This window comes from Mixophyes fleayi, chromosome 2 (genome assembly GCF_038048845.1).
Source record: "Mixophyes fleayi isolate aMixFle1 chromosome 2, aMixFle1.hap1, whole genome shotgun sequence".
Lineage (NCBI taxonomy): Eukaryota > Metazoa > Chordata > Amphibia > Anura > Limnodynastidae > Mixophyes > Mixophyes fleayi.
In genome coordinates, this window is record NC_134403.1 from 88,583,627 (window position 1) to 88,687,782 (window position 104,156).

At 42.1% G+C, this 104,156-nt stretch overlaps 1 protein-coding gene across 5 annotated transcripts; it reads right to left on the reverse strand.

The window, feature by feature from the left end:
* Nucleotides 1–19,897: 19,897 nt before the first annotated feature.
* Nucleotides 19,898–75,667, reverse strand: ANKRD52 (ankyrin repeat domain 52). Of its 5 annotated transcripts, none has more exons than XM_075199594.1 (29): nt 75,480–75,667; nt 63,545–63,631; nt 59,368–59,446; nt 58,708–58,778; nt 58,198–58,398; nt 57,893–57,980; nt 57,401–57,543; nt 56,763–56,975; nt 55,251–55,329; nt 55,058–55,172; nt 54,576–54,658; nt 53,531–53,648; nt 52,781–52,849; nt 52,476–52,616; nt 52,228–52,275; nt 49,392–49,472; nt 43,138–43,249; nt 42,951–43,022; nt 42,605–42,806; nt 42,086–42,173; nt 41,604–41,721; nt 41,264–41,483; nt 41,056–41,143; nt 40,885–40,968; nt 28,709–28,854; nt 28,540–28,622; nt 25,373–25,455; nt 24,155–24,246; nt 19,898–21,246 (listed from the first exon to the last, which is right to left on the reverse strand). In XM_075199594.1, the coding sequence occupies exons 1-29, from the start codon at nt 75,504–75,506 to the stop codon at nt 21,014–21,016; spliced, it is 3,264 nt and encodes a 1,087-aa protein (XP_075055695.1). In that variant the 5' UTR covers nt 75,507–75,667; the 3' UTR covers nt 19,898–21,013. The 5 variants fall into 5 exon arrangements, with proteins under 5 accessions (XP_075055695.1, XP_075055693.1, XP_075055692.1 ...); XM_075199592.1 differs by having other exon boundaries at nt 19,898–21,249; XM_075199591.1 differs by having other exon boundaries at nt 55,058–55,329.
* Nucleotides 75,668–104,156: the final 28,489 nt, after the last annotated feature.

The following is a 104,156-nucleotide window of genomic DNA, read 5'->3' on the forward strand; positions in this document are numbered from 1 at the left end:
CAGATGGTAGAAGCTTGGATAAATTGTTGGACATCTTAAACAAGAGAGGACCACCAGTAGTATCTGTTATTAAAGTTTATTTATACTGCACCACATGAGGTCCACAGTGCCATACAAACATCAAGACAGTAGATGATAGAACAGTACAATACAGCTACTGGAGTGCAAGGTATATATTCAGCACAGGCTGAAACCTGTGCCCATTAGCGTGGGCACAATTGACAAGTTTAGAGCCACTGAAAGAGGTTCAAAAGACAATGGATGACTAGAGTCAGTGGGCCCAAGGAGGAGGTGCGCAGTGTAGCTGGTGAGCAAAAGTTATAAGTAATGAAAGCAGGAGGGAAAAGAGCCCTAGCGCTTACAATCTAATGGGAAAAGGGGCAGACAAACGGTTGACACATGGCACTGGTAGAAAGAAAAGGAGAGGTTGGTGAGGTAGGAGCTGTACTATTAAAGGAGGGTGTCAGAAAGGCCAATGGTATGGAGTACGAGAGAGCGATACAGTGTGTTAAAGGCCACAGAGAGCAGAGAGGAGTGACCCCTGGATTTGGCTGAGAGAAGATCATTGATGACTTTGGTAAAGGCAGTTTCTGTGGAATGGAGGGGGCGGAAGCCAGATTGGAGAGGATCAAGGAGGGAGTAGCTGCTGAGATGGTTGTAGACAAACCGCTTAAGTATATTTGAGGCAAAAATGAGAAGAGAATAAAGGTTTAAATATCTAGAAATCATAGAGACCATCTTTTTAACTCTGAGTGTTCTGTTAATTTCAAGCCATGAGCCCAATTTGCCACTTAAAAATGGAATCTGGGGTCCAGGAAGAAGTTGCCAATTGGCAGTTTTGTGAGATGTACTGGTTAGTGCTAGGATACTAGCTGGATCCAGAATTGGTTTAGGGTCTGGAGATGGCTGATAAGATTGGTCAAAGGAACTAGAGATTCGGTTTCTGCACTTTCATACACCTTGTTACTCAAATAAGTGTATAGATGGTATACTGCAGGTAGAGCTTAAAGCGGATACTGTGGGTCAGGGCCGGACTGGCCATCTGGCACTTCTGGCATTTGCCAGAAGGGCTGATGGCTCTGTGGGCCGGTTCAGCTTCCAGCTCTCTGGTCCCGGCGTTTAGGAGCCCTCGCAATGTGCAGTTCAGCTGTGGAGAGCGGCGCAGAGTGAATGCCAGCAGGCTTATGAGGTGTTTTCGATTTACTTCTTTATTTTTATTATCTGAATTCCTTGTGGGGGATGGGGAGGAATAAGGAAAAATGACTGCACCGGGGGGAATAAGTGAACATGTGTACAGAGGGGCTGAGTGAGCAGCAGACATGGCTGGTGTGCGGGGGGGGGGGGGGCTGAGTGAGTAGACATGGCTGCTGTCGGGGGGTGGGGGGCTGAATGAGTAGACATGGCTGCTGTGGGGGGGCTGAATGAGTAGACATGGCTGCTGTCGGGGGGTGGGGGGCTGAATGAGTAGACATGGCTGCTGTGGGGGGGCTGAATGAGTAGACATGGCTGCTGTGGGGGGGGGCTGAATGAGGAGTGAACATGGCTGCTGTGGGGGGGGGGGGTGGGGCTGAATGGGTGGACATGGCAGCTGTGGGGGGGTGGGGCTGAATGGGTGGACATGGCAGCTGTGGGGGGGTGGGGCTGAATGGGTGGACATGGCAGCTGTGGGGGGGTGGGGCTGAATGGGTGGACATGGCAGCTGTGAGGGGGGGCTGAATGGGTGGACATGGCAGCTGTGAGGGGGGGGCTGAGTGAGTGGACACGGCTGCTGTGGGGGGGGGGCTGAGTGAGTGGACACGGCTGCTGTGGGGGGGCTGAGTGAGCGGACATGGCTGCTGTAGGGGGGCTGAGTGAGTGGACATGGCTGCTGTGCGGGAGGGGGGCTGAGTGAGTGGACATGGCTGCTGTGGTGGGGGGGGGGGAGTGAGTGAACAAGGTTGCTGGGGGCAGGGCCGCCGAGAGGGGGGGGGCCGGGCATGTCAGAGGGCCCGGTTGATGGTGGGGGGAGCAGGGTGGTTAAAAAAAAAACAACCCAAAAAACATACTCCCGTGATCGTGGCGCCGGCGTCTCTCCTCTCTGCTCCATTGCTCCAGACTGACTGAATGCCGGGTGTGACGTTATCATGTAACGCCCAGCATTCAGTCAGTCTGGAGCAATGAAGCACAGAGCAGCAGAGAAGACCAAGAAAGAAGAGAGAAGAAAAGGTAAGTGAAGGGAGGAAAACGGGGGGCACAGAGGGGTTAAAAAACGAGGGGGGCACAGAGGGCACAAAAAACGAGGAGGGCACAGAGGGGTTAAAAAACGAGGAGGGCACAGAGGGGTTAAAAAACAAGGGGGGAACGGAGGGGTTAAAAAATGAGGGGGGAACGGAGGAGTTAAAAAACAGGGGGGGCACAGAGGGGTTAAAGAAAGGAGGGACAAGCAGCATGGGACACGGGGTTAAAGAAAAGAGGGACAAGCAGCATAGCACAGGGGGATGATGAAAGGAGGGGGCAAAGGCAGCATGGCACAGGGGGGTTAAAGAAAAGAGGGACAAGCAGCATGGGACACGGGGTTAAAGAAAAGAGGGACAAGCAGCATAGCACAGGGGGATGATGAAAGGAGGGGGCAAAGGCAGCATGGTACAGGGGAATGAAGAAAGTGACAAAGGCAGCATGGAGGGCACAGTATGATCATAAGGGGGCATAGCGTGATGATAAAGGGGCACAGTAAATTGTGTGTGTGATGGCACGGAGCTTTTGGCAATGTAGTGTGTGTGAGGTAGATGGTGGCTAATTAATGGCTGCTATTTTGTTTGCGGGGTAATGGGAATACTATTTTAATGTTGGGGCTGGAGGAAGGCCTAATTATTAATCATGGATGCTATTGATTTAACGGTGGGGCTAGCTGTAATTTTCTAAATGTAGCCATTTTTCCCCCCAAATAGGTTCTCCAACATTCCAGGATCCAGACAAGCCGCAACTAAAGAAACCAGCAGCCACATGTGGTAAAAGTGAGAAGAACAGGTAGGATAGAGCAGCATAGTGTGTGATATGTTGTGATTCTAGTAGGGACAATGCCAATGTTTGGTGAGCCCTGTGGGCGCAGGCCAAGACTGAACTCTTTCTGTACACACTGCATTCTTCCTATACTACACAAGGGTGCTAGATGTCCTGAATTCAGGACCTAGTGATTTTGGTGTGCTAGCCACGCCCCAATGGCACATTGCCATGCCCCCAATTGTGTGACCACACCCCTGAAATTTTTTTTTTGCTTGCTCTACTATAAGGGGGGAGGGCCCATCAATTTGTTGTACCAGGGCCCTGAATTCCTCTTGGCAGCCCTGGCTGGGGGGGTAGTGAAGGTGTATGTTAATATAGTGTGTGTGTGCTTGCTATGTTAATATAGTATTTTAAGCAGGCGTGTGCGCAGTATTTTAAACAGTCGTGTGTGTGTGTGTGGGCGCAGTATTTTAAGCAGTCGTGTGTATGTGTGTGGCCGCAGTATTTTAAGCAGGCGTGTGTGTGGCCGCAGTATTTTAAGCAAGCGTGTGTGTGTGTGTGTGTGTGGCCGCAGTATTTTAAGCAGGTGTGAGTTTTCTAAATCTCATGTACCCATTTATTTCTAAATAGGGCATCCAACATCCTAGGATCAAGACAAGGAACTGAGCTAAAGAAACCAGCTGCTACAAGTAATGAAAGTGACCAAGACAGGTAGGAGAGAGAAGGACAGTCTGCCAACTGTCCAGAATCTGATGGGACAGTCCTGAATTTGGGTGGCTGTTTCACTTAGTCAGGATTTGGTCCGACTACAAGGACAGTTGGGAGGTATGTCCCGCTTCACCACGTACTGCTTGTGCAGGCAGAGCTGTGTGCATCTAGCAGTAGTGCACACAGTATTGCCTGTGTATTTCTCTAAAATGATAACTATGTTACGTAATAGGGGCCCTGCTGTCTTAAATACCCTTGGCCCCCCCGAGCCTTAATCCAGCTCTGGTTAGGGGAAGGGAAACAGCCTGCAGAGCAAGCCGAGGAGCTCTAAGTATCACAAGATTTGGTAATCTCGTGAGACTAAGAGCTTCCATGCTCACTCTACAGGAAGTTCCCACCCTGATGGATGTCAGCATCACCAGAAGCATAAATAACTAGTGGTAATTTTATTACAATATATATATATCAATGCCCCATGTTGACCACACCCCAGCACAATTTGGTCAAGCCGTTTTTGGCGCCACCGCTACCCGGCAGCATACAGTTTGTTTGCTGCTCGTCTATGGAGGGTGTGTCCCAAAAGTTCCCAAATTTCACTTGCTGATACTGGTAAGCCCTATGCTACAAATAGAGAGTCAAGCTGCACGCAATACATTTGTATCTCACAGGACACTGTATAACAATGAATGACCTTTGCAAAAAGTACTGTAATATTATCTGGAATAGGGATGGGCCTGTGTGATTTAAATGCCAGGGCTGATTTTTAGTCCCAGTCCAGCCCTGCTGTGGATGGTGTTGTGCTTCCCTTTCTGAGGATCCTCCAGCATTCATTTAAATTACAGCCTTCTCTCTCTCCGAATATAGTACTGTGCTCAGGTTTCCATGTAATCAGTCCTCTAATGCAGACATGGTGCTCTTTAGTGACAAGCAACACAGCAAGGACATAAAACAACTTCATGAAACTGTGTTTTCAGTAGAACAAGGTTAAGGGATTGTTCTCACATCTCTGTTCGATACTTTTCATATGTGAAAATCTAAAAATTCCATTAATAGGATGTATAGGTTATTGGCTTATTCCAACCATTGCATTCTAAAGTCTTTACGCTGTATATAAAATTTTAGAACCTAGCATGACTCATTTCTCGTGCTAACACATACTACCTGCACAACAGATTGCATGAGTGAAAGCACAAACGCATGAAATATCCAAACCATATTTGTTTATATGTATTTTACTCAATTTATCTTGTTTGCATGTTTATTTATTTTTTGTAACGCTCGTATAAGGAACAAGTTGATAGGGAAGTACAGAAGGTTGAGATTGTTTTAACTAGGAGCCTCCATGGTAATACTAACAAAATGGCTCTGTACAGCGGAAATAAAATCACACACAGGGGACATTACCAATGGTGTTATATGACAAAACAATTCAGCCATGCACCTACTCTTGATTGAGGTGGGGAAAATATGTCACAAATGCTTCAGTGTCAATGTGGTGCAATTTACAGATGTCCATGTACACAGGCAGCACATTTCTCATAGGAATCCATGGCACAACAAAACCTAATTGCAGTTATGGGTGGTGAACTCCTTTTAAAGACATGTCACTGTAGTACACAATTAGATGATATAGGACTTTGAATTTCAAATGTGCACAGCTTACCAGCAAAGAGAAGCATCCCTGCAGCTGATGGACCCTTTCTAATGTAGATGAAGCCATTAGTTACCGTTGCTTGCCTGCACACTACTCACCTTTTAACATTTCCTTTTCTGCCTGTGTCTTCCCCTTCAAATAAGCTCTTCTCTCCCCTATTTTCAAGTAACCCTCTCTTGACCCTCACCCCCTACAACCAAACATTCCATTTCTTTGCTCTCCTTTACTTCAAAAATTCTTGAATGACTTGCAGACAACTGTCTGACCCATTTTCTCTCCTCCCGCTCACTCATTGACCCTCTCAAGTCAGGCTTCTGTATTCTTCACTCGGCTAAAAGTAGGTAATTGATCACTTTGTGGCCAGTTTTAGCAAAGACAAGAGAGCAAGTTTTCCCTTTTCATACTCCTTGACCTCACCGCTACTTCTTCGCCTTCATGACACTGTCCCCCACCTAGCTCTCGGGTTGCTCCTGCATTGTTTCTACTTCTCTCTATTGCCCTCCTCCTCTTTCTCTGTATTGGTGCTCCGCAATGCTCAGTTGTTGGCCCTCTACTCTATCTGCACCTTCTCTGAGCCATCATTTCTCCTTTCGTCCCCATTGACAACTTTACGTTCACCCTGTACCCCACAGATATGCCTAGTTGTCAGCCTCAGCTCTTCTAGTCACAGAGCCCCACTTAACTAGTCACCTCCTCAACTTTGACAAAATATGACCCTTTCTCTGGAACAAAAACCTTGATTCGCTTGTTCATTTCCAACCCCGACTAATCTCACTGGCAATCCCCCTTATCTGCCTTTCCAATCAACAATCCATCCTGAAGACTGCAGCTAGACTAATCATCTTCTCCTACTGCTCACGTCAGCTGCCCCACTCTTAAATCCTTTGACTAGCTCCCCAATGCTTCAGTTAAAGCTGCTCACCTACCAAGCCCTCACTAATATTTTCCCTCCATACATCTCAGCCTCATCACCATAGACCCAGCTCAACCACTTCACCCTCAACCATTTCCCAATCCAGTTTCCATAAACTACAACTGTTCCCCAAGCTACAATCACGTACACTCTCGCATCTTCATTCTTGCTTACACATAGACCTACTAGATTACGTCAACCACATCCACTTATATTCTATTTCCACATTCTCTCATAGCCCCTCCCCCTCTGTAAGCTCTCGCAAGTAGGATTCTCTCTAACCTAGGTCTGTCCACCTCATACAACCTTGATGTCATATGTTAGGCTGAATGTTCTTCTGTTTGTTCACCAACACATCTGGAATTCATATTGGCATCTGGGCAAACTATAATTGCTAGCTCTCAACTATCCATGGATGTGTGGTCATGCTTAATTTTATTCATCTTATTTGTATTATATTCATGTTTGGCATATTTGTAAGATGATTGTCCAGTGCTATGTCAGTGGCACCCTATAAACAATGATGATCAGTATTTTCCTTCACTGAATATCTTTCCTGACAGGCAATTAAATTAGCAGGACACTTCCGTTTTACTCCAAAATAGTTCTGTACATACCAATAGGTATTTTGAGAAAATGTTCTGTTTTGTTCTAGTATCCCTCTAAATCAGGTTTTACAGATGTCAATTCTATATATTTTTTATAATACTTTATTATTCTAGAACCATACAAATAAACTGAACACATTTTGGACTCCTAGCCACCCCTTAAAAGAGATTTTCTACTCTATGAACTATACGTCACTCACACCCTGTCCAACAAGAATACTTTGGTTGAGATGCAAATTCTGGGTTTCCTTTTAGAGATGCTTAATTAGATTTGTTCTACAGAGAGTGCCCAACCTCTCCAAAAGGGATCGGCAGTGGTCCTGGGCTTATTGGAATGGAAGTATCTGACAACTATTGAAAAGAGGGGGGATTTAGAAAGAATTGAAAACCCCTTAAAAAGCTACCATTTTCCCATATCAATACAAAAACATGTTGCACTAATTTTAAATGTAGAGTACCTGAAGATCATTTAGTGCTAATAATTCATCTTGTTGGCTTGGGTTTCGTACATCAGGGTAACCCCGAAGTTTGCTTGAGTGAAAATCGCAAACTCCATGTGCCAACTCTATAGTGTAATGTCCTTTAGAAGGTCAAGACTGAATTTTTTTTTTTTTTTTTTAAAAAAAACAACAAACAAATCTGTATTTTCACAAACTGTACACGGACAAGAATAAATAAGGCACACAACACTGACATTAGAAGCTAAAGCTCTTTAATAAACAGAATTGATTCAAAGCCACAATGAGCAGCAGGACTTGGTTGCAGTGAACTTTATAGAAAAGAGATCAAGTTTTGAATGCACTCTCCTGTTTTGTAATCCCCAATTTATAACTCCCACAGCTTCAGAAAACAAAATAAATGTAGATTTGCACACACATTCTCCCTTGCCCCCCATCCCTGCCCTAACAAACATTAGAGTAATATTGTTAGAAGACTGAACATTTGCAAGTGGGGTAAAAAGGCACAGCCACAGCAAGGGAGGCCACACAGGCACTCAGTAGTTGCGTTACTATGATATACCATAACTATGAGGCAGTGAACAGCCATCACAGCAATATTACCCAGCTGTAACAAAAAACACAGTTGACCAATAGGATTACAGAGGAATCTAATAATTTGCAACCAATATGCACTACAAAACCCCCGTCACAAAATAAACAAAGTATTTCAGCTGGTAATAAGGGGTTTAGTGAGCAGGGGATGATCAAGGACCTACCGCTTGGGGGAAAAAGTAAAAAAAAAAACAAAAGCAAAAAAAACCCCCACAAATCAACCCAACACACAAAAACATTTTAGCTTCCCCATGTCCAGGTTTATCCTGTTTGTGGGAGTAAAGGCAAAAAGGTGTCTGGCAATATTTTGTGGTGTTGCGAGAGTAAGTTTTGGGGTAGGTTATTCTGAAGTCAGAAATGGATTTAATGCTACTATCACTACTACTAATACTGTACAATAAAACTAACAACATACATTAAAAATGTTCCGCTTGAGGCAAAATAGAATATTTTCATTCTCTAACCCCAAAATAAGTGAATCCACAATTACATAAAAAGGTACTTCTAGGGGTATATTAGGACATCTGCAGTCTCAAACAGGAGATATTTCTCATCCCAAAAGAAGACACCTACTACATGTAATCTAGCCAACACCTAGAGAAGATGCTCAAAAACTAGATTTTTATTAAATCATTCTGACCTCAATTCAGAGATCGATGTTTTCAAATGATTATTAACAAATTGCTTTGATTGACTGTTGAAGCAAAACTCACTTCAAAAACTAGTGCATTCTTAATCTCTAAAACATTGAAGTCTCTGAAGACTTTCTTTAGGAACCTGCATCTCAATTGCTTGGAAAATAACAAAAAAAAATAATTCTGAAAACTGTCCCAGTGGAAATAATCAAACAGTTGTCAGAACCCAATAAGAGGGTTACCTTTAATGTTAACATCTTTCTGTTGTGTTGCTCAAACCTGACTTATGTCTGGCTAGATTCTGATAGCTGCATGACAGACTTCTTCTCTCCTAGGCACTTACACGATACTGTGAATTAAACTCTGTTCCAGAGAAGAGCGACTCAGATTCACTCTTAAATATGCCTTTCCAAACAAGGGAGAAGACCATTCACAATACGTTTACTTGTGCAAGCTGGGTGGAAATGCCAGACTACTATAGATACTAAATATTACAGAGAAAGCCTACAATACTATAGTCACAAAAATGGAACAGCATCTCACCTCACCTCTTAACTAGACTTCTGTTAAGCAAAACAAAAAAAAAAAAACTTTACATCCAGCAGAGACTTGTTTCCTGTCATAAAAGTGCAATAAAAATTCATCCTGCAACTTCTGTGAGAAATACACTCCTATTCATTACCACTCAACAGACAACAGCAACACGGACATAGTAAAGTACTTACAGCCATTAATGCCCCAAAAACTCACATGCACACAGAAATGTAAAGGTCTCAAGAGGTCTAGGTGTTGTGCAAATAAGTCTCTACTATATCTGCATGATACAGTACAATGTGTCCCTTCTAACGTTGAAAGACTGGACTCTACATAAACCCAAACACAGAAAATGTAAATGGTACTCCAGGCAATGTTCCTAATCTACTATGGTTCCCTCTTTAAATGAGGACACATACAGCACACTACTAAAATGTCTCATTCTCACACCAAGTATTAATAGCTGCCTGTTTCTCAAGCTTATTGGTAAGTTGCAGCCAAATTGACCACCAATTATTTTAGAAAATATTTTAGCACTTCTATACATTTTACAAGACATACTTTTATTTCTGTTCTAAATGGCATATTACCACTAAGATTCCAAGGAGGGGGCGGGGAACATGTGCTGGATACAGTTGTCTTAGTCAGCCATTTCGTAGGCTAAACGGATATTCATGAGAATGCACTAATTGTTATTAACCAGCGACATTAGAGAGACCCAAAGTGTCTCTGGATTCAGTGAAGTCACTGGTTCCTAGTCAAAGGATTGGCTATATTGCTATTAGTTCAACCTACAAAGAACACACAATCCCCCCCCCCCCCCCCCTAAAAAAAACCCCAAACAAAACAAAAACCCACGGACAACTCTTAACCTGGCCCACAGTCACTTTAATGGTGGCTTATTATAAGGGGTTGGGAGACCTTAAAGCAATTCTATGCTGGTGAAATGTTACACTGCCAAATAAAGCATGATTTATCTGGGAGTTGTTTTGAATATTTGCAGCAACCAATGAAAAGATTACCGTAGGCTAGGTAACCACTTGGCTGGAAGGAGCACTTCACTGGGAAGTATAAAGACCTATAGCAGTGGTTCCCAACCCATGAGTCAGGGCACATATTGGACCCTGATAAGAGGCTGGATGGATAACAAAAATTTAGAGTAGCTGTTAAAAACTCAAAATATATTTTACATATAATCCTAATAGCATATCTTCATTTTATTTCAATTCTAAACAAATTAGCCGTAATTCACATTAGCTTTCAAATATAATCATAATTCAGATTTGGTAGCAATATTCTAACATGGTTGTGCCATGAAAAAATGATTAGTGTGTTTTGGTGTTGCGACATGTCCGCCAAAACCTATAAAAGGTTGGAAACCACCGATCTACAGGTTCAGTGAATGACACCCCAACAGCCAGATTGTGGTTCTTTGACGACTGCTGGTGTCCCACATTCTGGGACCATAAAGTTCTCCCCCTTCAAATGAAAAGGATGATTTGCAAGAACCAGCAGGTTAAATATACTGGCAGCTCTAAGTATTCATTTTGGAGAAGCTCATAATTACCTGGCCGCATAAACTCAAAAATGGACAACATTCAATTCATTTTTTGTTTGTGCAATATTAAGGAACACGGAAGCCCTCCCGCCACCAGTAACTTTCAATTTACAGACTGAAAGCTGCCGATGTGCTACAGGTACAAAAAATTATTAAACAATTTTAACATTCCCAGCTCTGTGTCAACTCTGGATATGACAAAATGGAAAGTCCTATCATTTTATGCCTGTGTCTCAACCCAGCAATTCCTTACAAAATATTGGCTGCAGATATTATCTAATTCTGGAAAATAATCTATTCCTTTTAAAAAGGGAACATTTACTAGTGTTTCAATTATGCTTTTTACACATGCAAAAATTAAAGCCATTGTTCCAAATGAATCCATAATGATCTGTTTTTATGTACGTTGCAGTAGCAGATTTTTAGAATACTTGTTCTATTTCCTGGTGTTTGTATAGCTTCGTACGTGTTTAAACTCAGCAATTACCTACTAAAAATGAATACAACACACCTTTTTACTAGTCTGAAACACAAAACAAAAACCCCCACTACACAACTCAAAAGGCAGCGAGTTTATCAGTGATGTCACCATCCTTTGACCATGCTCTGTGACAAGTGATTACTTTAATGTTAGACAAAGCAACCATTGCGACCTTGACATCACCTGTTAATGGTCTGCAAACCCAACACCGTAGAAAGGTGTGTGTGTGTGTGTGTGTGTGGGGGGGGTGGGATGGGAATAAAAAAGTTATTGGCCTAAAACTGTCATATTCCTGTGCATATATGACATAAAACATTAAACCATAGCTGTTGCACTTAGTATAATATACAATGTTGTTTACACTGAATGATTTTAGACATATTTAGTGTTCATTACATTCAATGTCACAATAACACCAAATGAAATGATTTTAATAAAACATATGAACCGGAAAACATAAGATCAGTTATATGCTATATAAATGAAAATATGATAGTCATGACAAGTGTTTCATGTCTGCAATAGACTTGATCAATGCAAGGCGTAAACAGTGATCACAGTTTAAAATCAGGCTTAGGAAGCCGCCTACTACTCGTCAAACTGGAACTGGTTTGCAGGGTAACATTTGCCTAGAGGAACCTAATGTGTCAATATTTTAGATAAGTCTTAACTACCACATGCATGAGTTCAGCTGTGTATAAACAATGGTTCAATTATTTTCCACTTCCATGCAGATTGATATTAAGGAAAATAAAATGATACATTGATAAGCAATATTGTTATGATTAATCCAAAGCAGGATACAATTTTAACAAAGATCCCCATCTTTCAGATATGACTATTGGGTTTTCCAGCACCACAGGGCATTCTGCTACTCAAACCTTGTTATAACTAATCACAACTCCAAGAGGTAAGCCACATGTGATTCTATACATATTCTTTGCCATTAAACATCCCTGAGTTGTTCTTCTATGGCACAATTCATATATTTAAAGTGGGGGAGTGAGGGCAATAGATGAGCCAAAGCACACAATGTTTAGCTATGCCACAAATAGCTGCTGTTGTGGAAGCACTCCAGCATGCAACACCTTTCATTGGCCCAACAACTTCAATCGGGACACAAACTTAAAAAGAACATAAAAATACAGAATTTGGCTACGCAAAGGAGGAAGGGGGAAGCCGTAATTCAGTATTAAGTGGCCCTAATTTTTTCCCCTCAAATACTGGTTCACTCATAACGGCTAAAGTAGTACTGGTATGTGTGTGTATGTATAATTATATATATATATATATTTTATAAAAAAAAAAAAAGAAAGGCTTTATTTCCTTGCGTATTGGAAGAGGTTAGCGAGAAACCGCAAGCATTCAGAATTCACAGCAGACTAGAGACACGCGCACTAAACAGCCATTTGCAAAAATCACTGTTAATATGTGGGAAGTTTGCATTGTCACCACCAATGCACAAAATGGGAGGGGGGTTGGAAGCACTAGACTCCAGTTAGTGTTTATTGTGTTGTGCATATGTGCTGTCAGGTGTAAGAGGAAAAGTCCTAACAATAGCAGTACTAGAGAGTTCAGTGTCATTTACCTGACTTGTGAGAACGAGGTCTGTTACATTAACCTCAGTCCCTGCTAGGGGGGCTCAAGGTTCAGTTACAACACTTATGAAGGGTGCAGCATTTACAGACAGGGTAATGAGATATATATATATATACACACACACAGGTAAAGAAAGGCTGGATAGCTCCAGATAGGTTCCACAGAAGAAGGCTCCATTAAAAAAAAGAAAAGGATTATATGATTGCAATACAGCTTCATTATGACTTTATTGCCACACAAGTTCAAAGCTCTGGACATCACCAGAGAGAATGTGCAAACATAACAGCAGTGGCAACAGGGGAAGGGATGGAGGTAGCCAAGAGTTGAAACCTCTTACTTACTGCAGGAGACCCGGAGGCAATAATTAGGTTTTATTTTTTGCAGAACTTTCTTTTTTTTTTTATACTTGTCCCACACAACCCATAATATTTGTGCTTCCAATTTCATTACTAAATAAAGTCAAATCATTTGAGGCTTCTAGGTCTATTTTTGCTAATTAAATCATTTAACCACAGCTAAGCACACCAGACAGCAGGGTGTTTCAGCTGAAGTTCACAATACACACAAAAGACCTCAATTAGTTACTGGCACCTGCAGTAGCAAGAAGGACAAACAGAAGGAGACTTTCAGAAAAGAAACATTCAGTCTATATATTTTAGAACAGCTCCGTGTTTTGCTTTGGTTTCCATGCAAAGGCGGCATCCCCGTTTTACTTCTGGGTGGGCCGCACAACTATGTATTACAGAGGAGCCGTGTCTTATGTCATGTATGGAGCTTATAGAAAGTGTGAGGAGATGGAACTGGCTGTGAGACACCACTTACTGAAATTGATTGTGCTCACTCCACACTGGGAATACCCTCTTTTTACAAGACATAATGAGCTGCCCAATTAACAAAAGCAAAAAAAACAAAAACAAATCTGTGCATCATATTAGCCTCTGACCTAGGATAACTATTGTACTTCTAGTGTCCATTTTGTGCTACGGGAACCAAATATCGAAATAAAATCTATATTGGAAACTTTTACCAGCACTAAGCTACGCATTTGTTCACACCACACTTTCCTTCATTGAACGTCCAGCATTGTGATACAGAACAAGGGGGTTTGCACTGGTCCAGGTTTTGGCATTTGATTTTTGGTATCAGGCTGGGATTTATGAAAAGAAAAGTCTTCCAGTAAATCAAGGATGTAACAAAATTATCTTAAAAAATAAAAAAAATAAAAAATAATAATCACATTATGCAATGCAAAAAGTGGGTAAGGGCAGCACTGCTCACGTCTTCACTTTTGGTTCAATTTAAATTTAATTTGGAAATGACTTATGGCAGTTATATGCAAACATAAATCTTCACCTATAACCCCACCAATTACTTCCTCAGGAAATTAGAAAATATTGCTAGAACAGATATTTAGACCTGAAATTTGGCTACAAGTCATCACAATGGCTTTGTACATTTGATTAACAAACCCATTTGTCCATTAGCCCACTTGCCAAATGTATGTAGACAAACAATAACTCACACAGTGTGTGTGCTCCTGAACCTTGTCTAGAGGTTAAATTGTTTAGTTTAGAATTTCATAAAAGAAAAGAAAAAAAAAGGAAACAAAAAACACCAGTAGTTTTTCCTGCTTTGGTCCAGTTTAATGCAACATGGAGAACGTGGTAAGAGAAGGAGCGGGTGGGGGGGGTTGGGTTTGTAGCCTTGCCCCTATTGAAAATGTAAGAGGATCACAAGTTTGGGTTTTCAAGAGGTGTACTGTACATGAAAGCTTACCAGGCCTCTGTACAAGAGACATCAAGAAAAGCAGAAAACTGCCTTTACCCTTATTAGCTTGCTCCCAGAGTTGAGAACATTCGAGTGCGTCTGTGTATTAACATACTCAAGACAACGGTTAGTGGTTAAAAAAAAAATAAAAAAAATTAAATATAAAATTTAAAACTTCTTTCAAATCAATGGCAACCAACCATTGCTTAACCAATAAGTGCCAACCATATTTCAATTTCAATTTAATATCTTGATATATCACGTCAGAGGATACATTCAGCAATATGGCTCACGTCAGCTATCCAAATGGATGTAGCTCCTTCTTTTATACAGTGGCAGTGCAAGTAAACCTGTTTGTGAAATGCATTTGTGCTGTTTTGTTTCTTTTTCAAGTTCCCTCCAATTCACTTTGAAAACATCAACTTCACCTTCCCCACTCATGAGTGAGCACAGCAATGAAGGATAGATCAACCTTCACTCCCTCCCTTCACCATTTACTTGTGTTCTTAAGGGAAATCAAACCCTTACATACCTTACCCTAACATTGTTGCGTGGATCTTGACTGCACTGCAACAGCAAAGTGCTACAGATACCAGCAACGGTGTCAGAGTTATGAGAAAGTGCTTATTAATGAAGCAAGTGCTTTGCATTAGGAGCTGAAAGAAACTTCCATTACAAGACTGGCACGAAAGGGCAATGCCCAATGTAGGGCCCAGAAAAAGTTCACCGGCCTCCAATGCTCACTTAACAGGTGATGATGATTTGTAATACATTGGGGCGAAAACAAAAATAGGGGGTACTTTGGCATAATAAGTTGCTGTGTGAAAAGAAGTTCAGTCACCATTCTCACGAATAAATAATACCCAAGGAAAATGGCTGCACAGTTTGGAGGTAGGGTGGGACCAGGAATATAAGAATGGAAGTTTCAGGACAGCCCTGTAAACAATGCACTTGGGTAACCGGACAGGACACCCTCGAGAGCAAAATAATGCACCTTCCTTTGCTTATCCCATGCCCGGCACCCCCAAATAAAACAACACTCAAAAATTATTACTTGGAATTGTCAAGCTGTGCTGCCAACGCACAATTTCTAATCATTAAAGGAGAACAAGACCAAGCAGAACTGCTTAATACGTGTAAGGAAGTATGGAGAGGGTAAACTGCTGCAACATGCCCCCACCAGTGAAAGAAGGGGCAGGAGGGGAATTTGCACGGCCAGGCCAAAGAAAAAAAATCTCCTACAAGCCCTTTTCACAAAACTTTGATTGTCTCATTTTCCCAACATGCAGAAAGAGGGGTAAAAAAAAAAAAAAAAAATACTCAAGAGAAATGCAAACACACAGCATTCATACAAGCAGCCACAATGTGAGGTGGGAAAGAAAAAAAAGAACAAAAACACATGAAATGATTCAACAATTAGCATGGTGGGTTCCTCTCATGAGACAAGTGACTAGCAGGTTCTACAAAGGCAGTATCAAGAGTGCAAAATACCACATTAAAGGGTTTCATCTCCCATCATCATGTGCAAATCTGTAACATACATGACATAATGCCAACAATTTAGGGATACAACTATCTAGAAAGCTAAGCTACAATAAAATAAAGTAATGCCAAAAACATGGGATGGGCAAGGAATTAATCTATCGTGTTCGAAGATCAAAAACTCCGCCCAATTAAACATCTTAGCCCTTAACACTATCACTCAGTATCTTTGGACCCACGCGTTTTGACGCAAGACAAAAGCTCAAAATGTATAATGTCACATGATATTGCTGGAGGCAGTCATTAGAGTCTCCCTAGTTTCTCCAGTTAGATGTTATTCCCTATAAAGGCAAACATCCATAGACCTTCTGCTCTGCACAAAAAGAAATCTACATAACATGCTACATTTTAAGAAGGCACAATAGAAATTATATGTAAAAGGGAGACGAAAAAAAGTGCAGAACTCTAAATGCAAACATAATGATAACTGGCCTGCGTGACTCTACCCTGCAGTAAATACTGAGAAGGGCAAGACATTCAAGTTTTAACACAAACAGCAAACTGAGGTAATCTGTGTAGACTGAAGAAAGTAACACTTTAGTTTAACAATTAATAAAGGGGATATGTGAAAGTACATTTACTACAGTGTGTGTTTTTTGGTTTTTTTATTTTTTAAAATAAAACATTCCAATCCTTGATAATAAATTGTTGCCACTTGCAGGTTTAAGGTTCACTGCAAAGACAATCTGGGCAGAATAAAATTTAAAAAAACCCAAAAACAAACAAACAAACTTTAAAGCATAGTAAATTGCTATGATTTTATCTCATATGTATTCTTAGAACCAAAGGGCTCAATACTCAAGATACATAAAATCCTCTGTCATAATTAGTGCAAATTTCTCTGCCCAAACAAATTAGAAAGAAGGAAAATGTAACGTTTCTATGCAGCTTAAAAAGGAGTCTACAACTTCATTGGCGATACATACACAAGTGTTTTCAGGCCACAACAGTAACTAGTACTGCCCAGGAAAAAGGTTTCTTGAAATGTGTCACTTTTCCACCTGTAACGTTGACATAAGTGTAAACTAACCACAAAACAAATTAACACCGCTCAACTGCATACTTCAGCTTTACTGTAAACAAACAAAAAAGTTTAAAAAGAATAAAATGTTCTAATAAAAACAAGTTAATAGAATTAGCTATATTGCTTCAGTAAATAAAACAATCTAAGATTAAATATTTGTCCAATTAAATTCAATGTTCTATTTACAATTCCAATTACAATAATGAATATAGGCCAATTTTAATTTCAAATCCAGTGTTTTTCCTTATTCGTTCATAATGAAATGTCCCGGACATTTCATTTTTTTTTTTTTTAAATAGTTCATAGTGATTGTGGCGACTCATGCAACTGAGCAAGTGTAAGGTCCAACAAGAGACATACAAGAACATTGCTGGCACAGGTGAAAACTAAGGCAATGTCTCACTCCTTCAGCAAAAACTTGGCTGTGTGTTATACAGTTACAAACTTAAGACTGAAAGCCGCTAACAAAAGCTACGATAGAGCACAAGGAGGTTAGGGTCTTCTTCTACACACTGGTCTTTTCAGGTGCCCATAGTGCCATGTTTGCCAAACCCAGTCCTCAGGTACTCATTTTGAAAGATCCACAGGCGGTATAATTATTTCACTTGTGACCTGGAAAACCTGCACTGTTAGGGGTCCCTCGAGACTGGGTTTGGGAAACACTGCCATAGAGCAGGGTTTCCCCAAACTCCAGTCCTCAGGGACCCCCTAACAGTGTAGGTTTTCCACATCTGCAGGAGCACAGATATGTGAATTACTGACTGACATTATAAAAGATCCACAGGTGGCTCCTTGAGGACTGGATTTGGGAAATATAGGAGTAGGATTTATAAAACCCTAATGTGAATGTGGATTGGTCTGTGAACATGAGGCTATGCCGCTTATAACATTGCCTCACTTCTAAAGATGCCACCATAATTAATGAACCCTAATCTTTGGGGCGCTCAATTGCAGGTGTCTTAGAAGCTGCCATATGTATGAAAACCAGGGGACTGAACACTAGAGTGCATTTTTGGCATCTTCTGTTCTGCGGTACACGCTCTATGTCAAACCAATCTAAAGCAATTTGTTTTCGCACACTTGTCAAAATTCAAGGGGCAAAACAAAAATAAACTAATGATTTCCCTTAAATATAACCAACTTTATGTTGTCTGGGAAAACCATATAGACTATAGTCAACTAATTTAATGTGTTCTGAATGGATTACATATACTGAATGTAGAACTGGGATTCATTGACCCCCATCTTAGGTATGGTCAGTCCATTTATACAGGCTTTTGAAGAAAAAGGAAAAAAAAATGGTGAGTTTTTGCCCACATTTATAGCCTCTGGGTGTCCGCCATCAGTGGCATGTCTTACCAAAAAGGAGACCAATGTCCCACTGGCACTATGAGGATTGCATTAGAAGTATAAGCATGCAGTATGACTGATGGGGGAACCCATTGATGCAGGACAGTAGGACGTGCAGCATCCATGGTATGTCTAACGTGCAAGCTGAAAGTTTGTGTACTGTTGCTGCGTTGGTTTACAGGTTTCAATGCATTCTATATATAGTGGCAGTTATGTTGTGTTCCCCATAGCTGCAGGTAAAAAGGCTTCTACGAGTCATGCTCTTCTACCAAACCTACCAATAAAGGGAGGCATTCTGATATACATTATATTGGTGGGAAGGCATGGTAGAACAGCAGTAACATGTTAAGTATGCAAGAGTAATAGCTAGGCTGGCATAAGTAGAGATTTTTTGGAAAAAAAAATTGCCATGATCAAAAACAAAATATACCAATATGTTACGATAATTTGAGAAATGCATTTCTGCACTATCGGTACATTGAAAACCATTGTACTAAACAAACAGCAACACCATATGTGAAAATGGAGCCTCTCCCCAAATACTTCTACACAGAAACAAAAACAAAACAAAACAAAACCCAAAAAAAAGACAACGAATGAACTTGTGTCTCAAGCACGACAACAAAAATTAAAAATGATGCCAGTCTATTGAGGGCTACATTCCAGACTGCATCATCAGTATATTTTGTACTGATCTGCAGCTACTGTCCTACAGGTTATACAACACTGGTCTGAAACATACTCCATATCTCTGCCATAGCTACGAAAATATGATTTTATGGTACTTATGTTTTACTTTAGAAAGCCAGATAATGGCTCTGGTGGACGTCGTTCCCCCGAATTATCCTTTTGGGTGTGAAATGCAGGACGACAGTTAAAAAAGGAAGAAATGCCACTTAAAACACCTTATAAAAGCCTCCCAAAAATACAATTTTACATCAGAATAAAAGGGAACAGGTACTGGAAATGGGCAAGGAAAAACAAAACAAAAAAAAGTATAACTCATAGCACCGTATATTCCTTCCTTCTATTAAGAATTGATCCCTTTTGTCAACATTTTGCTTTATGGCAACCAATTGACAAGCTGCAATATTACATATTTTTGGTAGAATAAAGGAAGGGGAATACATTAAATACGTACCAAGTCGGAAATAGATAAGTATGTAGGACAAATATGAAACAAGGAGGTGGGACGTGAAGTAAAACACTATGTTTGAGCTAATGCATAATTTCCAAGAAACTCAGTAACAGTCATGGAAACTTGCAGAGCTGAAGATGTCCATACATGCCTTGCCTTATTGCATTACACAGAACAATGGCTTGGATTAATGCATTCTAATATTTGCTCTATGAATACTAAAATAATTGCATGAATAATATATATATATATATATATATATATATATATATATATATATATATATATATATATATATATACACATATACACACATATATATATGCAAAAAAAAAAAAAAAAAAAAGCACCATTCTTATATTTTGATAATTAAATATGCAAAACCTTTCAATTCACATCAGCTCAAGTAAACATCTAGTACTAAAATAACCTCTCACACAAATTCACTCCCCTACTAGAACATCGCTTTAGGTTAAAAAGTCTAATTCAAGTGCAAATTATACTCTGAATAGAAGAGACTGCGACAATCTGCATTCCAGACAGGAGATGGAAAAACAAAATTGTGCAGCCTAGAAAGCCATGGGAACAGACTGCAAAAAAGAAAGTTTCAAACCCCCATAGAAGTTTGAAAGATTAGTATAAATAATTCAAAATACTGATGACATGGCAGATACAACATCTAGTGGAGTCAGATAATGGGAAGACCAGAAAAGGAATAAAAGCACTAGAAAACACAGGATCACTAAAGTGCCTAACTGGCAGGGGTATTTTGCAGCAGTGCATAGTGGGAATGTCGATTGAAGATCCATCAACTGGCTAATTACAGCACCTCATTTGCATAAAGAGAAAAGCAAGCAATTTTGTAGTGCCCAAAATGTGAAAGGCATAAGGTAAGCGAGCCATTAAACAACGGTTTCTAATGCGTTGTAAAGTAGAAAGAGTGCTACCAGTCTAGTGACATGAACTGAAAAGTAAGGTGCTGCTTGCCCATGTAGTCCTGTCACCCCTAATAGAATTACTAAGCTGCCCCTGAAATACATATTAAGGCCTTGTAACCCTTTAACTGTATAATGGCTTTCAGGACCTTACAGCAGCAAAGACATGAATTGAACCTTGAAAACGTGGTGGATACAGAGTCCTTTTTTTCACAGTCATACTAAAGATTGTGAAAGCAAGGAAATCTGATAAAATGAACCACAGAACAAAGACGTACGTACCCCCCTCCACCCCCTCAGTAAACTTCATTCCGCCCAACCTGGGCTTCCTTCCCAAATACAAGGAAGGTACAATATAACATAGGCTTCAGTGCAGGCCAGGACAGCTCAGGTGAGCAGGTGAACACAGGAAGAAAGCCCAGGCACAGCATACCTCTGCAATTGTTGTGTCTTGTTCTCCTTTAAAGTGCCCTATATGTATTACACTAAATAAATTAAAGTAAGGTTTTGGGTAACCCGCAGGGCAGGAGGAGCTACTCAGAATAGCAGCCATCCATGGCAATGGAACCATGCCGATCCTTTGTGTAGGCACAGCCGCCACCATTAGGGAGGGCAGTCTTGGCAGCGATGCCGCAGTTGTTCAGGAGGCTGAAGCTGAAGGGGAGGATGGCGTCTTTTGGTGGGAAAGGCTTCATGGTGGATAGGATAAGTGCCAAGCAATCCGCTACATCTTTGTTGGGAGCACAGGCCAAGGCTGGTGTGTGACCTGCTGTCAAGAAATAAAAAAAGCTGTCAGTGTTGCAGAGTACTAGTATTTGAAAAAAAACAATCAAACTAACCAGTCACTTATTTTCCAGGCGGCCTCCTGGAGAGCAGCCAACACCAAGAGATTTGTTCCCACTAACTTATGGGAACGGACAGGTTAAAAATCCATCCCTCAACCCCTGAGTTCTCAACAACTTACAGAAGAACATCTACTTTTCAAACATACTTAAGCGAAGGAGACATTGGAGGGATATTTTTTTGGGGGTGGGGAGGGGGCAGCCACTTGCAAAAAAACAAAAAAAAACAAACAAAACATAACAGAAAACTACAAAACTTTTCTTCTGAAGGCTAGGCACACTGATACAATGATGACTGATGAAAGTATGGATGCTGGCCCCAGGACCACTCTGGCTCCAGGGTTCTCTGCTCATAAAGTCAAAAATGTTCTTGCACAATCACACTTCACCTTTATAGAAGTTTCTTCAACAATCTTCAGAATTAACGGGTGGTAATCCCATCTCCAAGTCTTGGTTACATCAAGGAAATGAATCAGACACCTTCATCTAGGTGTGGAACTCTTCTTTCAAGTTTTAGGTAATAAATTTGAAAAATTACCACCTCTATGTAACCTTGACATAGTATTCAAATGTGTTATGGTAAAGGCATGGGATTGTCTAGTTTGGCAAGCTGTAGTAATTGCTAGAAGGAAAACTTAAGGCATGTTTTGACAAAATCTTATTGAAGGATTGAAACGAAGGAAGGTTTAGTTCCATCAAAACCTAATTGAAATTTTAGGGTGCGACTGACAATACTTTAGGTTTATCTCAAGGAATCTTCCAACCAATGTAACCTCAGCCCTTAAGCATATTCTATGATAAATGTTGAAAAACACTCAAACTTTTAAAATGGTAATCAAAAATAGACCCAGGGGTCTAACCCAGACTAAATAAAAAAATTCAAGATATTTGATAAATGTTACAAGGGTTGACATTTTTAGAGTTACACCAGGATCTTTTAGACCATGAAACAAGTCAGGCACCTCTATCTTCTGGCAGACAGTCTTTAATTCCCAAGCAGCAATCATTTAGGATTAAGGTAGAAAACGTGGCTCTTCCTATCCCTGGGTGTAATCTGGACAGGCCAGTGGAATTCTTGATATAGCCAGAGTACAAGGATAGATCATATACATTGACTTTTGGTATCTGTCTCAGAGAAAATGTATAGTAAGAGAAAAATTTCCTTTTCAATTCAGAGCATCCATTCCCCCTTCAAAAATCACTGGGATATTAAAAAATAAAAAATATTGCTGATATGGTTGTTCTGTACCAGGCAGAATGGTGTCAAAATCACAAGGTATTTATCCAGCGGTCTCACCTAAAATAATCTAAGGCACTGTGGTTGCTCTTCAAACCGACTAGAGATTGAATTCAGATTTGATTCTGCCCATGGAAAAAAAAAACATACCTTCCCTCAGGTTTTTTACTGTAAGACCTGTTGTCTGGCTGCATGTGTAGCATTCTATTAGCTACCTGTTCTGAGGAAATCTCTGCATATCTCTGCTTCTTCACTCCCTGGAACATTCACTGCCAAGAAGCCATTGACCCTTATCCACCTTTCACTGTAATAAAATGCCCAATCCTGAGGGACACCACCGCCACTATGGAAAGGGTGGTGGGAGAGGGATTTTTAACCTGTCTCTTAAGATCTATGGGGTGGATGGAACAAATCCTCTTGGGGGAGGGGGGGTGCGCTCTCCCAGGGAGGTCCTGGAATTGTAAATGATATCTTCAACTCTTATAGAAATTATACAGTTAACACAATTACATTAATATTTAAAAAAGCATGCTCAGGTAAATGGCCACTAACACCCAACATACAAATTCATGAAAGCAAAAGTAAAAAAAAAAAAATACAAAATATTATACCAAGACAACAGAGGATGTGCAAAGATCAATAACATTCATATCTTTTTCCACTGGCAATCATGGCATAATGTCTTTCAGCAATTGTGCCAAACCTTGTTGCACCCTAACATGTGATGTAATAGTTCTGCTTAGAACATCTCCTGTTGCTGTAGGTATGTAGTTTGTATGGAACAGAGTTTAGGAATCCAACCTGCAGCTGGACTTTGAGATGTCATTTATAGTGCTGTCCACCCTTGTTTATTTTAAAAGGTCTTCCTTGTCCTTCTCCCTCTACTTATTTTGTACCTCTTCCCATCACTAAAACTTGTAGTAATTTTTAGGTTGGGATTACAGCTTTTCTGTATTCTCCCTCCACTTGGGAGAGATAGTGTTCTCTATAAGACAATACAGTGAGTTGGCTTGATATGTCCCAAATAGTGTTCTATACTCACTCCTGGGTATCACTTGCATGTAGGACATGACATTTTTCAGTTCTCTCCCCCAAAGCCACAGAAAAACAATTTCTCACACTTGCATAATGCAAGCAGTGCCTTAAAAAAGCGGGGTTTTTTTTTGTTTTTTTTTAAATGGTTTAATATGGCATTTTTAACAACATGGTTACACTCAGGTAGGCTATATGCATGGGGGTGTGGGGGAATGCTTCACCATAACAGAAAATATTTCTTCAGGACTGTGATAAATGAAAGTGTGTGAATATATACGGTAGTAGTCACCAATTCAGATATCCCAGTTTGCATTTCAGTCTGAGCGATTTGAAGATAGCTATAAAGCGCTCTGAAAAGCAGCAGGACCAAGGGTATCTAATTAGGCAAAGGGTGGTGTTATCAAATTAGAACATAGTAACTGATCACTTATAAAAGTGTTGCATAAAAATGTGCATATTTCAACAATCCTACTTAAATCATTCAATCCTCATCCAGGGCCACTGTATACACATTGAATTCTATGGCACTATTTTATAGGATAGGGGAGTACAAGTCTCACCTTCCTCATCCACAGCCAAAACCGTAGCTCCTCTTGTAAGCAAAGCTTGGACGACGGATGCAAGCCCATTTCGGGCAGCAATGTGGAGCGGCCTAACAGGAGAACAACAAAATGTAGGAAAACACTGTACTCCTTCAATCATTATTCAACAACTATCGCATCCAATGTGTGTGCACCCACTACTACATTATTATATAGCTGTAATTTACATGGTCACCAGTGACAAATTCATGTGAAGAGGCAAAAGCTTGATAATGAAAACATGCATTACAGAAGACCCATGGTTTGGCAGGCTCGTTGCTGGCTGAACCAATATTCATAAACTAAAGCTTCCCTTCAACCAATATCTCATGAACAGAATTCATAAATTGGAGCAGAGATGTTCTAGGTTCCTAACGAACAGATAGGCGTCATTCTCATAAATACCGTCTCAGCCCACAAATTGTCGCCTCTGCTGTGTCCATGTAAACACAGCTGCTCCTCTGCCACATATCACCATACATCAGTGTGGTGTAATCTTGGCCACCAATCGATCTCTGGCAAAAGCCCCAAAGGCAGCCATAATGGCCGATAAATATCCAGTCTATTGGATTAATGGGCATGTTGGTAAATGTGGTCATAAGATGATCTCTACCAGTGTTTGTGCACAGTCAAACTGGACTCTTAGAGAATATAAACAATTAGACATTTGAATAAAATAAAACTGATTAAAAGTGGTTGCAAACTAGCTATACAGCCAAGATTATACAAATGCAGCACCAAGTTAAAGATAGAAAGAAGAGATGCACAGAATATAAAAAAATAAGTTACATTAATTCATAGGGGCATATTTAATTAAGTGCAAAGTACATCCGGAACGGATCTGAAGGCACTCCGCCTTACCGCAACATTGCGGATTTACGTTCGCACCCCCGATGTTCGGGCTTAATTGAATATGCCCCATCATGTTTAGAAATCTTGTGTTCTGCATATAAATAATTCATATTAATTTTGTTTTTGCATAATTGTAATTTTTTACAATTTATATTCTGCACTCCCTTTTATCTTTCTCTTCACAAATTGGACTCGTGTATGGACAAAGTCGAACCTATAATCCCATCACTGGCACTAGTCAGTGTCCAGCTAACATGATAGAGCAATGCTGGTATTCCTATTTTACATGAGAGAAGAACAACAACTTAAACAAGACTACGGGTGGCTTATAGCAACGTCACTCACATTTGCAGCATGCTGTTTGTTGCATTGATAAGGCCTGTGTCCTGGGTCTCCCCTAGAAGCAGCAAGGCACACTTCTCGTGACCCTGGAAGAACAACCAGATGAAGGGAACTGAACAGATGTATCAACCTGGCCGTCTAAAATTAAATACAACTGACCCCGCTCAACAACTGTTTTCCTGTACAGTTGCTATTCTGAAAGATGAAAACCACTCACTCAAATTGTATTATTATTTAAAATAAAAACAAAAAAATGAGCCGATATCATTTACCACAATAATGAAGCCTTATTTTATTAACGGTATGGTGTTGGAAACCTATTCCACTCCAAACTTTGCAGTGAATAATTCCTTGGTCCTATGGAAACAAATCAGTTGTTCATCACAACGTATTATTCCCTGGCGCAATAGATGTGGAATGGGTGCAAAAATGTATTCAAACAGAAGAATAATAAAACATATATAGTGAACCGCAGACTTAGTAGGTCTCTGATGTCAGTTGTAGCAAATGTCAGTGGGAAACCTGCGCGTTTCGCCCAGACTGGGCTCTCTCAGGGATGGATGTATTACAAAACGTGGAGAATGAGACCTGCTGCTTATTCATAACATCTCACTGACAGGCAGTTGTAGGTGTGTGTGTGTGTGTGTGTGTGTGTGTGTGTGTGTGTAGGAGATGTAGGTGTGTGTGTGTTGTAGGAGAGTGTGTGTGTGTGTGTGTGTGTGTGAGAATCTCTGGTCCTGCTGCAGGATCACTTTTTTCCACTGGGGTGTGTCAGAGATTCAATGTGGCCTGTTCCCCCCCCCCCCCACCCCCACACACCTCCTACGACTGCCTGTCAGTGAGATGTTATGAATGAGCAGCAGGTGGTCTCATTCTCCACGCTTTGAAATACATCCATCCATGAGAAAGCCCAGTCTGGGCGAAACACGCAGGTTTCCCACTTACACTCGCTATATACTACATCTGACATAAGAGACCTACTACTAAGCCTGCGGTTTGCTCCCCATCGTACATCTATTTGTCTCCATGGAGCTGCTAACAAAGGAATCCTGTACGGGCAGAAACCGCCAACACCGTTACATATGCGCACGGAAGCACCACTCGGACATCAGCCACCAGTTACTCTGGGTAGGTAATAGGAAGACGATTAAGGATGTTACTTTGATTGCCCCGGAGATCTACCTTTCAAGCTGAGGCCTGTTTATCGCTATATCATTATTTTTGAGGAGGGAGAACCCCAGCAGTGGTGACCGTTACACTTCAGATCACTAAGGGACAAACTGGAACCAATTACTTCCACACAGGCCTGTCGCATCTCTTTACCCCGATACAGCATCGCTAAGGAAAGCATCTGACAGCATCCTTCCTGCTTACGGTACCAAGGCTATTCAACGAGTGGGAATTATGCATGGCTCTCCCTTAAGGTATGCTATTTATCCTTATTGATTTACTGTAACCGGACTCTGGGTTTATACATAGGAAACCTATCTTTACTGAACTTGTCATATTGTATTGAGATGTTGGACTTCTATTTATTTCCCTTTTCCTCCAGAGAGGATGTATATGTTGAGTTTTGAACTTGTTGGACTAATATTGGAATTTGGTCATTCTGAATATTACTTTACTGCATATTTATGTATAGAGTTTCTTTTTGTCAGGACCATATATGCTATATATGTTTTATTATTTTTCTGTTTGAATACATTTTTGCGCCCATTCCACATCCATTGCGCCAGGGAATGCTGCTTTTTTTTTTTCTTTTTTTTTTACTCTATGACCATTAGGGGAAGGGAAGGGACCCACCCCTTACACTTAGAATTCCCACACTAGGCAGCATTATACATATGACATAGAAGGAAAGCGCGGTTTATCCCCCACCACTCCGCTTCATCACAACCTGACTATTGAGTGATCTGCTTTCTATTGAACTGTGGAGCGGACGCAGCTTCCACTACAGAGACAGCTAGAAAATATACAGAGAAAAACAGTTCATTTTACAATATGGACTGGCTTACTGACTATTTCAAGGAGGAAAAAAATAAAATTATTATATATATATACATATATATATATATACATATATATATATACATATATATATATATATACATATATATATATATACATATATATATATATACATATATATATATACATATATATATATACATATATATACATATATATATACATATATATATATACATATATATATACATATATATATATATATATATATATATATATATATATATACATATATACATACACACACATACATATATATACACACACACACACTATAGCATGCGGTTTCATTTTTTCAATATGATTGCAAAAAGTTGACTGTCAAATGATATAGATATTCACCTACTGCTGATCAGACTTCTAGTTCCACTGCAAACCTCAACAGACTACTATGTAGACAGAACACACAGTACACAAGCCAGCAATGTGATCCAAAATGGAAACTTATATTTGTTATAGACAGAGGAAAACATTTTATAGAACACTGGTAATTCCATGATTGGTTTGAAAAGCAACAAGAGTTAACAGAGCACAAGACATCAACATTGGCAAAGTGGAAACCTCAATGAAATAGAAGGCCATGGTTTAAAATTAAAACAAAGTAATGTTTAAGCAGCAGAATGTGGAACCACTTACATACAGCAAAGTAAACAGAAAAGTCATTTTATGTTCATGAAATTGTTCTTGTACTGAAGAAAACAGTTCTAACACACCTCCCCCATCTAACACATCTTTCATTAGAACTAAATCAAAGGGGGCGGGGGGGCACACCACAACAAAAAACTGGATTTGATTAATTGTGCCCATCACAGGAGGAATGTATAAACTAGATATGGTGTTCTGTTCCTCCTCTGAGGAATCTCAGGGAGGCGAGTACCTCTGTCGCATTTTTCAATTATACTGTTCCTACCGCACTTCTTGTGAGGCTTATGCTTGGTGATATGCAGAACCAAAATCAAAACTAAAAGGCTGTTAGCAAAAAAAAAAACAAGGTTCTCAGATCTCATAATCTAAGGACTGTATAAAAGCATTATTTATACAACCAGTAATCTGGAAATGCATCTTTGACATTATCGCGATATTTAATAAAAACACTGAAATGGTAAAGCCAGAGACAATAATTAATAAGCAGATCCAGGCACCTTGCTGCAGGCTAGGTGAAGAGCCGTGTTCTTGTTTATGTCCATCACAGTTAAATCTGCTTTCATGTGAAACAATAGGAACTCTAAAATCAGAAAAAGAAATAATTAGAAGAGAACAAACTGAGAAATACCATATTTGATGATTCCTTCAAACAAAATTGCATCTTACCAATTGCGCCAGTTCTTCCATTCTCTGCTGCTGTCATGAGTGGCGTCCGACCTGACTGGTCAGTGGCATCAACCTCAGCCTGGTGGTGCAGCAGTAGTTGTAAACCAGTCACATTGTCAGCAAAGGCTGCAGCATGAAGAGGAGTCCTAGCCAAAGAAATCAGCAGCAAATAAATTGCTGTAATAGTCATGGTACAAAGATGCTCATGTTTGTAGAAACAAATATAGTAAAAAATACTTCACAGAGGAATCGCACAATCTGCACTCTTGAACAAAACATAAATTGAGATTTTAACTAAACTTGCTGCTGCTGACTCCTCCCCTCCGCAACCCCATAGACCTCAGTAAAACTAAAGTCCCAAGTAAAGAGGATTTTTATATACAATAAATCCATTTCTCTTGACTCCATCTGGGGAACACTGTGTTCCCTCCCTTTTTCTGTTCTACAGTTTAGTTTGTATTGTTGTACCCTTTTCTCTTTCATCCTATCTGGGGGACACTGCTACCATGGGGTTGTGTGGGGGGAGTGGAGTTTGGCACTTCACTAGTTAACTTGTTAATGTATTAAGCTGACAATCCCCATCCCTCTGAAACCCCTCTGTAGCCTCTTCAATTTAAATATAAAGCCCCAAGGAAGGGGAATCAACCAACCAGAGGCCACACAGCAGAAGAGCAGAAGGGAGGGAACGTAGTCTAACCCATATGGAATCAGAGAAACGGATTTATCGTAAGTATAAAAATTCTCTTTTCTCTCATCATATCTAGGGGACACTGCTACCATGGGGATGTTCTAAAGCAGCCCCCTTAAGGGAGGGACCGCTCAGACAGCCCGGCACGTAGAGCACTATGGCAAAAACTGGCGTAGACGCAAATACATTGAATTGATAAGATGTTGTAAAGGTATGGACCGAGGACCAAGTGGCTGCTCTGCATAACTGGACCACCGAGGCCCCATTTCAGTCCAAGATGCCCCCGCCGAATAAGTAGAATGGGCAACAATACGATCTGGCATAGGTCGGTTAGTATCGATATAAACCTGCTTCGTAGTCGACGTAAACCAACTAGCAATCGATTGCTTGGAGGCCGGCCATCCTCGTTTCGAGCAGTCAAATAAAATAAATAAGGAACCCGTGCAGCGATTCTTTGATGTCCTAAGGACATATATTCGGAGAGCTCTGACCACATCCAGAAACTCCATAGAGCCTGCTCCAGAAGATTGTGGCTTCCCTGTGAATACTTTCTTGGTGAACATGAAAACTGGAAACCACTTTTGGCAGGAAAGGAGGAACTGTTCTGAGAACCGCACTATCATTGTGAAAAACAAGATATGGTTTGTGACATGAGAGCACCCAACTCGTAGAAGAAACATACCCTTCCAGTTAAGAATAGTAATTCCGCAGTAACGGTTCAAAGAGAGGTCCTTGAAGCATATTAAGGACCAGATTGAAATCCCAGGGTGCCGTGGGCGGAATATATGGAGGTTGGATATGCAGGACGGTCCTGATGTCAGGTATGATCTGCACCTTTAAAAAGGCACCCAGGCGAAGGTCCCCATCCAGGCCATCCTGGAGGAAAGCAAGAACCCTTGAGGCGCGGAAGGAAGCTCTGTGACAGGGTCGGCTCTCACACCATCTAATGTAGGTACGCCAGCTGTGGTGGTAAATGCGAGCAGAGACTGGCTTCCTAGCACGACGGCGCCACCAGTATTACTGGGAATGCGCCCTGTTTGGCTTTTCGAAGGACGCAGGGAATTATGGAAGTGGGAGGGAACAGGTATCCTAACCTGAAGTCCCAGGTTATTGTCATTCCATCGATGGCCACCGCCAAGGGGTCCCTCACTCTTGAACAAAAGTGTTAGGCCTTTCGGTGTGACAAGATGCCATTAGGCATTTGTTTGTTGGTATCAATTATTAGTCCCAGAAAGATAAGTCTCTGGCAAGGAGTTAACTGGTATTTGGACCGATTTATGAGCCACCCGTGCATCTCAAGGATCCTGATGGTGGCCTACAGATGCTGGTCTAGCAGGTGAGCAGAGACAGCTTTGATTAGTAGATCGTTCAGGTAGGGCACAACTTGTACTCCTCTGGAATGAAGACAAGCCGCCATTACAGCCATTATTTTAGTAAACACCCTTGGTGCTGTTGAGAGCTCAAATGGGAGAGCTCTGAACTGGTAGTGAGAAGGTCCCACTGTGAATCTGAGGAGGGCCTAATCTGCCTTCCAGATAGGTACGTGGAGATAGGTGTCTGATGTCTATTGACGCCATGAACTGGTTTGCTTCCAGTCCATTGATAACCGACCTGAGGGATTCCATTTGAAATCTGTCTGCCTGCAGGTGTAGATTCAACTGTTTTAGGTTCAGAATAAGGCGGAGAGAGCCATCTGGGTCTGTAACCTGTGAGGAATCAGAATCCTCTATAAGCTCTCCCTCTTCTGAGGATCTCTCAGAATCAGAGGGGGACAGAAGAAGGTTAGAGTGTCGCTTTTCTTGGGTAAAGGTATTGGCACATTCAAAAAAACAAACAGTGTAACCGATCTAGGCTTCTGACCAAGGATGTAGACCAAGCCGATTCTCCTGTTGGAGGGGCTTGAGAGAAGAGTAAGGATGGATCCCCCGCCTGTCCGATCCCCGTGGTCCCACCTCAAATAAGGGGGTCTATTGTTCCAGAGGTTGAAGGGAGTACCGCAGCAACCGCCGGAATTTTTGTCGATTTAGAAAGCAGTTGTAAAAATGTGGCAACCCTCAGCGTCAGGGCAGCCGCCCATGCTGGTGTTTGTTATTGGTGGTGCGCTAGTCTGTGCCTGCGCTACTAGGGTAACCCCAGCGCAGTCAGTACAAAGCGCCCCCGGGTACTGCTGTCAATGGGTAATTTAATTTTACACTTAGAACAAAGTATAATATTTTGCACAAGGTGCTTTACCCTTCTCAGACATTTTAAAAGCAACAGTCACAGCAATAAAATGTAATACAGGCAATCACAAGAAATAGACAGTCTTTACAGAGATAGATTAGTTAGTATCTTCTGTGTGTCAGACAAAAGAAATATCTATGCAGGTAGTATACTATATATTATGCTATTTGCATCAATTAATTTTTCTAAAGCACCGCTATTTATATTATAGTGAGTATAGAAATATCTTAGTGGTACTTAGCCTTCCATAAGGCTAAGATGTCTGGAGCAGGAGAGGTCTGTCAGCAGCTTTGCGTGTTCTCCTCAGAGGTAGCTGCTGCCTTTTTCCAGGGCAGTTCTTGCAGCCCTGGAAGAGTCCAAACTTTCTCTGCAGGTGGGGAAGCTCTATTATCCTTCTCTCCCAGTCCTGCACTTGCTCCTCTTTAAATATTAATGCCGGTAATGGCGAATTGCTGCTTCTTCACTAAGCAGTAATCCTTACTACTGCGGTCGCTATAAGTAGGGACCAAGTCCCCTCCCTTCTTTTATGAGGGTACTTGGTATAGTTGAGAATGGCAGCTGCTGACGCTATTGATTATAGGTGCTCTCTATCACTCGTTGCAGCGTCGGTAATCGGGAAACGAACAGTGTGACAGCAGCTATATATAAGCTGCCTGTCAGCACTGAAAAAGAGGATAATAAAAATGATCTGTTGTCAGTGAGCGCCGTCCGGGTGTCTGACAGGTGCTCCTTTCCCTGAACGAGTGTGCTCTGTGCGATAGGACAGAGCACACTTCTGTAAGGAATAAAATAAAAAAAAATAAAAAAAAGTTAAATAACATTTTATACTAAAGAATATAAACTACCTAGCATAAGTGAGCCCAAATCCCTTGAGCACTCAACTAAAACTGAAGAGGCTACAGGGGGTTTGCAGAGGGGAGGGGTTTGTCAGCTTGATACATTAACAAGTTAACTAGTGAAGTGCCAAACTCCACTCCCCTCACACAACCCCATGGTAGCAGTGTCCCCCAGATAGGATGAAAGAGAAAAGGGTACAACAATACAAACTAAACTGTAGAACAGCAAAAGGGAGGGAACGCAGTGTCCCCCAGATGGCATTGGAGAAAGATTTAACGCAAGTACAAAAATCTTATTTTCTCCTTCATCCACTCTGCGGGACACTGCAACCATGGCGAACTTTTAAAGTAGCCCCTAAGGGAGGGAATGCTCTAGTTTAACAGCCCACAAAATAATGCTGACAAAGCTAGCGTCTGAAGAGATTTATTGTTGAACGGGTAAAAAAAAAAAAAAAAAAAAAAAAGTAAAAAAAGGTATGGACAGAGAACCAGGTCACTGCCCTGCACAGTTGATCTGCAGAAGCCACCTGGCGAGCAGCCCAGGAGGCCCCCACCGTCCAGGTAGAGTGCTCTGTGAGAACCTGAGGCACAGCTCGATTCCTACTCACGTAGGCATGCTTAATCATGGACCGGATCCAACGAACAATGGTTTGCTTGGTAGCTGGCCAACCTCTCTTATGAGAATCATAAGGCGCATCCACAAGTAGTGGAGGTGCCTGTTCTCTGGCGGTCTGACTCCTCAGCTTCCCTGAGGGACGAAAGGAGTGAAATCTAGGACCTGGAAATGTGGTTACATTAACAGGTAGAAAGGAACGCCTTCCTGTAGAAAGGGAAATTATTTTCTCCAACTCGAGGCTAAACATACACTTCCCCTGAAATGGGCAGGGATTTATTGTTCCCATCCATGGTACTCCAGGGATGCTATGGAAGAATCTGCAAGCTGGATATAGGGAACGTAACTTGTGAGAAACCTGAAAGAGAGGATTTTTGTACTTACGTTAAATCCGTTTCTCTGATTCCATCTGGGGGAACACCGTTTACCATGGGGGTTGTGGAGGGGAGCACGGGAGTTGGCACCTAGCTAGTTAAGTTTAGCACTGCTGACAGACCACCCCCCCCCCCCTCTACAATCCCCCTGCCTCTTCAGTTAATTAAAAAGCCCCAGGGAGAAAAGGCCAATCAACCAAGTGCACACAGAGGAAAAGCAGAAGGGAGGGATCGCAGTGTCCCCCAGACAGAATCAGAGAAACGGATTTAACGGATTCTCTTTCATCCAGTCTGGGGGACACTGATTACCATGGGGACGTTCTAAAGCAGCCCCCTAAGGGTGGGACCGCTCTGAAAGCCCCGCTCGTAGAGCACTACGAGCGAAATTTGCATCCGCGGATGCAAATACATTAAACTGATAAAATTTTGTAAAAGGTGTGAACAGAGGACCAGGTGGCTGCCCTGCAAAGTTGGTCTGCAGAAGCCCCATTTCTCGCTGCCCACGACGCCCCTACCGATCTGGTGGAATGGGCCGTAAGTTTCTCTGGCGCAGGACGGTTAGCCCTTACATAAGCCTGCTTAATGGTTGCCGTAATCCATCTTGCAATGGACTGTTTTGAGGCTGGCCAGCCTCTTATTAGAATCATAAAGAACAAACAGAGAATCTGTACGTCTAACCTGAGAAGTTCTTTTGACATAAATACGGAGAGCCCTAACCACATCTAACTTTTCCATAGACTGCTGATCAGAATGAGAAGTCGATGAAAAAACCGGGACCACAATTTTTTGGTTCAAATGGAAAGCCGAAACTACTTTTGGAACAAAAGGAGGGAGTGTTCTTAATACCACACTATCCTCGTGAAAAACCAGATATGGTTCCCGGCAAGACACAGCTCCCAATTCTGAAACCCTACGTGCAGATGCAATCGCCAAAAAGAAAGACGACCTTCCAGGTAAGACACCTAAAATATGCCGCCAGTAATGGCTCAAAAGGAGGCCCTTTATGCATATCCAGTACCAGGTTAAGATCCCATGGTGCTGTGGGTGGAACGTAGGGAGGCTGAATATGTAAGACTCCCTGAAGAAAATTCTTGACGTCTGGCAACTCCGCTAACTTCAGGTGAAAGAAAACTGAAAGCGCTGATACCTGAACTCTTAAGGACCCTAAACGACGTGTGACAAGACTTATTTTCGCACCATCTAATATAGGCTCGCCAAATACGATGATTGATGCGAGCTGAAACCGGTTTACAAGCTCGTAGCATAGTGTTCACTACACTGGGGGAGAAACCCCTCGCCTTCCAAAGGCTGGCTTCAACAGCCATGCCGTTAAACTGAGCTGAGGTAAATTCTGACGACGAAAGGGACCTTGTAGAAGAAGGTCTTCTCGCGACAGAAGACGATATCCCTGTCCTACCGCCATGGAGATTATGTCCGCGTACCATACTCGGCGTGGCCATGAGGGAGCTATTAAAATTACCAGCCGACCGTCTTGCCTCACTCGTCTGAGTACTCGAGGAAGCATGGGGATCGGGGGAAACAGATATCCCAACCTGAAATCCCATGACATGGTCATCACGTCCACCGCTACCGCTAAGGGGTCTCTTGCCCTTGCGCAAAACCTGTGAGCCTTTTTGTTGTGTCAGGAGGCCATGAGGTCTATATCCGGAAGACCCCACCTCTGAACTAGAGACTGAAATAGTTCCGGGTGGAGGAACCACTCCCCCGGCATCATCGCATTGCGACTGAGGTAATCGGCCTCCCAATTCTTTATTCCTGGAATGAACACCGCCGAGATTGCTGGAACATACAGTTCTGCCCAAAGAAAAATCTGAGCTGCAACTCGCATTGCAGCTGCACTCCTTGTTCATCCATCCCTGTCTCTTGACATATGCCACAGCCGTGACATTGTCAGACTGAACTCTGACTGGGTGGCCCTGAAGGAGAATCTGGGCCCCCCCAAAGAGCTAAAAAAATTGATTCCAACTCCAACGTGTTGATAAGGCTGATTCCTGAACTGACCAGAGCCCCTGGAGCCTGAGGTGCAGGACTACTGCCCCCCAACCTCTCAGGCTGGCGTCTGTTGTGGCTATGATCCATGACCATGGAGCAAAAGACCTGCCCATCGACATGTGATCCTGATTCAGCCACCACTGGAGCGATTCTCTCACCCCCGGAGACAGCGAGATCCTCTGGAGATCCAAACGCAGGTGGGATCCTGACCATTTTGTCAACAGATCCCACTGGAAGCATCGAGAATGAGCCAGACCATAGGGGATTGTCCCGAAGGAGGCCACCATCTTTCCCAGCAGCCGCATGCACAAATGAATTGAGGGACTGGGAGAGGACAAGCCCTGAGATGTTATACTCTGAATAGAAGTGATCTTTTCCACAGGCAGGAACACCTTCTGCTGACTGGTGTCCATGATGAGTCGTAGGAAGACCATGAGTTGGCACGGGACCACCTGGGATTTCTTTAAGTTTATCAGCCACCCATGGCTCTCGAGAACCGCTATGGTGGGGGAGAAGTGCTGACGTAAGCAAATCTCTGAGGAGGATTTGATGAGCAGATCGTCCAAATAAGGCACGACCTGAACTCCCTTTAGGTGAAGACACGCTGCCATCACAGACATGATCTTCGTGAAGACCCTCGGAGCTGTGGAGAGGCCGAAGGGAAGAGGCCGAAACTGATAGTGGGAGGTCCCCACTGTGAATCGTAGGAGAGACCGATTGTCGCTCCAAATGGGATCGTGGAAGTATGCGTCCTTTAGGTCTATGGAAGCCATAAACTGATCTTTCTGCAAGCTGTTTATCACCGACCTCAGGGACTCCATCCGAAATTTGTCTACTCGTAAGTGCACATTGAGGTTTTTCAAGTTTAGAATGGGTCGAAAGGACCCGTCCAGTTTTTTGACCAGAAAAAGATTTGAATAAAAACCCTTCCCTTTCTGGTTGTCTGGGACCCTGCAATGACTTTTTTTGCAAAAGAAGAAAGAGGCGACACAGGCCTGTATTGCCTGTCTTCTTTGTGGATCTCGGGGAAGCAGTGTTGCAAAAAAACAATGTGGTACCGGACCCAGCAGGTCTCTGACAGAGAGGCCTCGAGCATTCGGTTGTCTACCTCTAAATGACTGCCCCTTTGGCAAGGAGGTCCCCCGAAAGGGCTGACGAAAGGAGCTGAACCGTGGGGCCTGTCCCCTACTTGAGAATACCGGCAAAGAAGTACTTTTGCCAACCCCCCCCCGTTGCTTGGGAAAATTATAGTATCCAATTCCGGGCCGAACAAACCTGCTGCTGAAAAAGGAATGGTTTCGATGGACTTTTTAGATTCCGAATCCCCCTCCCAGGATTTTAGCCATAACGTGGTTCTTGCTGAAATTGACGCAGCTTGAATAGAGGAGGACACAGACGCTGTGCTCTGAGCCACCTCATAAAGGTACCCCGATACCTCTTTAGAATGTAAATCAGAGTCCTGTAAGGCCTCTGCCAGTTGATCTGCCCATGCTTCCATGGTTCTAGCAACCCAAGCTGAAGCAAATGTGGGTCTACAGGAAGAACCCGCTGCTACGAATATAGATTTTAGCGGAGATTCCACTCTCCAGTCAGGGGCATCCTGCAGAGTTGCTGAGCCCAGGACTGGTAGGAGAGTGTGTCAGGCCAAACAGGCTACTGGAATATCTACTTTAGGGATTCCCTCCCAGCGAGCCACGTCCTCCTGCAATGGACACATTGAAGAGAACCTCCTGGGAACAGAGAACTTTTTATCAGGTTGTTTCCAGGCTCCCTCTGCAATATCTCTGAGTTCTACAGAGGATGGAAACCGGATAACCTTCCTCTTGGCCTTCTTAAAAAGGACTTCTGTCTCTAGGACTAGGATCCTCCGATTCTGGGAGGTCCAACGCCTGTCTTACTGCTAAAACCAAATCATCAATAAACTGATTTTTAGTGTTCTCTTCCTGTTCCAAAGGTTGAACCTAGTCAGGATCAAAATTTGTTTCCCCTTCCACTTCTGAAAATCCCTCAGAATCTGAAAGGACCATAAGAGGATTAGCGGATCTAAGCCGCTTTCTTTTAGCAGGGGGCAGGTCTGGGGATTCAAGTAACTGGTTCAGTCCGTCCAAACCCTTTATAAATGCTGAGGACCATGCCAGTTCTGTGGGAAAAGGGGGCTGGTCCGTAAGTAAAGAGGAAGGTCCTGCTATAGCCGTTCCTGTAGAACCTGTGGCAGCAGGGAGCCCCAAAGTTGTAATAGCATTGTTAGCCGCAGAGGCTGCCACACTAGTTAGCAACTGAGTAGATTGAGAGATAATCTGTGCTAAAGAGGAAACCGACTGTGTCAGGGAGGCCACCCAGGCCGGTTCCTCAGTCAGTGGGGCTGGAATAAGCTGGGTTTGCGCAGAGGGGACCCCCTCCTTCGCAGTCAGAGCAGAGCGCCAACGGGTCCTTCTGCCCACATGTTAATTTAACTTTACATCTAGAACATGTAAAATATTTAGCTTATAGGCCCTTTTCCCTTATCTGACATTTTACAAGAAAAAGCACACCAAACACACTAGATAAAAGAGGATTTATGTACTTACGTTAAATCCGTTTCTCTGATTCCGTCTGGGGGACACTGCTTACCATGGGTTGTGGAGGGAGCTTGGGGAGTTGGCACCTAACTAGTTTACTTTTAGTACTGCCGACAGACCCCTCCCCTCTACAATCCCCCTGCCCCCTCTTGTTCAGTTTTTTTTAGGTGCCCGCGGAGTTGGGCAGTGTTTTTTAGTACTTGTAATTTTATATACTTTTATTTTATTCTTTCATTTTCAACTCTTTTTTAGCAGGTAGCAGTGCTGGAGTGTGCTCTACTATAGAGAACACACTCACAGCAGAGCAGCGCAGGCACTCCCCTGTCAAATGAGAGCCAGCGGCTCTCACTGACAGGGACAGGAGGAACGGGTATCTGAATTGGGAGTGACAAGCGGTCTCACAGACCGCTGTCACTCCTGGAGCCTCCCCAATAACCGGCGCTGCCACTGCAGGCATAGAGCGCCGGTTATCGGATGTTTCATATGATGGCAGCCATCTTGGATTTCAGGAAGGAGATCTTTGGTGGCTAAGGAGAAGTGGGCTATACCTGCATAGGAGGGGGCATCAAGTATTATCCGCTGCGGATAATACCGCCTGCTAGAAGAAAGAGGCCTAGATCTGATAATACCCTTATGGTTATGCAGTGTCCCCCAGACTGGATGAAAGAGAAAGATGTATTAAGAGAGACAGAGCAAGCAACAAGTAACCAATTAATCTGTAATAAAAGTTGTACTTTTATGTGTGTAACAGACAGTGTGATATTTGTGCAAGTAAGAGAACACAATAGAATCCTTACTAGCCTCCCTCTTCAAACCACAAAATACAGTTTGTAAATGGTTAAAGGTTTTGGTACTTAGCCAAAGGGGCTACACAGGGGAGAAGTCCAACAGCAGTGTCCTGGTGCCTGCTCCCTCCAAGATAAGTTCCTTCCGGGCTTCTCTGGTGCCAGAAGACCGGACTGTACCACTTGTGCTGAAGAGCAGGGGAGCTCTGTGATAGTTCCCCCTCTTGCAGCCTTTTGTCTCTTTTTTTTTTAATTAAAGAAAGGAACTTATCCTTCTTGGCAGAGTTATGGAGACCCCTTGGAGAGGTCTCCTGCAGCAATATATACCCTGATGCCCCCTCCTTTTTCTGAGGGGGGATCTTGGTATGGCCCACGATCTCTCCTCCTCTTCTTCTGCACCTCCGCGGACCGATGACGTCATCTTGGCCGCCAGCAAGGTATTCCGATAACCGGCGCTCTATGCCTGCAGTGGCAGCGCTGGTTATCGGGGGAGCCTCCAAGAGTGACAGCGGTCCGGGAGACCTCTTGTCACTCTGTAATCTGACCGCTAATGCTCTGCCATTGAGAGCGGTCTGCTCCCTCTGACAGAGCCTGGTCATGCTGCCTTGTTTCTTTTTGGGATTGTGCTCTCTATAATAGAACACACTACCAACTCTGCCCTAAGCCTAACTAAAGTCTAAAAATAAAAGAAAATTAAAGTTATTAAAAAATAAATAAAAGAAATAACTAGCTGTTTCTAAAACCTGCCCAACTCCTTTGGGCACCTAGAAAAAACTGAAGAGGAGGAGGCAGGGGGATTGTAGAGGGGAGGGGTCTGTCAGCAGTGCTAAACTTAACTAGCTAGGTGCCAACTGCCGTGCTCCCCTCCACAACCCCATGGTAAGCAGTGTCCCCCAGACTGGATGAAAGAGAAATTTGCAATCAGGCCTGGTCCAATACATACATAAAAGACACTAACTGGGTAAAAAACAGTTTTTTTTTTCATCTTAAAAAATCTGATTCTCTGAGGTCCAGATTATTTAGTGACTGCCTCAGGGTCAGATTTTTCACCTTGTCTTTCCTTCTTGGAGAAAAACTCAAAGCCTGAGGCTTCCCATGACTGAAGGCAGACTTTTTAGACATCTTTTCAGAGAAAGAGAAACTACACCAACATAAGGCCTTGCGCCCAGACAGACTCTTTAGGTGCTACAGAGGAGGTCCTGTTCCAGAGCCCCAGTGGCTCCTGAGGGAAGATCCCTGCTCTGCTCCCTAGAACTTGCAACAAGTTACGACAGCTCAGCAACAAACAGGTCCAAATAATTCCAAAGCTTTCTCTGCCATGTAAGTGGGGGACCACAGACTAGCGCAGTCGCTGGTACTCTGCCTCACAGGCTGTGCATAGGGCATCTGTCTAGACAGGCGCAAAGCAATTTGGTATGGCATGGAAGAGGGAAGCCATTTACTTCCTCCGGTATGCAGACTTGTGCTTGAAGGGAATGGCTGGAATGGGGATCCAAGCCACTGTGTGGCATCAGTGACCGAGGCAATCAAACTGTGGGTGAAGGCAGACAGAAATATTGTCCGCGGTATCTCGTCCGCTCGCTCCAGGAATCCCGCAGCCACCAATGCGCAGAGGAGAATTTAAAAATAAAATTTAAAGAGTAGAAGGTTACTCGCGGATGCTCATGCAGGTACTTTGAAAAACTGAAGTTCCCAATAGGGGGGAGGAGCTTGAGGTTTTGGTAGTTTTAAAAGTGCCCAAGGTCCTAACATCGTATCCCAGCGTATTCAGTGTCCCCATGGATGAAAGAGAAAATTGTAAATTGAAAGGTTACAGGAAACATCCATAACTTTAAACTTTGCAAATCATTACTGATTGGAAGATATGAGTGTAAAGATTAATGTTCATTTTTATACTGGCTGAAAAGTTGGTCATTTTTGGGGAAATTAGTTGTTTACACAGCGCATTAAGTAAATTTATCAAAATAAAAGTTTTGCAGAGTGCAGCAAGTGCTGTATTTTACATATAGCATTTACTGTATATAAAATACAATCATAATATCATGTAAGTTGATGAATGTGTGTCTCATATTGTGTTTATACGAACCTCCCTTTGGCATCTTTGCTGTTCACAATCTTGGCACCAATAGCCGCTATAAGCATCTCAGCCGTACCGTCTTGGCTGTTAATTCTACAAGGACATTGCAAACAGATGTAATGCAAATATCACACATTTTTTACACACTAAAAAAAAAAAAACTGTTTGAAAAACACTTACACTGCACAGTGCAAAGGGGTGAAAGGGTTTCCTTCGAGGTAAGCAAATGGGTTGTGTTCAAGTAACAATTCCAAACAATCTTCGTGCCCTGAGAAATAAAAGGACAAAGACAAATGGTCACACTGAAGGCACAAATGGCCGAGAACATCAATAAAAGAACTTTAGATATTTTTATGTTTATGTAAGAGATTAGGCATGTAGGCCTTACCATTGTACGCAGCCCAGTGCGTGGGAGTGTAACCGTTGTAATCCACCACTGCATCAAGTGGGTCTGTAGAGAGTGCAACCTGCAAGTACACGTGCACCAGTGTCGCATGGCCGCAAGCTGAAGCAAAGTGAATAGGTGTGCGTCCCTTGTAATCCCGACACAGCACAAAGGCATCGTGGTCCAACAGAGCTCCCACACAGTCTTCACAACCAGTAACTGACTGCAGGGTACACAAGAAGACATACTTAAAAGCAAAGCCAAATTGGCCTAACTTTAGGGGGCTGGTAGGCTTGGGGGCGACCATAACCCAATTTCATTTGGACACAAACACTTTGCTCACCGCTCTGTGTAGTGTGGTTCTCCCTCTTTTATCTCCAGCATCTACAGTGGCTCCTTTCTCCAGCAGCAGGTGAACACAGTCAACATGTCCGTTCATCACAGCAAGCATAAGGGGGGTTCTTATCATTAAAATACAAAAGATATTGCACTGATTTAACTGCCAGAAAAATACACAAACTGTTCCCAAACTAAGAGCCAAATACCTGCTTATGTGCAAATAAATAACAAAATAGCTTTTGTCAGAGACAAGCCCTACAAACCTAATGACACACAGTTACATTTGGGCAGGTTATAATGTATACACAATTGTATATTATCAGAATTACGAGTTAATTTACCATCAACTGTAATACAAGCATTACTTCCACAAATTATATTGGTATTAGAGGTATAAAGTTCTGTAACTATATAAAAATCATAAGGCTGTAGGCATAACTGATACAAATGTATGACATTGCATAGACACTTCGGTGAAGAACTCACTGCCCCAGTGCATCCGTCACATCAGTAATGTCCGGTCTCTCACTGCTGTCAATCAGCAGGTGCAGCACATCAGTGTTTCCGGAGGCAGCTTGAGAATGTAAAAATACAAATCTAGTTATTGTTACCAAGAAAACGTTGGCAATTTTATACAGCGATACTCCTGTCAGACACTAAAGAATGACACTTGCTACTTCTATAATATACTGCATGTTCACTCGCTTTTCTTTATATTTCACAAAACCCTATTTGCTCTATATAGACAATTTTTATTAAAGCAAAACAAAAACAAAAAACAAAAAAAACACAACAAAAAACCAACAACTTTGTAATGGTGTGCACTTCTCACCAAGCTGCAGTGGTACATTATTTTTAACCTCATATTTTAGTTATGCATTTAAAATAACCAGCTAACCAATTATTACTTAATATATATTTTTTTCCCACAAAAATAAGCAACCTAAAATAAATCCATAAACCAACAGTATAGCTAGCCTTAAGCTAACTGCCACGTGTGCTTACCTGCTACATGCAATGGTGTCCATTTCCTTTTGCGGTCTTTGATGAGAGGGGAAGCCCCATGGCTCATCAGAACCTCCACACACTCTGTGAAACCCCTTTCTGTCGCGAGGTAAAGCGCAGTGCGGCCCTTGTGGTCACGAACATCCAGGTTCACCAGCGTCTCCGCTAGAGCTTTTAGGGTATCGCAGTGACCATTATAGGCCTATGAACATAACAGAATTGTATACTTAATTGGATGAGACATCAATAGCAGATATAGAGAACAATATGGGCATGTGCGACAGCTCTGAGGAGATATTTCAAAGCTTCATAAAGTGTTTGTTACAACATTTAGAATGATACTTACAGCTAAGTGCAAAGGGCTAACTGGTACAGTGCTTTCCACATCCTCCAGGCAGTTAAAAGACATCTCCAGGAGCTTTAATACAAAGACAGTCAACATTTGTTCAGGGAAGAGTAAAATATCTATGATACAGAATTAATAAAAACAGGAAGAGATGGTTTTAACTACTTAACAGCTGCCAGACACTTACTAGTTCCATGTTCTGTCTGTTGCCATAAGCAGCTGCATAGTGAACAGCAGCGTATCCCTGTTTATCACGAATTGATGGATCGGCATTGTTGTCCAGCAGAAATTCTAAGGCGCTGCAAGGGAAGAATTAGGTTATGGAAATACAGTCGTAACATGGAAAGGAGGATCATATTGGGCGATGGTCAGGTAATTATAAAGAAAAGATCCTGCAGCACATTGATTAATGCATGACATTGCTTTATCAAGTTTGATGTGATCAGTGCAATTAATTACCTCCTAAGAACCCAACAGAAAGATATGCAGTACAGTCCTGGGCACCACTCTATAAAAATGATAATTTGGAACTAGAAAGGGTTCAGAGAAGGGCAACAAAATTGATAAAGGGTATGGAGTCATTAAGTTATGAGGAAAGGTTAGCCAATTTAGAAATGTTTACTTTAGAAAAGAGGCATCTAGGAGATACGATTACTATGTACAAATACATTAAAGGGTCAATAGAGAGAACTTTCATGGGACTTTATACCCCAAGGACTGTACACAGGACACGCGGTCACCCACTAAGGTTAGAGGAGAGGAAGTTTCACAACCAGAAGAAACGGCACGAAGCACCTTTCTCCCAAAACTTGCATCCCTGGATGCAAACACATTAAATTTGTAAAACTTAGTGAGTGTGTGTACAGACAACCACGTGGCCGCTTTACACAACTGTTCACTGGAGGCACCATGACGAGCTGCCCAGGAAGCACTTACAGACCTTGTAGAATGCGCCCGGAGAATATCTGCGACAAGCTCCCCAGCCCCACTATAAGCTTGACGGAAAACTGCCGTAATCCACCTAGCAATAGTCACTTTAGAAGCTGGCCAGCCTCTTGTGAGCATCGTAGAGAACCAATAGATCCTCAGTCTTGCGCAGTTTCTGTGACCTTTTTACATAAACTCGCAAGGAACAGACGACATCAAGATAACAAATGGACTCATCGTTATCTGAAGACAAGGAATCAGTCAGAGCAGGAATGACAATGTCCTGATTTAAATGAAATCTAGACAACCTTAGGAAGGAAAGAGGGCTTGGCTCGAAGAACTGCCCTGTCTTTATGAAAAGCCAGCAGCAGAGACTTGCAAGATAAAGCAGCAAGTTCTGAAACTCTGCGTGGGTAGAAATGGCCAAAAGAAATACCGTCTTCCAGGTTAGAAATTTAAACTCCACAGAGTTCAAAGGTTCAAAAGGTGGGTGCTGTAAAGCATTCAACACCAAATTCAAATTCCATGGAGGAACCGGAGGAACATATGGAGACTGTAAATGGAGAACACCCTGAATGAAAGTTTGCACATAAGGTATGACAGCAAGTTTTCTTTGAAAGAAGACCAAAAGAGCCGACACCTGACCCTTAAGAGAACTAAGACGCAAACCTGCATCCAAGCCATCCTGCAAGAATCTAAGAAACCTGGCTAAGCGAAAAGAAGTAGGATATCCCTTCTTTTCACACCAAACAATATATGTCCTCCAGACTCTATGATATATTTTTGCCGAAGCTGGTTTTCGAGCACAGAGCATGGTCTGCACCACCCGACCCGAAAAACCCTTAGCTCTTAGGATCCTGGCCTCACTCAACAGCCACGCCGTTAAAGTCAGGCGTTGCAAACCTAGATGACGAAAGGGACCCCGAGTCAACAGGTCTGGGCGTATCGGCAACTTCCACCACCAACCTCCTGCCATGAAGAGCATGTCGTCGGTGTACCAGGCCCTGCGCGGCCCATCCGGCGCTACTAGAAGCACTGGAATACCCGCTCTCCACCTTTTTCAGTACTCGTGGAAGCATGGCTATCAGAAGAAAAAAGGTACACTAATCAGTACCTCCAAGGAACGGACATAGCGTCTACCACGACTGCCCTGGGATCTCTTGCGCGGGAACAGTAGCGGGGAACCTTGTGATTCAACCGAGATGCCATAATGTCGACATCCGGCTGTCCCCATCTCTCCACTAACTGCTGAGACACCTCCGGATGGAGGGACCATTCTCCCGGGTGCAGAGTCTGCCTGCTTAGGAAGTCTACTTCCCAATTTTCTATGAATGAAAATGGCCATGAGCGCCGTAACGTGAGCCTCGGCCCACTGAAACATGTTGCGAGTCTCCCTCATGGCCAAGGGACTCTTGGTGCCGCCCTGCGCCCTGATGATTGAGATATGCCACTGCTGTGACATTGTCCGACTGGATCTTCACTGGCCTTCCCTGCAGCAAGTGTTGTGCACTCATAAGAGCATGAAACACTGCTCTCAGTTCTAAGACATTTATTGCAAGCTTGGATTCCTTCCGAGTCCAAAGCCCCTGAAACAGAGAGCATGAAGACAGACAGCCCCCTCAACCTCGAAGGCTGGCATCCGTTGGATTAGAGTCCAATTTCAAATTCAGAATTTGCGTCCACTGGTGATGTTCTGTTTGTGTAACCACCAAAGGAGCGACTGATGCGGCTGTGGAGACAGGCGGAAAATCTGACTTGCCAGATTCCGATGGGATTTGTTCCATTGTGACAAAAGTTCCAACTGGAACTGCCGTGCATGGTACTGAGCAAACTGATTCGCCTCAAATAACGATACCATCTTGCCCAGAAGTCTCATGGCAAAATGAATCGAAGGTCTCCTTGCCACCAACAGGGATTTCACCACCCTCTGCAAGGCTAGAATCTTGTCCTGAGGAAAGAACACCCGTCGCAGTCGGGTATCGAATAAAAGGCCCAGAAGCACCATCCGCTGGGATGGGATCAACTTGGATTTCTTGAAGTTGATAATCCAAATGTGAGACTCCAGAGTCCGGATTACTACTTGAATATGCGCCTGAAGCCTCTCTGAAGAATCTGCCTTTAAAAGATGATCGTCCAGTTAAGCAATTATTGTTATTCCCCTGGACCTTAGCAGAGGAGCCATGACTGCCATGATCTTGGTGAAGATACGTGGGGCTGTGGCCAGACCAAATGGAAGAGCCCGAAATTGGAAGTGCTCTTATCGGACTGCAGACCTCAAACGGGACTGATGACCCTTCCAAATAGGCACATGGAGAAATGCATCCTTGATGTCTAGAGCCACCATAAACTCTCCTTGTTCCATGCAGAGAATGACCGAGCGTAAAGACTCCATCATGAAGCTGGGCACTCTGACCTGGGTGTTCAAATTTTTTAGATTGATAATTGGTCTGAAAGAGCCATCTGGTTTTGGCACAAGAAAAAGGTTGGAGTAAAACCCCAAACCTTTTTGAGAATGAGGGACCGGAATAATCACCCCAGACGAAAGGAGGGATTGAATCGCTTCTGTTAAAGCCAATCGTTTTCTTGGACAAGACGGAAGCCCTGTGGCAAAGAACCGTTTGGGAGGAAGATCAAGCAGATCGATCTTGTAACCCTGGTTCACCACCCCTCCGAGTCCAGACATCGGTGGTAGACTGAAACCACCGATCCCTGAACAAAAGGAGACGGGCTCCTAGCACCAGCGACAGCGTAGGAGCAAAATGCCCATCATGCGGACTGCTTGTTTGCCGACTTTGCAGTTGGACATCGAGCAGACCAGGCCTGACGCCCCACTGCAAACCACCTCTAGGGGCGGATGACTGGCCTCTAGAAGATTGTCCTGAGGAGTATTGTCACCGAAATCTTCCTGCGGAACAAAATGCCCGAAATCTGGACATAATCTGATTGGGAGCACTGACCGGGATGAAAGTGCTCTTACCCCCTGTTGCTTGACTGAATTGAGCAAAGCTGAGGTCCAAACAAAACATGTCCAGAAAAAGGAATGGACTCAAGAGCCTTTTTAGACTCTACATCAGCCTCCCAGGACTTAAGCCAGAGAGTACGGCGAGCTGAAACTGCAGAGGCAGAAATACGTGCCCCAATCAGTCCTGCATCCATAGCAGCCTCTTCTAAATAATCTGTTGCCCTCTGAATTTGCTCCACCAATGGAAGCAGTTCAGAGGACGGCCTGCCTGCCAACAAGCCTTCAGACAGCTGTTCTGACCAGCGTTCTACAGCTTTGTTGACCCACGCTGATGCAAACGCAGGCCTCAAAGAAGCACCTGCTGCCACAAAAATTGACTTAAGAATGGTCTCAAACTTCCGGTCTGTACCATCCTTAAGAGTGGCCTGGTTAGGAAGAGGAATAGTAGTTACCTTGGCTAACCTTGCCACAGCCGCATCCACCCTTGGGAGCGTCTCCCATTTAGCGATAACTTCAGGGGGAAAAGGATAACACGAATGCAGTCGCCGATACCTGGAACTTCCTGTCTGGGAAAGCCCAAGGTTCTGACAATAAATCTTCCAATTGGGAAGAGACAGGGAAGGAAAAGCCTTCTTCTTACGCCTTACAAAAAAAAGACTCAGCGGCCTCAGGAACTTCTTCCTCAGGAACATCAAGTACCTGACGCACAGCCTGAATTAACGCCACCACCGAAGGAGTATCTATGTAAGAATCCAACAGTAACTCACCCTCTTCCTGGGAACCACAATCAGAATACGACTCATTTCCCTGAAGAGGTGCCGACACCCTCTTATGCTTACGTGAGGTAGACGGTGCGGCCGATTTCATCATCCTCTCTAAAGAGGATGAAACCGCAACCAAACCCTGTACAGAGGATGCAAGACCCTGTACCCAGGCTGGTTCTACAGACTCCACAGGGGCAGAAACAGTCAAAACCTGAGTTTGCGAACGAGAACTCATGTCATTCGCAACAGAGGAACCTGAATCTGAAGATGGAGCAGCTTGAGACCGTACCATCTGAGCAAGTTCAGCCACCGTATTAAAGAGAACGAGCCCAAGCAGCTGCCGTTTCACACGGTGTGCTCTCTGTGGGCCGACAGGTTACGCACAGAGCCTGCGCGCCTGACTGCCCAGACGGTAACTTAGCGCGACAGACAGCACAGGTGAAACTCAGCATAGAAGTAACACCAGCCCTACCACGCATGGATTTTTCCCGCTGACTTGTTAACAGATGGGACAAAACAACACAGTGTAATAAACACAATACAGATAACAAGCAGCACACAAACTACAATAGAAAGTGAGCCTGCAATACAGCCAATGCTCCAGAGTGTAAAAGACAAACTTTTGCAAACAACCACCCCCCCCCCAACCCTTTAGCTTACAGGACTCAGGATAGAAAAGGGGAGAAGCTGGAGCTATAAAATGGCTGTCTATTCTGGTGTCTGCACATGAGTGAGAGACCACCACGGGGGATGTGCATAAGAGTAAACCACTCCCCCCAGGGCCGAGCACTGGATTGGCTATCGTCCAAACCGGACAACCTCCTCAGCCAATCCAGTGCCTTAGCAGGACTCACTATGTTAGTAACCTTAGCCTGACCCCGTTCCCTGAGCTAAAATAGAAACTTTTAAAAAGGACTAGTCTTGGTAAAAAACAGCCAGCTCAGGGAACCACTGCGATTTCTATCCCCCCCCCCCTCTCAGCACTATGCTGAGAGAGGGTTTCACTTACCTGCTGCCAACCCTCCAGATGCAGTGTGTGCAGGTAGCTTGCTATCCGCACAGGACAATGGACACAGCCTGCGGCGACTGTGCCCAGCTCCTAGGAGGGCTCAAACTTCGTAAGAGGGAGCAGGCAGAAGGAGGCACCTCCGCTCTCCCCCCCAGACAGCGCACAGCCGTCCCTGCCGTGTGCTACACACAGAGGCTCCTCCGCTGTCAATCAACTCTCCCCACCAGCAGCAGCCGCGGGAGAGTTGTAAAACAGAGACAGCAGGGAGGAAGGGGAAGTATCTATCCCGAAGCCTCCCTTTCCAGCAACAGGGAGCACTGACTGACAGCCGACTACGCGGCTCTGAGAGTCGCTGGCTGCCAGACCCCGGAGACATTAGTCTCAGATTACGTTAAAGAAAAAAAAAGAAAAAACTAAGCAGCCCCGTGCACAGCCCGTTCGCCGGGCACTTAAACTAGACTGAGGCTTTGCAGGAGGTGGGGTATAGAGGGGGAGGAGCTAGAGCTTAGTTTAACTAAAAGTTAAAGTGCCAGTTTGCCTGTACCTACTCTATACCCCAATGTTCCCGGTGTCCCCCAAGGATGATAGAGAAAGAATGGGATTGTGGTAACATTTACAGGATTTAGTTTGAGCAGGAAAAAAAAAAAAAGTAAAAAGTGTAAAGAAAAATATTCAATATATAATTCAATAAAAGTGAAGACAACAAAACAAATTATCGCTCTCTCCGTTATCATATATAGCATTTTGAAATGAGTTGTGTGACATTGACAAGCACTCACAAGAAAGCCTCTTTTTCTAGTGAAGCTTTCTCATCATTCTCCTCTGACTTCTGGCTTGTCCCAGAATTTGAGTCCACCGCTCTGAGCAGGCAAAGAAAAACAGGCAGGTGAGGAGGTGCAATTATTAAACAAGGGTAAAAAACCATTTCACCACCACAATGCTGAAATACACACCGACAACAGCTTCTGATTACAGCCAGATACATTGTATACAACAAGTATGTAATATTCTAGAAGACTTGGGTATGACAAGCACTGTAAACAATTGCATACAATGACCACACAAATGCCCTCACTGACAGCATAGCTTTGTGGACTACAAGCTGAAACAAATTTAATTATTCAACCAATTTGGTACATTAACCTGTGATAACCTGTTAGTGAGGATTGAAGACCACTGAGAGAAATGTCCACATTCCTTTATCACTTATTAAATTAGTTCTCCATATATCATATGTTTCAAGCTACTTTCATCATGACCTGCGTGCAGAGAATGCCTCCCAGGAATATCATGGAGGTAGATGAGATCAGAGAAGTCAAAGTACTGTTTACAATTCACCATAGGTCCCCAGGGTCTGGATGGTTAGCTCAAGAAGTATGATTGTCAACTTACTGATGAAGGCTCAATCCACGGAACAACCATGAACCCAAGTGATACAGAGCCATACCTTGGTGTAACTGTGACCTTGGTAAAGACCAGTAGAGATTAAGCAGGTGCAAAAAGGGACGATGAGCAGATTGTGCCCCTGAAAGAAGATATATAAATGTGTACATCCTTGTTATACAGAGATGCCAGGAATCCCACTTTTATCGTGCCCTGGATCACATAACAGTGACACCACCTTGTGTCACTCACACGGAAAGAAAAGTGGGCAGAGGTAGAAAACAGGCTTTTGAGAAGGGCCTCAAACCTCTTGTCTGTAGAACAGATGTGCAAAACGTGAAAAAGAGCGAAAATGTTTGGATCAGCTGATTCCCCTACCACCTTAAACAAATTGTCCGGGTGGAGGGGTTTGTGCTCAACAGACACGTTTGCTTTCTATAAAGAGAAAAGAGGCTGGTTTTAGCCCCTTGGGTTCTCGTAAGTTCAGAAGTGAAAGCTATACCCTAATCAGTCAATTAACTCAACCACTGGAACTTTGTTAGACTCCAAACAAGTTGGCAAGTTCTCTTTGGCCCCATCCTCTCTAACTTTAGTGACACATTCTCGCCTTAGTGAGGATACACCACCACAGTGTCCAAAATACTCCCAAGAATTTAACTGACCACCCATCTGGGACTAGCACACTTTATGTGCCTGCATATCCCCTGTAAGTGTTGGACGGAAGGAAAAAGAAAGACAAAAAAAAAAAACAACCCAACACAAACTGTCCACAGTTAGAGAAGACTCGGGCCCACTCAGCTCTGGCATCACCAGAGGGTGCAGTCTGGAAGGCAGGTCAGCATATTTGATATAGATGGATCTATTGCTGGCAGTTTGATCTGGCATACAGCACAGGCATAACTGGACAACTAAGGTGAGGAATTTAGGCCATGTCAGCTTATGTACGAGTTTCCAAGTCTGACATATACACAGAGGAAGTATACGCAGGGAGAGTAGTGCAGGCTATGCTACTCTGCAGCCTGAGCACAAACTTGCCACCTAGTAGGCTGAGAAGTGACTATAGAAGATTGACAAGTCAATGAAAAAATAAAAAGGTGGAGCCCTTCCTTGAAACCGAGCAGGGTTCTCTGTCAAGTGGTCCATGTTTACTGTCTCTCTTACCAACAGGTTGCTGAAAGACTTAAGTGGCAGAAAGGCAGCCGTTGGTGATGTGATATGTCACTGCTAGAGTGCCAGGCTACCAACGGCGGATCCAAGCTGCTGGCCATACATGCTATTGGCCAACTATATTTTGTGTAACCTCATTGGTCTTGTACCTTCCAGAAGGCGTCTGCATGAGATGCCCCTGGATAGCTGTGTCTTTCCTCTGCAGGGATCAGCTGTTTGGTGTCTGGGGGAAAGGAGAGATTGCGGCACCCTTTCTGCCTTCCTTATCCATGTTACTATGGCGACAGACAACCTGGATTGCTGTAGAGGTTACAGCAGTAACATTCCCTCCTCATCCTAGGCAGCCAAGGGTCCAGCTGACCTGCAGCTGGGGACAGAGGAGTTGGGATGAAGGACTCATGTTGGGAGTGGGTAGAAAGACAAAAGGTGAGAAGAGTATTACAGGGGAGAGGAGGAGTCTTTTTTGCTAGTCCTCGCCACGCCTTCTAGGGGTGGAACAGAACTTAAGGTCTGTGTCCACCTACTGCAGAAGGAGAAAAGTAATTCTTACAAGCTCCCTTACAATTATATAGTCCACTTATGTATATAAATTTAGTCTCGAAAACAAAAGCATCCAAAACAAATATATATTTTTCTTTTTAAACACTTAACCAAAAGGTTTTTTGTGTTTTTAAATGAAGCCAGCAGGTATTTGAAGTTACCAATTGCTAACTTTGTCCTTTCATCTATTATTTAAAATAAAGTTGAAGTGTTATTAGACTTTATTCCAAACCAAGTTTAATAAACCCATGGTTTAAGTTCCATTGCAAAAGCCTGATAAAAAATAGTTAATAAACCGAGGAGAGGAGGGGCATAGTAGGGGAGGAGTGTGGGAAACAAACAAGTTGATAAGTGCCTAGACTCCTAGTCCCACCTACTATACCCCAATGTCTAGCAGTGTCCCCCAATGGTAGGAAAGACAATCAAGATATTTTATTTGTGTGTAGTGCAACTGAAGGACCTTACATTTATATCAATCTTATTCATATTAAACAATTACTGAAAAAATGGACATAGACTTATTACCTGGACTGCTCTGTCTGGTTTGAAGTCCTAGAAACCGTATGGGAAACCCTGCAAAACCAATAAGCTACTGATTCCACACATACAAAGTGTTTGCAGACAAGTTATATTTTACAGCTTTAAACAATCATAATGATGAGAACAACCACTAACAATAATACTCTAGCACTCAGTCATTTTATTTATTATTCCACACACCCCCACCATCTAAATATAAACAAGCAGCGAGGACACATTACATGGGTACTCACCTCCTGTAGGTATCTGAAGCAGCAGCATAGTGTAAAGGGGTGCAGCCTTTGAAGTCTGCCACAGTAACACTGGCTCCAGCTGTGACTAGTGTCACTGTGCACTGGTAGCTGCCATTAGCAGCAGCATAGTGCAGCGGAGTCCTAGGAAAAGAGGAGAAAAAATGAAAAAGGTTTAGACACTTTATAGTACAGAGTCCCCAGTCGTTACTCAGACTCATTCAATGTTAATAGAGCACTACAATCAAATCAGGAGCGCCAAGAGAGAAAACATTTCATAACAATGCTAATGTTCTATTTAAGCTCACCTTCCAAATTTATCCTGTCTCATTAGATCAGCGCCACTGCTCGCCAGCAAATTAAGACATTCAACATTTCTGCAAAACAATTAGGTTATAGTAAGACAGCAGTAACTAAATGCTGTGCACACACTGGCCAGAATATAAAACGCCTTCTACAGATACAACATCACAATGGATTATTGCTGCATGGGGCAGATAATGCTAATCCAGCCAGACCACAGTTGCCCCACCACTTCTAAGGAGATGTGCACCGCCATCATGCAAAGCTCTTACTCCAAACCAAAGCAGCTAACACACACAAGTTCATTCCAGAGACTGGACCATTGTTTTTAATTATAGTGAAAAGACCCTGTTGAAAAATGTACCAAATTGTTTCAGATAATACCAACATTTGCTGTAGCTCAATTATAGTTTGCAATTCATACACTGCAAACACTAATAGGAATACCTGTAGACAAACAGGATTAACAGCATCAGTTTGTTATCAGTAGACAGTGGCTCAGCCACCACCATCACAGGGAGTGCAGTGGTTACAAGATCTGTGGAAAAGGATTTAGCGGCACAGAGTGCAACGCTCCATTTCCCAAAGATGACACTATGGCGTCCGGCGATGTAGTGTACTTCCCCGGTCAGCAGAGTTGACATTCTGTATACTGGGTGAATTATAAGCAAACAAAAGTGGGTTGACGTGCACACTTAGGGACATCAACCAAAGTCATGCCCATTAACAATAATAATCACACTGAAATGACTCACCCTCCTGAAGCAGCAGCGTGGAGGCAGGTCCTCCCGAGGTTGTCAGGTGTGTTAATATCAAAGCCGGCAGACAGCACATGTTCATTGCTCAGCGAGGCCACTATGCTGTACAACTGACCTGGCAGGAGGAAAAATATACAGTGGAGTTCACTTACAGAACACACTGCAAAATGTACATATTCCCCCACCCCCGTGCTGTGGGACATTGTTTAATTTAAAACTGCTGCTACGGAGTTGTAAGAGTTAAATAGAAGAAAAGTTGGCACTGTGCGGCTTATTTTATTTATTTTAAATTATTCAGAACTAACACTGGTAGTCCATTAGGTATCAGGGCACATCAGAAGGAATTCTACCGCCAATCCGGATCCTGTGAAATGAAGGGCTGGGGTACCAGAGGTCCCAGTGCTGAGCTGCCTTTCCCACTCCCGAGTGCTGGGAATTAACAAGTGTCGCACTGGGAGCCGCCAGAGTAGCTCTGTGCAGGGTTCAAGTTAACTTTGCAGGAGAAAGTGGAAGAGAAGGAGGCCGGCAGCCACAAAGTACTCTATGAGGGGACTGGAGAGCAACAGCGTTGGACCAGGTTCATGAAGTGAGGACACAGGGGTGTACCCCCTCTCATCACACCTCCACCCCCCGCCCCGCTGTACACTGTTAAAAGGTGTGAACCAGTTCCAGGCCGACAACAGCACAAGATAAGGGAGTCAACCTGGTCTGGTTAAAAGGTAAAGGGACCCAGATTACCCATAGCCAACAAGTGCAAAAACTGTATCTAAAAAGGGCAGCAGAGCCCCCATGTAAATTGCATTTGTCTGTCCGAGTGCATGTCACCACTACCTTTTAGACATTTTGTCTTCACTCCAAACTTCTCTCTGCCTGTGTAAACAACTCCTCTGCAAATGTAGCCATACTGCTCTGCAAACTTTTTAAATTATCAAAACTTTATGACAAAGGATTCTGATCTCTAAACCACATTCAATGTTTTCTGTATGCTTTGTAAAGCAGAATTTCAATACAAACAATATAAACATATTTATAGGTCACTTACCTGAGGAAAGTAGCTTACGGCAACAGTCTGAAAACCCAAACAGGACAGCTAAGTGCAGGGGAAACATGCCATGAACTCCACGCCTGGTACAAAAATCAAAATGATTACAACCAAGCATGACATCCACCAACCTTCTTGACCGGAACGGTCAAATACTTCTCAAAAACTTTCCTGCACATCTAAACCTATCACTAAAAAAGGTGCAACATTTATATATGGATACAATTATGAACAAATGAAATTTAGTTTTTGTTACAACTTGAGACAATCATCAAATTTCATATTCACTAGAGATTTCAGCAGGGGCAAGACACCGATATTTTGGAGAATGTTAACCATTTGCACCATATGCGCACTAAAAGTTTAAATAAAAGTATGCACTATTTTCTTGAGTGGATCCCTGTTCTGTGACATGTGGTTGCTTCTGTGTAGTCAATGAAAGTTTGACCACGAGTTTATCATGTGTGAATGTGCAAACTCACCTTGCAGTATCAGCACCATTCGTCATCAATGTACTGATTAGCAGCTCATGCCCATATCTAGCAGCAACATGCAGAGGAGTATTGCCATATTTATCAGAACAGTCAATTTCACTACCTGTGGGGGAACGAGGAAGACATGACAGTGTGCACAATAGCACAGGAACAGATGTTATGGAAAGGAGCAGGAACATACCATTCTGAATCAAAATCTGGGAACGTGTAAACCTTCCGTGAACCGCAGCCATGTGCAAAGGACTCTTCCCTTCTTTACTCTACAACAAGGGGGTGGTAGAGAAACACTTAGCGGCATACATGGACACCAGTGTGCAGAAGCATGGCAAAGGCACAGCTAAAATACCTTTTTCAACACTATAAATGAATGCAGCAAGAAATGATAGGCGCAAATAAGCATACTAAGGTTAAACCATATAATGGGGGGTGGGGGCAGTGGTGTGGGAGCTATGGGAAGAAAAAAATATGTTAGCTCATTCATGCAAGAGTCATTTAGCATTGAAGCCATTAAGGATTTGTGTTTAGATTTCTCAGGAGAAAATCCGACAGAAAGTGCATTTAACCCAATCAAATTAGGAAGTGACTTGCACCTCAGTGACCTGAAACTTTTCCACAATACGTCAATCTCCTTCGAGATAACATTTTAATTTCTCAGCCTAAACAAATGCATCTTTCATCCCAACCATTTCGACAAGGGGTCACTAAAGATTTCAATTGGCATACCCTATTTTCAGCACTAATAGATCCATAGTAAACGGTATCTAAAAGTAACTAATAAACCATTTACTATTAATGCTAAACCCTACGTGTTGAATTGAACAGCACTTACACCAAAACAGTGTGCAAATCTAGTCACATATTCTTGGTTTACAATACATTAGGAAATAATTACCTTCCTGACTGCAGACCACTTTGAGATATTACAAACAGTATATTCTCCCCAACTGAGGAAACACTAGCTGACAGACAAATTTATGGAGCCAGCCACATACATTAATGCCATACCACCTTCATTCAAACACTCATTACACAAAGTAATAAGGAATACAATAAAAAAGCACTGCAAAAGTTGTGTTAAAAGTAAATTATTATGCTTGTTAAGTGAATGTATTTTGCAGTACATATGTATATGCATAATATTAATACTATACAAGATTGGGTAAAGTGTTTCCTTAGTATTTGTATCTAAATTAGCAATTCGGAGTCTTCTGGAGAGTCCTAATTCTGCATCCCCAAGTACTAACTCTACAAACTACCTATAAAAAAATGATGGCCTCAATGAAGCATATTGCTGAATGCATAGCTGTCTTACAGCAAATACCTATATTGTGCACAAAAGGGCTCAGAGTTGGATGCACGCCCATTTTGCACAGTACAAACAGCGTGGGTTACACCAGCAAAGCCGCAAACAGCACCAAGGTACAAACAGGCAGGGCTTTTCACACAACAGGGAAGCCATCAAAATGGGGCAGCCACAGTCATATTGGGACTCATCCCACCCTCCCTAGGGGAATGGTGCCTGCGTAAAACTGAAAGTTTAAAAATATATATGTGCCCACCTCCCACCTTTGAAAATTAGCCCTCTGCCGATAGCATTGATGCTCGTCTCTACCACCCCTCCCCTCCCCCCCAGCCTTGGCAGTGGGTGTTGTAGTAATGTTAAAAAAAACACACACACCACAGCACAATGTACCTGATAATTGACATCAGCTCCATTGTTGACTAGCAGCTCCAGGCTCAGAGCCCCATTCGTGGAAACGGCAGCAAAGTGCAAAGGGGTAAAGCCCTTCTCATTGGGCTGGTTGACATTAGAGCCGTTGTTGACCAGTTCAATGGCCACAGCGTCCTGACCCATGTAACAGGCAATGTGCAGGGCAGTATTTCCAAAGCCATTAGGTTCATCAATCTGGATGAGAAGTAACAGGACATTTCTTTATTAAACATTCAAAAAAATACAAGAAAATATTGAGTCTAATTTCAAAACAACTATCGGTCCTCTATTAGGAATGTGCATGCTTTATGAGACTATTTTTGTTTGTTCAAACTATATAATTAAGGATAAACAAGTCTAATTTGCTTGCAGTCCAAGAGGAGAATTCAATTAGCCGCGAGGTGAGGCGTGATATCACTTCAGTGCCATTGAGGCGATGCACCTCCACTATCTTTACTGGAGACAGATCACGGCACCTTGCGGTTAATTGAATTCCACCAGAAGACTACCTTTCATAATTTGTATTTAAATACAGAAATCTTGAAGAGTAAAAAAAAAAAAAAAAGTTTAGCAAAAACTGATGTAATTCACACTCAAAACATCAACGGGTTCCTTCTCACCTCCACACCCAGTTTCAACAAATACTTCACAACATCGATTCTTCCACTAGAAGCAGCCGCATGGAGGGGTGTATAACCGTTCTTATCCTTTGACATGGCATCAGCTCCCTGAGATATCAGCAGCTTTGTAATCTCCAGGTGTCCTAAAGAGAGAGAAATCCCATATATGCATGTGACAGACCACTATTTACTCAAATATCAATCACAAAGAAGAAGTCAAATACCATACAGAATCTGTGCAATTAAACTTTAAGCTACATTATATTTTCCACAGCAATTAAATCTGATGAGAAAATAAACATCTTATTGTTTTTTTTGCAGGTGTTATATACAGATTTTGGAACTTGAATCTTCAAAATATAGAAACAAGTAGTTTTCATGTACGACAACCATAAACCAAAGCAACATCCAGTTTCCATATTAATGGACACACCGCTATAAAATCGGGAGGTGAGGGGGTTGCAGGAACACACCTAGGCCAGGCACACTTACCCAGGTAAGAGGAATACATGATGGGGTGCCGGTCCTTTTTATCACATATGCTATGGTGCGCCCTCCTGTTCAGCAGCATAACAACAATCTGGAAAGTACAAGAACATTATTAATAGAGAGCTACCACCCACAAACGGCCATGAACGCATGCCAATGTTTATTTGTGAAGCTGCTCCCCCATGTATGTAATGCCAGTTGCAGCAGGAAAGCTACCAGCAATGGACATGAGCAGTTTCATAATGTAACTGTGTAAATAGGCCAGCACTATACATGATCTTATATGCTAGCGTTGTATAACTACATACCTCTATACTGCCACTAAGCACAGCATGATGAAGTACAGTACGGCCTGTGCGATCCGCTGTATTGACATTTTTCATCGAACCCATTAAGGTCTCTGCACATTTAATCGCTCTGTTAGCAACAGCGGCATGTAGTGGAGTTTGCCAGTTCTTGTCCCGAGCATTGACGTCAGCAGAGTGCTTTATGAGGAGCGAGATTGCCCTCTGAAATTGGTGCACAAAATGATATAGTGTCTAAGACAAGACCAGTATAATCCAGACAAAACAACATATGTATGACACGATTTAGAAAACATACCAACAAGGAAATACAAAGAAAGGAAATAACAGAACACCAAATTCAAGTGTGGAGAAAGAGAGAATGAAGAACTTGTATACCACTTGGGAAAGTGCTTTAGAAAGTAACGAAATTATGGCCAAACTTTACAATGGTGCACTTATGATTTTTCCATAAAAGCAAAAGAGAAGATATGCACTATATATATAAAAACAAATGAATCCATGGCAGTTTACCTCATTTCGTGCAGCCGCAGCACGGTGCAGGGGAGTAAGCCAGAGTGAATCCTTTGCATTAATATTAGCACCTATGAGGAAACCCCGCACAAAAAACAAAGACTCAGTTACTACAAGCTGCAAAATTACTCTAAGACATTTACTGCTAAATCAGCCAAACCATAACTAATTAACTAAATAAGCCAAAAGAGAACAAGCTGGGGCTTCAATTAGAGTTGCATTTCAAAACAAAATTTTCCCACATCGGTTTAACAACAGCCAGAGATCTCAACTCTGTTGTTGGGGGACGTTGCTACCTTTTTTAACCAGCTCGCAGTCTCTGGCTTTCTGCTTGCCTCCATTCCCCACCCTCATTAGGACACTGCCTCTGCCACAATCAATTATGTCCTCACTAATATAATGACACAAGTGGATGTGTCACTGCCTTTTACAAGAAAAGCTTATTCCTATTCTGAAACATCATTGTGCTGCTGTAAACATTCTGATGCGATTGGCACTGCTCTATGCCCATATACTTAACTTCATCTCCTGGTCACAAATTTGTCCACAGTTTAAGAATTGTTTTATATTATTACTTTGTTACACAAAAAAACAACAACACACCACCATAATCAAAGGCACATTTAAACCATGTTCCACAATTCCAAATACAGATCTTACCTGACTGTATTAATAGCTCTATAACTGGCATGTCTCCTAAGTAGGCAGCAGCATGCAGGGGAGTGCGTCTCTCTTGGTCCTGTTAAAGTGATTAAGTAAAAGATAAGAGCAAGAAAAATAATCCTACAACTGTGGGATGCTGTGTGCATGCAAGATTTGTTTCAGACATTACTATACACTGCAGGCTTCATAAAATAAAAAGTTCACTCTAGCCTAAACATACCTAAAGCTGGACACAAACACACCACAAGTTGATCATTCAATCCAATAATTTTTTTATTGAATCCTTAGAGAACGGACACAGGTTTGGGCGACAATTGATCCAATACAATCATAAGTAGGTCAAAGTGTTTATATTGCAATGATATTAAAATGTATAACTGTAAAATTGTCCCGTACTGTGCATGCAAGACACAGCGGATTGAGCAACAACTCAATGCATAACCAAAAATGGATTGTAATGTGTGTGTCTCAATTGTTTATTGATGCAAACATAAAGGAATGCAATTGTTTGTTAGGATATGAGTGGGGTACGTTTCTGCGAATACAATAAGACCGACAATTGAGTGACTTAAAAATTGACCCACTGCCTTAAAACAGACAGCCTCACTATGGCCATTGGAAGTGACGAGATTCCCACTTGCAGCGTTTTCCCCAGTCGCAATTTATAGCTGCTGGATATCAGAAGTGTCGGACATACTGTCTATCTAAATTATGGGAAGTCTCTATTTCCTCAACGTCGCCCTTATAGCAATCAGCCTTTTTTAGTCTCTGTAACTATTGTCGGCCTTATTACATTCGGAAAATTGACTACCACCGGATAATGCGGCCAGCATGATTCTCTAAGTGCAAAGATTGGCAATGTGGAAGAAGCTACTAGGGCTTGTATTAAATGTGGCTGAAAGGAAGAGTGAAGATTCTGAAATTGAAAAAGGGTGGAGGAAGAAGGAATACGTGGGAGAAACAACCTTGGGTAAAAGGGCCTGGAAATGAGACCATCATCATTTTGAATGAAGCAAAAACAAAACAAAAAAAAAAAAAAAAAAAAAAAAAAGAAGAAGACATATTTGGAGGACCAGGACTCTGAAACAGGTCATGACTAGACTGCAAAAAGGCCAGAAATTGTGGATGAATATTGTTGCAACAGTTTAAGGTTGAACATCCACCACAGGTTTTTTTGGTGGGGGGAGGGGGTGATGTACAGAGAACTCACTCACATCAGACCCTGCCCTTTGAAACTTACAGGCTAAATTCTCTAACATACACACACAGATTAGGGTCAATTTGATAGCGGCCAATTAACCTACTAGTATGTTTTTGGAGTGTGGGAGGAAACCGGAGCACCCGGAGGAAAACCATGCAAACATGGGGTGAACATACAAACTCCACACAGATAAGGCCATGATCGGGAATCGAACTCATGACCCCTGTGGGGCAGAAAATGCTAGCCCCTAAGCCACCGCGGTGCCCTGACCTTGTGATGCAAAAGAAGCATCTATGAATGCAAGAGCGTCAAACCACTTGCTCACTGCACAGATTATCAGCAGAAGCACACAGCCATACCATTCAGGAAGTACCCACCAAGTGGGTGGAATGAGGTTACTTTCCACAGAACAGGTTGACCCACACTGGTTTAAGGCTGATGGATCGCTGGCATAATCTACCTGACCATAATTTGTTTAGAGGCAGGCCAGCCCCAGTTCTGCACATCATGCAGAACCGAGAGATCTGAACTGGGCGCCTTCTTGTTTCACCAAATGTAGATATGCAGGGTGCATACCAACTCCAGCCCATCTAACGCGCTATCCCCAGCCTTCGAGCTATCCTGATGAATAGCTGGAACCACAATTTCCTGATTCAGGTGGAAAAACGACTTTGTCTTGAGCACCATCCTAATCTCGTGGAACACCAGAAAAGGAGATCTGCAAGACATGGTCTCCAATTCTGAGACCAATCGAGTTGTAAAGATCACCTGGAGGAAAGCAGTCTTTCAGGACAGATTTTGCTTAGGACCCTCTGGAGCATGACGCCAGGAGGAAAGCGGTAGACTAAAGGGAAGCTCCAAGAAACCACTACAGTGTCTACGGCCACCACCCTGGGGTCCCTGGATCTCAACCCAGCAGTCTTCCACTTTGTGGTTTAGCCGAGATGCCATCAGATAGACGTATGGTTGTCCCCCCAATTCACAAGCTGCTTTAACACCTGAGTGACCATTCCCCTGGATGAGCATCCTGACGGATCAGATTGTCTGCCTCCCAGTCATCTACCCCAAGGATGAACACTGCCAAGACGGCCTGAATACTTCTTTTATTTCTAGTACATTGCTCGGGAGCTTGGACTCCACCGGTGTCCACTGACCCTGAAAACGCTGATGGAGGATGCATGCGTCTCAAACCTGGAGTATGGCATCTGTGGTGAAAACAGTGTTTCTAAAACCTGGTCCTCCAGTCTCCTAACAGTGCATGTTTTCCATATCTCCTTGCTCAAGCACAGGAGTATTCATTACTGACTGAAACATTTGTTACCTGGAAAACATGCAGTATTAGAGGACTGGGTTTGGGAAACACTGGCAAAAAGGATCCAATTCTGGATGGTGAATGGATTTTCGCTGGTGGGGTTGGACCTCTTCAGTCAGCACAACAGGAACCGACGCGCGCTGGGTGACAGTTTAATGATTGAGAGACCAGTTGTAAGTGCGGATCTGATCCACTACGAGTAAAGGTTGTTCTGGAACAGACTCAAGTGAAACTGCACGAATTGGGACTGCCTCAATGAAGATCATTTTGCCCAGAACACTCATGCAAAGAAGTAGATGGACACTCACTTCTCGATCAAGACGGACAACATATTTGAAGTAGTAGAAACACCCGTCGTAGTTCAATCCAATTGGGTGACTCCAAAGTCCTGGCTGTCTCTGTTACATGGTTGAAAAGTAAGACTGGGAAACTTGCTTTTATCAGAAGGTCGTCCTGGTATGGCATCACAGTTATCCCATGGTCCACAGCAAGGCCACGAGGATTGGTTTGAAAAGACCCGATTGGTTTCTGGACTAAAAAGATTGGAGTATATACCCTTTGTCCTTTCTGGATAATGTCTAGATGGCCTTCTTGAGGGCTATTATTTTTGTGTGTTATCGGTGTTAAAAAAAAAATCTCTGCAGTGGAGGCCACCTGAAATCTATCAAATATCCCCTTGAAATGATGCTCTGACCGATGTGTCCAATGTGGAATCGAACCACTTGTCCTGTTAAAGGAGAAGGCGGGTGCTGACCAGAGGAGTATCCAAGGTTGGCATCCCATGACTGATATCTGTTCACCGACTGTCCTTCCATGGACCACTTTTGGTAGGTACTAACCATTGCATACCAGGAACAACCCACAAGACCTGCTGTTTTGGAGATTCTTGGACCCAGTCGTCTAGCCAACACAATTTGGCCCTGGTCAAAGACGCTCAGATCCTTACACTTGCCCATTTTTCCTGCTTTCAACACACCAACTTCAAGAACGGACTGTTCACTTGCTGCATAATATATCCCACACATAGATCAATGGGTTCTGTCCCTCGCAGCCTACTTCTAGCATGAACCCCGTCTTCTCTGAGCTGAGCACCGGCACTAGACATACATACACACATTATATATATATATATATATATATATATATATATATATATGTGTGTATACACACACACACACACACACACACACACACACACATATATACATAACAGGGAGATTTCCATAAGGGATTTCTTTAAAGTGCCAGAGCTCCTCACACCACATCTATACCCCATGATGTTCCAGTGTCCCCCTTAGGATTCAGAGAAATATCATTTTCTGACCAGAGGCGTTGGGAAGATCTTTGTTGCCATCACACATTGAGAAAAATAACAAAACAAATTATGTTGTCAGTCATAGGGAATTCAGCCTTGTGCTGTAGCAGGCTAGCACTGTAACCCACTAACAGAAGGACAGCATGCAGCAGGTATCCCTGTAATAGTGTGACCAGCCCAGCCTGTTATAACTTGCTGAGCCTTCTGAGGGGGAGAACCTACACAATATGTCCCCCAGTATTAGCGGTTAGCAGACCAGGCTACGGCGCTGGAAGATACAACAAGACACAGACAACAGTAAATAAAACTGAATAGTCAAACAGAACGTACAGATTGTGCCACTCACCAAAATGTTGACATTTTCCTTCTGGCTCGACAGTAATTGTTGTATTTCTTCTAGGTTGCGATTGAATATTGCTTGGACCAGTGGATGCTAGAGTGAAAAACATAATAAATAAATATTATTATTATTATTAATACTATTGCTTATTCTCCTTTTGCACGTCTAATGTAATATAGTTGAATATAATAAAACTAAATGTCCTGCTATATGCAATTTCTTACATAAAGCTGACATAGCTGACAGTATGATTCACTACCTCCATCCAAAATCCCCATCAATCTTATTTAAGTGTGATAATGATCTTACAAAACCCTATTTTGAGCCATGACTTAGTAGCAGGGGCCAGGTATGACATCCTTCATTGTTCAGCAGATGAAAGAAAGGTCAGAACATGGCAGAGAATGGGGAAGGGATTGGTACATTTGTCATAAGAGCTCATCCATACTCCTAGACCGTAAAACAGAGCACAATCCTGCGACTGATCTTTAGATTGCATGGTCAAAGATGCAATCATGAGAAGTGAACAATTAGAGCTCAGTCCTCTTCAGGTCACCATGTGGCTTGTCAGACTATCTGGCCATAATACCCTCCCACTGAGACCATACGCTATTCCTGTCCTGGTCCTTAGCGTGCTGTGATTCCACACATTTCATGTTGCCCCACACCGGAGCCTTGTGCCCTGTATTGTAGACGTCAGCTCCGTCTACAATACATGCACTGCTCGGCTGGTCTCATCCCTGCTCACTAACTAAGGCCTCTGATCCCTCCATTCTTATACATGTTGTGGTGTAACACAAAAGCAATTTTAAAATGGGACTTTACAGTTAAGTGTTGAACACTTAGAGCAGTCCATTTTTTAGATTAAGAGCAATGGTTTGTAAAAAGAATGTAGGTTAGGAACTCTGACCCCCAATCCCCCCCCTCCCCCCCTCCTCCATCCATCCATCCATCCATCCCAATATCCTGGTGTAGTGTATCCGATATCAGAAAAGGTGTCCATATATAATAGTGAAAAAAATCAGGTAGACAAGGTTATCGCCGCTAAAGTGAAGCCTAGTTATATAAGCTTAAGGCACCGGTAGCCAAGCAGAGACAGTCAATTGGATACAATACACAGACAACAGCAAGACATGATCGGCCCAAGTCACAATAATCAAGTAAGATACAGGGAGCTGTACAGTTTAACCAGTGCTTCTCCAATTAGTCACCTGTTTAAAAACAAGTGAAGCTTATTGAATAATTTGAAAACCCTGAGTCTCGTTTCTCAAGTAGTGTAGTTCAAAGCATAAATCTCTATTGCAGACAAGTAAAACAATTTGGATAGCAACATGGGAACCAAGCTTCAAGCTAGGCAGGTTCAGTTCTAGGCACCAGGTATTAATATTTGTGGGTTTTTCGGATTGTGTTTGTGGTAGACAAATCCAAAAGGTCTTGATGGGACACCAAGCTGATTTTGAAGTTAAATGTTTCATAAAATTTAACAAATTCCACCAAAAGGTTAGGGTGGGTATTGAGTGATTGCATAACAATAGTAAAAAACACCACACAGCAAACCCTTTTTATGGTATTGTACAGAAACCTAAATTGTTATGAAGTTAGCTATAGAGGGATAAAATAGTAAGGCAAGCCACTTATTTCATACCATGAATGGTGTTAAATGAAAGGCATTAGTTCATCATCATCATTTATTTATATAGCGCCAACATATTCCGTAGCGCTTTACAATTGGGGACAAACATAATAAACTAATAAACAAACTGGGTAAAACAGACAAAGAGGTGGGAAGGCCCTGCTCGCAAGCTTACAATCTATGGGACAATGAGAGATTGACACATGAGGTTAAGTATACATTTTGCATCTTGGTCCAGCCAGACTGCAAAGTTAAAAGTGACTTATAAGCTAAACGATCCTGTCACACAACAATGTTGGTCAGGGGGTAGTTGTCTTGTGTGAAATTGTGTAACAGGCAGTAAAAGGCTAAAGGTAGTGAGGTTAAGAGGGTGGTTGAGGAATATTATAAGCTTGTCTGAATAGGTAGGTTTTCAGAGAACGCTTGAAAGTTGTAGACCAGAGGGGAGTCTTATTGTGCGAGGGAGAGAGTACCACAGAGTGGGTGCAGCCCGAAAAAAGTCCTGTAACCGGGATTGGGAGGATGTAATGAGGGTGGATGAGAGACGCAGATCTTTTGCAGAACGGAGTTGCCGAGTTGGGAGATATTTTGGAGACAAGAGAAGAGATGTATGTTGGTACAGCTTTGTTGATGGCCTTGTAGGTTAGTAAAAGTATTTTATATTGGATTCGGTAGAAGAAAGGCAGCCAGTGTAGAGACATACAGAGCGATTCAACAGAGGAATAGTGATTTGCAAGGAAAATCAGTCTTGCCGCAGTATGCAAAATAGATTGTAGGGGTTTGAGTCTGTTTTTGGGAAGACCAGTAAGGAGGGAATTGCAATAGTCAATGCGGGAGATGATAAGTGCATGAATTAAGGTTTTAGCAGTGTCTTGCGTGAGATATGTGCGGATTCTGGAAATGTTCTTTAGATGTATGTAACATGATTTAGATATAGAGTCAATGTGGGGAACAAAGGATAGGTGTGAATCAAGGATTACACGTAGGCAGCGAGCTTGTGGGGTGGGATTTATGGTCATGTTATCAACAGAGATAGAAATGTCAGGTATGCTCTTGTTGGCGGGTGGGAATATTATTAACTCTGTTTTAGAAAGATTAAGTTTGAGTTGGCGAGAGGACATCAAAGATGATATGGCAGAAAGACAGTCAGTTACACGGGACAACACAGATGTCGAGAGATCAGGAGAGGATAGATAGATTTGGGTATCATCCGCATAGAGATGATACTGTCGAAGTCAGCAAATTGGATAAAGTCATTTCAATTAAAGTCGAGCAAACTTTGTTGTCTTTGTCTGAAAAGATGCGTACGGTACGCTACGACGTACAAGGGCATGCTACGGCGTGAAAGGGCGTACGCATCCACTACACGTGGCAGCAACAGTAATTGGTCTTTTACCATACATTCGCACAAACACGCATACTAATAAAATAGTACACATTAATGGTAGTTGTAACACATAGTTATGTCGAAATATAGTAGTATTTATATGTTATATTAGAGTTACATGCATATTAGTGAAATACACGGAACAGGTTGAAGGAATCATATCATGGGTGGTATCATAATAAACCTCTTTACATATCCTACTGTTTGGTTCACTCTGCGAGGGAATCGCAGAGTGCATACACAAGTTATGAATGATAGGGAATTATGAACTACTTAAGACTAAGGAATCTTGGCGGGAAGAGCCGAGCATACCCCCTGCAGAGATGACCCCCTCCTTTGGATTCCTTAGGATGAACTAGCCAATGATTGACAACCCCTTGGACCTTCCTGAGACCTGGACCAATAGAAGCAAGCTATACCATCTTCATTGTATTTCTGTGTGTATATAAGCAGCAGCTTCACATCTAGTGTTCAGACATCTTGTCCCCAGACTTCAGGATTGAATGACTGCACACTGGATCCAGAGCACCTGCGATAAGTAACGGCTGTATTTATTATCACTTCGCTTGAGCATATTATTCTCTTATTTGCGAATAAATCTTTGTGCGTTGGAAACACAGATCGAGGTCCGACAATCGTTATTGGTTAGCGACAATACGCACATAACAATTCTGATACTGATGGCTCTTAAAATGTACTACGTTGGAGAATTATAGTGCCCTGATACAATGGAACATGGAGGGCTCCAGACCAAGCTACAATGTAGCTTCTAAGAATGTCCAGTCTACTCAGTTGAAGGCCTTTACTACTGCATTGCTTCAAAGTAGAAGGGCTGAAATAGATTGCCATTTTACATAATGAATTAAGTTCAAAGGCCTTTGTCATTATCTTTTGCATCCCAATTAACAATAAAACAAAATCTGCTCCAAATGAACCATGCCTGGATTAAATAGGGCTGTAGTGTTTATAAGTCTGTGGATCTTTGCCTTGTTCTGTTATAATGGCAATGTGTACTTCCAAAACTGAGAGAAGATTATAGGAAGCACGGAGGCTCAGTGCTTAGCATATTTGCCTCACAGCACTCCAGAAACATACCGATAGGATATATGGCTGCTAACAAAATTAACCCTAGTCTGGGTGTGCGTTAAGGAATTTAAACTCTAAAATGTAATGGTACAGAGACTTTTCCGTACAACACTGCGAAATTGGAACCACTACACAAGTAAAAGATGATGATGGTCAGGTATGGAATTTGTCTAATGCAGATAGACAATAATGTTACATTTCTGCCTCGGTCAGTGATAAATATGTTATCTTGCACGCATGAGCAATCTTGAAAACTTTTGCAGCTGTTCAATCTACTCAACGTACCAATTGAGAATGGAAACTCTGAAGCATTGGTCCAGTCCAATAGTGCTGGAATGTCAAAGTGCAGAACAGCAATGGAATGTTAGCCATTCATATGGAACAGGAGGTGGAAAAAGTTCAATACATGTAGGTCATCTACTCTACTACAGAGAAGACAACAAGTACTGAGAGCAAAGCATTTCTAGACAGGTCAGGGATGAGCTGGACTGTTCCCTCAAAGGCACTTCTGTGTCTGGCCAACTGAATAATCTAAGTATGTAAGTGGATCCTGCATATAACATATAAGGGGAATGTCAGGTTCAAACTGTAGAGCTCTAGTGACTGATGAATATTTTACTTTCCATAAGCCAGATTGAGAGGAGTTTGAAGATCTGCCTTGCAGAGAAGTGATCAGATCTTTTTGACCAGTTGCTTCTGCTAGGCATCCAAGCCTATTATTCCAACTACGACAATTCTATAAATCAATATGCAATTCTATTAGGCTCTGTATAGACGTCATTTTGCTCGGTCTGATCCCTACATGCAGCAGTTTATCTTCCATGGAGTTGTTTGTTAGCTTAATCTTCTCTAACGTCTCTACCATTTGTTGACCTCAGAGCGCTGCCTCAGTCAGCCGCTTTAGATCTGACTTGGTGGAGCTGACCCTGTAAAATCCATCATTCCACAATTTATTTCAAAGAAAATTGTTCCAAGTGAGGAAAGTTGCACTTCAGGAAGGAACCATTTCCAAAGCAAAAAAATATACACCTGACAAGATATGATATAGGAAAGGTGCAGTTTCACAATTTACTTCTAAAAAGCAAATGTGCCTTGAAAAGTTAATATGCCCTAGTTTGAAATCTTTAATATTATTACAACAAGCTAAAAATAATTTATTATCAGTTAATCAAATTATATATTTTTTTATTACAAGATCTACAACATAAGTAAATAGATGTAGCTATACACTCAGTGTCCACATCATTAGTACACCGGCTCATTAAGACAATTCAATTCATAAAACCATGCAGACATGATCAAAAGGATCAGTTATTGTTCGGACCAAACATCAGAACAGGGAAGAAATGTGATCTAAAGGCGATGACCGTGGAGTAATTGTTGGTGCCAAACAAGTGGTTGAGTCTCAGAAACTGCTGATCTCCTGGAATCGCACAACAGTCTCTAGAATTTACAAAGAATGGTGCACAAAAAAAAATAAAAAAATCCAGGGAGCGGCAATTCTGTGGGTGAAAACACCTTGTTAATCATTGCACAACACCACGAACCTTGAAATGAATGGGCTATAGCTGCAGAAGACTACACCGGGTTCCACTTATGTCAGCTAAGAACAGGAAAAAACATTGCCTGGTCTATAGAATCTCAATTTCTACTAGAGTAAGGAATTGGTATTAACATGCATCCAAGAATCCATCTTGCTTTGCGTCAATGTGCAAGCTGGTAGTGGTGTGTTTAATGTTTACTTGCCACACATTAGGTCCCTTTGTTTAAACGTCACAGCCAACTTAAATATTGTTGCCAACCACGTACATTCCTTTATGACCACAGTCTATCCATGTACTAATGGGTATTTCCAACAGGCTAATGCACCATATCACAAAGTACATGTCATATAATGTTCATCAAACCAGCTTGAGGTGTGTTCAGTGCACTCTAATGGCCTCCTGTCATCGGATCTAAATCAAGGAAAGCACCCTTGTGATGTGGTGGAGCAGGATATCTGCATCATGAACGGGTCACCAACAAATCCGTAATAACTATGGGATGCCATCATGTCAACATGGACCAAACTCTCTAAAGATTGTTTCCAGCACCTTGTTGAATCCATGCCACAAAGAATTCAGGCTGTTTTGTGGGGTAGTACTAGAAAGGTGTTCCTAATAAAGAGGCCATTGAGTGTACATTTATAAAAGCAATCCCATGAAGAAAAAAAAAAAAAATGATTTTGTTTTTTGTTTTTAACATAAATTACTGTTGCAGGTTATAAGCAGACTGATAATTGCTTTTTTCCTTGGTTTGTTACTTCAGACTGCTATTAATGAGTGATCAATCTTCAATGTTCTAGTGTTGCACAACTACCATGGCAACAACAGTCACATGGCACATAATGCAGTGAGTGGAGAGGTTGTTGCACACCTCTATCCATTTTCACTGCGACAGCCTTCCCCATCCTTTGCCATTACAGGACATACCTGTGAACTGTGAAACAGACTGTAACAGACTGACTATGTCTGTGTCTGGCAGCCAGATAACAGTGCAGATTCAATTATGCAAGATGTACAGCCGGATATAGTCACAATGTGCCTGCTCTGTGCACTGTGACATCATCCCCCATCTCACCCCCCTGCCATCGGCTGACATGCCGAGAGCCGTTTACCTTTAGACATTATTGTGTGCCCACCAGAGATATATTGAAATATATGCATGCTTAAGGTACTTAACTTGCTTAATAAAAAACCCCATATAGGATTGCTGATTTAATGTACATCTTTACTCATCTGGAACAATTTCTCGCAGATAAACAACAAACAATGCTTTAGCAGTGTGACAATGGTGTTCTTAATACCAGGTTTCTATAAATGTTTTTTTCCTCCAGTAAATGTGGCATAAGTACCATTTTTCTTCACAATGTCCCTTTTTTGCCAACCACATATTTCACTTATTATAAATGACTTTGGAGGTTTTAAACCACGCGTTTTGTTACCAGAAAGTTGCAATTGTTCCAAAAATAAATAAGACACATTAATGTCCATAGAGAGCAAGACTATTACACCACTTCATAAAAAGCAGTTACTCCATTACAGCACTTTTCATAAGTTTATGTGGTGGTATTTTTCAGTGACACTTTGATAAGTATGTTAAACTAGTGTCTTAGCAATACATTGTGGTAACTACCACACTTCTGATTAGAGATGCAAAAATGCACAACAGATGTTTTTTCCCCTCAGTGGACCCTTTAAATGGAATAATGATTCATACAAACTAAGACAAGAGCTGGGGAAGACAGTTGTAGCATGTAATATTTGTCCCATTCCTGGGGGGAAAAAAAGTGTTTTTTTGGTTTTTGTTTTTAAGCCTTAAACTCAAAAAAGGTTCAGTCTCAGGCTGGCAAACAAGTGAATTGCTAGGTTCAAGCTGCCCTTCTCCATGTTGGCACTGCCCCATGGAGCAGACATCAGCTTAACCTCTTCATTTGTACATTTACTTTTATTTAAAAATAATGGTTATTTTTAACTGCAAAAATTTTTGAAGTTTGAATATATATTTATAACTAAATTTTTACGTATAATCAATATTAAAATCTATTTACAGACAAAGCATTTACAATTTCTTTGCATTCGGTTGGGACACATTCACAAATATTCAACAATAAGTTGCAACAGTAAAGTGGTGTATTTTTTCAACATAATAAAATTTAAATTTTGTGCAATAAAAAGCAGGAATGCAGATATGTTTAGGTATTGTGATTGTATTCAATTACAGGTTTATTTTATTGTGTCAATTCAATGTAAATAGTAAGTGTCCACATTTGTGGGTGTTTAGCGCTCGTGGGTATTTGTGTGTCAGTGTATATTCTATATGTATTTTTGTGCAGTGAGCCTGGCGCCTATTGATGACATCTCTCCCGCTTCCCTGGCGAGTCTCCACTTCTCCTGGAATTTTGCTAGGAATGGACATCGGAAATCCATCATCAAATGATGGCTCGGCTTCCTCCATTGAAACTTTATATGTAATGGTAACTAACCATCGGATCAAAAGAATTCAATGGAAAAAGCTAATATGATTTGTGCATGCGCGAAAAACCGTTTGAGAAATGCGCAATACCCCTGCAGCGTGGCCAGCCGCCAATGGGACTGGGGGCGGGAAGAGGTGGAGCAGAACAGGACAACACTGTCCTTGGCACCAGTGAATGGCTGCTGTTCTGCGCACACACAGTGCTCATGCAGGCAGCTGACAAAGTGTGGGACTCTTACAGGTCTGTGTGCGATTCTGTAGCTGGCTGTGCTCCGATTGGCTCTATGAGAAAGTGAAAGCCAATCACAGTTCGCAATGTGACATGGAAGGAAATGTGTTCTAGGAAATCAAACGTTTCCTGCATTATAAAAAATTACTGCAACAACACATTTATCAAAGTTCATCCACTGTTAAATTTGTTGTCCGAAACACTGACGTCACTAATGCAAGTGAATTCCAGTGCAATGACAAAGTGATTATCCCTTTCAAAGGAAGACAGAGGCAAACAGTACTAAAAATCCAAACCCAAAAAGTGGGGCTTTAAAGTATGGATGAGGTCCCTTGTCAAGACAGGTAGGTCTCAAAATTTTAAATGTACCAAAAATCCAACTCCACAATTACAGAATTTAGTGTGATTGATGATACTTTGATAAGACAATGTAATGGATTAGAAAATATAAACCACAAGCTGATAATCTTTTTACCTCTATACTTCTCGTTATCTGGTGGCAAAAGGAATTCTTGTTGTTGGTACCATTAGGCAAAACAGAATTAAAGATTCTGATGCCAAGCTCGTTAACTCTAAAACTTTAGCAAAATGTGGTAGAGAATCAATTTCGGTGGCCACATCAAGAGACAATGTAAATTCTACGGTGGGCAGAAAATATTGTTCATATGATCACTATTTGTACAGGAATAAAGCCACAAGACATCTCCAGATGAGACAGAAAATTAAAAACAGCACGCCCAAGTAACAAGGCCGTTTGTCATCAACCAATACAACAAGTTTATGGGGGGAGTAAATATTTTTGAGATTGAAGGCTAGTGAGCAATCATCCTATCAATTATCATAAAAATTATTATAGGATTGCCTTCCATTTTTTTTATGTTTTCATAGTAAACGCATGGACCCTTTTCAAAAGCAGTGAGAAACCAAACATGAGTTTACAAGAAATCAAAGCGGGAATTTCAACAATAATTCAAATGGGAGAAAACACCCAAAAAAAAGGAGAAGGCCTTGTAAATAACCGTTGTCACCAATAAGGAGTATGGACCATCAGGATAGCAAAAACGGCAGGAGGAAGGGGACGTAACTCAAATGGGTAAGGGACAGCATCTGGCGGTGTGGCGGGTATTACAGCTAAGTAGCCAAAACCTGGTGAAGTTTATCTTCCCGATCATGCAGGTGGGAGGTGCTTTTCATCCACATGAGCAATAAACCAGATGCGAGATTTCAGTGAAGAGAGGCAGAGTCAACCCATAACCAAGACTTGGCAACCAAGCAACGTGCTGCTTCCAGGACTGAGAAGTCAACTTCACAAAGAGTGTCAACATCTTCCAGAGGAGAAAGGACCAAGGGTCATTCCGAACCAGACATTGAGGGAGGAGAGAAGGCTCCTAACCTTATCCCAGAAGAAGGAGATCCTGGGCCAGGACCACCAGATGTGCAGAAAAGTACCTCTATGTCCGCAGCCTCAACAGCAATCGGGGAGACAGATGGAAACACTTTAAAAAGTTTCAGAAGTGCGATACCATCAGCAATAAACTTTTATAGGTATTCACTTTGATTATAGTAAAGATCGAGCTGGAGGCCACCTTGGATAGGAGGGCCCAGGTCTCTCTCACACTCCCTCTCGTGTCTGTTCCCATAGGAGAATATGACAATGGGATGAAATCATGCCTCTCTGTAGCAGAGAGGAGACACAGCATTTCAAACAGTGAGAGGGGTTGAGGGGGACTGGTCGACAGGAGGACGTTAAGAAAGTGTATAATCTGTAATTATTCAAAAAGTTTCAGGTGGAAGTCAGGATATTTGGCGTGAGACCATCATAGCATATGGGAGAGCCCTGATCCAGAAGTTCCTCAACAACCGGACAACATGGGCGGTCCAAAGTTGGGAAAGGGACCTGGCAAGTCCCAAAGGGAAATCGGGTTTGAGCCACAAGGGTGTAATGAACAGAGGAGGGAAGGGTACAAAGAGGTGTCGGGAACAAGTCTTGCAGTTCCTAGCCGCAAATGATAAGATTAGAGAATTTTTGATGAGGAAATTCCTGTAGAGCCGTGGGAGGTCCCAAATGCAAGAGATGCTCTTGAGATAAAAGGATTCTATGTCTGCCCAGAAGAGAGATGATGGGGGAGTGAAAGAGACCACAATTTGACTAAGAAGGGATGCCCAATAATAGGCTTTGAGATCAGGAAATCGTGGGTTTCTTAAGGACTGCCAAACAGACCCCAACAGACCTGTAGTTCCAGAAAGATTTAGTCAAGTGTGTTTGGAAAGCAAATGGGACTTAAACAGTGAGCATCTGCAAAATGTAGAGACGTTGGGGACGATATAATAAGCCACAATATAATTAGGGAACGCTAGGAGTACAGATCCCATTTCAGTTTAGCAAATAGGCCTGGATAGATTTCCTGGAATAGGAACTCATAGGAGTTGATGTAGACACCTAGATATTTAATTCTTTTTTTTCTGCCACCAAGTGGAAATGGTAGGTGAGGTTCTGACTTTTGTTTTTATTGCCACATTTGATAAATATAGGAACTTTAGTTCTCCGATTTTTTCTATCTTGTTCTTTGTAAATTAAGGTGTTGCAATTACTACATTGGTGTGCTGAATATGTACTGCATTCATTGTTTCTTATTCTGAGATAAAAATTCTATGTTTATTTTACATAAAGTGATGGACTTTTTTTGGGGGGGAGGGGGGGGGTACCACTTTTCTCCATTTTCTGGATGGAGAAGAATAAATATTACATGCTGATTAAGCAGCTATTCAAGCACTTAGTAATACATATTTTTCACTAAGGATTCCCATACTGTAAGTGCCACAAGTGTATTTGGCTTTTATTTACATAGTCATTTGCTTGTTGTTTTTTTTAAATGATAGGACATTAAAAAAATTACACAAACATATAGAGGCCACCAAACAACAAAGTTAAAAAAAAAAAAGAGGAGACAGTGGGGTGTTGTGTCTGAGGAGATCATTAGTCTGCCTGGCAAGTCTGGGAACAAACGACAGTGATCATCATCATCAATTCATACAGATAATACTGTAAGACCACTAGTCTTATGTCATTCTACCAAGAAGTGAACAAAACAACTTCGGAGACCTAGCAAAATTTTCAAACAAACCTATATTTGTGCAATCACTAGAATGGGTAGTAAATAAACTACGACGATCTTTAAAAGTGAAAGTGGCCAAAAAGGTGATAAGTGTAGAAAATATGATTACAATGAGCGAGCCGGGGGCCCATCTAATGATGACCTATGAGGATGCTCTGACACTAAGAAGTGTGGAGACTCGGCCGGCGGATGGAGGGCTCTGCTCGCACATTATCAATGTGATCGGTGATCTGGTAGCGGAGAAGATACCGCCAGCCCCGCCAGCCATGGGAGCCCCGGGCAGACCGCACAGCTGGGTACTGGGAGGAAGAACCAGCGCGCTGACTACAAAGAGCCGGGCATGGCCGTAGCCCGCTCCCCGCTCTCACCACCATGCAGCTCAGGCCTTGTGCATACACGGAGGCCTGGGAGTAACTAGGCCGCAAGCTGCAGCCTGGCCTACACTACAGCCTCGTACTGCACGCACTTACACTCACCTGGTCAGTGATTTCGAGGACTCCCATGTCCTGCGGCCTGTCAGCATGGAGGTCCCGTCATGAGGCGGTATCTTCCGCGGGACGGACAACAGAAGGCAGCTACGGCGCTGGATATGCGCCTCAACTCCTCGATTCTTTTTCTTATTGCTGCAGGAAGCCAGGGCCCGCCTACCGACAGTACTCGTAGCGCCCTCTGCCGGTCCTGTCTGCAGTACACTGCTAGTTTACTCTAAACATTGCGATACAAACTAGACACAGCGCTCCCTGCCGCATTGTAGTGGAACTGCAGGGTAAACACAAATACTAGCAGAGAAACGGCATCTAATGGTCGGAAAGGAAAGAACTTCTGTTTAGAATGTTTCTCATTCTAAATGATTCTCTGAGATTCAGTGATGTAAAGTATCACTTTTTGCAGCTGCCAGTATCCGTAAATACTGCCTGCAAACTATTTTTTTCCCCGCCATGTTAAAGAAAAAATAAATCTCACACGGGTTTTTGCTGGCAATAACGACCGTTTTGAGTTAGCGCAGCGGGAAAACTTGTGCAATTCAATAGAAAAAGAGGGAACACTGCCCCCAAGCGTCAAAAATTGTTTGCGAGATTTTAGGGAATGAAGGGGAGTTTTAACGCTGTCATGTATAACACAAAAAAAAGGTTTTGCATACATTTCCATAAATTAGACTGCATTACACATTGATAATATCTACATTACTTTCTTTTAGCATATTTTTTTATTGAACCATATAATCATCTATACCATGTCAAAACACCTTACTATATTCATATTTGTACCAACAACATACATATATCTAATTAATTAGTGATTTTATTTTTTAAAAAAATTTATGTTTTTTTTTTTATTGAAATATTTTTTTCACAAGAAAATCAACTTACACAAGTTAGGCATTAGTGATAAACATAAGTTTAACTTTTTTTTCCAACATTTTTACATGATTTCAAATACTTTTCAGAGGTTTTTTATTTTTAACACACCCCAAGGAGGTGCGAGATAAAACAGCATACGTTCCTGTTTTACCCACCGCGTTAAAAAACAATTGAATAGCTTTTAACGCGGCTGCCTCTCGCACACCCTATACTTTCAATAGACCTTCCACTGGAGCGCGAGAGGACCGTTTCATGAAAAAAAAAAATGTAGCGTTACAAATGGAATTGAATTGCGGGTAAAGTTAACCCGCTCGAAAATGATAAAAAACAGCGTTAAAATGACTCGCTGACAATTGAATACCCCCCATAGTATATTCAACCAGTGAAGAGGAGCATCTATAGCATGTACAAAGAGGTTTCATCTTAAACAAACTCTAATGGCAAAATCTGAAAATAAATATATGAAATAACTTTTAATGTTTTTCTATGCAACAGATCTCTGAAAGTAGACAGTTAATTGTTCCTACTGTTTCTTCACCACCTCCTCCAAACAGCCTCATATTGCTCTTGTTTGCCTGCTTACTGACTGAGAGCTCTGTCAGAAGTCTACATACATATTTCCATGGATCAAGAAATATATATATCACAACAGAAAATGAGACACCTTAATCCAGCAGCTCCGACCTTCTTGGTAGCTTGTTTAAATAATACCACTTTCACATTGCCACCCCTGCAATATCCCGAGTTTTTCAAGCCGGATTTTTGCCAAGTCACAGAGCATCCCAACTCAGAGACTGCGCTTACACTGCACTTTGGACCCGGGAATTTCCCTGGTCGACCCCGTTCATACTGAACACAGGTCTGCCCTGGAAATAAAGTGTCAGTCATCACAAGAGGAGCTTTGATTGGCTAAAAATTGGTGAGGCAGAAATCCAAGATCGTGAATGGGGTGGACACATCATTGGGGAGGAAGCTTACCCCTTTGTGGCAATGGTTGATGAAGGACTTCTCACAGTAACATCAACTTTCTGCGCAACAAATTCGATTCACCCAAAAGCCTTTGGACAATTGAAAGGACGTTGTCGGTGTTTATTGAAGCGCAATGACATTGATACCAAATCTGTGTCCCATGTAGTTGCTGATTGTTGTATTTTACACAATATATGTGAAATACGGAAAGAGCAGTTTCAACCAGAGTGGAACATACAGGACTCTGAACTATATGTCCTGTCTGTGGATTCTACAACTTATGAGGGAGAACATACAAATACCTCTGCAGACTCATTCGTACCACTATCACCGCCAATCTGTCATCAGTAATCAAGTAGTGCGGACAAATGGCTACCTGAACAAAATATTTTTATTTAAAGTGTAAAAAATACTTTTTAAAGGGTACATATTATGTCATATGTACCAATATAAATCCAATATAAATATACATCAAATATAAATCAAAAGATAAAAAGTGGGTGTTTTTTCCAAAAGGTCACAATACTATTATAGTAAAAAAATATATAAAAATATATAGTTTGGACACACATGTGCCAATACAGTTTGTGAAGTAAGATGTGGGGTGACTAGTGGCGTACCTGGGTTAGGGGGAAATATTTGTTGCCCTCTGTTATTTAAAGGTTAAGGGCCCTGAATGTGGTATGGAGCTTGTGGTTGAGGTTGTGGATGTCCTTGAATTATTGGCATAAGGCGATTTAGGTAAGCCATCATGAATTCACGGTTCTCTCAGAATTTGCTCCTGCATACCCATTACTTGCGTCATGAAAGAGTCCTGCAACACGCGCTCATTGTTCATGTAGTGTTGGAGACCTGCGTCTTCTTAGGCCACCATAGTCGTATCCATTTCCTTGAGGTGATCTATCATTACTTTGGTCAAGGCTTTTGTTGCTTGTTCCATCTTATTCAGGTTCTTCTTCTTTTTAGGAACATTGAAAACTACAAATGGGAAAAAAAAGGTAATACATTAGGACCACAGAGGATAAATGAATATTGCTGCAAACTTAAATAGCAGTGTTGTAAGCTGATTTGAGCTTGATGCCTCCTCCCTCCTACACAGTAGATTAACGCTGCAAGAAAAAGTGTTCATGTTTTATTATGTTTTTACGTTTAGTTTTGTAGTTTTGTTTAGTTTTTAGTTTAGTCATGTTAAACTTTAATATACTTATTTAATTTACTTTAAAAATGTTAACATTAATAAACCTACCGTTTGAATGTAATGTTGGGTTCTGCGACAATGTCAAAGGCTGTGCCGCTGGCAACGCTTGGGTGTCTGATGAAGGCTGTGCCGCTGGCAACGCTTGGGTGTCTGATGAAGGCTGTGCCGCTGGCAACGCTTGGGTGTCTGATGAAGGCTGTGCCGCTGGCAACGCTTGGGTGTCTGATGAAGGCTGTGCCGCTGGCAACGCTTGGGTGTCTGATGAAGGCTGTGCCGCTGGCAACGCTTGGGTGTCTGATGAAGGCTGTGCCGCTGGCAACGCTTGGGTGTCTGATGAAGGCTGTGCCGCTGGCAACGCTTGGGTGTCTGATGAAGGTTGTGCCACTGGCAACGCTTGGGTGTCTGATGAAGGCTGTGCCGCTGGCAACGCTTGGGTGTCTGATGAAGGCTGTGCCGCTGGCAACGCTTGGGTGTCTGATGAAGGTTGTGCCACTGGCAAAGGTTGTGAGTCTACCAATTCCTCTGTGGACATATTAATGGTTTCTTCTGTCACATTTGAACACTCCAAATCAGCATGTTCTTCCAGCAAATCATTGCTAATCATCAGTGATGGCACGCTTGACTGACTGCTTTCAGCTGTAGGACTTAGAGCATCACGGCAGCTTGATAATGACAATTCGATGGGATTAGCCAGGGCAGAGTTGCTGAACACTACATTACATGGATCATAAAATTGCCATTCCATGCGGGCAGCACCACTCTTTCTCCGGTTGTGGTCATGCACTTTGGAGCAATGCCGTAACTAGACATTTTAGTGCCCTGGGCGAGACAGGGCATCGGCGCCCCCATCTAAGTGGGAGTGTCAATAGTCGAGTGGACGTGGTCAACCTACTGTGGGGGCGTGGCTAGCGATTTACAAGTTCTAAACCGCACTGAAACCCCTCCCTCCCCATTTTTCACGGTCTGGCTTTGTAAGGATCTTTATGTAATAAGCCTCCATAGAATCAAAGTACTTTAAATGCAGCTGTCACATGCTAGCTGTATAAAAAATGTTTTTTTTTTTTAAATAAAACTCACTGAAACAAATTAAAACATAATTGTAACGGTACCATCTGTATCACACTGTGCCCTCCATCACACTGTGCCCTCCATCACACTGTGCCCTCCATCACAGTTTCTCCTTTATCACACCGTGCCATGGAGCCATCTTTATCACATTGTGCCCCCTTATCACCATCACACGAAATTATTATATATATATATATATATATATATATATATACACACACACACACACATACAATATAAAGAGCCTCCTAGTGTCCGCCATACAATACAGAGAGCATTCCTGTGACCTCCATACTATACAGAGAGCATTCCTGTGACCACTATACTATATGGAGAGCATTCCTATGACCGCCATACTATACGGAGAGCATTCCTATGACCGCCATACTATACGGAGAGCATTCCTGTGACCTCTATACCATACAGAGAGCATTCCTGTAACCGCCATACTATACAGAGAGCATTCCTGTGACCGCCATACTATACAGAGAGCATTCCTGTGACCGCCATACCATACAGAGAGCATTCCTGTGACCTCCATACCATACAGAGAGCATTCCTGTGACCTCCATACTATACAGAGAGCATTCCTGTGACCGCCATACCATACAGAGAGCATTCCTGTGACCACCATACTATACAGAGAGCATTCCTATGACCACCATACTATACAGAGAGCATTCCTATGACCACCATACTATACAGAGAGCATTCCTATGACCACCATACTATACAGAGAGCCTACCTGTGACCTCCATACCATACAAAGAGCATTCCTGTGACCTCCATACCATACAGAGAGCATTCCTGTGATGGAGAGGGTGCAGAGGTTACAGCTGTATTTCGGGGGTCCAGGAGTCAGAATTGACAGGTGTCAGGGATCAGAAGGAAGGGAAACATATCTGGATAGAAACAGAGGGAACTGATATGCAGGGCAAGGAAAGGTCAATGATGGGGGCTCTGTACTGTACCGAGAGTTGGGAGGGGCACTGGAGTCATAGTTATCAGGAGCAGAGGTGAGAGTGTTGGTGGAACGCAGGGCTGTCAGGAGGAGCTGGGGATGCTGGGAGGGGCAGTCCTGGAAGCAGAGAGCTGCTAACACACAGCATGTGATATAACAGACCAGTGCTTAGGGAGAGAACAACTAATGGAGCTGACAGATCCCCCTCCCCCTCACTTACTTAAGGTCTGTTCTCAGCTCCCCGCAGTGTTGGCTCTTCTGCACTGACAGCATGGTGACATCATCAGGGATGCTGCAGTGACAGGGAGCCGGCGTTTTTTTTCCATAGTCCTTTCATGGACCAGTCACCACACTAGCCTCTCCCCCCTCTCGCGGCACCACCCCCCCTCCCCGTCTCGCGGGGGGCGGTGCCGCGAGTCGGGGGAGGGGCCACAAATTTTTTTAGATTTTTATTTTTTTTTAGATTTTTTCTTTTTACTATGTAACACAATGGGGAAGGTAGCGGGCGACTGCTGCGCCCGGGGCGACGGCACCGCCCGCACCACCCTAGTTATGGCTCTGCTTTGGAGTATTGTATGCGAAGTGACTTCAATTTACTTACCACCTGCTGCTGGCTGCTTTTTATCCCACGCGGTGTTAGTATTTTTGACATGTTATAGTACACTGTTGTATCCTTAAGAGTGCCTGTGATCTGTTTATTTATCTCCTCCTCTTCTCTAACGGCCAACAGCTCTCGCACCTCGTCATCTAGCCAGTGTGTCATGGTTGCTCCTTTATCTCTTCTCTGCAGCATTGAAATGACAACATCCTCCAGCGTCCCTAATCCCCCAATCAGCTTCTTTATGTGCTACCAGGGTTGAAAAACCCGGGTCGCACCGTTCACATTGCAGGCGACCCGGGACGGCCACGGGAATAACTCTCCAAAAGTCCCAGGTCTAATTCTAGTCCATGGGTTTAATTTTGCACTGACCCCCTTTCACACTGAACCTAGACCCAGGACGTTGGAGCTCGCCCCAACAAAAACCTGGGTTTTTTAGGCAGCGTGAATAGGGTATTAGAGACAATTCTAAGGTTAGTTCCAAAAGCTATGTAATGTGTTGTGGTTTATTTGGGGAGAAAATGGTGTTGGAAGAAAGGTTTGGGGTTCTCGATGAACTGGTTCAATTTCCCTTTTGGCTACAGGGTCTTTTGAGATGCAGAAGGCAGACAACAGGAACACGGCTGATGCAGGTGAACAGGTAGTTTGTAGAAATCCCTGAGAACAGGTGAACCAGGAGCACAAGGAACAGCACAGCAACATATAGCAACAACAATGACCAGCAAAGTATGCTGGGAGTGACAGGTATAAGTATAGAGACACCAAGGTGCAAGGGATAATTGGGGCAACAAGTTAACCCCTGGTGATGAAAGGGAAGGCACAATAGCAGCACCTCTGGTGAACATGACTCCAGCGCTTCAAAGAGCAATGCTAACCACTGAGCCACGGTACACCCTTAAATATGTAATAATTTCTTTCAGTAGAAAAAAATTTCTTTGAGAAATATGCACAGGAATAACCTTTGCCAAAGGATTCCTAATACTACTACTACACGAATTATCTCCTACTAATAAATAATGTAGAAATATAGGAACAGATGAATATGCAGACCATGGCTGTTGCTATGGTTTAGAAATTTCAGATAAATTGTCTACAATAACTGTCAAGCACAAATGAGCTACTACAGTACCGAGTTAGTACCACCTGACTTATTGCCCAATACACGTTTAGATTTAATACCTAGGCAAATAGCACTTGAACAATTATACATGCTTTTAACCAAGTCACCAAGAGGCTCTTGTAGGCTACTATGAAATGGTTAATCAACTATACTGTGCACTGTTTTACAACACACACAGGGAATCACTACATTACATATGCCATACTCAACAGGAAACCCTGGGGTTATCTCAGTTTATAAGATATATGTTCAGGTTGATTCTACTGCTGGCAAGGCAGCACCCAAGCATCACCTTGCAAAAAGACCAATGGAGATCTGGCTATCCATCAAAAGTGATTTCAAGTTTTGGCATTCGTCTGGCTGTTTGTTGTTCCTGGACAGTTCTGTCATAACCATAATCCCCAACTAATCGTGTCTGTCAAAGTCTCTCAATGTCTCCTGGGCCCTGCTTTTTATGTTCGCCCTGGGTTCGCACAATGTTGGGCTCTGGGTATCATGGGGGAGCTAACCTCCTTGGTTGCTGTCACGAGCCGTGGCGGTACTCACATCTGCCGCGGCTCGCTTCTGGCTCCCCCTGGCGTCCCGGCCGTCACCTTGACGACCGGGACGTCATTTCCTATTCCTGCCCGGTCGTCACCAGGGCAACGGCCGGACGCCTCTACTATAGCGCCGCGTCCCGGCGGTAGGCGGGCGCATGCGCATGACAGGCAGCCTGTAGGCGGATTAATTAGAGGTCTTATTTACAGGCATTAGCCTGCATCTGTGTATTTCAGAGACAAGCCCTGATTAGCCCTGCTCTGTATGAGCAATTAGCCTGCAGCAGTGTATCCTACTCCTGATTGGTCTGTATTTGTATTTAAGGCAATGAGGTCTGCGGCCTCATTACCGGTTATAGTCTCTGTATCCAGTCTGCTGTACCTGCTCTCTGCCCTGTTCCTGTCTATTGGACTTGCTGTTGTTTACTCGTGTATGACCCTTGGCTTGGATTTGGACTTTGCTTGTTAATCTCGTGACCCTGACCTCTGGCTTGAATACCGACCTCCCTGTCTGCTCGTGACCCTTGACCTCAGCTTGTATACTGGTACTGTTGTCTGCTGCCGGCCCCTGACCTCTGCTTGGATTCCACTCCGCTTGCTTGGGTTCTCCCCAGCCAGTACACACTTCACAACCCTCTGTCAGTCTGCAGCCCAGTCTGTCCCCACTATCAGGGGCTCCAGTGAACACCCGACTGGCAGAGTAGATTCCGGGTTGTTTTGTGCCGGCTGGAGGGGTTCCTAACAGTTGCCCTGTTTGATGTTTCTTATCTCATGAGGGTGGCTAAGGACCAAGTCCTTCAGTATCCCCTAATTGCTCTCTGAAGTCTGGAGATCAGTGGCACACACACAATGGGCTCAAATGTTGATCAACAAATAAGCATAATCATTATAGCTAGGGATGAGTGATGCCCACCTATAGTGGTAGGGGTCAATGTCTTCTTGGCTTGGTGCAAAAGGGTATCAGTGAAAGTTCTTGGTGAGACCAGTTAGCCTGGGGCGACTATAACTCCAGTTAAGAGGGGTTTCTGTTAGGAACTCCCAAGTCAGTACAGTGAAACTCGGGAACTACTCTGAAGGCCAGGTGTTCGCTGGAGCCCCTAGTGGTGGGGACAGACTGGGCTGCGGGCCGACCGAGGGTCGAGTAACGTATACTGACTTAAAAGAGTTCCCAGAAGTGGAGTGATTGGCGGACTGTAGTTAAGAAGAATCCTAGGTCAAAGGGTCACAGGCACAGATGCAATATCCAAAGACAAGCGAAGGGTCAAACTCACAGGCAGAGAAGCAAAGTCCAAATTCCAGGCAAAAGGTCGAGGTCAGAAGAGAAGGGTCACAGGTCCAATAACAAGCAGGGGTCAAAACACGGGTAGTCAAATCCAAGGTAGCAGGAACCAAAACAGATAACACAAGCAGGCAGCAGGACTGAGGACAGAACGCTATAACCGGCAATGAGGCTTAGTCCTCATTGCCTTAAATAGTTCAAGCAGCCAATCCGAGAGAAGTCCACACAGGAGAAGCCTAATAGATAGAAGTGCTGGTGGCCAATCGTAATGCAGTGCTCAGCTGCATACTAATAACTGACTCCTCTACAAGCTGCCTCCTAGGCACCTGGACAGCCATGATTGGCTCTCACCTAACTAGCCCTGTGCGCGCGCGCCCGCCTATCAACCAGCTGGCCGGGCGCGGCGTCAGGGAATCTGTAGCGTCCCGGTTGTTGCCCAGGCAACCGGAAGTGACGTCCCGGTTACCGTAGCAACGGCCGGGACGTCATTGGAGTATCCTGAAAAGTCCCGGCGGTGCCCGCGGCCGCCGCGATCTCTAACAGTTTCTAGACGGGCTTAGCCTTTATTAACAGTGCTTGATACCTCACTCTCATCGCAGGCGACATTTGACGTGCAGGAGTTTTGGCAAGATCAATTTCAAACCCCAGAGAAAAACACACCTAACACAGGAAAATAACACCTTGGAGACTTCATTGAGACACTTTTCAATTTTAGCATAGACATTGTGTTTCCACAGGAAAGACAGAACTTGGTGGACATGCTGTTGGCAATTTCCAGAGAAGGTGAAACATTGTGATTTCATCAAGCAAGAAACGCCACAGTAAGTTTCTTAAATTATGATTAACAAAATATTCAACTACAGATAGATTATTACACATACAAAACTGAATATCTATTATTCAAAGTGGCCTACTGGGTTATATAATTACATTTTCTATTTGTCTCCTCTGACCCTCATTCAAATTATATGCCCCTTGCAAGTAAAGCTTGGTGAAAATTCAGACTGCTTTTATGAAGATGTACAATTTAGAAATTAAAGAAATAACCATAATTGATTTTTTGGGACCCCTATAATCAATATAACACCTTGAACCAAAAATCTGCATGTAATGAAAATGGCAAAATGAATCCAGTTCTTTGTGGTCATCATCAGCCATAATCCATAATTTTGGGCCCAGTCTTTTATTCAATCCCTGGATCACCGTTCCTCCCCTAATACCAGACAATTATTATCACATTGAGATTGGTGGACTCCCATCTTATTTACAGTATTTATACTTACATCCCGAGTTATCTGAATGTTTTAAAGCGATCTGGACTTCAGCTTTACGGTAATGCATCTTGCAGCCCTGTGGCAGCGGTTCTCAATTACAGTCGGTATCGAGTTCACCTGAAAATGGCACGGGGCTGTCCATACTACCTCTTTAATAAGGTATACACAATATCTGGAGTGCTCAGTCTTGTGCAGACCTACACTTGCACAAGTTGATCCCCCAGATTTAGGACTACCCAAGGGCTTCTTTAATAAAGGTAATTTCACTACACCCTTAAATACATAATTAAAGGAGTGAGGTAAAAATAAATAAAATACAGTAAAAAAACAACAAATGGGTACCTTGTTCTGGCAGTCTGGCAAAGATTTGCACCCATATAGATTGTACTGGTCTTAAGTGGAGGTCTGATTTCTGCCTATTATTTTTTACAAACTACTGAATTCTTCGCCTGGCCTCCATTTAGACATTTGAATTTTATTGGATATACACCTCAGGATTGATAAACTTCCCTTAGAAGTGCAAATTTTATTGTCTGGTGTATTAACTAGAGCAGTGGTTGAGGAACTGGGGTAAATAACCCCAAATGGGGTAAAAATTTATTTCCTAGGGGTAATGCTGCCGAGACACACTGCCGGCGGTCATGTGATGTTTTTTCAATCACATGGCCGCGCGGCGGCTCCCAGCAGTTTCCTCTCATCCTCTCTCCCACTGAATATCGGGCGGCCCAATGTTATTTTCAGTGAGGAGCAGAGAGGAGCAGCTGCAGAAGAAAACAAGAAGAACAGAGAAGAAGAAAATAAAAGAGAAAAAGTCAATAGAAAAGTAAGTAAAATAACAGAGGCTCATCACATAGGGTGAAGGAAGTAAGAGAGGGGGGGGAACAAAACAATGGAGGCACATAAGGTGAAGGAAGTAAGAGAAGGGGGAACAAAACTATGGAGGCACATAAGGTGAGGGAAGTAAAAGAAGGGGGAACAAAACTATGGAGGCACATAAGGTGAAGGAAGTAAGAGAAGGGGGAACAAAACCATGGAGGCACATAAGGTTAAGGAAGTAAGAGAGGGGAAAACAAAACCATGGAGGCACATAAGGTTAGGGAAGTAAGAGAGGGGAAAACAAAACTATGGAAGCACATAAGGTTAGGGAAGTAAGAGAGGGGAAAACAAAACTATGGAGGCACATAAGGTGAGGGAAGTAAGAGATGGGAAAACAAAACTATGGAGGCACATAAGGTGAGGGAAGTAAGAGAAGGGGGAACAAAAGTATGGAATTCCAATAATAATATATGCTTTCCTTCCTTTCAAATCAAGGGGGTAACGTTGGCATATCTATATATATTTTGGGGTAAAAGGTAAAAAAGTTCCCAAACCCCTGAACTAGAGAAATGTATTCTAGGCTTATATTGCCTGTATTTTTTTCTAATCTGTAGGTAGAACTCATCAATACCACTATTCCTACTTGAGAGGTGTTGCCTGCGTTCTATGGTCTCAACCGTGCAATGAGATTTGGAGATCCCTATCACAAAATTCAGGAGTTCTTTTTATTTTTATATACTTGTCCATTGTAGCCTCACAAAATGACAAAAGAAGGAACAAAATCATGGGCCTGGAAAGAAAATATTTTGAATAAACAAAAAAACTGTTACTCAAAATAGCAGACCTGACTCAGAAGAGAAAACAACATATTTAGCTTCTAAGGGGGGTATTCAATTGTTCCTCCGGGCGCCGCCGGAACGAGCGCGTTAAAACTATTACCGTTTATACGGTAATTACTCGCTCAATTACAGCTCGCAGCCCCCTGAGCAGCGAGCTGAAATTGAGCGAGTAAATTATTGTATGAACGGTAATTACGCGCAATATTACCGTATAAACGGTAATAGTTTTAACGCGCTCGTTCCGGCGGCGCCCGCAGGAACAATTGAATACCCCCCTAAGAGTGTTGTTGGTTGTCTCTTGACTGAGATAAAGGCAATTAAAAAGACTTTTCAATCAGATATCTAGAATGTAGTGGCCAGAGTCTGTACTGTGGTGACAGAACTAGGAGCCAGAACGGACTCAGTTGAGACTAAACTAAAGCAGGTGATTCAATATTAATAAGATACTGAGGAAACAATGGGCTCCTTCTCTTCCGATATTCAATTTACCAAGGAGGAATAAGTTGTGAGTAATAGAGCTAAGAGTAACACTCTATGTATCAATCTCATCTGGACCCCTTTTTAAAGCAGCAGACCCACTTAGTTTTTTTTTGTCTTCTTTAAATAGCATCTGATAGACATTTTTTCTTCGCTATCCTCCTACAAATATTAATCTCATTTTCAAAATCTCTCAGGTTGGCAAATAAAAATGACTGCCACACATAGTCAATCTGCTACGCAGATACAGGCTCACAGCATGTCAAGTGATGGCAGAGTCCAGAGGGGTGTTCCAAAGCCACTCTGTTCACTACATGAAGTGCCATGTGACTGTGGTTGCCATGGTAGTCCACAATCATAAATCATTAATAGCAACCTAAGAAAAAAATAAGGAGAAATGATAAATACCAACATTATTCTTATAGCTTACCACAGTCATTTATGTTAATAAAAAAAACATACCTGATTTTTTCATGATATTGCTGCTTTCATGGTTTTTTTTATATCTTGCTTCCAATCTTCTCTTCCTGGATCAATTTATTATGGACAGAGCATATAGATCTTTTTGGATCACACCTTCTTATACTGCTCCCCCTAAAGATGTTAGTTTTAGGCTTCATTACATCAAGATCAAAGTGCAGCTTCAACTGGAATCCAAAAGCTAGATGAAGTCTCTAAAGGTATAATCTCATTGCTGTATTATATGTTGATAAATTCAAAGCAGCCAACCACCACAAAACAGTGAAAAGAATTGGGGGGCCGATCTGGACAGACCACCCGATGCAGACACATGGTCAACAATTAGGGAACTGGTGTAAATGTTCTTGATCTCAACCCAAATTAAAGATATTGTTACAAAATGTAGTATAGATGGTATTTAGTCCCTACTAGACTCCAAAGGATATTTGACACCACTTCCCCATTATGTTGGAAGAGATGTAGTGAACCTGGTTCCTTCTACTACATTTGGTGGACCTACCCATAGATCACCAAATTTTGGGATAACATAACCACTCTTTAATCCAAAATAACCCTTACACCTATCACAAGAGATCCATGGTCCCTATCTGACGCGTCCTTCTCATTACCTCAGCTGTCTTTCTGGATACAAACTTTATCCTCACAAAACAGAAATATTAGACATTTATCTCACGGACCCCATTAGACTATATTTAGCGCGACACTTTCCCTTCAAGTGACATAATTTTTTTTTTAAACATTTAGGCATCTACATTACAAAACAATACAGCTAACTCTTTCAAGCTAACTATCCTCCTCTCTTATACCAAGTCAAATTCGATCTGGAGATGTGGAACCAAAATGTCATCTCCTGGATCGGATGTATAAACTCCGTCAAAATGAATGTTTTACCTTGTTCTCTTTATCTCTTTCAAGTTCTACCAATTTGAATCCCCCCAATGTATTCAAATTTTTACAACATTATACGTGGCAATTTATATGGGGTAAGAAACGCCAGAGTTAAACTCTGCATCGTCAGAGATCGGTACAAGGTGGGGGCCTGGGAGTTCCTAATTTCAAACACTACTATTTAGCAGCGCAGCTCGTCCAATGTGTATTATGGAACATGCTGGGTACTTGGACTCTGATTGAGGCGGTGTCTGCGCATCTCTTCGATCTCCTCTATTTTGTGGCTCCCTCGTCTTCACCGTCCGCTGTCGGCCTATCAACAACCTGTGATTGCTCACATACTGGAGCTATGGGATCGGACAAACTCGTCTTTTAAACCGGCTTCAACTCTTAGGGTTATATTTACTAAACTGTGGTTTTGAAAAAGTGAGAGATGTTGCCTACAGCAACCAATCAGATTCTAAGGGGCATATTCAATTACGATTCGCGGCCTCGATTCCACGCGGCTGCGCATATAAAGCACCATTACGGTAGCACAATATCGTGGATTTCTGTGCGCATTCCTATGGGGTGCGCATCGAAATCCATGATGTTGGGGTACTGGGACGCGTGTGGCCGCGCGTAATCGTGGGCGCAAATCATAATTGAATATGTCCCTAGTTGTCATTTCGTAGAATGTAATAAATAAATGATAACTAGACTCTGAATATACCCACTAGTCTGATTATCCCACTTTTTGATAACTCTAAATTTTTACCTGGCTGCGTTTCAACCTCATTTGATCCATGGAAACGGGCTGGCATCCGATATCTTCATGATCTTACTAGGGATACCTCTTTCCCTACATTTTCTGACCTGAGATCTAAATTCAACATATCTAACAAATATTTTTTCCAGTATCTGCAACTCCGAAATTTCCACTCTACCATCAAACCCTGTTTGAGGACCAGACCGCTAACATTTTTTTAATCACTTTCTCTTAGACAATCATCAACTAAAGGTCTAATTTCCTTCATATATTGGGAACTCAAACCCTCAGATATGAACATGAACGAGCATGGGAGGAGGACATGGGGGAGACACTGGCCGATGAGGACTGGGAGGACATAAGAGCCCACACTGCCTCTAGCTCTATTTGCGTAAAAAAAAAGAGAACACATATAAACTCCTATATCTGTGGCATTTGTTTCCTACCAAGCCCAATAAAATGTTTCCTGATTCATCCAGCAGATGCTGGAGGGGTTGCCCGGCTGATGGCTCCTTCCTCCAAATATGATGGCAATGTCCCAATCATATGCCATTTTGGCTAGAGCTTAAGTTTGCATCCCTCTTATTACATCTCCCTTTCCCCCAGGTTTTCCTCCTGCCGCTTGGGATACCGTTCGCCACTGTTCAACAGAACAAATTGTTCAGACATATAGTTTCGGCTTACTTATGCCAAATAGCCACTGACTGGAAGCAGCCTAATACTCAGACTCTCCAAATAATCGTTGGCAGACTCTGGCACACATATAAAATGGAATATATGACCAGCATTCTTTGCAACACTTCTAAATCCTTCCTCAAATTGTGGGAACCATGGGCTTACTATTTTTGCTTCCACATGCCTTATTCAATGTAGTTTTTTTTTTGCTTTATTTTTTCCATAGACTCAATCCACTTGGCTCCTAGCTCCCCTTTCCTCTCTTCTCTTTTCCTCATCTTTTCATTCTTCCTCTCTAGCGGCACGCCACACCGTCTCCCTACCTGAACATATTTTACCTTCTTCTCGTTTTCTTTAGAAAAAAATAAAAAATAGTTCAGTTTTAACTTTTTATATTTTTGGCCTCTCAATTACTTGTCTGATCATATTGTTCCTGCTAGGATATTCGTTTTCAATCCTAATACTGTTTTTGCAACGGTTTTCCTACATATATTCATATGTTTCATGTTCTTTTCTGGACACCGTTTGATGTTGTGAAACCCTGAATTTTGCACAAATAAAGTTGTTAAAAAAAAAATAATAGATCATTAGTCCTTTTTTTCTGGTCTTACCAATAAAGGGCTTAGACAAACCCTAAGGTAACTTGGCCACACAATAGCGTAATGCAGATAGGTATCTGATCATTATTGGAAAAAAATAAACAACACACACACTAAAATATGGCACCTTGCTTCCATGGAGAAAATTTCTGGCTACTTGAACAATAAGACTCAAAGACAATCACTCAAATTTGGAGTCTATGGTACTATTACAACTCCCCAAAACCCCCTACTAGGGAATTTTCAGATTTCCTTTGATAAATACCATGTGTTTGCATCAATAAGTATTTGACAAATGGTGATGTCTTTCTTCAAAGTTTAATACATTTACTCTGGCTCGTCAGGGTTCGCGAAGTAGGCCTTGGTTCCCTCTCCCCATCCAATCTACCCTCCCTTTACACTCACTAACCTTTTCTATCACACCCAGGCATATACCCAAGTCATCCATGCACAACAGCACTACCTAACCGCCACTATCTGTTAGATTGAATTGGTCTAAGGTTCGAAGTTTACTTGCAAATTTGTTCTTTGTCTGATCCTAATGCCTTTTATTTTGGGTATTATTATTGTTGTAATTAGAAAATTAAAATAAAGTCTTTAAAAAAAAAAAAGTCTAAACTCATTTTACTCTGAAGCACATCGGGTCATGTTGTGATTCTCAGGTAGGAAACAGAGCCGTAACTTAGAATTCCAGCGCCTGGGGCGAGAAAGACAAATGCCGCCCCCCTAGCCCTCAATTTTAACCAAATTAACCTAAAATATTCCGAAATTGCACCCCCCTTCAGCCTTGCGCCCTGGGCGGTCGCCCATCGCACAGCCCTAGTTACGGCCCTGGGAAACACGTGACCCTGTTTTCTACACACGTGACCCTAGACAGCAGAAGAAGGAGTTGTTATGCTCTTTGCCAGCATTCTTAATTTTGAACCTAAAGAGGTTATTACTGACAAAATTGGAAGGTAGTTAATTTATCAAGTACCCTCAATAATGTTCCAGTTACGTTCATTATAATTTGAAGCATACACATGAATTGATCTAGGTTTTTTGTCATTACACCAAAAATTATCTCAACATAGAAGAGGGGAAAAATCTTTCTAACAGGGGATTTTAACACTATACTAGACTCCAAGTTCGATAGATCTCGCTCACAGCCCCCCTCTTACCTGGTTAATGAATGCTCAGTTAAAGCGCCTTCAGAAATAAGTAAAAACTACTTTTTATATGATTTATAGAAAACATGGCAAAGTATTTGACATTTTACTCCCAGGTCCATAATCTTTATACTAGTACACAATTTTTCTGGGACCGGTAAACCCTTTTAACGAACACTTATCATTTTAACATTTATCTCATAAGCTGGTCAGACCATGCTCTTGTAGCTGTCAAACTGGGCGGCCTCTCGATCTTGTCCTCCACATTCTACTGGTATTTAAACAAGTATCTCCTGAAGGATCCTAATACTAAATAGCATCTGGTTAAAACTCTGAAAGAATATTTCTCGCTGAGCCAACTTCAGGACACTAGTAGATTGATCCCCTGGATTGCTTATTAAGCTGTTAAGAGAGAATACTAAATCCAAATATAGCTTCTCTCCTTAAGCAAGAATGCATTGAAGATATTTAGAATTAACAAGCCATCTTCAAAAATTAGAACCCTAGGTAAATCTCTGTCACCCAACCAAGTTCATCAAGATTTGAATAAACTGAGTGGGGAGTTAATTTACTATTCTTGTCTAGAAAAGAGCAGGTTTTGAGATGATGCCATCAAAAACATTATGAAAAGGGGGATAAGGCTAACTGACTATTGTAATTTAGGCTTCAAGTTAGGGTAGCCCAGAGGAATATCTTGACAATTACAAAAATGATATGGGGATCCCTTTGCACAACCCAGCTAAAATTTTGACATAATTTGAAATATTCTACCAAAATTCTGTTCCACTAAATGCTAAACCGCACCCCACACTGACTAAGTTTTCTCATTTTTTACTGTCTAGAGTAGAAGGTATGGGGAAGGAAATTTCAGTCTAAGAGACTACTGAGGCCATTAAAGGTCAGAAGGCACCAAAGGCCCCAGGGCCAGATGACGTGTCGGCTGCAAGACTTTTCAAGATATACTTAAAGGTAATTTATTTTCTTCACATGCTCTTGGAAATTTCCCTTATGCATAAGAACGATAAAGCCCCAACCCACAGCAAATATCTTTAATTAATAATGATGTGAAACTTTAAAAAAAAAAGTCTTGCAACACATTTCAATTGAGTTCTTACCTCTCTCATACATATTGATCAAGTAGGCTTTGACCCTGGTAGACAGTCTAGGGGCAATACCAGACATACTATTAATCTAATTAAAAAGTTAAAATCAACGAAAATGTCATCCTTACTCCTCTGATTGGAAGCTGAGAAGGCTTTTGATCAGATCCCGTGGTCCACAAATCTGTCCCAACTTATATAAGGTCCTAAACTCATATCTGGATTTATCAGGTTAAAAGATCAAATCTAAACCTTACTATACACACTACTGATAGAGAAAACAGCTAATTCTAATTGTAGATTGAAACCAAATAAATATCTAGATATTGATATTATCGCAGATTATTATGCCCTTCATATAATAATACAACATTTCTTGTTAAGGGCTATAAGTGATTTAGCTGCTGTCAGAATGTGGGCCAACATTTCTTGTTATGATAAGAAGAGATATCCATGGTTATGGTCACCTCCTGGTTCAGACAAACTGCAGCTATTAAAATGGGTGTTGTCTCCAGACCATATCAGTCCAACCTCCAATTTATATTCTTAAGCATACTCAAAAAGACATCAACCAACTTATTTGGAGGGATAAACAGCTGGAAGCACCATTTAAAAATTAGCTTTTTTCTTTTGGTTAGAATTCATGGGACGCACACTCCTCTACTCCTTCCTCCTCAAATTACCTTCTCCCTTCCTCAGTTTATATTGTTTCATTAAAAATGAATACAGCTTACTCTTCTTGCCGAGCATACTTAGGGCCATCTCTGGGCTCTCGAAGATGGACTCTGTACTAGTCGCAGATCTGGAGGGGAGCGATCAGGGCTATAAACAATGTATGTCCGCCCCTGCTTCATACCATCTGGAAATGTGAGGTTTGATATGGCATTAGCAAATTTGACTGTTTAATTTTCTTCCTTTGTAATCCTTGTACTGCTGGTTCGTATTCCTTCCGGCGCTAATTTGTAACTTGTTCTTTGCTTAATAATGTAACGTACCTGTGTCCCACCCTCTCTCTCCCACTCCTTTTTCCCACACCCTCCCAGTTTTGTTGCAAAAAAAAAAAAAAAAAGACAAAGGGGAAAATTTGATTGTCGTTTCTCCATCATTTATTGCCATTGTTTTCATGTTTCCTTTATTAATTTGAAAAAAAAAAAAAATAGTTAAGCACAAAAAAAATGTAAAAAAAATCTCCAAATGTTTTGGAACTGATAAACATGTAATTGTAACACTTATGGATACAAATTTGACATAAGCTACAAACATGGATTTAGATAGATAATTATATACAAAAGTCCAATAATACCAACCACAAATAGGCACATTCAAAATAAAATCTGAAATAATCAAGGCGGCTTAATCATACATGAAATTTAGTTTTACTGAGTCTCTGGAACAGGAGGACAAAAATAATAATGTTCCCCTAATGTTAACATTTATCCTCTATTTGTAGTAAAATAAATATACTTCCTCCAGTATCTTGCTTTCCAAGGAATGAAACTTCAAGTTCTATCTTATTTACTGTCAGCACCTGAGCTACAAACTTCCTCACAGATCATTTGCTGCAAACTCAATCAAAACAAAAACACCTGGGGTTAATGTATCAAGCTGCGAGTTTCCGGTGGGTTTGAAAAGAGGATATGTTGCCTATAGCAACCAATCAGATTGTAGCTTTAAGTTTAGAGTGTACTAAATAAATGATAACTAGGGGTAAATTAGATTCCCCACGTTGTTCTTTAGAATAACGTGGGGTGCGGATCAATAATGTTAGCACATTAATTTTAATAGTGTTGAAGTTACCGTATTAATGGTAATAATGCACATCAATTAGTAAAGATCAACACAGGGAATTGAATCTCCCCCCTAGAATCTGATTGGTTGCTATAGGCAACATCTCGAATTTTCAAACCCGCCAGAAACTCACAGCTTGATACATTGATCCCCTGGACTCTTGCTATCAGATTTCCTTTGTTTCTGTTCTCCTTATACATCCATAGTTTCATTGTGCTTTTCCAGACATTTGTGTTTTTTCACAAGTGATGAGTAATATGGTCTGTATTCTACTAAACCTATTCCTACTGTCTTAGCACAGTGGAGCAGATTCAAGTGTCCGCAACGTTCTTAGGAACATCGCGGACGCGCTTTGCCTTAACTACAGTAAAAAGTAGCGCCGAGTTTTGGATGGACCTCTATGGGGTGCAAGTAAAAATCAGCGTTACTTCGGTCCAAAAATATCCGTTCCGGAGGCAACCCGTGCTAATATTTTTTGACAGAAGTAATGCTAATTTTTACTCGCACCCCATATTTAGGGAATTGAATCTGCCCCCGTGAGTTTAATGTGTTTGAGCAAGAAAGATATTACTTCACATCTCTCATTAAACATGGCATGCTTTTCATCAATCTGCTCACTACTAACAGACATTAGAATTTTACATGTTAAACATGTTTTATGGCAGCTTGGTATAATTCTTTGGCACTCTTCTTAATTACTTTCCCTTTTACTTCGATCAACTGTATAAATAGAAAAATATATATAAATCATACAAAATGTGAATCCGTTACTAAAATATGGTGTGTCCATTACCAGCATATGGTGATTCCGTTACCACCAATTACAGCCTAAAAAAACATATTGGGGCCATCTCCTTTTAAAAATGAGTTTGCAATTAGAAACCTTGACATAAAACTTAATTTAAAGGGAAAATCTCAAAATTTGAATGAACAGTAATACTTTTGTACCTTTTTTGGTAACGGAATCACTTTTACTGTTGTATGTATTTATCTAACCATATTCTGCACAGTAAATTATTTATGACTGCTACATTTACATAATATTAAATTTGATATTGAAGTCTAAGGTGTTAATTTGAGCAAACACATTTCCATTGCTTGATATGCAAATAAATAAAAGCTTGACCATATATTTATATTTTAGTGAATACTGAGAATTTAAAGAGCCATGATATGAAGTACTTTATACAAATCAAAATTATTTTCCTCTCTTAGCAAAATATAGCACTTCAACCGATTAATAAAGGCAAAATCTTGTGTATCTATTGTTTATACTTTAATTTCATGTTTTCATGGAACTGCCCAATGGTCAGTAGTTAACAAGAGAGGGAGGGTTGAAAGGTTTTTTGTTTTTTTTTAAGATGAGCGAGAAAGAGAATGTTTAAAGGATGAGGGACAAGTTGAAAGTGCGGCAGGCATTCGGAGACAGGGAGGATGGTCAAGCAGCTGATAGGTTAAATAAGGTAGGGAAAGTCATAGGGTAGGTAGGGAGAACGATAGTAAGTAGATGAAGAACAATGCAAGTTCGAAAAATTGTAGAGTTGCAATTGCAAAAAGAATTATGAATTCTGTGACAAAAGGAGTTTGATAACACTTTAACCGACCTGTCTCTCGTTTCTCACATAATGTGGATTAAAGCAATTACTTTTTATAGCCCTTGCTTTTGTTCCCCAGCTCAACAGAGTACAACTGCAGTGTCCAATTACATGTGGATAAGGGGACATTGTAGCTCATTGTAAATATGTATATTGTTTATTGTATTGTGTTGATATTGAATGGAAGGTGTTAGGCATTGTCCTTCAAGTGAAGCCAGGTGGGTTATGGGTAGGGATCAGGTTGCAAGATACTGGTGAGGGGGTGGCTAATTAGTATCCATTGTTCTCAAAAGACTACTCCAGACATTTGGTCTACAATCTAGCAGGGGAGTTTCTGTGGAAGTAGAGCTCATCTCCACTTCCCTCTTCAACCCCCTAGTCTAGGACTCACCAATGTTTAACAAGGAGAGACCCAGGGGTTTGCCCAGGGAGAGGAAAACACTGTGGAAATTTGTCCCTAGATATAAGGAGCCACACCAGGGGGAGAGGTGGCTCTACCAGTGAAACACATCGGCTGATCCATGGGTCGTCAAGTCTGGACAACCAGGTGACTAACTCCTTAAGCTAGAGGGGTAAGGGACAGATGATGTGTTAAACCTGCCTGGCATTTATTTACTGTGTGACTTGTTTTTGTTACCTGAGTGACTAATAAGAACCTTAGAAGGTACTGGGTAGGCTTCCCTGGCATAGAAAGGCACCCGTGGGTGGCCAGCCAGCCTGAAGTGGGTAGAATTGGGCTTTACAAAGAATATTCAATCATTAACACCAGTCCCAGTTTGTAGCTTAAATTAATATTCCACACATACACACTAGGGTTTGTTTCACCAGAAACCAAAATAACCCTAAGGGGCCAATTAAATTCTACCACGAATAACGCGGCGTAATACCGCTATTACGGTAAAACTACGCATAATTACCCTTAAGACGGTAATTTAAACGCTGGATTTTTACTTGCGGCTCCCTGAGTCACAAGATGAAATCCAGGTTAAAAATTACAATATTAACGGTAATACTACCAACGCTGCGGCAGAATTGGATCGGCCCTTAACAGTATATTTTTGGACACTGGGAAGACACCATCGCACCTGGGGGAAACACACACAAACACAAGAGGAACATACAAGCTCTATATAGATAGTGTCCTGGGGGTATATTTACTAAACTGTGGGTTTGAAAAAGTGGAGATGGTATCTATAGCAACCAATCAGATTCTAGTTATCATTTATTTAGTACATTCAACAAAATGACAGCTAGAATCTGATTGGCTGCTATAGGCAACAACTCTACTTTTTCAACTCCACAGTTTAGTAAATATACCCCCTGGTCAAATTACAACCCATGATCCTACCCTGTTAGACTACTGTGCTTGCCATAAATATGCTGCCTTCTATTCTAAGCAGAGTAGCAGATTTTGAGTAACGTTTAAAGTTAAAGGAAGGTTGTGAGGCCATGCCCTAGGGCAGTACACATTGTGAATATCACACATTTTAAGTAACAGCTGTCACTACATGAGGGGACTTCAAAATCTCACGCACACCGGCAGTTTGTCTGCCATCATTGTGTTTGTAACATAATAGCCTCATCTATAGTTAAGTGCCAATTTGCACCTTGGAAAAACCATGTAGCGCTACAGGTAGAGGGCAAATTTAATATGCGTGGACAGAACTAGAGTATGTTTGTGGGGGGCGGTACGTGTCTAGTATTCCCCCTCCCTTTAGGATGTAAGCTCTTATGAGCAGGGCCCTTCTCCCTCCTGTCTCTCTACCTTCTCTTCTGCTCCTACTCCATTACATCTGCTTTGCCTGGAGCCTCTGAAGTTTTGGTACTAGCTGTTTATTGTTCTGTACTGTTATTCCCTGTACTGTCCATTGTCTGTACTGTGTTCAGCGCTACGGAAACCTTGTGGCGCCTTATAAATAAATAATAATAATAGTATTTATATGCTACATTCCAAAACAGACAATATATTCCCTGCATGCACGGGCATAAATAAATACATGCATTTTCACCCCTTGCATTACATTAAAAATTGTGGTAAAAAATAAGACATCAAAATTGTTTATATCTACATGACAGATCCCGATATGCCCTAAGAATGCATGTGGTTGTACATATTAGTGACAAAAGGTCATTGTTTAGCCCCTTAAGGATCATGTGTTTCGCCAGACCAATTTTCACATTTTCTCTTTAAATCCTCAACATTTATTTATATAGCAAAAGCAAATTCTGTGGTGCTTGACAATTGGGAACACACACAATAATAAAAAAACAATACTGGGTAGTACAGACAAAGAGGTAAGAAGACCCTGCTCGCAAGCTTTCAATCCATGGGATCACTTTTACCTAAAATAACTTTTTATTTCAAAATCTATACTAGATCTCTTCCTTTTGTTAGGGTATTGTGATAAATGTCATTTTATTTCATTTATAAAAAAAAAAATCTATAGCTCTGGTTTTACCTAGTGTTGTTTAGAACGTGGTCAATAAAACATCACAAATACATTGCATTGTATGCTACATTCATATTGATACCATTTATATTTACTTTAGAGATCATAATCAATAAGTGTAATAATAAATATTGTAAATAATCTGAATATAAATGGTGTGCGTGTTCTTGTGATTTTGTAACCTTCTAATGGGAGACATTTATTTTTTCTTTTTAATTCAAACACCAATAGCTTTGGCTTATAGGTCAGTGACATACAATAAGAATCAACACATTTTATTGCATTTTCTAAATAATTTTAACAAATGGACAATAATTAAACAATGAATTCTGCTTTTGAAAGCGAGCAGCTGGTAAAAGCTTGAAAGGACAGAGAGCACTCAGTGTTGTGGCAAATGAATGACAGTGACCGGTGTAAGACAAACCCCTTTACCCAAATCGTAATAAGCAAAACTAACTCTGATGGACTCCATCCGTTACCCTCTATTTATTTGTTAACAGGCCCATTATTAGTAAAAAGTTACTAATCAACACATGGTCAATATGTTAAAGGCTGCAGACTCCTTCCAGTGCGCAAAAAGTAGCATAAGCGTGTTTTCATTTGTTCAAGTTTATTTAATTTCTTTGCATTTAATTGGCATACCCACTTTACAGCAACTTAATCCACCTTGATTTTCCTTGCTACAACATGGCAGAAGTGTTAGCAAGAAGGCGTCTTCTTGAGATGACTGTGTTCTAGTGACAACTGCACATAGTAGCATGGAGGAACAATCTCCACTGTAATCCATAAAACCGTACAAGGATTCCTTTAAAAGGAATGGACAAATATACTAAATTTAACATGTGTGCACTGTAGAGGCCAGTGCTAGTTCTTACAGTCCTGGGATAGGAACATTCAGGTGATTTATCAGAGACACATTGTTCAGACTTCTAAGCACCTGTGTATTAATCAGGCACTGAAGGTCCTTTTATGTTTTCACTGGAGGAGTTTATCATCTCTGGGTCCAATGACGTTTACTGGCAACGTTCTCGTTTGTCTCAGCAGCTTCTTTAAGCACTTTTAATACCAACTCATTTTGTTGACGTAGCTCCGCCATTTTAGCCGGATTTTCTTTAATTTCTTTCTGAAACATTGATACATTACACCCAGTTAACATTTACAAGTTTCAGCAACTACACTAATGACTTTTTTCTTTTCCAATACCATTTACTGAAGGCATCCCAAACAATACAAATAAAAGTTCCAGTCTAGTAATAGAAACAAACATGCCATCAGAAATACAGATCAGTGAGCAACTAAAATACATAAATGAAAAAAAGCTGCTGACACAGGTTTTACCATTAATATGGGGAGAGGGCACGAGATGAGAATCACATGGACTTGGGAACAGGGTTAAGGACAAAGGGGAGGGAGGGGGATAGGACATGTGAAGAGGATCTAGATATAGGATATTGGAATACAGGGGAGTTAATTAATGCTGCAGAAAGACAGGGACCAAACTTTAACTTAGAGATTAAGAAGAGGATGACTATGAAAGGTGACTCATACTTTGTGAAACGATGCAGAGGAGTTTCTTAGGAAGCTTGTTATAGGCTCCATTTGATATATACTATGTGGACAAAAGTATTTAAGTGTTAATTATTGTGTTTCAATCAGAACTGTTGCCAAAGGTGTATACAATCAAGCACCTAGCGATGCAGTCTTCATTTGCAAACATTTGTGATACAAAATGGGTCATTCTGAATAGGTCAGTGACTTCAAGCTTAGTGCTGCAATAGGATGACACCTTTGCAATAAGATGGTTCATAAAATGTCATTCCTGCAGAATCTTCTACAGTCAAGTGTGATATTATTAAAAAGTGAAAGCATTTAAGAACAGCAGCAATTCAGCCACGAAGCGGAAGACCACGTAAAATCACAGAGCTGGGTCAATGACTGCTAAGGCACATGGTACGTAAAAGTAGTAAACGCTCTGCTGATTCCATAGCTAAAGAGCTACGAACTTCCACTGGCATTAATGTAAACACAAAAACTGTGCGACAAGACCAGCAGATGCATGCAAGCCTCACATCACCAAGACCAATGCCAAGCTTCGGATGGAGTGGTGTAAAGCACACAGACACTGTACTATGAAGCAGTGGAAATGTCTTCTGTGGAGTGACGAATCCCGCTTCTCTGCTTGGCAGTCAGATGTGCAAGTCTGGGTTTGGCGGATGTCGGGAGAACGTTACCTGCCTGACTGCATTATGCCAGGGTTTGGGCTAGGCCCCTTATCTCCAGTGAAGGGCAATCTTAATGCTTCAGCACACCAAGTCATTTTGGACAATGTTATGCTTCCAACTTTGTGGCAACAGTTTGGGGAAGGCCCTTTTCTATTCCAACATGACTGTTGCCCAGTGCCAAAGCAAGGACTACAAAGACATGGTTTGATGAGTTCAGTGTTGAAGAACTTGACTGGCCTGCACAGAGCCCTGACCTCAACTCCATCAAACACCTTTAGGATGAACTGGAACGGAGATTACGAGCCAGGTCTTCTCATCCAACATCAGTTCCTTACCTCATCAATGCTCTACAGAATGAATAGACACAATTCCCACAGAAACAATCCAACATCTTGTGGAAAGCCTTCCAAGAAGAGTGGAAGCTGTTATCACTGCAAAATGGGGACCAACGTATATGTATTTGAACACAATGTCATTACAGTCCCTGTTGGTGTAAAAGATGAAAGTAGGAGGAAGAGGAGTGTTCCATGAGGCTGCTATGTGGCACGTCGTCTGCTCACAATGTGCCTGAACAATCTATAGACATGCTTAGTGAAATTTGGGATAGGCAAGGGAAGCAAAATATGTTAAGGGTCAAGTGGGACCTGCAAATGTATAATAGTGGTGGTTTAGGGCAGCTCCACCAGACATGCGGGAAAGATCCTGGGTTGCCCACAATTCCTGCAGCAGGCATCTGAGGCACTCGGGAAAATTTCATGAAGCCTAGTTGGAACATAATACCACCTTAGAGCAATTTATAGGCATTTTCTTTGATGCAGGCGTTAATGGAAGACTTTGCAAACCCCTCATATATGTCAGGCCACTCGTGAAAGGCAGAGTTTTTCAACTGCCGATGCCGATCTGCCCAGCAGCCGGGTCTAAACAGAGTGGAAGAAGCATCTGACCTGCAGGTAGAGGTGGAACTGCCCTTTTGAGAAGCCTTATAAAAACACATATCAGAGAATTGGTGAAAAATGACCGTCCTACAAATGTTGTTTAGAAGTAGCAGCCCGTCCCAGACCATGCAGAGCATGTGTCACAAAAGCTGGATTGCCCCAAAGGGTAATAATAGAGGAGGGAGAAGGAGAGAAGTTGACCATTCTGTTACAGCGGGACCAAATATCCAGGAAAAAGCCGATCACAGGATGTGTTCTAAGACATGTGTCTCTGTGCTGGGGGCAATTCTAATGACTTTCAATAGTGTTTTTATGTGGTGGTTGTAAGGAAACAAATGCAGCATCTCCCCAAATGGTTTCTGGAGTGAGTTGGAATGTGTATTATTTTATCTATCAACATTATTAACTGGCCCCAATGATGCCAGAAGTGTTCTGGCCGCCTCTCAGCGCCATGGATTGAATTGCTTGATTTCACCACAACAAAAGTTAGCCACCTGACTAGTTCATGTATGAACGGGCGGGGTGAGGTAAGAATGCCTCTAAATATCTACTATTTTTTCCATATATAGCAGAGAATAAAGAGACTTTCGGGAAGGGTTGAGAATGTACATAGTAGATAGTAGAGGATGCTGTATATTTTACCCAGTAGATACATTACATCGTATCTTGTACTGCATGGTGAATGCAAGTCTTGATACCTTTTCCTATTTTATAAGTAAGGACAGTGGATTGGTAACATTTCCCAATTTTATATCGTAGATGTAATTGTCAGCGAGTGTTCCTATCTTTTACACATGAATAACTACACAAGACCAATTTCCATTTGTCTTTTAGGTATAATTTTCATTTTTATTCTTAAATGTATAGGCACCTGCTCTGTCCCATTATATTGTTGTGCACACTAATACTCAGTATGCCTTAGAAGAGAACTCCAGCCAAAGTAATATTGTCAACATAGCACGCCCACCATCCAATGGTAGAACCATGATGTTCCCTTCTTTTAATACTCCACTATTTGCAAAGTATTGCCCTTCTATGCTCACAATACAAGTAGTGTCTGAATAATCCTGCATGTGGCAGACACACAGCCAGGGGACAGCTATAGCTAAACCCACCTGTACTTTGTATGGTGCACATCTTAGTATGAAGTTATCAGGACCTGTACAAATTAGGAATTATTTAAATTATATCACATTGTAACTGTTTTCAAGATAAATTGTAATTGTTTTAACCACCTTAGTTACCAGAAAACATTTCACAGTATTGCTATGTGTTTGTTTAGTGTCTTTGAGTATCCTACTAAACGCCACTATTTTTCAGGACAGTGAAATAGATTTTATTTGAATTGTATCACACAGGGAAAACAGGCAGGATTAGCAAGAATATTTTTTCCCCATAATTTTTGCCATTTTGACTTATACCCAGTTTATGCAACTCTTGCACTTTACCCCCAAAGTTGTCTAGTTCGCCTAAGAATAGCGATACCAAACAGAGGTGCTGGCTGGGGGTTGTACATGCCCTTGAGGACTCAGCAGATTATGGTGGAGCAGATAGGGTAACTGCCTGGTGACCAGGAGAACTCTCAGCTGCTGACCAATTTGAGCCGGGATGCAGGGGCAGGTGACTGCACAGACCAATAGTTTCCTATTGGCCTGCAAAGTCACAATGCACGTGGCTCCACGCACAGCACCAGATTCTGCCTATGATACATGCACATTTGGGTGGTGGGATTATAGATGCCCATGGAGAGCAGCTGCGGCAACTGCCTGGTCACCAGGAGGGCTCATGGCTCTAGACCTAATTCTATATGGTATGCAAAGGCAGGTGACTGCACAGGCCAATAGTTTTCTATTGGTCTGAAAGGTCACAACACCCGAGGCTCCAGGCACTGCATCAGCTTAAGACTAAAATGCATGCTCAGCCTCGGAGGGAGGGCAAGAAGAGGATCTGGGACCCACATTTCCTCTTGGTTACCCTAAAACAAAATACAACAACCATGTAAAAGATATAGACCTCAAGGCGAAGGCTC

What these genes read in the sequence shown, in the direction of transcription:
- ANKRD52 (XM_075199590.1), bottom strand. Translation starts at nt 75,506, where the DNA reads ATGGGAGTCCTCGAAATCACTGACCAG. An exon ending in ACAGACAGAACATGGAACTA is followed by an intron (nt 43,023 to 43,137) that starts GTAAGTGTCTGG and finishes TTTGTATTAAAG; the next exon opens with CTCCTGGAGATGTCTTTTAA. An exon ending in AGCAAAGATGCCAAAGGGAG is followed by an intron (nt 28,855 to 40,884) that starts GTTCGTATAAAC and finishes TTCTTTGGCTAG; the next exon opens with GACTCCTCTTCATGCTGCAG.